This window comes from Hoplias malabaricus, chromosome 11, assembly GCF_029633855.1.
Source record: "Hoplias malabaricus isolate fHopMal1 chromosome 11, fHopMal1.hap1, whole genome shotgun sequence".
NCBI classification, from domain to species: domain Eukaryota; kingdom Metazoa; phylum Chordata; class Actinopteri; order Characiformes; family Erythrinidae; genus Hoplias; species Hoplias malabaricus.
Genome location: NC_089810.1, coordinates 35,527,675 through 35,671,853, shown reverse-complemented (window position 1 = coordinate 35,671,853; position 144,179 = coordinate 35,527,675). Strand labels below are relative to the sequence as shown.

The 144,179-nt window shown below is 39.7% G+C and overlaps 3 protein-coding genes across 11 annotated transcripts in view; 1 reads left to right on the top strand and 2 right to left on the bottom strand.

The window, feature by feature from the left end:
* The window catches only part of LOC136709894 (SH3 and multiple ankyrin repeat domains protein 2-like), a 167,056-nt gene extending 122,726 nt beyond the window's left edge, over positions 1–44,330 (top strand). Inside the window, exons 17-25 of the mRNA XM_066685461.1 lie at positions 17,807–17,942; positions 18,227–18,307; positions 18,403–18,411; positions 22,240–22,263; positions 26,585–26,644; positions 27,280–27,404; positions 27,571–27,682; positions 28,185–30,522; positions 43,277–44,330. Coding sequence (XP_066541558.1) covers positions 17,807–17,942; positions 18,227–18,307; positions 18,403–18,411; positions 22,240–22,263; positions 26,585–26,644; positions 27,280–27,404; positions 27,571–27,682; positions 28,185–30,522; positions 43,277–43,913 — 3,522 coding nt within the window. The 3' untranslated portion in view covers positions 43,914–44,330. The remainder of the gene's footprint in view (positions 1–17,806; positions 17,943–18,226; positions 18,308–18,402; positions 18,412–22,239; positions 22,264–26,584; positions 26,645–27,279; positions 27,405–27,570; positions 27,683–28,184; positions 30,523–43,276) is intronic.
* Positions 44,331–51,036: 6,706 nt separating this feature from the next.
* Positions 51,037–79,348, bottom strand: LOC136709395 (src substrate cortactin-like). Of its 3 annotated transcripts, none has more exons than XM_066684586.1 (16): positions 78,836–79,348; positions 77,198–77,281; positions 75,767–75,840; positions 75,022–75,151; positions 72,533–72,643; positions 70,868–70,922; positions 66,761–66,871; positions 65,739–65,849; positions 65,164–65,274; positions 61,493–61,548; positions 61,172–61,241; positions 60,668–60,816; positions 59,150–59,215; positions 57,988–58,165; positions 55,563–55,631; positions 51,037–54,408 (listed from the first exon to the last, which is right to left on the bottom strand). In XM_066684586.1, exons 2-16 carry the CDS (start codon positions 77,279–77,281, stop codon positions 54,272–54,274), a joined length of 1,512 nt encoding a protein of 503 aa, XP_066540683.1. In that variant the 5' UTR covers positions 78,836–79,348; the 3' UTR covers positions 51,037–54,271. The 3 variants fall into 3 exon arrangements, with proteins under 3 accessions (XP_066540683.1, XP_066540682.1, XP_066540685.1); XM_066684585.1 differs by having other exon boundaries at positions 57,988–58,168; positions 78,836–79,346; XM_066684588.1 differs by having other exon boundaries at positions 58,003–58,168; positions 78,836–79,342.
* A 1,144-nt stretch (positions 79,349–80,492) lies between these two features.
* Positions 80,493–143,661, bottom strand: ppfia1 (PTPRF interacting protein alpha 1). 7 transcript variants are annotated; one of them, XM_066684271.1, is made up of 31 exons: positions 142,792–143,661; positions 139,404–139,664; positions 124,047–124,148; positions 121,234–121,398; positions 120,976–121,050; positions 119,659–119,760; positions 117,171–117,395; positions 116,823–116,969; positions 114,799–114,933; positions 105,670–105,753; positions 104,912–105,043; positions 104,095–104,157; positions 103,475–103,557; positions 102,886–103,036; positions 101,478–101,701; positions 101,060–101,273; positions 98,715–98,744; positions 98,038–98,156; positions 96,997–97,169; positions 96,619–96,709; positions 92,064–92,145; positions 91,594–91,794; positions 90,864–90,926; positions 88,807–88,833; positions 88,048–88,223; positions 86,815–86,912; positions 85,972–86,147; positions 85,773–85,841; positions 84,960–85,122; positions 84,184–84,254; positions 80,493–81,877 (listed from the first exon to the last, which is right to left on the bottom strand). In XM_066684271.1, the coding sequence occupies exons 2-30, from the start codon at positions 139,662–139,664 to the stop codon at positions 84,196–84,198; spliced, it is 3,690 nt and encodes a 1,229-aa protein (XP_066540368.1). In that variant the 5' UTR covers positions 142,792–143,661; the 3' UTR covers positions 80,493–81,877; positions 84,184–84,195. The 7 variants fall into 7 exon arrangements, with proteins under 7 accessions (XP_066540368.1, XP_066540369.1, XP_066540370.1 ...); XM_066684272.1 differs by having other exon boundaries at positions 80,493–81,855; XM_066684273.1 differs by having other exon boundaries at positions 96,619–96,706.
* Between the last annotated feature and the right edge of the window lie 518 nt (positions 143,662–144,179).

Below are 144,179 nucleotides of genomic sequence, written 5' to 3'. Positions count from 1 at the left end.
TCGGGGCGGTGTTGGGTCTGGTGTGGGTAGGTTTCGGGGCGGTGTTGGGTCTGGTGTGGGTAGGTTTAGGGGCGGTGTTGGGTCTGGTGTGGGTAGGTTTCGGGGCGTTGTTGGGTCTGGTGTGGGTAGGTTTAGGGGCGGTGTTGGGTCTGGTGTGGGTAGGTTTCGGGGCGGTGTTGGGTCTGGTGTGGGTAGGTTTCGGGGCGTTGTTGGGTCTGGTGTGGGTAGGTTTAGGGGCGGTGTTGGGTCTGGTGTGGGTAGGTTTCGGGGCGGTGTTGGGTCTGGTGTGGGTAGGTTTAGGGGCGGTGTTGGGTCTGGTGTGGGTAGGTTTCGGGGCGGTGTTGGGTCTGGTGTGGGTAGGTTTCGGGGCGTTGTTGGGTCTGGTGTGGGTAGGTTTAGGGGCGGTGTTGGGTCTGGTGTGGGTAGGTTTCGGGGCGGTGTTGGGTCTGGTGTGGGTAGGTTTCGGGGCGTTGTTGGGTCTGGTGTGGGTAGGTTTCGGGGCGTTGTTGGGTCTGGTGTGGGTAGGTTTAGGGGCGGTGTTGGGTCTAGTGTGGGTAGGTTTCGGGGCGTTGTTGGGTCTGGTGTGGGTAGGTTTAGGGGCGGTGTTGGGTCTGGTGTGGGTAGGTTTCGGGGCGGTGTTGGGTCTGGTGTGGGTAGGTTTCGGGGCGTTGTTGGGTCTGGTGTGGGTAGGTTTAGGGGCGGTGTTGGGTCTGGTGTGGGTAGGTTTCGGGGCGGTGTTGGGTCTGGTGTGGGTAGGTTTCGGGGCGTTGTTGGGTCTGGTGTGGGTAGGTTTCGGGGCGTTGTTGGGTCTGGTGTGGGTAGGTTTAGGGGCGGTGTTGGGTCTGGTGTGGGTAGGTTTCGGGGCATTGTTGGGTCTGGTGTGGGTAGGTTTCGGGGCGGTGTTGGGTCTGGTGTGGGTAGGTTTCGGGGCGGTGTTGGGTCTGGTGTGGGTAGGTTTCGGGGCGGTGTTGGGTCTGGTGTGGGTAGGTTTCGGGGCAGTGTTGGGTCTGGTGTGGGTAGGTTTCGGGGCGGTGTTGGGTCTGGTGTGGGTAGGTTTCGGGGCGTTGTTGGGTCTGGTGTGGGTAGGTTTAGGGGCGGTGTTGGGTCTGGTGTGGGTAGGTTTCGGGGCGTTGTTGGGTCTGTTACACCTTTTATGGAGAACAGGGCTAAAAAATAAAATATACACATTGTAAAACAGACACCTCTGAAAAAAAGTCAGAGGCAGAGGGAAGTGTTTATCTACTCTTTTATCCCCAGTACTTTTTTATCCTCAGTGTTATTTTGATGTAAGGTTCAGTACAGTACATGTTCTTCTTAGGGTTGACACAAGCTGGGAAGTTCTTACTCTCTAATGTGCATTAGCAGCATGCTACTTGACTCCAGAGAAGTGCAGAAAACGATAGTTTGGCCAAACTATGCCAAGTGTGGTCGATCAGCCAAGACATAACATATATAACAGATATAAACTGGCATGGTGAATTCACCTCGACCTGCGCTTTGATGAGCTTGTAAAATTCTCATAACACAGAGCTCAGAACAGGAACAGTTCAGGTACAGAAGCCTGAAAAATCAACATCATGCCAAATCCCGTGGACAAAATACAGGTCAAGATGTTACTACTTTATTTAGCTATGATTATGTCTTAGTTCATGTTTATAGATGTGTGCAGAGTAAACACATACCCTCTATTTTATTCTATTGGATGGTTTTCTTATGCTGTTTAGTGATTAATATTTAACATTCTAGTGTATAAGTGTGTTATGTGTTCTGAGGACATTAATAGACTAATATCTCTTATTCCATTGTATACAAGTGTTTTATTAGATTTTGTTTTCCCATAAAATGACCACATGATCATGCAAACAAAAAGAAAAGCTTTGATGTCGGACAAGGAAAGGGTTAAGAAAATTAAAAAGACATTGTGGTTGTGTTAATTACAAATTGTTAGTGATAATTAGTGATATAATTTCATCAGTAAGTGCAGCATTAAAGCGTGTCTCGGCTTGTTCTTCTGGATGAACGTCTAGCACTGTCTGTTATAGTGATTTATATAGACACATCTGCAGGCTCACACAGAGCTAATACTGGATTTATCCACTGGCGCTCTTCAGTGTTTGTGATGTATTTATTATTAACCTCAGGAAGCATTCACAGTGACCATTATATTCATAAACGGCTCTTATTTCCAGCTTCCAACTAGTTTTTATAACACCTGTATACGCATATTGTCGCTGTTCAATCCAAAACATTCATTCATTCATTCATTGTCTGTAACCACTTATCCAGAGCCTACCTGGAATCACTGGGTGCAAGGCAGGCACTCACCACTCACACTTTCACTCACACCCTCACTCTTACGGACACTTTTGAGTCACCAATCCACCTACCGACGCCTGTTTTTGGAGCGTGGGAGGAAACTGGAGCACCCGGAGGAAACCCACACAGACACAGGGAGAACACACCACACTCCTCACAGACAGTCACCCGGAGGAAACCCACGCGGACACAGGGAGAACACACCACACTCCTCACAGACAGTCACCCGGAGGAAACCCACACAGACACAGGGAGAACACACCACACTCCTCACAGACAGTCACCCGGAGGAAACCCACGCGGACACAGGGAGAACACACCACACTCCTCACAGACAGTCACCCGGAGGAAACCCACGCGGACACAGGGAGAACACACCACACTCCTCACAGACAGTCACCCAGAGCGAGACTCGAACACACAACCTGCAGGTCCCTGTAGCTCTGTGACTGTGACACTAACCTGCTGCTATTGTGTTCTAATGATGTAGTAAATAAAAATTGGACAAAAATGGAGATACATGTTTTTGATTGGACAGCGATGATATAAGGAATCATATTAGACAAAATGGAATGGGAATTTTTAAAGCCCAAAAACCCTCAGAATTATTAGATTGTTCATCAACTTGGCAATCTAGATACGGACATCGTTTCCTCTGAAATGAAGAGTATTAAACAGGGGTTTAATGTCTCCGCTCCTCTGGCAAGACTTTAGTATTATTTATGTCACTAAAGGCCATCAACTTCTCACAGCTTTGTTTAAAGTGTTGATGCAGATGACTTGCCTCACTTCAGTTCATCCAATAAGTACTGCATGGAGCTTCAACACTGCCTCTCTGGTCTAGGCTTGGCACTGTTTGTCTATAGGTTCATGTGGTTCAGGTGATTGCAGTGTACTGTTACAGACGTTGCTGTATATTTGTCATGTGGCCCACATGAACTATAGTGAAGGAGTTTTTAATAGAGTGGACAGTGTTGTTCTCAGCGACCCAGAAAACCACTGACCTTGCTGCCCTGGGTCTTTAACAGATCAGGTAACTTTAACAGGATTGTGTTCCTTCTTCTCAGAGTTAATATATCAGAGATATCTCTTTACTCCGAGAGAGGAGCGGAAGGCCTGTGAGCGTACTGTTTCCACCTGGGCCTCTGTTATCCTGATACGGCGATGTTACTGTATATGTGTTAATTGTTTATTAATCTGTTTTATTCAGATTCATTATCAGTTCAGGGCGGCATGGTGGCGTAGCAGGTAGTGTCTCACAGCTCCAGGGACCTGGAGGTTGTGGGTTTGTCTGTCTGTGAGGAGTTGGTGTGTTCTCCCTGTGTCTGTGTGGGTTTCCTCCCGGTGACTGTCTGTGAGGAGTGTGGTGTGTTCTCCCAGTGTCTGCGTGGGTTTCCTCCGGGTGACTGTCTGTGAGGAGTGTGGTGTGTTCTCCCTGTGTCTGTGTGGGTTTCCTCCGGGTGACTGTCTGTGAGGAGTGTGGTGTGTTCTCCCTGTGTCTGTGTGGGTTTCCTCCGGGTGACTGTCTGTGAGGAGTGTGGTGTGTTCTCCCTGTGTCTGCATGGGTTTCCTCCGGGTGACTGTCTGTGAGGAGTGTGGTGTGTTCTCCCTGTGTCTGCATGGGTTTCCTCCGGGTGACTGTCTGTGAGGAGTGTGGTGTGTTCTCCCTGTGTCTGCGTGGGTGGTTTCCTCCGGGTGACTGTCTGTGAGGAGTGTGGTGTGTTCTCCCTGTGTCTGCGTGGGTTTCCTCCGGGTGACTGTCTGTGAGGAGTGTGGTCTGTTCTCTCTGTGTCTGCGTGGGTTTCCTCCAGGTGACTGTCTGTGAAGAGTGTGGTGTGTTCTCCCTGTGTCTGCGTGGGTTTCCTCCAGGTGACTGTCTGTGAGGAGTGTGGTGTGTTCTCCCTGTGTCTGTGTGGGTTTCTTCCAGGTGACTGTCTGTGAGGAGTGTGGTGTGTTCTCTCTGTTTCTGCGTGGGTTTCCTCCAGGTGACTGTCTGTGAAGAGTGTGGTGTGTTCTCTCTGTGTCTGCATGGGTTTCCTCCAGGTGCTCTGGTTTCCTCCCACGGTCTAGAAACACACGTTGGTAGGTGGAATGGCGACTCAAATGTGTCCGGAAGTGTGAGTGTGCAATTGTGTGTCGCCCTGCGAAGGACTGGCGGTTCCTCCAGGGTGTGTTGCCGCCTAGCTCCCGGTGATTCCGAGTAGGCCCCAGACTCACCATGAACCTAAATTGAATAAGCGGTTACAGACAATGAATTATCAGTTCAGGAAACATCATCATCATCAAAAAGAAATATATCTTGTCCTTTATATATTTCCAGCAGAACTGAAAGCTTCAGTGAAGAGTGAACTCTTTTCCACCTGTTTAAAGAGTCCTGCTACCATTTCAGGCACATGGCTTTGATGTAGTAACAACACACACACACACACACACTCTATAAATAACTGCAGTGTTGATGTGCTGTAGTGTTGTGAATAATTGAGTGAAGCTGAGGCTCTGAGAGCTGTTCTTATTTCTCGACATTGACAGGCCTTCAGCGCTGTCAACTCAATTTAGTTTGGTTTAACTCCGTTTAATTCATTAATGAACTGCTTCATCCCAATCAGGGTCATGTTATGTCCAAGACCTACCAGAGTCATTGGGTGCCAGGCCAATCCACCCACCAAAGTGTGTATTAAGGGATTTGAGAGGAAAGTGGAACACACAGCCAGAGAAGCACATGGACCAGGAAAACAGAGCTAGACAAGTTGAGACCTTTACAGATTTCCAACATGCAGCTTCCAAGGCATGAAGCAGACTCACCCAACGAGACTCGCTAGAGGAGGGACCAGGGCCAGTACAAAACAAGGAGTACAAATGATGATACTGCACATGAGAATGGAGAAAGAACTGGACATGGGACTGGTTGCAGGACAAGGAAAGAGACTGGACAGGTATGGAGATGTGACAAGGACAGGCATATAGGGTCTGAGACGTAAAGAGAGACGGGAGAATAGAGTGTGACAGACAGGACCAGGGGCTACAGCAGGAACTTAGGGACACAGGACCAGGGACAAGAGTGGATGGGCCCTCATGGACAAAGGCAGAAGTCTTCTGAACCACAGGACTGGGGCAGAAGCCAAAGGGACTGGAGAGACAAAGGGAGAAACAGCCTGAAGAATCGTAGGACCCGGGCAAAGACAGGTCCATAGCAACCAAAGGTGGGGCAAGGACCAAAACAAAACCAAATAACAAGAATATAGAAGTGTGCCAAATGGCAAAAACAGAGGGGTACAGACCAGTACAAGTTCTGTTCAGTTAAACTCAGTTCACTTCATTTTCATTTCGTATTGTTCACGTCAGTCCAGACCGATTCTCAGGTGTATTGTAGCTAACATAACATCAGTGATTACTGTTCTCCTCCAAGCGCATTGAGCTTCGTGTGCCTTAAAGGAACTTGTGTTAGCCTTGTATACCGAACGATCACTGGATTAGGAACACCTGCCTTGTATCTACATACAGGAGCACTTTGTAGTTCCAAATTACAGACTGTAGTCCATCTGTCTCTGTGTATACTTGGTGAGCCCCATTTACCCTGTTCTTCAATGGTGAGGACCACTACAGAGCAGGTATGATTTGGGCAGTGGATCATTCTCAGCGCTGAAGTCACGCAGACATAGGGCTGGCATGTTTGTGTGTGTTGTGCTGGTATGAGTGGATCGAACACAGGGCAGGAGTTTTTATACCCCTCAGCATCACTGCTGGACTTAGAATAGTCCACCAACAAAAAATATCCAGCCAACAGTGTCCTGAAAGTGGTGTCGTGTGTGGACTGATGAAGGACAAGAGGTCGACCAACACAAACTGTGCGCAACAGATGAGCCATTGTCTCTGACTTTACATCTACAAGGTGGACCGAATAGGTAGGTATGAACTAGAGAAACTCTGGAGTATCGGGTCCGGGGATGTCCCGTAGTGGTCATTCACACATGCAGTTCACAGACTTTCCGCATCAGGTGTGCTCTCACAGCAGGAAATGAAAGGTGCTTTAGGTGTGGGGCAGTGCCTGTGCAGTGCATGCAGTGGAATATTCGGAATATTTTGTACTCCATTCTCGCATGCGCTGACTTGGATTTTACCAGGAGTCTTTACTAGGGTGCCAGGAGTTGCATATGGTCATGTTCACACATACAGCTCCTCTGGGTAAACTCCAGAACATTTCTGGATTACTGTGCATGTGTGAAAGGGGCATAATAGAGTGGACACTGTTTAAAAACTCCAGCAGCACGACTGTGTCTGATCCACTCGTACCAGCACAATACACCACATCAGTGTCACTGCAGCACTCAGAATGATCTACCAACCAAATCATACCTGCTCTGTGGTGGTCCTGTGGGGGTCCTGAATATTGAAGAACAGGGTTTAAAGGGGATACGAAATTATGCAGAGAAACAGATGGACTACAGTCTGTAATTGTAGGACTACAGAGTGCTCCTAATCCAATAATCATTCTATGTGTGTGTGTGTGCGCGTGTCATGGACACATGAATAATATCAGTAATAATATATGAGCAAGTTGTCATGGTCTTAGTAAATGCTGCCCATTCATGAACCCCCTTCATTATAAAAATTAAGACAGTCTCATTCCTTGCACATGCTCAGTGTCTCTTTTACACATTGCTTTAAAGCCCAGACTCCTCAGTGTGATGACTGTTGCTATGGGAACAGTTGCTGTGTATCGTCCTCAGAGTTGAGATGAGACATGTCTTTGTGCTGCAGGTCTCCATTCATTCTGTGTCCATAAATTAAACCACGTCTTTGCCTAAGTTTCTTCAGGTTTAGCATTAGAGCTTCAAAGCTAATATAGCAAATCCATATTTAATACCTTTTGGCACTAGATGAGAGAGGCAGGCACGTAATCAAACATTTTAAGTCTGGGTGGCATGATAAATACTACTGGACAAGGATGTTTCTGTGATGTTGTGTTAGCATTAGCTCTATTAGCTGATAACATTCTGATAACATTAGCTATTAACATTAGCTGGTAATACTCACTCCTCTAATAAGCCTGAGGGATCTTGGTTGTCTCATTGATTTTAGTTGAAAAATGTACCAAACCATACCCAGAAAATGCTTGAGTGATTTCAAAATCACTCACTTTTTCATTTTGTGCTGTGTGTAGGTCTCTGGTGGATCCGCACCATACAAGAGCAAATACAGCTAGCAGCAGAGGTCAAAAATCTTTTTTTTTTCTCCAATATATAATGAAATCTAAAGGACTAAAATGATCAGATGAGCACAGAGGGGGCATCTACGACTTTTGAAAACGCAGTTCTCTCTGGTTTGTTTATGTTCAGGTGCTCTCCGTATTTTATGGTGGAATGTTTTGTTTGAGGAAATATATATAAAGGTTTTTATTCATCATTTGAATTACCACAGAAACTCATTTGGAATTCGAGCTGTTTGGTTTTGTATCATTTTCAGTAAAGCAGTTAGCCATCACCATGATTTTGGCGATATTTCCATCTTAAGTAATCCAAACCAGCAAAAATAAGTCGATATCACCCACCTATGACCGAGCAGGAATAGGGTGGCACAGTGGCGCAGCAGGTAGTGTTGTAATCACACAGCTCCAGGGACCTGGAGGTTGTGGGTTCGATTCCCACTCCGGGTGACTCCAGGAGTGTGGTGTGTTCTCCCTGTGTCTGCGTCGGTTTCCTCCCTTTGGTAGGTTGATTGGCAACTTAAAAGTGAGTGTGTGTGTTGCACTGTGAAGGACTGGCGCCCCCTCCAGGGTGTATTCCTGCCTTGTGCCCAATGATTCCAGGTAGGCTCTGGACCCTCCGCGACCCTGAATTGCATAAGCGCTTACAGATAATGGATGGAGCAGGAATAGAGCAGTACTCTCATCTCGGTTTGTGCTTTTCAACATTTGGAGTTCTCTCCATTGTCTAAAAACCTCCAGATGCCATTTCTCTGCCATAAGCAGAGGGAGAGAAAGCCTAGCATAACAGACTGAGGCTCAGTGCCAAGAGTCTTCCACAAGGTTTAAAAGTGATGTTCATGTTTTTAATCCAATACACTTTTTATAACATTCAGAGAATGTTTCCTCACCATTTGCTAACTCTCTGGTCTGTTTGGGCAGTGGAAAAAGGTCTCATCCTCTCCGTGAGCCACTTGCTGAGCCATGAAAAATGGCCTCTGGAGGCGTTTTGTTAGCAGAGAAACCTCTGAATGTTTAAAAGCATGAAGCTTGAGGGTTAAGAATGTTGCTCTGCTCGTGCTCCATAGGTGTGTAAAATTGACTTATTTTTGCTGTTTGAGATTCGTTACTTAATGTGGAACTGGCTTCGACAGCTAACTTTTAATAGAAAAAAACAAACAAAAAAAACACACACAAACCTAAAATGTTGCAGAACTAAACAGCTTGAGTTATAAATGGGTTTCTGTGGTAAATCAAACAGTGAATAAAAACCTCCAGACAGGTTCGACTTCAGCCACAAGGGAGGTACAGTCTGTTTCTTACTCAACCTCAACTTTCCACTTTATGCCGAGCTTCTGAATGAAAACAAACAGGAGGAGCTGTTTGTGTTGCTGTGAGAACATTGCCTTTAAGCTCCCCAGCGTTGCAATGTGGACAAATATCTTTGGGAGGAGCTGCAGTGATGTTTGTTCAGTAATTGACCTTTAAAACATTGAGGCTGAATGACATCAAATCCTCACAGAAATGGTGAAGAGCACAGATGGCTTTGCATTGTATGTGAGTTCATGTTTATAGACATCAGAAAATGCATTGTGAATATATAAATTTGGTGGTGAATTTGTTGTTGAACTATCGCTTTAATGTCTGAAGCTCTGTGCTGCGGCGGTCTCTGTGCTCAGAATATTTTCAGCTGAGTTTCTAAATATAGAATAGCTCTGTTATTGTGGATGTAGATATTCAGACCCTGTTCATTTCAGTGTATTGGGAGGTCCTTTAGTGCAAATAATGATCACTTATTAAGTGAAGTCGTGTGCATAGTTAAGACTTTTCTCCTCTGTGAAGGTTCTGCGTGGTGTAAGTAGTTCTTATCCAGCACAAAATATTGAGATAGTCTAGAATCATTTGTATAATCTCATGATATTTTTCTGTAGGATGATTTCATGTGAATGAATATTAAAATTTGGTTGTGAGATGGTGTGTGTGTGTGTGTGTGTGTGTGTTTCTTTTTCAGTGATGATGTCTGTGGAGTCTCTTTCAGTTGCGTCTGCAAAGGCATGAATCATCACTGCCCGTCTTTAACACTGCGTCACAGCACACACACACACACACACACAGTCTGATGATGATCTGTTAAAGGTGTTTACAAAAAAGCTGTTTTTCTGTCTACACACACACACTGACTAGTGATAGTCAGCAGGTTATTAATACACACACACTTCACATACAGACGTTTATACGCTGACATATGTACACGTTGGCACCTTATGCAGGTGTAACCATGGAAATGTAACATGAATATGGAAATGAGTGTGGTCCATCCATAGAGATAAGTGTCGTAATTTGATACATGAGTTCAGTGTACCCATGATCGAGGTTGTGTGTGTGTGTGTGTGAGCCCTTATGACTAATTGTAAAATTAATTTGAGAAAACACAGTGAAGGAAAATCGCTGAGTTTACTATTACAGAAGCACACACCACACACACACACAGTGGAGTGGAGAATGTACAGAACATAGGATTTATCACAATAAAGGCATGAAAAATATAAGAGCTCTGACCAACAGGCATCATTTTCCATTTTCTGAATTCATTTTCTTTCTGTGTAGGATTTTATATTTTTTTTGTGTGTGTGTGTGTGTGTGTGTGTGTGTGTGTGTGTGTGTGAGAGAGACACCCTGTGAACAACTTGCTCCCCCTTCAGGGTGTGTTCCTGCCTTGCAACCAGTGATTGCGGGTAGGCTCCGGACTCACCTGTACTGAATAAGCGGTTTCAGACAATGAATGAATGAATGTATGTGGTTGTACTTGGACAGACATACAGAGCTGCAGTGTAATGATGTAAATAGTTGTAGCAGAACTATAGTAATTAGAACATGGCTGTAAACCATACCTACAGAACTGTGCAGTGTGTGACAGCAATAGATGTAATGTAACCATGGAAATACTCTGCCTTAACCACAGAAACGGGTGTAGTTTAACTATGGAAGAGATGTAATAGAACTATGGAAACAGGGGTATCCCACTGATGTTCATCTCTGAGCTGTAGTTCTGCTGATAGATTTAATAAAGACAGTGTGTAAAATATTACAGTGCATTTCTCAAAGCATTAAATCCTACAGGGCAGATACAGTTCCAGTAGCATGGCACAAAAACACAGAATCTTTCCTTTTACACACTGGAAACTGGAGATTTTACACACACACACAGAGAGAGAGAGAGAGAGAGAGAGAGAGAGGGAGGGAGAGAGTGATGAATGAGTTAGATAATGCCAAAAATCTCGCCCCTAAACCCACACATTAATCTCTCTGTCAAATCCACAAGCTGCGTTTACAATGTTTTATTGGACCATCTGAGGTCTGTGTGTGTGTGTGTGTGTGTGTGTGTGTGTGTGTGTGTGTGTGTGTGTGTGTGTGTGTGTGTGTGTGTGTTTGATGATTTAAAGAAATCATTGGTTTCATACAATTTTACACACACACACTTGCCTTTTCAATAACTTCCTTTTTATTCAGGGGACCTGCTTTCACTGTCTCAAATAAATCTGAAGCCACACCTCCAAAGTTCAGTCCTATAACATATTAACTTGGATCACTGCATGATTCTCTCCAGCTCTTCTTGCTTTCAGACCCAGACGAGTTTAATTATCTCCTCTCTATCAACGACTAAAGCTTTAAGTGTGGTTATGGTGAAACACCTGGATATGTTTATATCTAGTTTGGTGCAATGCTGAGTATCGGGATTGCACTGGTGCTTGAACATTTCTAAACCCTTCAGAGTTTACTATACTTCTGCATTCAATCCCTCAAGTTGACTCTCCTCAATTTGTCTGACTGTGGATTGGTGGAGGCCAAACTATTTAGAAAAGTCTTGATCAAATTTATGCAGAAATATATTAAACTCTGCAGGTTCACAAACTTTCAAGCACCATATCTGCTTTAGGGATAGGTGGGATACACATTTTTCATACTGTCATAAAGTATCAGAATATTTTCATGATATACTGTATGGGCTGGGGGGTGCAGTGTCAGGTTGCGTGAGCCCCATATCTGTGAATATGGGTTGAATGAGGGGTTTTTGGCGCTGTGCAGCTCAGCCCAGCAGTGCACACAGACACTCGTGTTGACGATTTAAAAAAAGTATCTGATAGAGATAAAGCGTCATACCTGTGAGCACAAGGTTAAGTGAAATGTCTTCTGAATATTTTGTCTGTTTAAAGGTTCGTTCCTTTCTCTTTTAACCCAAACCCGGTTCTAAACTCACAACGGTGGTGGTCTACAGAGCATTTTTAAATAAAGTGTAAAGTATTACCATTGTACTGCCCAACTTTAATCTGCATAGAGACTAACCACATAAAAAACAACAGGTGTAAACACAACCAAGAGACATTTGAACAGATTCATTTCCTCAGGTGGTCTTTGACCTTTTTTAGTCAGATGGTATGAACGTGTCCGTACATCTCACTAATGTACATTAGACAGCCCTAATACCACCCAATACAGTATGTCACAAAGCACCACGAGGAAGGTAATCATGGAGCTTTGCATATTATGTTCCACACAGTGATCGCACTACTACGTGACCACCGGAGATGCTTTGTTGTCTACCAAGTATAAATGCATGCAGTTAAAGTAAGGATGCAGTTCTCATGGAACAAACCAGATTAACTGGAGTCTGCATGGTTGTTATAGGTCCAACTTTCTGTATTATTTTAATCATTCTGTGTATTCTAATGGGGTGGCACGGTGGTGCAGCAGGTTAGTGTCGCAGTCACACAGCTCCAGGGACCTGGAGGTTGTGGGTTCGATTCCCGCTCCGGGTGACTGTCTGTGAGGAGTGTGGTGTGTTCTCTCTGTGTCTGCGTGGGTTTCCTCAGGGTGACTGTCTATGAGGAGTGTGGTGTGTTCTCTCTGTGTCTGCGTGGGTTTTCTCAGGGTGACTGTCTGTGAGGAGTGTGGTGTGTTCTCCCTGTGTCTGCGTGGGTTTCCTCCGGGTGACTGTCTGTGAGGAGTGTGGTGTGTTCTCCCTGTGTCTGCGTGGGTTTCCTCCGGGTGACTGCCTGTGAGGAGTGTGGTGTGTTCTCCCTGTGTCTGCGTGGGTTTCCTCCGGATGACTGTCTGTGAGGAGTGTGGTGTGTTCTCCCTGTGTCTGCGTGGGTTTCCTCCGGGTGACTGTCTGTGAAGAATGTGGTGTGTTCTCCCTGTGTCTGCGTGGGTTTCCTCCAGGTGCTCCGGTTTCCTCCCACGGTCCAAAAACACACGTTGGTAGGTGGATTGGCGACTCAAAAGTGTCCATAGGTGTGAGTGTGTGAGTGAATGTGAGTGTGTGTGTTGCCCTCTGAAGGACTGGCGCCCCCTCCAAGGTGTATTCCCGCCTTGCGCCCAATGATTCCAGATAGGCTCTGGACACTCAGTAACCCTGAATTGGATAAGCGCTTACAGATAATGGATGGATGGATGTGTATTCTAATGTTTGACTTTACACTTTCTCAGGCACTGGGTTTTTCCTGTGTATAATATTCTCAGAAACGAGTATGTGGTACTCAATGGCTGTTTTTGTTGGAAATGCTGGTTTAAGGCCTTTACTGTATGGTGTTTATATGTGATGTCTATATCCTTCTACATAGTTTTACTCTTTTTTTCCCTCTCTCTGCTGTAGTGTGAATTGGATGTTGTGGTATTGGCAGAGCGTTCTGTTAAACTGCGATCGATGTCTCTCTTACATTCGCCAATCCATTCTGGCAGCAGTGTGTAAAATTAACCACATCACACACACTTCCAGGAGTGGGCCCAATAACAGCCTCAGACATTAAAGCAATAATTTGACAAATAAAAATCAACCTTTTCTGTTTCTTACCACAAATGTAATCAGCCAAGACATGCCTGAAGCTTGCTCCTCTTGTTTTTACGCTGGTGTTACGAGGCTAATGTAGGTAAGAAATTACAGAAGCTTACCTTCACACACACTCTTTTTATACTGTGTGAATGTATTCTGCAGTCTTATGATTATAATAAAAATAATAATGATTTGAAATAAGCTCATGCAATTTCTGACTCTGTCACATACTGTTACCTAGAAAGAACATGAACATAGCTACAGAAATAATAATTATTATTATTTTACATTTATTTGCATCTTATTTACAGTTTTCATATTCAAACATTTAGTTCCACCTTAAATGGGGCAGTATATGAGGATAATATTGGCCTTCTTCACCAGCTTCTTACTTGTATTCTCCGTTCCAACTTGAATAGACACACTTATCCCTCATTTTAAATTATTTTGGTTGAACTATTTTAAGGTTGGGGCGACATGGTGGTGCAGCAGGTAGTGTCGCAGTCACACAACTCCAGACTCCCTGTGTCTGTGTGGGTTTCCTCCAGGTGACTGACTGTGAGAAGTTGGTGTGTTCTCTCTGTGTCTGCGTGGGTTTCCTCCGGGTGACTGACTGAGAAGTTGGTGTGTTCTCCCTGTGTCTGCATGGGTTTACTCCGGGTGACTGTCTGTGAGGAGTGTGGTGTGTTCTCCCTGTGTCTGCATGGGTTTCCTCCGGGTGACTGTCTGTGAGGAGTGTGGTGTGTTCTCCCTGTGTCTGCGTGGGTTTCCTCCAGGTGACTGTCTGTGAGGAGTGTGGTGTGTTCTCCCTGTGTCTGCGTGGGTTTCCTCCGGGTGCTCCGGTTTCCTCCCACAGTCCTAACAAACACGTTGGTAGGTGGATTGGCGACTCAAAATGTGACCGTAGGTGTGAGTGATTGTGTGACTGAGTGAATGTGTGAATGAATGTGTGAGTGTGTGTGTTGCCCTGTGAAGGACTGGCGCCCCCTCCAGGGTGTATTCCCTCCTTGCACCCAATGATTCCAGGTAGTCTCTGGACCCACCGTGACCCTGAACTGGATAAGGGTTACAGATAATGAATGAATGAATGGATGGATGAATTTTAAGGTGGGAGAAAACCGGGTAAAAATATTTATGATACAATTTAAGGACTATTTTTTGCTGAAAACTTTGTGACCAAAAATGTTGACCAAAGACCAAAGATTTCTGCCTCTTTTCAGAGGTTTCTAAAGGACTGGTAGATAATAAATGGATTGACAAAGATAGCGTTGAATAAAGAGCTCCTATGATGCACATCTTTATCTTTTAGAGTGGTGAGCTCTGACTGGAGCTGCTGGCCATTCTCTCATCCCGATAGTGCGCAGTGTGCAGGGATCAGATTAGATCAGATTAGATTAGATTAGCTCAGAAATGGCCTTTTTTTTTCTTTGCCTGTGACATTTTAGGAGCAGCGGTGAACACAGGGCTCTAGTGAACTGACGGTCAGCCAGAGGGAAAATCTGTTCTCACACTTCCACACATGAATAAAACATCTCTCACACACACATACACAGACATCGTGCATCCTTCTGAACTGTGTAAAAAAATATAATAATAATCTGCATAATTGCTCACACACTGAGGTGATGATCATAATAAAGACTGCACTTCTGTCCTGGCTTCAGTGTAAGAAGCTGTTTACACTGGGGAAAGGATGTCTGAGCAAGTGAAGTCATCTTAAATCTAGTCAGTCGTATCATCTTTCTCATTTTGAGATAGTTGTAAGAAAATAATGAGGCTGTCTCTAGACTATAGCACGTGGTTTTGAGGATTAAATGTTTCGGAGACAGCGACTTGTTCCATTGTGAGTTCATTTCACTTCCTTTAATAAGGAATAAGATACACTCATAAGGCCCAGTAATCTTGTGTTGTTTCAGACAGCCCTTATAAACTGAACTCGGCTACATTCAGGTGACCTTCAGTTGCACACAGGTAATGAAACGGGACACACTGAAGCAGCTGCACATGAGTCTAAGGTCACCATGTTCGAGGCCAAGTGTGGAATGGGTGCGGTAAAACTGTAAAAACTTTCCGTTGGATGGTGTAGCCGTGGAAAAGTGCTCTGTAGGGATTTTTTGGGACGTGTTTGAGTGATGTTCCAGAACCTTGCGTCCCACATTAGCACCAGAACTCACTGATGTTCAAAGTCAACGCTAAATGTAACTAAATGTAATTGTGTCTCTGATACTCTGATTCTCTCGGGTGTACTGTCCTTCAGCTGTGCATAAAAGTGGGTCAGCGGGCGGAGCTGTACACACTGTGAGGAGTGTGTGTGTAAAAGAGACAGAGAGGGAGAGAGAGAGAGCCAAGCAGTGGAATCACAGTGCTGTGTAACCACGGCAACAGCCCAGGAGGCTGATGTCACCAAGGCTTCACATGCCAGAGTGGAGAAGAGAATCTAAACACACACACACAGATTAGGCAGAATCAGCTGTATGTAGTTGAGCTGTGTGTGTGTGTGTGTGTGTGTACAATTTTGGTTGTTTTGTGTGTTTATTTATTCAGTGTGGGTCATTTGTTGTGTGTCTGTCTCTGTCCACCCATCCATCCATACGTCTATCCCTCTGTTTCAACCTCTCTACTGCTCTGTCTCTCTCTCTCTGAGTGGATGAGAAAGTTTTTTTAGAGAACGTCACTGTAACTGTAGCAAACAGAAACCAGCTCTAAACGGTATTTAAACACATTTATAATAACATTCATATCAGAAATGTGTGTTTGTGTGTGTGTGTGTGCGTGCGTTCTGCAGTATCATGACTCATATCCTCTGCTGCCATCAGCTGTGTGAGGAAAATCCTCAGAGAGATATAGAGACAGGAGAGAGAGAGAGAGATTATTATGCATAGAGATTATTGTTGTGGTGTATTACGTCACTGCTCTTTGCTGAGTTCGTTGTGAGTATTTGTATTACACTGAAGCACTGCATGGTGTATCAGTCGAGCAATTGGTGTGGCACTTCACATATTCCTAGTAAACTTCATGGCGTATTGTGTAAACACAAACCCATGTTCCAGAAAAGTTAGGACACTGTGATAAAAACAGAATACAATGATTTATAAATCATTTAAACCCCTATTTTAAATAATAATGATAAAATAGTACCAAACAACACGGTAAATGTTTAAACTGAGAATGTTTTCTTAAAAAAAATCCCTTTTGATTGGATGCTAACAACATGATCAAAAAACAAACATGGACATTATGTATCACCTCTTCTTTTAACAACATTCTGTAAACATTTGGGAACTGAGGAGACCAGTTGCTGTAGTTTGGAGAGTGAAGCTTGTTTCTCATTCTTGCTTCATACAGGATTTCAGCTCAGGGTTTGCATTATAGCTTTAGTTTTTTTCATTTCATAATGCACCAGTGGTTTTTGTTGGGTGACATTCATGCTGTTGTAATCCATGCAGAATGTGGATGGCCCTGGTTTGTTGAATAAAGCAAGGCCTTCCCAGAAAAACGTAAGGTCTCGATGGCCAAATGTTGCTCCATAACCTGAGTATATCGTTCAGCATTAACAGTGCCTACAAACCCGTCACCCATGCCATGTGCACGAATGCCCCCTTCATAACATCACAGATGCTGTCTTTTGAACTGTGTGCTTATAATAAGCCAGATGGTCTTTCTGCTCTTTAGACTTGGGGATGCAGCATTCATTATTTTAATTCATCAGACCATCACTTTGCCTCTTTTTTGGAATCTAGTGATATTCCTAGTGTTATTTTTTTTAATTGTTTCAGTCTTTGCCTATATAGCCTTTAACAGAGTGTTGGACTTCTCCGTGTCTTTAATTTGGAAAGACTCTGCCTCTCTGAGATGCTCTTTTAAAACCCAGTCATGTCACTGACCAGTTAACAGTGGCCAGTTAACCAATTTTTGTATTTTTTATTTACATTTTTTGGGCAACATTAAACAGCTTTGCCAGTTTTTCTTGCTCTGTCACCAGTTCTTTTGGAACACAATGTTGGCATCAAATTCATAAAGGGGATATACTTTCCAGATCCAATATTTGAAATGTGGGATTTAAACGATTTGCCTATTTTTGCATTCTGTTTGTATGTACCTTTTCCTTAGCGTCCTAACTTTTGTGGAAATGTGGTTTGTATTTTCTCGGTCATAGCTTGATACATTCTAATGTAGGGCAGTCTAATGTGATTTCTTATTTAGAGTGTTGCATTTGGCCATGTTCTCAGACAGCTGGTTTAGTAAAGCATGCTTGAGCGGTTAATTATTCATAACTGAACTGTGGTTTTACTCACACTTATGTTGAGTTACACTTTGTATGTGTGTGGTGGGTGTGTGTGTGTGTGTGTTAATATCATATTGTGTTTGTTGTATTTTTTCCTAAATTTCTGTTCTGTTCTAAATGTTTATGGGTCAGGCTTGTTGTAGGTTTACAATGTGCACTGCATGATTAGTGTGTTTCTGTGTGACTTTTCCAGGTGAATCAGGAGAATGTGGTGAAAGTGGGCCACAGGCAGGTGGTGAATATGATCCGAAAGGGAGGAAACCGACTTGTCATTAAAGTAGTGACTGTCACCAGGAACCTGGACCATGATGACACCACCAGGAAAAAAGGTACAGGACACAGATGTAAGATTCCTGAGCTCTTTTTATCTTAGCAGCAGGAGACTTCAGCAAAATCTCCACTGTCTCTCCATTTAATCTCAGTGTTATCCAGGAGAAAGTAGAGAGATAAGAGGAAGATTTTAAAGAGATTGTTTAGACTGTACAGTTGCCTCTCAAACATATGCTGTATAATACTGTACATCGCCTATAAGATAGCTTTAGTTAGCTCATAAATGTTTAGTGTTTTTTAACCTTGTGTTAATTATGTCCTCTCTCTCTGTCTCTCTCTGTAGCTCCGCCTCCACCAAAGAGAGCCCCAACCACTGCCCTGTCAATGCGCTCCAAATCTATGACATCAGAGCTGGAGGACTTAGGTAAACACATAATGGGTCACACGTTTCTCACTCTGTCCTCCAGAGTCTTCCTGCTATTGACTGTTTGTTTATTTGTTTATTGTGTTGGTTCACAGTGGATAAAGGTAAGAAGCTGTGTTCTGGTCCACAATTCAGACTGGAACATCTGGAACTAATCAAAACGTTTGATCAGCAGAAGTGTGAATATCTGAATTCAAAAAGATTTCGTTCAGATATAAAACTTTAACAAGTGAATCAGTTAGCATTTGACTCCTCAATCAAATGAAGGATTCAGTTCACATCCCAGTCCTAAATGGAGCCCTAGGCCCTGTGGTTCTCCTCAGTTTCATCAACTCAAGGGTGTTTGTTTCAGTCTCATGCATTTGGTAGGGACTTGCGCGCTCTGCAGGCTCTAGAGGCGCCTGGTTGTTCTTGGTTGTGTTTTTAAATGAACTGATCTGTATTCTACAGTGGCTCAGTTCAGAATCCGTCTCCGTGACAAGTTCTGTTAATAAACAAAAGCATTCATATTCACATTTTAATACCTTTCTCTCTACCATGTTGCTCAGATATCTGTAAACAAAACAGTATATTCTTATATGACTGGTCCTCAGCTGTATCTTAAAGAATTTAGGGTAATAGGCCTCTGCTGAGGCTGCATCTTTGTAGGCCACAGTTTGAGTGTGGTAGTGAGTACTCGTTTGATCGGCAAAATGAGACATGGGATGCCATACAGCCCTGTGGTCTTCTCTATTACGTGTCATTGTGGAACACTGGATTGTGAGTTTACCGTTTGGGACAGGGCTTACGACAGAGTTAGTGATTCAATAACAATGAATACATTTAGATTTGACTCTTTAAGAAGAGTCATGTAAAATTCAGAAAGGTATGTTTTCTAATGGGGACAAAAGGGTCAGTAAAATGCAAAGCTTAATAGCAAATACTAAACTATACTAAAAAAAACACGTATTTGGGTGAGCAGTGTACAGTGTAAGCAGTGGCTATTATCCCTTATAATGAATTCAAATTGTAATAATGAATGCAATTAGTCCAGTGTCACTGCAACTGAATCATGATTTTCAGATGAATATATCACTGTGTATTTACAATCCTGCTGATCACACATTCATTTTTACTAACTGAATTTTTGTCAGTGATAATCTGCTTCACATCTCTGAGATTACACCTATTATGGGCCAAAAACCTCTATTAGTCACACCACGATCATTAAAACCTAACTCAGTCCAGCTAAATAATCCAGCTCAGGGAGCCACACTCTGCTTCTAGACTTCATAATTCAAGAAAGGGTTAACTTATAAACAGCAACCAAGCCAGTGGACAGCAGCCCCTCATCCATCCACCACAGCATGGTCATTACAATTAAAGGTATCACTGAAGTAATCCAGCATGAAACTCTGTTTGATTCAGTTCAGTGATACATCTCAGTGATTTCATGTTTTATTTTGTCAATATCGTAGATTATCAGCCCCAAAATCAGCCCTAATTTTCACTATTCAAAGAAAACGTTATAGTAACTTTATATGACAAGGGAAAAAATCTTCTAGACTTTCAGTGAAAATCAATGTAAAACGATTTTTTCATTAATTCATTCATTAATTGTCTGTAAGTGCTTATCCAGTTCAGGGTCACGGTGGGTCCGGTGCCTACCCGGAATCACTGGGCGCAAGGCGGGAACACACCCTGGAGGGGGCACCAGTCCTCCTCAGGGTGGCGCACACTCACATCTATTGACACTTTTGAGTCGCCAGTCCACGTACCAATGTATGCTTTTGGGCCATGGGAGGAAACCGTAGCACCCGGAGGAAACCCACGCAGACACAGGGAGAACACACCAAACATCTCACAGACAGTCACCCAGAGCAAGGCATGAACCCACAACCCCAGGACCCTGGAGCTGTGTGACAGCGGCACTACCTGTTGCGCCACAGTGTCACCTGTAAAAAGATTTTATTCCAGATATTTTTTGGAACATTTCTATTGGTCAATTTATCATGAAATTTACACACAATATGAAGGACATCCGCTGTGTTCAAACTGCTGCTGTGTTAGCAATAAACTATAAGTCAACAAAAATGGAGATACATGTAATTCTTTGGACAGCAACGATACTCAGATTTAAATATCACATTTACAATATCTAAAGTTTATTTCTATGAAAAAAAGAATCTAATTCATAAAGATTCTGTAAGCATTTACATTTCAAATCATGGCCCCTTTAAATGTAATTATAACTTTTCTGCACCTAAAGATTAAGTGTAGACTCCAAACCCACCAGGTTAATGAATAATGACTGTATTTATAACTGTAGTCAAGCAAATCCAAAAAATTGAGGGTTATGTGATTAGCAGTGTACCTACACTGTAAAACTGATTAAAGTTTACTTAAATAAGAAATCAATAGTTTCTTTCTTAAAGTAACATTTTTACAAGTGAACCATGTGGGGAAATAACTGGGACATGATTGTATACAACCACATTTGAGACAAGCTAAAGCATATGCTAGCTTTTAGCGTCTGTGACTTTGCTTTTTTTCTCACACTTTCACACAGCAAAACCAGAAGTAAAGACAGCCAGGTTTTTGCTCAAGTGTATAAATGTAAACAATAAATAGCTTACTTCTATTTACACACCCAAATATGCTAGTTTCTGAACTTGTTCAACAAGCTGTAGGTCAGAGATTATTAAAATAAATGTACACCACACGTTCTAAGGGTTAAAATCCCCATTTTGTCACGACTGTGGAAGCAGTGCATGAGCATGAATTACACAAATAACACTCTGGAGCATGAGATAAATCACTGCCCATTCTCACAGTCCGTTTGTTACCTTTCTGTTATATGTTAATCTGCATGTGAATGGTAATTACTGTAATGTCTTACAGTATATTTCATTTGTTGGTACTTGTCTTTTTGGGTTCCCCCACGTGTTTGTTGAGCCAGCTGGCTCCTTTAAATGTGTTGAGCTGATATGATACTATTAGCAGCTAGTGTTCTTCTCTAAGCGTGTTGAGGCGTGTAAGAGAATTAGCAGCTTGTGTTCTCCAAACCTGCCTAACTGAGCTAATAAAATTAGCAGCTAGCGTTCTCCTCCAAGCGTGTTAAGCTGATATAATACAATTTGACAAATTAATAACTGGATTATTATTGTATAATCAGAATTACTGTAGTTTTACCATAGCAGTGTTACCATATTGTTTGTATGGACTGTGTTTGTATTATTGTCATGGTGAGGTTTGACATGTAAAGCTACTGGTGTTTGTGTTTGATAGTTTATGAATTGACTGTTCTGCATGAACTAATATCAGATGTGTTTTTATATTGTGCTGCCTTGAGATTTAAAACATATGATCCTCCAATTTATTGTCCAGTTGTGTTTTCAGTCTGTTGCACGTCATACCTATGTAGTGAATTTAGGATCTAAGCTGGATTTCCCAATGAGAAAAATGAATGGGATTTTTATAAAAATTGCTGGTATGGTTACAAAAAAAAAAATGTTTTGCTTTTCAAACTATTTTCACAGAATGTCACTGGACCCTTTGAATTACACTGTCATTATTTTTTCTCTTGCTACATGTTGTTTAACAGTGGTGACATTTCATAGTAGATTTACCTTCATGTTACATCTTTTCAATGCAGTTTTAGTGTAATTTTTACGAAGACGACATAATTCAAAAGATCATGAGGCATTCGCAGGATAAACTGAATGTTGGAAATCTTTTTAAAAACCCATTCATTTTAGTCATAGATAAATCCAGCTTGGACACAGAAGTCCATATGTGGGCATAACTCTGAATAGCGAATGACAGCACAGTTTCAGTGGCCTGTTATATAGTCTGAACGAGTGGGATAAATGTAGGAAATAGAGCTGGAATTTAAGTGTTTAAGTATTCTTCTTGATCTTGACATCTGCAGTTGATTTTTACTCTCTCTCCAGCCACCTTGAGGAAAAAGAAAGGTGGTAAGTTTTAGTTTTTATTTATTTATTTATTTATGTATGTAACTTTTTTTATATTAAATATTAAAAATCAGCAAAGAACTTACCATCACACTGTGCTCAGGAAAAAAATATATAATATTTAAAATTATATATATATATACAGTCAAGCCCGAAATTATTTATACCCCTGGCAAATTTTGACTTAAATTTACTTTTATTCAACCAGCAATTTTATTTTTGACCGGAAACGACACAGGCATCTCCCAGGTGATAATACGATGATGTACAAGAGGCATCATTGTGGAAAATAAATATTTCTCAGCTTTTATTCACATTTGAACAAAAATGGCATGTCCAAGATTATTCATACCCTTCTCAATAATTAATAGAAAAGCCTTTATTGGCTATTACAGCAATCAAACGTTTCCTGTAATTGCTGACAAGCTTTTTGCATGTCTCCACTGGTATTTTTGCCCATTGATCTTTAGCAATGAGCTCCAACTCTTTGAGGTTGGAGGGTCTCCCTGCCATCACCCTGATCTTTAGCTCCTTCCACAGATTCTCAATTGGATTCAAGTCAGGACTTGTTGGGAATCTTGATCTATTGCTCTTTTTTCATGGTGCCATTTACTGCGATCAAGTTCCCTGGTCCATTGGCTGAAAAACACCCCCAAAACATTAGGTTCCCACCACCATGTTTGACAGTGGGGATGGTGTTCTTAGGGTTGAAGGCTTCTCCTTTTTTACGCCAAATGAAGGACACATCATTGTGGCCAAACAATTCAATTTTTGTTTCATCGGACCATAAAACAGAAGACCAGAAGTCTTCTTCTTTGTCCAGATGAGCATTTGCAAAGGTCAAGCAGGCTTTTTTGTGCCTTTTCTGGAGAAGTGGCGTCCTCCTTGGTCTGCGTCCGTGGAACTCAGCAGTGTGCAGTGTCCGTTGGACTGTCTGCCCTGAGATGTTGCCACCAGCAGAGCCCAGATTCACCAGGATGGCCTTGGTGGTGATCCCTGGATTTTTCTTCACCTCTCTCACTATCCTCCTGGTCAGCACAGGTGTCACTTTTGGCTTCCGAACACATCTTCTGAGATTTTCCACAGTGCGGAACTTCTTGTATTTTTTAATAATACTTTGCACTGTAGCCACTGGAACTTGAAAACATTTTGATATGGCCTTATAGCCCTTTCCTGACTTGTGAGCGGCCGCAACGCACAGCCACAGGTCCTTAGTGAGCTCCTTTTCTTAGCCATGACTGTCCACAAACCAACTGCAGAGAGCTGCTGTTTTTCACCTGTTGAGTTTATTAAAACAGCTGTTCCCAATGAATCAGGGTAATTAGGATGCTTTAAAACAGCTTGGACTATTTGGAATGGTATAGAACTTTGGATTTTCCCATAGACTGTGACAGTTTGCAAAGGGTATGAATAATTTTGGACATGCCATTTTTGTTCAAATGTGAATAAATGCTGAGAAATATTTTTTTCCACAATGATGCCTCTTGTACATCATTGTATTATCACCTGGGAGATGCCTGTGTCGTTTCCGGTCAAAAATAAAATTGCTGGTTGAATAAAAGTAAATTTAAGTCAAAATTTGCCAGGGGTATAAATAATTTCAGGCTTGACTGTATATATTTAAAAGATCATTATTTCTTAAAGACTTAAAGACTCGGCTATGGAACAGTGGAACTCTGTTTCTCCGGAGTGATGGAGCTCTATCCAATACCTTTTGAAAGTTTGAAATGCTGGGTTTGATCCAAACACCTTGTGTAAATTCCTTCCAGCAGAATAGAAGCTGTTACTTCAGCCTTACTTTGTAACAAACTCCTGATGAATTTTTTCTTATTAAGAGTGTCTTAATCTGCCAATGGAATAATATCTTGTAAAATTCACAATCTTACAGTCTTGCAAGTGGCAAGGTACAGGAGTTATCTCTCTGGATTGTACGTTTGGATTTCACAGTGTGCGAGGCATTCTCTCGCTTAAGGGCAAGGCCACCTTGTTCCTCCATTTTGTAATTTTGCCTCATCAGAAGTTCCCACCTTTGAAGTTTTTGAATTTCAGGAGTCTGGTGGGCTGGGTCTCTGGTAGTGAAGGAGACAGTGTTTTGTTTAGCTTTAGTTTTGCTAACGTAGCTGCTGTGTTTTTGAGAGCTTGCCTTTACAGATCGTACATTTAAGCGGCCGTATTCTTTTAAAAGCACTGAACACTCATATTTGTAAGGCTACTTACACTCAAGTATAAAACTGTGCAAATATTCTCTACAGTTATACTTATATGGAATTTTCTGTGCATAACTTCTCATTAAATCTCATTTTGGAACAATGAAGCATAAAATACAATTTGCAGAGGCATTTTCTTTCAGCAGCATGTTAAATTCAGTAAATAAACAGGTTGTTTGTAAAAATACAGTGAAATTTGCTCTCTCTAATGGATGTGTCACTTCCTTTAATTAGATACTCAAGAAATACATGTACATTTGTGCACACAACTGTATAAAAATTATTTTTTAAAAGCAAGACAAGATTTAGTTTAAGTTTATTTTCTTATTCTTTATTTTCAGTTTCTTGCACATTAAAGATGCACAGAACTAAGCAACCAATAAGAACAGAGCTAATTTACATACACTTTTCATTAACAAAGGGGATGACTAGATGTAGGTAAATGGTCATGTAAAAATATAAATGTGCACAGTTTGATAAGTTTGGATTCAGGGGAAGGTTAAACAAGTGGGAATTAGAATGTGGGCTCTTTAAAGACTTAATAAGATAAAGTGCATTAAATCAGGAAAACAGAAAGGTTTATTAAAGCAACTGTCCCCAGGGCCAGAGAGAATAACGAGACGTGCATGAAAATACAATATTTAATAAGTTAAATTTTATTTACAGTTTCGTAGTACGGACCATGTTGGTGACATGGAGGTGAACTCAGATATTTTTGGGCAGTTCAGGGTGACTTCAGAGTGTGTATAACGCCACCTCCCCCCTATTGTTGGATAGTTAAATACAAGAAAATGGGTGAAGACAAGATGGAGTTGGGAGTATCAATACAGAGTATCAATAGAGCTGATGGGAGGAGTTGGGGGCGTGGTCCTACTCCCACAATTATGTTTTTCATATCTTAAATAATAAAGTAGAGTACACTAGTAGACAGGGCTGCCTTTGACTAAGTGTGTTTATAACGGTGTAGAGTCTCCATTCCTGCAATTCATTTATTAATCTAATGTATTAATTAGTTTATTAATCTATTTATGTGTTTATTAGTTTATATAGGTGTTTATTATTGTAGTGGATTTCCTTATTTAGCTCTTTATTATTTAGTTGGTTTGAGCTCATTTGCTAGTTTTATACATGTTTAAGTAGTGTTGGTTAATTGGTTCATTTATGGTTTTTAGGTGTTTTATTTGCATGTTTTGTCTATTTTGGAGATGCCTTAATATTGCTTATTGTTGAAAAGCTAGTGCTTTCACTTGATAATACGTTAAGAGATTGTAAGAGAATGTTGTGTTGTGTTGAGTATAAGAACGTAAGTCATAGTGTACCTGTATGTGTGTGTGTGTATACGCGTGGGGCTTGTGCGTGTGCGTGAGTATACAGATCTCTACCCCATACTATGTGTGTTCACTATAATTTAATCCATCGCTCATTCTCCAAAGATTTAAAATCAGTGCTGGATTTTTCCTACACCCTAGCTGCAACTGTAGGATATTACAATACAGTTTACTGGGCCACAGTTTAGCAACAGAACATGGGAAGCATTGTTATCACATATAACAATACAGCAATGCTAATGCATCATGTCTAGTGTGATACAGCTAAAATAAAAGTACAACATAAAGTAAAGAAACTCAGTACACTCTCAGATGAGTTTTAATATCGACTGTAACTCTACCATAAGCAGAACTCACTTCAAAAATTTATTGAATTTGCCATTCTGTCTTGAAATATGTAGGTGTTAGGATATGGTAGGTACCAAAATGTAACTGCTGCCCCGTTTAAGGTTGAATGGAGACACCAGAATGTAACTGCTGACCGAAAAGCATGTTTAACGACATGCTCAGAAGTGTCAGCGAGTCAACCTTAGTTCCCATGGTTGGCCTTAACTTGAAATCCGTTATTTTAAAGTTGTGTAGATAAGTTTGAATAAGAAATGTCTGTGTAAATTAGTTTAAGCAGACATGGCTGTTTGAAAGCATACAATGTGTAAATGAACGTCTACATTGTTGGCGTGTTTTTAGTTTGTCTATACTGGGCTTTTAGTGTGATCTTAGCATGTTTTTAGCGTGTTTTTAGCATAAGAGTCCTGCTCTGAATCTTCTTCTTTTCCCGTCTCTGTGTAGATTCTCAGTCTTCTAATATTGAGGGTCTGAAGAAGAGGATTGTATTTCAAGTCACACTAAGTAATCACCTTAAATGCATGGAGGCTTTTTATTTGTATAAAAACATAATTTAACCCACAAATAAACAAGATTTGGCTAGCATGCGGCTTGCTAGCGTGGCAGTGGCTAACATGATAACACTCTCGGGAGCTTGCACGGCTTTTGGGGGCTGACCAGTCTCCTTTAACCTCTTTTGTTTTAACTGGTTTTCTTTTAAAACAATCTCATCAAAAGCTCATTTGATGAGAAGGTAAAACTCTGGATTTATTGGCTTTTGACAACATGGGGGTTTTAAGTTTTTGGTCCCACTTTACAGTGTCACTAATAAATGTGTATTTATACTTTAACAGTGTAATTACTTGCGTTATGTTCATTATTATAGATGGATAACAGTAAAACAAGTTATGTATGCAACTTCTACTTTACTCATGTAATAAATTATAATTTTGTTAATAACATGAATAAACAATGAAGTTCTCACACACATATAGTTTTATTACTGTAATCCATCAGTAACAGGGAGTGTATTTAGATATAATTACACTTATTAAAGACACTCAAGTGAGGCTGCTGTTTTTATTAAACTTCTTTTCATAGAGGTGAAGTTTTTCTTCCTTTTTTTGTTTTATGTGAAATGATTTTTTTGTCTGTTTCAGATAAAGTGGATGAAGTGTCTCCGGTCCAGAAGACTGGACGAGAGAACACCTCTGTGGACATGAGAGTGGCCACAATTAAGCCCCGCCCATCCAGCCGCTGCTTAGCCACGCCCACAGATTTCAATGTAACCAAACAGTCAACTTCACCTAGGGCAAACTAGATTCATCTTTTAATCTGTTTTTTTTTTTTTTTTTTTTAGTGTTTTTTAACGTGTTTAGTTCACAGTAATGATGTAGTCTCACTTGCTGATGACAAAAAAAATGTTTGTGTATCCTTGTATATCCATTTAGTCAATGTATGAGCGGCAGGGTGTCGCAGTGGTTCCCCCCACTGTTCCCGGAGGTCCTCAAGGGCCGTATCTGGGGGTTCTTAAAGGCACTATGAAGAGACAGAAGTCCATAGGTAAGCATCACTTGATATCAAGACATCTGACAACCAAAAATGGTTCTGTGTATTTCCTGAAAATAAGAATTATATTTACTGTTTTGTTCACATTCAGAGCAAGCTTGTTTATTTATTTCACTCCACTGAACCAGATTCTCTGTTTCCTGCCTGCATTTATTTTCATACCCTGATATTATTAAACCAAATACTCGGGTGTCATCAGCCTATTTTACAATGAAATTTGATTAACAGGACCCTTGACCCATATCGCAACCACCTGGAATACCTTAGAAACCACATGGCGACATCTTAGCAACCGTCTGGGATAACAAAATTATCTTTGTCCTAGCAACCTAACACCTAACAAGTCCTAGCAACCACTTTGGAAACCATGTTGACCAAGTAGCAACTACCAGGGATACCAGAGCAATAGCGATTATGTATCTGCAATAAAAAAAGGTTTTAGTGTTGCTATTATCTGAGGTACATCTGTAGACTGTGTTCTCTTTGTGCTGTGCAGGAATCACAGAAGAGGAGAAGCAGTTCCTAACTCCTCCATTGCTGAAATTCACCCGGAGCCTCTCAATGCCAGACACTTCAGAAGATATCCCGCCTCCTCCAGGGGTCTCTCCTCCATCTCCTCCTTTCAGCCCCAGTGCCCCGACTGGCAGAGGTCAGGCTCCATCTGGTCGAGGGTATGGCAACTCTGGAACCATCCGCCGAGACCGGGTCACTTTTCAGCGTCAGACCTCAGAGCATTATGAGCCTCAGAACTCCCAGCAGAATGCCCGTAATCGGAATAGGACTTCCATCCCAGAGAATCCATACTCAGAGGTTGGCAACAAGGCCCTTTACGTCCCTGCCAAGCCAGTAAGGAGAAAGGGGATGTTGGTCAAGCAGCCCAATGTGGAGGACAGTCCGGAGAAAACTTGCTCTATCCCAATCCCTACTATCATCGTCAAAGAGCCATCCACCAGCAGCAGTGGCAAAAGCAGCCAGGGAAGCAGCATGGAGATTGAGACCAACACTCCGGAGCATTCCAGTAGCCAGCTGAGACCAGAGGACAGCCTCAACATCAGTAACCCGTTTGCAGCAGCAATTGCGGGAGCGGTCCGGGACCGAGAGAAACGGCTGGAGGCTCGCAGGAACTCGCCAGCCTTTCTCTCCACGGATTTAGGAGATGAGGATTCACCGACTCCTGCTCCTCGCTTACGGCAGTCGAAGTCCATAGACGAAGGAATGTTTGGGAATGATGAGGGACTGCGGACTTTCATGGCACCACCAGCTTCATTGTTGAATACAGCAGAAGAAAGTGAGAGAAGTGAGAGTGGAGGCAGCAGTGGGGGAGGCAATGTGACAGATTTCAACACCCCTGAACCTACAATTGTACGAGAGCCTCTCAGCACACGCACCAGGACCTGCCAAGATCTCGAGAACCCAGTTAGTCTTCCAGCATTGGTTACGACCTACAGCTCCAATGGTGGAAATGGTGGAAGTTATCTACATCCAGTCACTGGCAAGTCTCTGGATCCCAGTTCCCCTCTAGCCCTGGCTCTGGCTGCTCGGGACAGAGCAATGAAAGATCAAGTGCAGCCTCCTCCACCTCCACCAAAAGTAGAGCCCCACAAACCAGACCTCAACCAGCCTCTCTTTATCGATACCAAGCTCCGATCTGCAGGTCGTGGTGGTCTGCGGAGACAAATGACAGAGTCCAAATATGAGACAGATGCTGTGAAAGACAATAAACAGGCCGAAGAAAAGAAGAACATGCTGATTGACATCGTGGACACGTCGCAGCAGAAGTCTGCAGGTCTGCTGATGGTGCACACGGTGGATGGCATCAAGCCTAAGGAAGATTGTGCAAATGATGGAGAGAAACAGGACGGCACACCACAACACGAGGTCGTGCCCCCAGAGTTGAGAGATTCAGGCACCAAACCGGTATCAAACTCAGTGCCCAGCTCTCAGCCTCCTGCTCCAAACCGGACAAAAAGCATCACGGCAGGTGGCTCGGTGGACGAACCCATCAAATTACCCTTTCGTATCCCGCCTCCACCTTTAGCCTCTGTGGATATAGATGAGGAGTTTGTGTTTGCAGAGCCTTTACCTCCTCCTTTGGAGTTTGCCAACAGCATCGACATCCCTGAGGACCAGATCGCGGAGATCATGAAACAGAGGAAGAACAGTGTTCCAGGAGGACAGTATCCCTTGCCTCCATACCACCCTCATGCACCACCTCAAATTGGTGCCGAAGCTAAGCGTCCCTTTGGAATTTCAAACTGCTTGCCTCCTCCTAGTTACCCCCCTCCACCTCCTGACAGCTATGAACCAGTGACAGACTCTGGGATTGAAGAGGTAGACAGCAGGAGTAGCGGAGACCCACACTTGGAGACTACCAGCACCATCTCCACCGTGTCCAGCATCTCCACGCTGTCGTCTGAAGGTGGCGAAACTCTAGACACTTGCACAGTCTATGCAGATGGTCAGGTGTTTCTGGTGGACCGGCCCCCTGTGCCACCCAAGCCAAAAATGAAGCCCATCATCAACAAAAGCAATGCACTTTACAGGGATCCCTTGATCGAGGAAAGTCCCGAAACTTTCAGTCAACCCCCACCCGCCCCGCCTCCACCTCCGGGTGGTACTGCCCCATCAGAGTTGCCCAAAACACCCACTCAGAGAAGCTCCAAACTTTGGGGAGATCCTCCCGAGCTCCGGAGCCCACCTTCATCAAATCCAGATCCAAAGGCCACTGTTATAAGTGAACTGAGCTCCATCCTTCAGCACATGAACCGGGACAAAGCGCCTAAACAAGGAGATTCCCTCGATTCCCCAACAGCACCCAGGGGCTTCGCAACCAGGTGAGCAGCAGTTATTTTCGCTTCTTATCCCGTGTTTCAGTATATCAATCATATACATTATATATATGGTACACCCACATTTTTGAAAATACATGAAATTATGCAAAAATAAAACATTTGATTTCTTTTAATTTATTATTTTGTTTAAATTATGGTTGAAACATAAAGACTTGTATCTCACAAACAGTGACTTCACTGGGGGATGGAAAATCTTTTCTTAACTCTGAGTTAAATATACGACAGTCAAAAGTTTGGACACATCTTCTCATTAGTCATTGGTGGAATAGGGCTGTTCACTGTGTAGAACTCTGTACCAGCCCCTACCTCTGCACAACCCAAGCTATGGTCTCAAACTCATTAAGTAGGCGAGTTCTTGACGAGGCCACAGCTGTTCAGTGAAAACCGTTCCAGGTGATGACCTCATGAAACTGACTGAGAGAACGTCGAGTGCAAAGCTATCATCAAAGCAAACGGTGACTAATTTGAAGAATCTAAAGTACAAATCATATTCTGGTTTAACACTTTTGTTTACTGCATAATTCCATATTTGGTCCTTCATAGATTTAATATCTTTTTTGTGTTTATTTACAACTTAGAATATAATAAAAAGCAAAGGTAGAACATTGAATGAGATGCGAGATGTGTCCAAACTTTTGACTCGCACTGTACATTCACAATATGTGGGAAATGGTCCAAAACAAAGGAAACCCTCCCTGAGTGGGTGTGTCCAAACATTTGACTGGTACTGTATGTGATTTTGAATTGTTTCTAGTTTATTTTTAATTATTTGTGTCTTTTAATCATGAAACATCAGCTGGTTTGGTTCCAGCAGCAACACAATGGACAAAACACAAGCTTCTAGACAGATTCTACTGTTTTTATCTGTGCAACTGGCTGTTGTCAATTTAAATTAATATATGTATGGATTCCTTTACCTTTTATTTTCTAGCTTTCTAAACTAAGAAAATGAAGCCAAAGATTTGCCCAGATTTTGACTGACATCAGCTCAGAGACTTGAGCTCAGAGACACAAGAGAGTTGCTAACAACTGTGTTATTTATTGATTTACATATACACACATTTACATACGTAAGCAGACTGGTAAACCGGTGGCGTCTCACATTAGTGTTGTGAATGTGAACGGCTGATTGTACAATGGAGCTTTTAAAACATTATTACACTTGGGGCTGATGATGTTTAAAGTTGAAGGGAGGCAGGTGCGCGCAGTGTCAGTATTTCCTTGAGGTGTTTAATTAGCGTAATCCTTGATGAGAACACTGGACTCATTGCTCACATTTAAAGTAATCCACTCCACTGCTTCCAGGGATGAGTGAAAGTGTGCTGGAGATACACGGAATACTCTGCAGAGGCATTAGGATGAACAGTAATGAGAGAGAGAGAGAGAGAGGGGCGAACGGTAATGAGAGAGAGGGAACGAGAGAGTTGTTCTTTTCACTTTTCACAGTGTGAGAGTGTTCTTGTGAACAGAGAAATGAGAAACTGAGGGATATTAGTGGAGTTTTCTCACATTCTCAAGAGTTGCAATGTGTCTCTCAAAAAGCCATGAGATATGAGGCAGGAAAGTGGATTAGGACCTTCCTATGAATCCTGCATTCACACACTTTATATATGATTTATTAAGTGTTATGGGGCACAGAAGCACAATTAAACACTGGACTCCACCTGGTTCTCTGCATACATTGTTTGCCCACATTCACTCTGTCCTTCAGTGGTCAGGACCCTCACAGGACCACCACAGAGCAGGTGTGAAATGGGTCACTGATGTGGTGGTGACGTCCACTCACTGTCCATGAACTGTTAGACGCTCCTACCTCATTGGTCCACCTTGTTGAGGTAAAGTAAGAGACAGCAGCTCAGCTGTCGCCGCACAGTTTGTGTTGGTCGTCCCCTGGTCCTTCATCAGTGGACACAGTGGACGCTGTCGGCTGGATATAATTGCGTGGTGGACTGTTATCACACTCACTGAGGGCTTTCAAAACTCTGGCAGCACTGCTGTGTCTGATCCACTTGTACCAGCACAACACAATCACACCACCACCACCACGTTAATGTCACTGTGGCTCTGAGAATAATCCACCCGCCAAATCACACCTGCTCTGTGGGGGTCGTGTTGGGGTCCTGACCATTGAAGAATAGGGAGAAGATGGTTTGCCTCATGTTCTCATTAGTGATGGTGGGTTTTAGCACTTTGGCCACTTTGGTTCAGCTCTAGAGTAGTTCAGACTTGCTTGGAACTATGTAGTTTTACATTTAGTTTGATTACAAGGTAATGTATTACTGTAGTACAATTTCTCTGCTGTTCAGAATCTGCTGTCTCTGCTGTGTGTGTGTGTGTGTGTACCCAAAGCTTGACCTCACACCTGAGACCGTATCAGCTGTTTCTTCTGGTCATGTCTCTTATGTAAGTTGAGGGCAGAAAGAGTGAATTCTTCAGAGAGTTCATGTATTTCACATAAAAATATTCAGCCTTAAGCTATGAACTCTACCAAAGAGATTATCACTCCCTTCTCTCTCTCTCTCTCTCTCTCTCTCTCTCTCTCTCTCTCTCTCTCTCTCTCTATCTCTCTCACTCTCTGTCTCTCTCTCTCTCTATCTCTCTCACTCACTCACTCACTCACTCACTCTCTCACTCACTCACTCTCTCACTCACTCACTCTCTCTTTCACTCTCTCACTCACTCACTCTCTCACTCTCTCTCACTCATTCACTCTCTCTCTCTCTCTCTTACTCTATCTCTCACACTCTCTCTCTCTCTCACACTCACTCTCTCTCTCACTCTCTCTCTCTCTCTCACTCTCTCTCTCTCTCTTACTCTCACTCACTCTCTCTCTCTTACTCTCTTACTCACTCACTCACTCTCTCTCTCACTCACTCTTTCTCTCTCTCTCTCACTGCCACTCACTCTTTCTCTCACTCTCTCTCTAACTCTCTCTCTCACTCTCTCTCTCTTACTCTAATTCTCTCTCTCTCTCTTACTCTAACTCTCTCTCTCTCACTCTCTCTCACTCACTCTCTCTCTCTTACTCTCTCTCTCTCACTCTCTCTCACTCTTTCTCTCTCTCTCTCTCTCTCTCTCACTCTCATTTTCAGGAGACAAATCAGCTAAAAGCTAAGACAGTAATGTTAATGATAAATTGAATATTTAATTTTTATGATGCTTTGTCCTCCCCCAAATAATCCTTACACTTACAAATCCACAAAAACAAGTCACACACAGGTCCCTAAACGGAGTTGACAACTCACTGCTTTTGTGTGACAGAGTGAAAATGTACAGCGTGTTCCAGAGCAACATCCACTGGATTGTGTGAGGTTCTAGCTGCTCCACTGTTAGAAAAATGGTCTCTGTGGTGGTACCCTCAAGCCTACGTATCCGTACCTTTAATTAGGTCAGAAACCAAATCATTGCTGGTCAGGGACTGAGGGGTTGGAGGACGTACCTTGGAAGGTAGAGCGGGGCGATATGGCCAAGATAGTTATCAAGATAAATACAGTGCCTTGCGAAAGTATTCAGACCCTTGAACTTTTCAAACTTTTGCCACATTTCAGGCTTCAGACATAAAGATATAAAATTGTAATTTTTTGTGAAGAACCAACAACAAGTGGGACACAATCGTGAAGTGGAATGAAATTCATTGGATGTGTCAAACTTAAACAAATAAAAAACTGAAAAGTGGGGCGTGCAGCAAACTCACTCCAGAAGTTCAGTGAGGATCTCTGAATGATCCAGTGGTGTCCCAAATCACTGATGATGGCAAGAAGAAAGCCATTTCTCAAAGATATCAATAAAAGGTCTCGTTTAAAGTTTGCCACAAGCCACTGGGAGACCCACCAAAACCATCTTTATGTTTGAAGCCTGAAATGTGGCAAAAGTTTGAAAAGTTCAAGGGGCCGAATACTTTCGCAAGGCACTGTATTTCTGTATTGATCAATTTCACTACATTAAACTGTATAAAATGTTATATATAAGAAACACAGACTGTATACACCTAAACAAAATTATTCATTCATTCATTATCTGTAACCCTTATCCAGTTCAGGGTCGCGGTGGGTCCTGAGTCTACCTGGAATCATTGGGCGCAAGGCAGGAATACACCCTGGAGCGGGTGCCAGTCCTTCACAGGGCAACACAGACACACACATTCACACCTACGGACACTTTTGAGTCGCCAATCCACCTACCAACGTGTGTTTTTGAACTGTGGGAGGAAACCGGAGCACTCGGAGGAAACCCACGCAGACACAGGGAGAACACACCAACTCCTCACAGACAGTCACCCAGAGGAAACCCACGTAGACACAGGGAGAACACACCGACTCCTCACAGACAGTCACCCGGAGGAAACCCACACAGACACAGGGAGAACACACCAACTCCTCACAGACAGTCACCCGGAGGAAACCCACGTAGACACAGGGAGAACACACCAACTCCTCACAGACAGTCACCCGGAGGAAACCCACACAGACACAGGGAGAACACACCAACTCCTCACAGACAGTCACCCAGAGGAAACCCACGTAGACACAGGGAGAACACACCGACTCCTCACAGACAGTCACCCGGAGGAAACCCACACAGACACAGGGAGGACACACCACACTCCTCACAGACAGTCACCCGGAGGAAACCCACACAGACACAGGGAGAACACACCACACTCCTCACAGACAGTCACCCGGAGCGGGAATCAACCCACAACCTCCAGGCCCCTGGAGCTGTGTGACTGCAAAACTACCTGCTGCACCACCGTGCACCACCTATACAAAATTAACATTTTTATTATCAAAACATAATATAGACATATAGTATGTACATTCCTCATATCCACAAGGAAAGATTTCACAGGATGTATGTAAATCATTTAGATTATGCTTTCCCTGATCACGAAAAACACACTTAACCAATTTAAAACAATTCTTACCATAAAAATGTAATTTATTATCTACTTTTGTGTCATTAAAACAGCCCTAGTGCATTAGCATTAGCATTAGCATAAAAAGTAGAAAGAGTAAAATAATATAAAATAAGATTTTAAAATAATAACAAATAATAAACATTCCCAAGTGCTGAACTGTAAATATATTATACTTGATCCATTAGAAGGTGGTGAAACAATGGGAAAAATAAACATTTAGGGTAAACCACATGGGAGTGTTTATCGATGAGGGGTATTTATTTAAAAGAAGCTGTTTGATCTGTGGAGTAGGATCCAAGTTAAACATTTAAACATTGTGAGCAGGAAACCCAACTATGTGTGAGGAAAAGAAAACACCCTGTGAGTAAACGGGGCTCTCTCCTGAACAAGGAAAACAGTCTTGAGTGTGAAGCTTCCTGTTTTGTTTAAGTACTCATCCATTAACGTATTGTGTTCTCTCTCGTGTGTTTTGATTGTTGTGTTGTTGTTGTTGTTGTTGTTGTCTTTGCCTGTTGTTTGTGTGCTTCCTAAATTCCGTTTTTTTTTTTTTCTCTTTTTTTTGGACTCTCTGGGCCACTGTAGTTAAAGAGCAAAGAAATAATTACTTTTTCCCGTGGTTTGTCTTTCTACTGTGTTTCCACAGCCGGCTGCTTTTGTGATGATGCAATTAAGATTAAATGAATCACTTTTCTGATAAATTAGCAGCACAATTAGAGAAGAGAATGACAGTAGCTGACAAAACTGAAGCTTAATCTCGGTGTGAATCAGGAGATGGGATCGCAGCTATTCTGCAGTTTGATTGTATTCAGTCTCCAGGGAGGAATTAATGAAATAAGCAGCAAATGCAGATAAATGATTAAACCTTAGAAGAAGCAGTTATTGCTGGTGATAAACTCATGCCGTCATCTGTTTTGAAGAGTTTCTGATTTGTAGGTCATTGAAACAGGTGGAAATATTGTGTGGAAAGTGCAGATTTGTGTTTGTAAGTAGAAGACATAACATCCTGATCCCAGTTAGCCTTTTATACGTACAGTTAATATGCCATGGGGCCAAGATGCCCTGTGAAGGACTGGCGCCCCCTCCAGGGTGTATTCCCGCCTTGCGCCCAGTGATTCCAGGTAGGCTCTGGACCCACCGTGACCCTGAAATGGATAAGCGCTTACAGATAATGAATGAATGAATGCCATGGGGCCAAGATGTAAGATGCTTTGAGACTGAGCCGATAAAAAAACACCTTGCAGCACCTCATGAGCCAATGGTTGTCATGATTGGAGTTAAAGGAGACTGGAGATAGAGCTTAATTACAGCATATGTCCAAACATATAGGGCTAGAGGGGTGTAAATCCCCCAGAACCATAGAGGGCTGTGAAGCAGTGTAACGGTTTCCCCTGCATCTAATACCTCTTAGCGGCCACAGAGTGTAGGCGTGTTGAGAAAAGAGTAGGGTGTAAGGAGTATAGAGTATGGATATATGTGAAGTAGTGAAGGCTAGGGGAGGAGGAATCAGGTCGTAAGGTGTACTCTTGTATGAATTAGAGAGGAGTGAGTAGGGTATAGGGAGTAGAGAATATGGATTAGGGAGCAGGGGGTAGGGCGTAAAGAACAGGGAGGCAGTAGAAACGTCTCCTCCTCCAGTTTTCATCAGAGCATCGTTTCACCCAGTGAACCAATTAAGGATACGGTTGCTTAGCAACAGAGTCAGGAGAGGCCTAAGGCATGGTAGAGTGTCACTTAGGTTAGGGACAACTTCAGCTGTCCAGATAATAAAGGGGCGCTAACTAACACAAATGAAAAAAGCACGAGGAGTTACAGTATGCCCAGAACATCACGTGTGCGCCAGAAGAGTATATACCTTTGTCACTAACTTGTTGAGAGCCTCAAACCGATTCTGTCAGAGCTCGTCCCAGAAGAATCTAGACATTACTGTCGCAGATCAAACTCCCGAAGAAGAAGAAATGCTAGATGGGCATGTGTCTATAAACTTTTCACCCCGGTATCAGACGTCATAATCACTGTATTTATCAGATCATATCATTTCTGTGTGTGTGTGTGTATATGCTTCATCCACGTCATGCTGTTTGTCTCCATCATGTGCCTCGTGTTTCTGTGGACAGGACCCTACACTGAAGACCTGTGTAAGTTTGCCGTGATTAAGCAGTAAAGACCCAACCATGTCTTTATGCTTTCACCTTGTTTTTTGTGTGTTTTTGTGTGTGTTTTTTGTGTGTTTTTGTGATTACACACATTCATCTTAACACAGGTCCAACTTAGAGAGAGAAATCAGAGACCACACTTTATATATTTCATTTCCATGAATCAAGTTATTCATTGTTAAGGAGATACTTCTTAGGAGAATGCTAAAGATACATGCTACAAGCTAACCCTGCTGCACACTGAACTGACGATCAGACTGTAAACCTCGGGCTTTGTCCAGTGTGGAGTTGAGAGGTTGTAGGAGTTTGTGAAGCTGCTGTTAGTTTATGATAAGTGTTGAAGTATTGACCTATGTTAAATACATTTTCTTTTTTTAATCATACGTTCCTATCCAAGAGAAATGAATTTGGCTTAGACTAAGGCTGGGCAATGAATCGAGAATTAATCAAAATCGACATTCGGAACCTTTAATCGACATAATCTGGTCTATGTTCATTCATTCATTATCTGTAAGCGCTTATCCAGTTCAGGGTCGCGGTGGGTCCAGAGCCTACCTGGAATCATTGGGCGCAAGGCGGGAATACACCCTGGAGGGGGCGCCAGTCCTTCACAGGGCTGGTCTATGTTGATATCAATTATTTTAAACATTTTTTTGTATTATTCTGTTATGTCCCCACTGTGTGCTCATGTACTGTCCCTTTTAAAACCAAGCTACCAAGCTGTAGTCACATGAATCTGCCACTTGGAAGCAACCTAAAGGCTGAGGCCGAACGAGTGACTCGAGCTCGTACCAAAGAATTACTATAATTACTATGAACAAATATCAAAGTCAAATGTAAACACTAAGAAAAACACAGTTTCAGCGACCAAAAAATATCAGAAGACAAAAGAGGAAAAAGCCCCCGGCAACATTAGAAAAAATATCCCATGTTTAATACTGGAGCAGATTTACAGTGCAATCCTTGTCACTGAACTATGAGAGTCAAAAATACAAAAAACAAAATAATAGTTCATTAATCGTAATCGTGGGTGGCACGGTGGTGCAGCAGGTTAGTGTCGCAGTCACACAGCTCCAGGGACCTGGAGGTTGTGGGTTCGAGTCCCATTCCGGGTGACTGTCTGTGAGAAGTGTGGTGTGTTCTCCCTGTGTCTGCGTGGGTTTCCTCCGGGTGACTGTCTGTGAGGAGTGTGGTGTGTTCTCCCTGTGTCTGCGTGGGTTTCCTCCGGGTGACTGTCTGTGAGGAGTGTGGTGTGTTCTCCCTGTGTCTGCGTGGGTTTCCTCCGGGTGACTGTCTGTGAGGAGTGTGGTGTGTTCTCCCTGTGTCTGTGTGGGTTTCCTCCGGGTGACTGTCTGTGAGGAGTGTGGTGTGTTCTCCCTGTGTCTGTGTGGGTTTCCTCCGGGTGACTGTCTGTGAGGAGTGTGGTGTGTTCTCCCTGTGTCTGCGTGGGTTTCCTCCGGGTGACTGTCTGTGAGGAGTGTGGTGTGTTCTCCCTGTGTCTGCGTGGGTTTCCTCCGGGTGACTGTCTGTGAGGAGTGTGGTGTGTTCTCCCTGTGTCTGTGTGGGTTTCCTCCGGGTGACTGTCTGTGAGAAGTGTGGTGTGTTCTCCCTGTATCTGCGTGGGTTTCCTCCGGGTGACTGTCTGTGAGAAGTGTGGTGTGTTCTCCCTGTATCTGCGTGGGTTTCCTCCGGGTGACTGTCTGTGAGGAGTGTGGTGTGTTCTCTGTGTGTCTGCATGGGTTTCCTCTGTGTGACTGAGTTTGGTGTGTTCTCCCTGTGTCTGTGTGGGTTTCCTTCGGGTGACTGTCTGTGTGGAGTGTGGTGTGTTCTCTCTGTGTCTGCGTGGGTTTCCTCTGGGTGAGTGTCTGTGAGCAGTGTGGTGTGTTCTCTGTGTGTCTGCGTGGGTTTCCTCTGTGTGACTGAGTTTGGTGTGTTCTCCCTGTGTCTGTGTGGGTTTCCTTCGGGTGACTGTCTGTGTGGTGTGTTCTCCCTGTGTCTGCGTGGGTTTCCTCCGGGTGACTGTCTGTGAGGAGTGTGGTGTGTTCTCCCTGTGTCTGCGTGGGTTTCCTCCGGGTGACTGTCTGTGAGGAGTGTGGTGTGTTCTCCCTGTGTCTGCGTGGGTTTCCTCCGGGTGACTGTCTGTGTGGTGTGTTCTCCCTGTGTCTGCGTAGGTATCCTCTGGGTGACTGTCTGTGAGGAGTGTGGTGTGTTCTCCCTGTGTCTGCGTGGGTTTCCTCCGGGTGACTGTCTGTGTGGTGTGTTCTCCCTGTGTCTGCGTAGGTATCCTCTGGGTGACTGTCTGTGAGGAGTGTGGTGTGTTCTCTCTGTGTCTGCGTAGGTATCCTCTGGGTGACTGTCTGTGAGGAGTGTGGTGTGTTCTCCCTGTGTCTGTGTGGGTTTCCTCTGGGTGCTCCGGTTTCCTCCCATGGTCCAAAAATGCAGGTTGGTAGGTGGATTGGTGACTCAAAAAGTGTCCGTAGGTGTGAGTGTGTGTGAAGGACCCACCTTGCGCCCAATGATTCCAGGTAGGCTCTGGATCTACCGCGACCCTGAACCGGATAAGTGTTACAGATAATGAATGTGGTAAAATTTACAATTAATCGTGATATTGATTTGCGCTCATATCGCCCAGCACTAGCTTAGACCCAGATTTCTAAATAAAGGCAACATAGACAATGGGAAAATCAATGTTTCCAAAAACAGAAGAAAGTGGGGCTCTTAATAACCATGTGAGACCTGGTAGAACACCAGCACAGACTCTTTTTTTCTTTTGTGCAGTGTCTTTGTGTGTTTGCTCAGTTTAATGAGTTTTGTTGCCAGATTGTGATGTGAAGCTTCATTTGACCGTTAAATTCACATATGCTCCTCCTGCCGTTGTCTCGAGCAGAAACACTGACATTCAGCTGATTGTAGTGAGGAAGAATAATGAATCCGAGTCATTTCTGCCTCACAGCCGTTCAGCATAATTACTGTGCTTTCAGTGTGTGTGTGTGTGTGTGTGGTTCTGTTTTATATATGAAGTATATCATAGCTGTGAGTGTCCATTAATAGGAGTTTTTCCTGTGTAATGTGACAGAAGGTTTGTTTGGTGAAAGCTTCAGAGATTTAGCTAAACCTCATTATCTAGATGTGTAATTAGTTACTAATATATTTTAATATTTCTTAATCTCCTGCTAAATGTGTATCCACTAACAAACTAATGTGTACGTCATGTACAGTATATACCACCCATAAAGGTAAAACCACCAGCCCAACATTGTGTAGGTCCCTCTTGTTCTGCCAAAAGAGCTCTGTCCTCTCAAGGCATTTACTCCACGACAGCTCTGAGGGTGTCCTGAGGCGTCTGGCACCAAGACGTTTGCAGCAGAACCTTTAAATGAGACACATTTTGGAAAGAAAAAACTTTAAAAAATAAATAATAATACTTTTGAGTGCATGAGCATTAATTTTGTGATTACAGTAAAATTCTCACAGCAGTGTTCCAATGTCTAATGTGAAGTCTTCTCAGTGTTGTAGACGCTACTGCAGCCGCAAAGAGGAACAATCTCCTGGTTAATACCCTTCATATCAGAAGACAAGAGGGATGAGCAGGTGTCCACAAACTTTGGGCTCTGTATACATCAGGACACAGTTAGACACACGGCTCTGCCCTCTAGTGTTCGTAGAGGGACAATGCACCATCTGTTGTAACTGGGCTTTAATAGATGTGATCTCTGATAGTGGATTTGTTTTTGCTCTTGACCTGAAACTGAAAAGATATAGAGCCACATGTCCAGGTCAGACTCCAGTAACCCAGTCTTATACACACACACACACACACACACACACACACACACACACTTGTTGTTATACATATATATTTTTATTTACTTTTAAATATGTAACACTGTTATGCACACTGATAGTGATGTGTGTGTGTGTGTGTGTGTTTGTTTTAGCTGGGTCATGTTCTGAGGGGGTGGAGCCTGTTTCTGCCTCAGGTTCCCATCTGTCACACTACACATGATGCCTCATGCTCTAGTTCTCCTCATAGCTAGTTAAACTTGGAACACACACACAATTTCTCACGTGTGTGTGTGTGTGTGTGTAAACGCTGTTCTGCTAGTGTTGGGGTTTGTGTTGAGGGAGACTGCTGAAAGCATCTATCTATGGAGTGTAACTAAGCGTCTGAGTTTCTCTATGAGAAAAATGAATGGTGTCAGAAGATCAGATTTTTCACCACACTTCAACAATGTTATGTTCTCTACGTTGTGCAGCAATTTACACCCTACACACACACTGTTCCATTCTGTTTAATACAGTATCCTTACCAAAGAAACGTTCTTTCCATTTTCTTTACTTGTTTGCAGACTGTTAGAACAGAGGAAATAGGAGGCATGAAAATCCTGTCTTTTTTTGTCCAATCTCTAAAGGCAGTAATCTTTCCAGTAAGTCTGAAGTAATAAGGAACAAATCCGCCAGAGATTAAGGAACAAGTCAGTCAGAGGATCAGTAAAACCCTCCCTTATCTCTCTCTCTCTCTCTCTCAGTCTTTATATATATATATATATGGGTCCTATTACATCTGACATAAAGCAAAATTATGTAAATTATTTTGTTTACTTATGTTTTCTTTATCTTTGCAGTTGCTGGGGTCAGTGTAATGAAATAACCTAGAGATTAATGCTTTGCTATTTTCTTGTACCAAATTTCTCCACACCTTCCTCCAATAATTCTATTACGCGATGTAAACATAGATTAGCTACTGATGAGTTTGGAAGGTAGATTCAATTTTTGTTTGTTTGTTTATTTATTTATTTATTTATGCTGAAATATGTTTTAAATATAGCACCCAGTCTCTTATTCCTCCCTCTTCTTGCTTTACCTCTCTCTCTCTCTCTCTCTCTCTCTCTCTCACACACACACACACACACACACACACACTCAACTGCTGCTCCTACCAGCCATTATCAACACATTTATCAAGAAGCACCATTCCTATTTGACTTTCTGATACCTAGAAGCACTGAGAGCTGGTCATTTGAGTGACAACTGAGCAGCTACTCAGAGCGCAGCCTTGTTTTCACCTACTTAAAGTGCCCCTTGGCGGTCAAAGGACAGTGGAGACTTTACAGTAGGAAGCTGCTAGTTCATATTCAGATCTGTTGCTGGTCACAGCTGAAATAGAGAGAGGCAGCATTTTCACGTCTCCTTTTATCGATGTTCTTATTTCAATTTATATTCTTACTATATTTAGATTTTTGTTTGCTTTATTTCTTGTAAAGCACTTTTAAGTATTTTAACAATGTGCTGTATACAAAAAAGAATTGATTGACACCACTAACATAAATATAATTCTATTATGTTTGTCTTACACTGATTCTTTTGTTTTACATTAAATATTCATTAATAAAAACACCAGTCTTACGAAAAACCAAGAATGCCACTAATCATAGTAAATTGTTGAATTAATTGTTTTTTAAAACATCTGCAGCCCTTAATAAAATTTGTTTTATGACCTCAAATATCAATTTAAGACAAATATGGCAAAATGGAAGTGGTCAAATACTACTTTACTCTGTAAGGTGTCCACAAAACTCTATGCTGACTTTTTCAAACCGTTTAACTGTGGCAAAAACATCAGAAACTTACATATTTAGCTATTCATCTCTCTCTCTTTCTTTAGAGAATCTGCCTCGGGTGCTCAGAGGACGACCACAGTGACCTTTGCCCTTCCGTCTTCTCCGTCCTCCAGCCTTCCTGCTCATGTCTCCAGCCCAATATCATCTCCACCTTCAAAAGGCCATGCCTCCTCGCTGCCAGGCCACGTCTCTTCTTTACCAAGCCACGCCCCATTGCTACAAGAACACACCACCTCATTACCAGGCCCCTCCTCACTGCCAGGCCATGCCTCCTCATTGCAAGGCCATTCCTCCTCATTACCGGGCTCTTCCTCCCTACCAGGCCATGCCCTCTCTCAGGCAGGCCCCACCCCCTCCCCAACAATGACAGACGTTTTTGGGCTGCCGACTCCGCCCCTGGGTTCGGGCAGCAGTCGGTCCCCTTCTCCGCTGACGCTGATGCAGGCCGCCAGCAACAAGCCGTTCGCCAACAAACCTGTAGTTACTTGGACGAAGCACGATGTAGCGGACTGGCTGGAGAGCCTGAACCTTGGGGAGCACAGGGATGCCTTCCTGGACAATGAGATCGAGGGCTCACATCTGCCCAGCCTCCAGAAGGATGACCTCATCGACCTGGGGGTCACCCGTGTGGGCCACAGGATGAACATAGAGCGGGCGCTCAAGCTGCTGATGGACAGATAAAAAGAGAGAGAGAGAGGTGTTTACTTGATTAATAGGTCTACAGCCTCTTTTTGAGCTTTTTCACATTTTCCAGTATGAGGTGCCACCATTCAGTGGGTTTTACTAGGATCCAGTGTGCCCCTTAATGATGGCCAGTTGTTTAGTCTGAAAAAAAAAAACAGAAGCCAACAAGTAGCGTCACAAGCATATATTTTCTGAAGCTTTGTTCTGACACGAGGAATGGGAAGGCGGGCCTTCAGGAACAGTAGTCAAAAACTTTTACCATTTTACACATCAACATTTATCATGACATGTCCAAATGATACATGGCTAGCTAACTGTCCAGCTATGCTAGGTTTTATAAACAAAACTAGCTTGTTGCTAAGAAACAGAGTAGTGCAGCTAGAAGTAAGAAAATCCCCTGAGAAATCGTTTTTCCAACAGAAATAGGGTCCAGTGTATTTTCCTTTTCTCTCTCTCTCTCCTTTCTCTCTCTCTCTTTCTCTCTCTCTCTCTCCCTCTCTCTCTTTCTCTCTCTCTCCCTCTCTCTCTCTCCTCTTTCTCTCTTTCTCTCTCTCTCCTCTTTCTCTCTCTCCTTTCTCTCTCTCTCTTTCTCTCTCTCTCTCTCTCTCTCTCTCTCTCTCCTCTTTCTCTCTCTCTCTCTCTCTCTCTCTCTCATGGTTTGCCATAGAAGGAAACATTGTACATTGTGAGGGCTTTGTTTTCTTTTCACTGCTTAAAGTGACAGTAACCTGGACCTTAAAATATGCATTGTCCATGAAATAATTCAAATCTAATCAGGGAACGCCATTCTGGTTTTAGTTCAGTACATTTTGGTGATCTCTATTATATTAATGGTTTTCTTATTTCTGTCTGTTCTATCCTAACATAAAACGTTCTAATGTTTTATTTACCAGCAGAATTGTCATAGATATGATATCCCAATTATATTACGATATTGCAAAAGGCCTTAAATATGCGAATTAGCTCGTAAAAAAATTACAGTATGTTATTATGCACTAATGAGCTTTCTAAATAGTTATGAGATATTCCCTAATTAATAAAAAGAATATAAAGAAGTGTGACAATGAATAATATAATAAATATGGTTGGAAAAGTGTAATAAGCTTGGACAGAAAGTCCATCGTATATCAATAATACTAAAACACTTTTTATGAAATTCAAATTGTCATCATGGGCTAGCTCTCCAGTCTGTTTGAGCGCTGGAAATGTGTTTATGAAGCTGGTGTCAGAGGAAAAAGTAAAAAAAATTAAAAAAAAACAAAGCGGCTTGTTGAGACATGCTAGGCATCCTCTCTTTGCTCACAGCAGAAAAACAGTAAGAAACCCTCCAAACGTGGATAATCATGAAAAGAGATGAGGATATTGCTTTATTTCTGCTTCATAGGTGTGTGATATTGACCTATTTTTGCTGCTTCCGATTATTTCGGTAGGAATCCATTCTAAATTCGAAAGAGCACTAACTGCACGCTACAAAACTAAATAACTGAAGTTACAAATGAGTTTCTGTGGTAATACAAACAGTGAATAATAACTTTCAGGCAAGTTCATCTTTAACCACAAACAAGCTACAGTATATTTTTTTCCCCTCAAACATACATTCACCTTAAAAGAGGCTGAGCTTCTGAACGTAAACCAACCTTTTTGTAGGAAAAAGTTTGAGTAAACTTCCTCAATTTAATAAAAAGTTGATTTGATTGAAATCAAGAATGTTGCCTTTAATACCTGAATCCATGAATATCTAGTTTCCATTTTTCAGTTCACTTACAATAGAGAAGAACACTGGGAAGATATTAAAATAAGAAAAGTTTAACAGTACATTTAAATTTTACAAATTTTACTTAAACACCAAGAATTTGTAATCGCAGTTTTACAATTTTAAAACAGGATGATCCAGCCATCACATAACAGCTGCATAACTCACACAAGCAGTCGGTTTATATTTCTAAATGTAAATGTAACACTGCAGGCTAAGGTTGTGCATTGTGCATCAGTTATGTACCACACAACACCATCATACGTTTATACATTTTAAAAATTTGATGTCAGAATTTTAAAAAACCTATTTAAAAAATGACAATGACTCTATTGAATATTATCAATTGATTATAATTTATTTGAACATTTTAAAAAACAATGTTGCCCAGTGAGGGACTAAATGTATTTTATTCTTTAGAATATATACATATATTTAACTTTATATTTTGTATATTGTCAACAGAACAAAGCTTTATTATTAAACAGATTTAAATATAAAACTATTTAAAGCTGGAGCCAAAGGCCTGCTTTAATTCTTTTTTAACAAGCCTTGCACTGTAAATAAGAGAGTATTTATTGTAAATTGGAGGTATTTAAAGGGAATGTCTATTATTGTTGTGAAAGACAATTCCTTCTGTTTACATTCAGAAGCTCCGTATCTTTAGAGGTGGAAAAGTATGTTTGAGGGAGTAATGACTGTTGTTTGTACATGGCTGACGTTTAACTTCATTACTTCATTAAATTTTAATTCACTGTTTGAATTACCACAGAAACTCATTTATTTAACTTTGTAGCACTTTCAGTAATGTAGTTAGCAATCTCCTAAGTGATGTTAAACAGCATAACAAGTCAGTGTTACCCATATATGTTACAGGAATAGAGAAATATCCTCATTTTGATTTGAGTTTTCAACCTTTGGTGTTCTCTTTGTTGTCTAAAAATACTCTAGATGCCTCTGCCATGAGCAGAGAGAGAGAGAGATTAGCATAGCCTAGCCTAGCATACTGCACCGAGACAGTTTGTTTTTTTTACTCATTTACAGATACTGGGGTTTTGTAAACACCTCAGACGAGCACAAAGACTGGAGAGCAGCAAATGGTGAGGAATCATTTGAATCTCACATAATTTTGATTATAATCGTGAATGTCGCCTTTAAGTAGCTAAATGGAGTGAATCATAAAAATTGGCTTAACTTTTTAATTTGTAAAAATCAAAACCTATTAAACTCTACATAAAAAACTACCATTGATTTGGGACTATTTGTATAAAATATTTTCTCATAAAAAGTACACAGTGTAAAAACAATGGCATGTTTATGTTCTTTTTTTAAAGAAAGCACTTTGGCGTTAAAGCGAACATTTGCGCATTATGTAAAATTCCTAAACTGTGCTGGACTAAAGCTGAAAAGGAATGATCCGTGATTCAATGTCTATATTTATTTGTATATACCGACACTTTCACACCTAGACCACTCTTCTCCAGTTGAGCTGGAGTCCCTTTTTTGGTTTGTTTGTTTTTAATAGTGTTTATCCTGATAAAAAATCGAATTTATATATATATATATAAATATCTTCACTTTAAAAATGTTCTATTTATGTGATGCACCCGTTGCCTAGAACCAACATGTGTAGGAAAAACTATCATATTATTTATCTATTTATTTGTTTTATTTATTCTTATCTGGGTCATTTATGGGCTTCTCACTCCTGTGTGTGTAAATGAGACCCTAGCCAAAAGTATTGGCGTGCTTCTGATGAGTATATACACAGTGAAGTAAAAAATAAGGTCTTGGCAAGAGAAATTATCTTAAATGTATGAATTTTATTCCATATTTATTTTATAGTCTTGATATCACTGTAAAAATACGACAATTTTATTTTTATTCTGTGAAATGATCATATTCTATGGCCCGATAACGTGAACTGTGTGAGTAAATAAATTAGCTAATTTTGCTATTTTGTTCAAGGAATAACACTGTAAAAGGAGAAATGATACGCCAGTGTAGTAAGACATCTATCCTGAAGTTAAAATCACTTCTAATCACTTAAAACAAGTAACATGCCTTATATGTATAATGTAAAATATGTAATGTAATATACTTGATATGATCTCAAAAACTGAAATATTAAATGTTTAATGGATATGTAGATAGATAGATATATTTAAGACAATTTTACAGGCCAAGAAATTATTTTTTGCAATAGAAACACACATCCTCACTTTGTGGACAGGGCACTACTGTAGCAGCCCCTCCTTGGTTTGTTAGCATTAGCATTAGCATTAACGTTCAAATACTACTCATTTCTAACATAATATTGTCTTCCTTGTCTCTGCGGCTGAGCAGAGGGTTGATTCATTCCTTTATCTGCTCTAAAAAGAACTTTATTTTTAACAAATGTAAAAACAAAATGTTACTATATCCTCCATTACAGGCTAATCCTGCTGATCAGTTTTCATTTCATAGCACAGTAGCAGAAAATTTAGCCTTAAAAATGTACTAAAACTGCCTCCAATTTTTAAGTAAAAAGAACCACATACTTTTTAATAAAGAACTTTATTAAAGAACAATTTATTTACAGTATAGAGGTAAATGGTAGAGTAAAAATATAATTTCCCTGTACTTAAAGACAATAAACAGATTTGTCACTTTACAGTAATGGAACACTAATTAATGGAAATATGATATTGATAACTGAGATCCATTATTGCTAGTATTCATACGAGTATTGGCACTGGATTTAATGTTTTATACTGTTTTAACTTATTTTTAATTAACGTCCCCACATTGGAGAGACCATGTTTAAAATAATACTGAATCTGTAAAAGATCCAGTCCACTAGGTGTCAGTGTAATGGCTGTTTCATAACATGCTGAAGAAGAAATATTGGAGAAAATGATTCATTGCGCCATTAAAGTCCAAATATTTTAACATCATCAGGTTTCTTTTTGTTTAAGAGGAAGTTATTGTGGTGCTTTTTTATTTAATTATCTAAGCAATGTCACTTCTTTACTATTAAATTAAATTCTTAATTATAATAATACTCATCATTTATGTATTAGCAGAGATTTCATAACTCCTCTGTTTATGAGGGATTTTTGACTTTAATGCTTTTTCATAACACACCGTATAAAAGCAAGAAATTAGTGGAAATGTCAATATTTGCTTAATGTAAGTTATACACATCTCACCCTTTACTGTAAATGGAATCTAACACTGAGACATGGAGGCTGTCTAAAATTTTGGTTTGATTCTTTATTGGTACAAAATTAGAACAGGATTTCAGACAGTCCGATATTTTACGAACTGTGTAAATTGGATATTTTGCTAAATCTGTTTCTTTAAATTAACTGTTAATGCCTATGTAACTTAATACATTCACCATCTCCAATATTATTCAAATATATAATGCTAAATTTATTAATACAAATTAGAAACAAAATAAACATGCTCAAGGAGGAGCTTCAATGAGAATATGCCATAAAAACGTGCAATTTTACTCAGATATGTTATTTGAACTTTCTAGACTCTGAATATCTAACTGAACTCAAATATAACATTTCATTGGGAATTAACTCAAACGCATCCTTCTGTGCGTCCAGCTTTAAGAGTCTGAACGCTGGTAGATTATATTTGCATATTTGTGATGTCATTTTCACTGAAGAAACCATTTCCATTTGGTTCATGTTTATTATTATTGGATAATGTTTGGTTTTAACAGTGTTTTCCTTTAAGAAAAACGAAACAAACAAACAAACAAAACCCAGAGCCGAAGTCTGAGTTGAACTGGAATCATAAACGTGAATGAACTTTACCAGAATTTTCCTGACTGTGACGTCATCGGGCGTAAAATGGAAATATCCATTTTAATTCAAACACGTAGTTCAGCATTTCCAGCTTTAAATATATATGTACTATATTTGAGTTGGACTGGACATGTAGCTAAAGTCTATGTGAGTCAGTTTTTTTCTAGACGTCTATTAGCTGTTTAGCTAAAGCAAGTGACTTTAGCCAAATTTCTAGTTTGACTCAGTATTTAGCAAAATGTCTAATATATTTCAGTTCAATTTGACATTTACCTAAATATCTTACAATATAACTTCTTAGAGATTATTAATATTAATTATTATTATTATTATGAATACCTGGGACATGGAATGAAAAACCTGTTGACCTTCTGCTGCTGTTGTGTCGAACCTTTTTTTTTTTTTTTTTTTTTACAAGAGTAGAGAGTGAGTGCAAAAAAAAAAAAGAGGTAAATATAGTACAGTATTTTTAATGACGTATAGAATTATATAGAATTTTATAAAAGTTATTTGACTGAAATAAAAGGTTCACTAGTGTGGTTTGCCAAATATATGTTTTGAGGAAACACCAAAAAAAGTGTAATGAAATAACAGCATTTATTATTGAGTCATGCTTATAGCAATATTAGTACACAGTTCTCCTCTAGGTTGTGGTTTTCAAGCCCTTATTAACCCTGTGATTTCAAAACAATCTCATCTTTCACCAGAAGCAGCTGCATGTGGATTTTTTAAAGGTGCGATCAGTCATTTTACCAAGAAGCAGCAAACAATATTTATTGAAAAAAAAAAAAAATGATGGAAAAAAATAGCTCACTGAGCCTTCAGGAAACCTATTGTTATTTTACCGCTGGAAAGTTATATGAAGCAGAATTTTCTGTAAAATGTGTTTATATTCGACCAAAATTGTCACTGTAGATGTATACATATTTTTTCAGGCCACATCTCAGAACATTGGTCTGAACACTCTTTTACGGTATATTATTATATTATATATTAAAGATATGGTTTTAAAAATGAACAATATGTGAAGAGTTTATGGGGAAACATCACTTAGGTTTTCTGTGTGGAACTGTAGATTGTAGAATTAAAAACTAAAGAATTTACACCATGAAACCCTTCATCCCACTGCTTTATGCTGTTCATCATTTTTCTTTCATATTCATCATAGATAGCCTTTTCTCAATTTTGTGTGGAAACATTTTTTTAAACCCTGTGTTCATGTTCTCTACGTTGCTGTAATTTTGTGCTGCTCCAACCGTCCTCATATTTAGAATTTAATGAATTAAAAGTTTTTAAAAAAAGAGAGAAAGTTCCTGTAACTGCACTCTTTTCCCCAAAAAGTAAACCCTCAATAACTTTGTATGGCAAACAAAACTGTATTCAAATAAATATATAAATATGGACCAAGCCCTTGCCCCATTTTCGTTTACTTTCTGTAATTTCCTGAAAATAATCGTTTTATTTCAGAAAAAAACAGTTTTGAAGTGAATAATACTTCATTTCTGTTCTTTTCTAACTGTTTTCTGAAGAAAAGACAAAGCATCTGAGTTCATTTCAACTCTGTGTTTTATTAATTGAAATTCTTCTCATTTCTTACAAAAAAGAAACAAAACCAAAAAAATTGCATGTAATGAGATTTCAAGCAAAGAATAGATTTTTTTTAAAGGTCACTTTTATAAAAATCCCCTAAACCCAGAAGAACGTGGTGATTAAGCCACACAGTTGCTCAGGAACTGCCACTTCTCCACAATTCCCAGATAAAAGTATTTATATTAAGCTAATATTAAATCAATAGTGCCCTCAGAACAACATCACAACACTCAGACATTTAGAAACAAGCCCAAAGAAACTCTCACTTTGCACTGTGTTGTTCGTAACGAAAATTACAGCGGTTCTGGACAGAGGTGGGAAGTGCTGACTGACTGATCACCACATGCCAAACGACTGGAGCCGTTCATTTCAGTGATGGTGTGTGTTGTATTTGTGGTGATTTATGGCAGGGTAGTAACTGACTTTGGAGCCGCGGTATTTTATTTTAGAGCAGAATAATCTCAAAAGTGAACAGTGCTCCTGTGCTGAAAGATGTTGGACAATCTGAGAAGTTGCACTGATCATAGGACTTCAGTAGGAGCAATCCTTCATGTTGCGAAAAAGTCATGGTACTGACACCTAGAGGCCTGCATGTGTTAGAGATTCAGTACTAAACAGACTTTTAACATAGCTGCCCCGTTCTATGGAGCATAAACTTGTTCAATCAGGGACTCCAAAGCAATTTCATTCTTCATTCCTTTACTATTTGGTGATAAAAACGACTTAACTGCTCCTATAAATACAACCTTCTACTTTGGAAAGAAACTTCAGATTTGACAGCATTCATTACTTTACTCAAGTATCAATGCTTAAAGGACTTCGAATAAATTATTAAGGTACTCTCCCCACCTTTGGACCAGAAAATGATAAATGACGAGACCACTCTGACAGATCAGGACGAAGAATCAAAACCCGACAACACTGCATGCCGACGATACACAGATGTAAAGATGATTTTTCTGATGGCACTTGCAATGTTTCTGCTTCTTAAACATCATAAATATTACCTGTCTGAACATTAAAAATATGAATATTTATAGACATCCTTGAGAATTGGGAACATCGTGAAGGGCGTGTGATGTTTGTTCAATGTTGGTAAGTAAAGAGTTAATGTGGTCAGGAATATTACGTTAAACAGAAGTACACTACAATTTCAGGCCCATTTTTAAGTGAACCATATCTGACCAATTAAAAGTGCAGTCACCGTCTACAGTGACTTTAGTTTAAATATTGTGTCCGCTGCTAAACTGGCATCGAGTGACCTGACTCTGTCAGATTTTCTACTACTTTTATTTATTTATTCATTTAACTGACTCACTCAGGAGCTACAACACAATTTGATTCTTCGGCTCTTGAGAGTTACACTTAAGTATTTCTCTTTCATTAATATCACCTGCTGCCTTTTAGAGTAAAGAGATTTATTCCTTCTTAAAATAAGAACTTTCCTTTCATTTTGAAATGCCATTTTAAAGCAGTTTTGTTGTTTGTTTGTTTTTGGACAAACTGTGTTTTCGTATTTAGATTAAGCCAAAAATTCGGATTTTGGGGCATATCAAATTGTATCATTATATTCAGGTCGTGCTCTCGCTGGACATTTAGCTACAATCACCAAGTTAGTGTTTTTAAACGAACAAAAACAAAAAGGCATTAATGATAGCGAAAACAGGACCGAGTCTCTTCTTCAGAATAATACAATGATTATCAGAAACTCCACACACTGGTCTTTGGTGATTTTCAAAAATGTCCTTCGGTGAGACTCAGCTAATCACCATCTCTCTCAGACTTCTAAAGGAATAGATCAATTCTGAAATGTTTTTATTATTATTATTATTATTATGCTAAAGTTGCTAACAGTTAATTAAAATCATTGCAGCAACTAGTACAATGCAAACAATGCAGATGATAGCTGATCCTGCTAACAGGAAATAAAACATAATAGCTATCGCTAGCATTTAACACAGTGCGAACTATACAAAGGACGGCTAATCATGCTAATGTCACAAATTAGTGTACTGTAGATGGCATAAATGCCTATTAATATTGCTAACAGTTAATGATTCTGAACCTCTGCAGACTTGTTTTATGTAAATGAGAAAGTTACTGCTAGCCTTGGTAACAGTTACAGTTTAGCATGACACAGATTCCATGGTAGATAGCAGAAATAAATGACAGCTATGAATTAGTATGAAACTTATGTAAATGCTACCTGCTGCTAAGAACGAATATAGTATACAGCCGTAGGGTATTGATGCAAATTCTGTTGTTGCTAACATCCCATACATTTTTTAACCTTTGCTAATTAACCTACCAGTTAACATGACAATTCTAATTGCTACAAATTCTAAGCAAATTTACTGCCAATACAAATAATTGCTAATGTTGCTAACTATGCATGAAAGCACAGTGACTGTTTAGCTCATTATGAAGACGATATAACTGCTGAAAGAAAATTAGCACGATCCTACAGCATGAAGCTAATCAGTTGTTAGCTTCCATTTACTTTTAGGTTTGTTAGCATACATGGTTAAAAAAATGAGAAATTAAAAACACGATTGAAAATCTGACGCCTTAAGCTCTATTGTGAATTGAAGTGAACTGTAGTGAATTAGCATAATGCAAACGACTATCAAGTAGTGTTTTCTAGCTACCATTTATTGTTAGCATAAATCTGATCTATTCCTTTAAAAATCTTTAATACAGAGGACATAGTTAATACCTTCATAATATAGAAAAATAAACCCAAGCCCAGACATCAGAAAATCACTTCTTCTGCCATTAGAGAGAGGTGTCGCTAAATTAACGCAAAGGAGGAGAGGAAGAAGAGACCAAACAATAATTTGAGATTAAATGAATGATGTTGCTGCCAATCTGGTGTTGTTTTTTATATAGACATGATTAGTGACAAAGAAATGGTCTCTTTCTGGTGATCCCTCCACCGCATAAAGGAAATGGATGGAGAAGAAAGAAGCAAACGATGGATAGAATGAAAAAAATGAGAGAAAATAATGAAGACAGAGAGAAAGAGAGAGACCTGAGAACACCCAACACTTCAGAAACACTGTGCAGGATGGCAAGACAGAAGCAGAGAAAAAAAAGGAAGGGATGAAGATGAGTGGAAGATGTGCAAGAAAAAGCTCTCTCCTCCAGGGAGGTGGGCGTGGCCAGCTGAATGAGGGCAGACCAATCGAGGAAAGGAAGCGTGGCCTTCATTGCCGGACTTCAACGTAATTGGCAGGAAAAAGTCCATACGCCCCTCGGCACACCCCTCTCCACCAGCCCTCGTCAATCATCTCAATGTTGGTGATGATGTCATCAGGATCAAAGGAAATCTCGTCATCACCGGCTGTAAACACAATTCGTTAGCATTTAACGTGAAATTTTATAATAAATGTGCTATTTTCACTGTAATAAAGAATCTTTGTTTAAGACAAGACAAACAATTCAGGTTATAACCATAATTTTATGCAACTAATTTATAAGATGTAGCATAATGTGTGGAACAGTTGACATTTTTTTTTTTTTTTACTTTTTCAAATAATTAACGTGAATTATCATTTTTACACATTATTTATATTTATATTATTCATTCATTCATTATCTGTAACCCAGTTCAGGGTCGCGGTGGGTCCAGAGCCTACATGGAATCATTGGGCGCAAGGCAGGAATACACCCTGGAGGGGGCGCCAGTCCTTCACAGGGCAACACACACACACACCCACCTACAGACACTTTTGAGTCGCCAATCCACCTACCAACGTGTAGACACAGAGAGAACACACCACACTCAACACAGACAGTCACCCGGAGGAAACCCACACAGACACAGGGAGAACACACCACACTCCTCACAGACAGTCACCCGGAGGAAACCCACGCAGACACAGGGAGAACAGACCACAGTCCTCAGACATTCACCCGGAGAAACCCACGCCTCACAGACAGTCACCCGGAGGAAACCCACGCAGACACAGGGAGAACACACCACACTCCTCACAGACAGTCACCCGGAGGAAACCCACACAGACACAGGGAGAACACACCAACTCCTCACAGACAGTCACCCGGAGCAGGAACCGAACCCACAACCTCCAGGCCCCTGGAGCTGTGAGACTGCGACACTACCTGCTGCACCACCCCTATATTTATAATATTTATTATTTATTTTATACATTTATTACATGGTAGTAAGTGTGACTATAAGGAATGAAAATAAGGATTAAATATGCTGATTTAGATCAAGTATAATAATGATAGAGTCTGCGTTTGCTGAAACATGGATTCATAGCGGCAGTGTTTCAGAAGAATACGCTGTAGGCTGTGGTTACACAGTTGGAGGTGGCTCGTTGAAATTCACTGAAAGAAATCAGCTCATAAAAATATTTACTGTCTACAATAGACTTTTAAAATACACAGTCCATTTTACACATGAAACTTCTGGACATGATTTCCAATAGAGATATTTGTACATTGTCTTGTGGTTAGTCTTGTTTCACTCACCAGCCTGGTAATCATACAGAGCCACCGCGGTTACCCCCAGATCCTCTCCATATTCAAAGGGCTGAGTGTCTACAAAACCATGAACACACCTTCATTAGAACTGTCAGACACACAACTAACTTTTCTACATAAAACACTCATCTAAGCGTGATTAAAATACACACACTTTCATTTTATCGTCACAAAATCGCAAATAGCACAGGAATATAATTAAAACACTGGGAAATTAGACGTGCTTAAGTTTATCGTGTACTGGTCGATGCATATTTGAGGAAGTAAACTGGAACAACAGTTGTTTTTATAGCAGAAAAAGAGAAGATCTGATCCCGCTGGAACGGAAGGAAAGGGCTGGAGCCGTTTACACTGAGAGAGGTAATCTGATTTAAATCGTCTTTGAAGCTATAAATGCTTTGTGGTTAAACAGTTTACTTCATAACTCTCCTCTCCTGGTCCAGGAAAGAGTCTATGTCTAGAGGCCTCTAAAGCAATCTGTCAAGCGCTGAACACAAACTATGCTTTACCACATAACTACAGGCTATGTACGACTACAACGACTACAGGCCTGTGGCTCTAACATCACATGTGATGAAGACAATGGAGAGACTGGTCTTATGTATACTGAGACCCCAGGTACGCCATGCACTGGACCCACTACAGTTTGCATACCAGGAGAAAGTGGGCGTGGAGGATGCCATCACTTATCTCCTACACAGGACACATTCACACCTGGACAAGGGGAACAGTGCTGTGAGAATCATGTTCTTTGACTTCTCAAGCGCTTTCAACACCATCCAACCTCTCAGACTGGGAGACAAGCTCCAACAGATGGGTGTGGACGCTCACCTGGTAACCTGGATTACAGATTATCTGTTAGAGCGGCCACAGTACGTGAGATTGAAGAACTGTCTCTCCGACACCATGATCTGCAGCACAGGAGCTCCACAAGGTACTGTGCTCTCACCAGTCCTGTTCACCCTGTACACATCTGACTTCTGCTACAACACTGAGTCGTGCCACATGCAGAAGTTCTCTGATGATACTGCAATTGTGGGGTGTATCAGGAACGAGCAGGAGGAGGAGTACAGGAGCCTGGTGGAGGTCTTTGTGCAATGGTGCAAACTGAACCACCTCCAACTGAACACTTCAAAGACCAAGGAGATGGTGGTGGACTTCCGCAGGTCAAAGCCTGTCCTGCTACCAGTCACCATTGATGGGGTCGACGTGGAGGTGGTGGACACCTATAAGTATCTGGGCTTACACCTAGACAATAAACTGGACTGGTCAGCCAACACTGAAGCACTCTACAAGAAAGGGCAGAGCAGGCTGTACTTCCTGAGGAGGTTGGGGTCCTTCAATGTCTGCAGTAAGCTCCTCAGGATGTTTTACCAGACTGTTGTTGCCAGTGTCCTCTTTTATGCTGTGGTATGCTGGGGAGGAAGCATAAAGAAGAGGGATGCTGGGCGACTAGACAGGCTGGTTAAGAAAGCTGGCTCTGTGGTGGGGGCTGAACTGGAGTGCATCACTTCCATATCAAACAAGAGGACCCTGAACAAACTGATTAGCATCTTGGACAATGAGTGCCATCCACTCCACAGTATCATAACCAAGCAGAAGAGCTTGATCAGCTGGAGACTTCGCTCACTGCCAGGCTCAACTGACAGACTGAGGAAGTCATTTGTCCCCAGGGCTATTGAGCTGTTCAATGCTTCACTAAAGGGGAGAGGAGAGTTGGACTTCTGTGCATAGTCTGTCTGTCCATCCAACACCACCACCACCTCCACCTCCTCCATATTGCACATGTGTACCTAACTGGACAATAGACAGGTCAACCACTGGACAAGTCAACCAACTCATCTACCTCATGTGTACCTTAATCTGACAGCTACAATAGTAGGTGTATACTTAATACAGGTACATTGCACTAAATTGCCTTGCACTATTTTATTTAATATATTTATTTCTAATTCTGAAACTGCACTGTCATTGCACTGTACTTATATTGCACATTCCATACCCATTGCATTATCCACACCTTTTCAACTTTTAAATCATATGCTGCACAAAAGAGATCATCCCCAGCTGCTCACAGTATCACAGATTCTTGCCAGGCTATGTTTGATTACTCTGACGATTGATTGATTATTCTTAAGCACACTGTCAGCTTCTTGGGTATTTTTTTTTTTTTTTTTTTTTTTAACTCTATTAGTCCATTGCTGTTTAGTGATTCGTGTACGTGATGTCTAAGTCTGTAAGCTACTGAGACCTTTAATTTCCCCTGGGGATCAATAAAGTATCTATCTATCTATCTATCTATCTAACTCTATGGATTCTATTTTACTGTAAGGGCTTTAGGGGCTCATTTCAGGTCCTTACAACTATTGACCACCTATGTATCACAGAAACAAATGAAGAATCTTTTCTTTACTGCTTGTGTTGGTACCTGCAGCCTGGTACTGATCGTCCTGCTCTTGTTCATGCTCTTGGATCTGGTTCTGGTAAATATTCTCCTCCGCCGGTTCTGTGTAGGCTGGTCCTGCTGCTGGGGCTGGGGCTGGGGCTGGGGCTGAGACCGGTTCGACCTCATACAAATTCTCCTCTTCAGGCTGCTTTTTATTTGAATAAACACGCAAACACAAAAAGAGAATGAGAAGAACGTTACTCGCTTGTATTTTAAAGAATGTATAAATAAAACAGGTTTGCAGCAGTTGGGTCAATGGCATAAGCCATAGTTGTTATCTATAATGTTTATACAACACGATTCTCCAGACTGACTGGAGTTCACTATAGGAGACACTTGCATAAACAGTCTATCACAATAAATAGGTTAGATGGTAAACTAAGTGAAGTTTGTGTTCAAAAATAAAACACTAGGTGGCATCATCATCCCATGAAATAATATCCCACACAGTAAGAGAGCGGTTCTCTCTGGATGTAACGCACTCACTGTAAGCCCCTCATGATCTTAGTCCTTTGTATTAGAGCAGGAAAAAACAAATGCCATGACTGTAATGTCTTTCTTCCCTCCTCAAATGAATCTAAACCCAAAACCGTTTTAAGCTGTCTAATGGATACTAAGTCACCTGTGGAATCTAACGGTTAAAAACCCTATTAAAAATAAAGGCTATAAAAAATGTCCTTTGCACAATGTTGCTCCCTAAGCATCTTTCTATGGTTTAGAGCACAATTAAAGGAAACAAGGGGTTTAAAGAACATTTTTAACATTGCGTAAAAGTTCCTGAAAGAAACCGCAAACATTTATGGCACTTAGCAGCCTCTATTGTCCAAAGTGATTTGCAATTTAAATCCAGTTCAGATGTGGCCTACTGTAGCGCTGAGCCTTGCTCAAAGCTGTTACTGATAGAGTGTTCCAGCCTGAGCTGTGTGTAGAGAACCATAGCTACTCCAGCCAACCAGCCTACAGCAATGCCACAAACTTTGTAGGAGAGAACCCAAGGGTTCTTCAAATTCTAAAAAAGGTCCTTCCCACCCGAAAATCCCATTTTAAACCACATTTTTTATTGTAAAGACAATCATCTTCATTATTATTAATAGTAGTAGTAGTGGTGTTTAATGAACTGCAGAGTTACCTGGTAGTGTGGAGCTGTGGTGGTGGGGCTAGGCTGAGGGGAGGGAGTTCTAGCTTTTACGTTTTCCTAAAATCAGCCAGGAAAGCATGCAGTCACACAGAATGATGATGAAAAACACATTCACGAATGGAAATACTACTTGAGGTGGACAAAATAAATGTATACATTGAACGGTCACTGGATTAGAAACACCACCCTTGTATATACATTCACTGTCCATTTCATCAGCTCCACTGACTACACAGGGGCACTTATACAAGTGTAGTTCTACAATTACACACCTTCTTAACCCATTTCTCCCTCTTCTTGTTCTCAGTTCAGCAGTGACACAGGGTTTTAACAACTCTAGGAGTCCTGCTGTGTCTGATCCAGCCCAACACCGTCACGTCAGTGTCACTGCAGCACTGAGAGTGATCAGTCTCCCAAATCATACCAGCTCTGTGGTTGTCCTAACCATTGAAGAACAGGGTGAAATTAGGATAAGAAAAGTATGAAGAGAAACAGGAGAACTACAAAGTGCTCCTGTATGGTCAATGGAGCTGATGAGTGTAGATACAAGGTAGGTGTTCCTAATCCAATGATCGTTCAGGGAATAACAAAATATCTGCTTGTTAGGTGACACTACGCATGACGACATTCTGCCATTTCCGGGCCCAATTGTGCCTTCAGGTCCTGTGTCATACATTCCTAAGACATGTTTACTGCTGAATAAAACAGAATGTCTTAAATTACGTGACCTTAGTTCAGGAGGTTAGAAAGAGGAATCAATTAAACGTAAAAAGAAGCAAACATCTCTTTGTCTGCACTGTTTGCACATTCTGATCCGTGTGAGCTCCTGTGCAGACCGACTGAGCCTCTGTGTAGAGAGAGCTCCCATGGCTCCATCTCTGGCAGAGGTGCAGGGAGAGCGAGAGCGCGAGAGAGAGAGAGAGGTCTCTCCAGCCAATCTCTCTCTTCACAAAAAAAACAGGGGAAGTTAAATCAGGATGGGGATGTGAGATTGGGAACCACACTAAGCTCCTGAATACTGGAAAGTAAGCTCATTTAAAAGTTGCTATATCAAGCTGAAAAATCACTAAGTGGGCAAAACTGAGTAGTGGTTTGGACCTGGACATGACGTGTCACAAGGTCGATATGTCACGACTCAACAAGCAGATACTGTACTGCATCCAGATAAAAATAACTCATCCTGCTATAGTTTTCTTTCTCAGATGAAATGTGCATAGTACCGCTACTTAAAGGAGCAATGTTAGATATCAAATTACTTTTTCATTTAATCAGAGCATCCCCCCATAACGGGTACCCACTCCACAGAACATAAACTGTTTTATTCAGGGACCGCAGGGCAATTTTATTCATCTCCTTACGTGAATTGCACTTTATCAGAAACATGTAAACACCAAATTACAATGTTTTAAAAAAACTCCTATTCTTTGTTGGTAAATATTATAAATTGCTCCTTTATGTATCATGAACTATGATTTTTTTCTTTTCCATTAAGACCTGCTATGCCTGTACCTCTACTTTCTGACGAGCTTCCTCTTGTTCCTGTTTCTCTTTAGCCTGGCGTCTGGCTCGCTCTTCCTCTGCTCTCTTCCTGTCTTCTTCCTCGTTCTGCTTCGCCAGGTTCTCAAAACGAGCTTTAATACTGCCTGTCCCACTGCCCGCTGAACACACACACACACGTTATATAAACACAAAACAAGCTTTAATACTGCATGCCCCCAGTAACCATTCAAAACACAAAGTGTGGGCTAGAGGGGTATAAAGATCTCCAATACTGGACTGTGGAACAGTGGAAGGTATCAGATGGAGCATAATCAGGGCTGCACTGCTCCACAGCTCAATGCTGGGGGTTATATACCCCTCTAGAACATATTTAGAATTTGGCACGGTGACCTTATCCTCATTGGCAGCCTCCCATTTCACTTCATGCTTTTATATAGAGATTATTCATACTGCGTCCACATTGGGTTAACCCTGTTGTAGACAGTGTGTTTAGCACCATGTAAACTTTCTTGCCTGCTTCCACTGGTCTGGTTTTCTGGTAGGCAGTGGTGGGCTTCTCCACATCCTCAAATGTTCCTGCACTCTGAATAAAAGAGGATAAATAAAGAAATGCACACAAAAAAAGCTAATTTTACTCACAATAATATGTTGAGAACGTCAAGATTTTACAATATTAAACTCAGAAAATTAACTCAAATTCTGTATCTAATAGGGGATGTTTTACTTAGAAAACATGTCCCCGGACCTGGCTTCTTTAGTACAGTGAATACTGCCGTGTGTGTGTAAATCTACATTTAGTCCAAATTGGTTCTTTAAGCATTGAATACACCTCACCTTATCCATTCTGTCCTTCTGAACGCCATACTTTCCTCCAAACCCTTTGGAGTAATCTAGAACAAGACACAAAGCAGGATTATTAGCTTTTTAAAAAACAAATTCATGATTAAACTGAGCTTTCATCTGAGAAAATAGAAGCTGGGTGAGATGCTGAGAGCAGCTCATGCAAAACCTGTATTTATAAAAAAAAAAAGAGCAGCCAAACAAACATACAACAAAAAAGCCAAACATGTTTGGACAGAACTAGTTAAACTGCATTTAACTGTTTATTTTCAAAGTGAAAGTAAAACATCCTCTAAAGAGAAAACACTACTGAACATATTAACAATTTAATTCAAAAATATAATTGATTTACATTATGTTAAACATAGCAAATATTATCACTGTCCTGCACTAAAGACCAGAGAGAGAGAGAGAAAATATAAAATATGCCATTTTCCTCCAAACTTTAGAACATAGATGTAAACTACTTTTAACCAAACCTTATTCCTTCACGTTAAACTCAGCACCTCAACAGGGGCAGTGTATGAAAACGTATAGAAGTGTGTTCTCTGGAGAGGATGTATCACACATTTACACTTGGAAAACAACATCGTTTGACCAGAGGGGCACCCATCTGTGTGAGTGTGTGTGAAAACGGGTGAGGAAAGCTGGCTGTGCAGGGGTCATGCAAAACAGCTGCCAATAAACAGGAATAAATAATAATATATAATTGTAAATAAAAGTCCTCAAAGCTTCCTGGCGTTTGCAAAGTCTTTGAGAAACGGTTCGTTCAAAAACGTAACAAATGTGGGGGATAAAAAAAAATAAATACAAATTTGAGTAATTGTCTTTAAAAGGGGGTTTAGAGACGGTGCCTTTTTGAGACTCGTGTTTGGCGAGGTTCTCTTTGTGGTCAAAGCCCAAAGCACACTTGTCTTGCTTCTCAACCTCCACCCCGTACTTCCCTCCAAACCCTCGTTTATAATCTGAAAAAACAACCCAGCAGACAGAGACAGACACACACAGACTCTTGAAGCTTCGTTATCATTCTGTAGTCGGAGTCATGCACACATAAGGACTTTTAACCCTAAGCTGCTCTAACAGTTTTAGTGATATTTTACTGTAGGTGTTTGTTCTTAAAGCCTTTCTTGCTCCTTTTCAACATCTGTATGTTTTCTGATATATTTGCTCTGAAGTGGCACAGAGAGTACGATGCTGTCCTGTTGGTTTTACTGAAATGGTATTTAATATACTACTGCTTTGCCCACATCGCCATGGTGATGCCATAATCAATCTGATATGCCATGAACCTGCTGCTGCCATGTCTTTTAGATTTAAGCCTACAGGGGCTGTACCATCCTATGTGAAGCCTTTGAGATAAGTGACAAACCTACATCAACATCAATAAAGGCACTTTATTTGTGGGAATAATATATATATATATGGGTACCATTTAAGAATAAGTCTACACTTCATTAATAGCCCTTGATAATCAGTTATAACATGGATAGAAAGGGCAACAGTGACCTGTTACAAAGGTCTTAGAGCTTATTCTTTCCCTTGATGTATTCAGAAGGTTCTCTGACACTGTCGGTATTAGACAAAAGAATAGGTCACTGTCACACTTCCTATCTCTGTGCTACAAATGAATATTATTGACTTTTAAGGTGTTTAAAACCTAATTAAATGAACCCTAAGTGAGATCTGGGTTTTGCTCCTGGGGCTCCCCCTGGTGTAATTCATTCATACAGCACTGATATTAGTGGAGAGGGAGGGAGGACTGGTTTCTAACCTCTTTCAGAGTTTACATAATACAGTTTCTGCAGAGTTGAACGCAGAGTAGCATCAACAGCGACTTTTTATTCTCTATTACAGGTCAGAGTAATAAAGGTAAAACATATCGCATAGTGTTCCTTTAATAACTATGTAACAAACAGGCATTTAAAGCATTTCTAAGCCTACAGAAGTTGTTGGTATAATTAAAGCAAACACTGCTGTGACATCACACACCAGCCAGCTTTGCTGAGTGTGAGGTTTTGGACGTTTTGTCAATTTAAGCTCCAGTTTAAGGAGCTGCTGTTGGTTTATAAGAGTGTTGAAGTTAACAGTGGACTGTGCGGCATAATTTCTGTGCGCAGGAGTGTTAGCTTGGAGCAAGTAGCATTATTCATATATAATTTTATAAAGGTCATCATACTTCATCATAGAGAATTACAGCTTAGGCTCAAAACACCTTACATGGACTTGACAGTGACTACAGAACAACAGCACTTCAAATGTCTGTGAACATACAAATACACACATAAAATCAGAGTTTCCACTAACAACTGTTTATGCAGATAATGTACAAATCTTTATGATCTTGGACCATTATTAAACTGACTAAAGTACAAAGAGTGCCAGTGTTTTTCAATGCAATGCTGTCTGAGGGCTTAAAGACCACATTCATTTAGCAGTGGTTCACTGACATGAGACGTCTCTGGAGTCACTGAAGCTTTTCAATATATTACATTTGATACATGGTTAAAGACCTAAACACTTTGCAATACTCGGTTGAACTTATGTTCATCTGCACCAAATAACAAACCGCAATCAAGTCCTTCAGTGAAGACATTGAAGATACTTTTCTTTGTGAGTTTTCCAGTTAAATAAATGTTTAAGAGAATTATTCAATGACATATTTTCGTTTGTATATTTGCTTCGGCACTAAATGGTCCCCTGCTCCCTACGCAGGTCATTCGAGTTCTATAATCAAATTGTGCACTGGAATTATATCAGACTTATGGAGATTCCAAAAACAAAATGGAAACAGAGTACACGTGCTGAAACACAGCCTGCTTGACTAAATCATTTCTTTAAATTGTACTCTTTTAATAGCGTCATTTATTGACTAAAAAAAACTCTGATACACAAACACAGACATACAGAAAACACCTAGGAAACATCAACATCAACAAAGAAAGAAACAATTATCTGACAAAGCTCTGACAGACACATCCAGGGACTGCAACAAAAGGCAAAATAAAAGTTGTGACTAGTCAGGGCTTCAGAGTAAATCTTATCTGGCAGCATATGGACTTTTTTCTAAATTTTGAAATTTACATATTAATATTTCATTGGCTTAATAAGTCACATGGCCAATTTGATATAATAAAATACACCTACATAAATATTAACTTGTTTTTTATTTTTATACATTTAAAGTCCTGGCACCAGAGGACAATCTTATTAAATATAAACAAACCACACACAAATGAAGTTTTTTAGCAAAAAATATAATCTAGAGCCATAAGAAAGAAAAAAAAATATAACAAATAAAGAAACAAAATAAGTGAAGTTTATAACACAATACACAGAACAGTGCCAGCAGGTTTCACACACACACCCACACACACACACATCAGTGAAATGGAGAAACAATCAGACAGGCTTTTCCACATCCTCAAAAATCAGAACAACTTCCTCCTTCCCCAAAGTGAAAGTGGTAGAGGTGTGTGTGTGTGTGTGTAAAAGATGACAGAGAGAGTGAGACACAGGGCCAGAAAAGCATTCCCCTGTTTAGGATTTAATCATTTTATGGACAACATATTTCAAAGGGCCAGGTCACGTTCACTGTGTTTCACAACGTTGTATGGAGGTCTCTGTGAATGTGCGCGTGTCTAGACGTGCGTGTGTGTGTGCTTCACCTTTCTGAGACTCGTGAAGCTGGAGTTTCTCCTGATGATCCCAGCCCACAGCTGATTTGTCCTGGCGGTCTGTCTGCACACCAAACTTTCCTCCAAAACCCTTCACATAGTCTAAAACAAGCACACAGACCTGAGTTCACGCACGCGAAGACAAACAGGTGTATGGTCTACATCTGGTCAAATTGCATTCTTTGCATTTCTGCACATTTCTATTTACTTCCTTTACTTAAAAATAAATAATAACAATAAAACATGAAATATAAAGTCTGTCATAACTTTTGTACGTGTCACAAACTTTATTTTTTTTTCTCAGTTTGTGACTTCAACCTACAATATTGAGTAGTGTACAGTAATAAATATTTTATCTTCCAACATCATTCCACATCATCAGTCTGCAGACCGGTGGAGGTCACCGCTGGATGTGGACAGGAAATAAAATGTTCACCACCGCTGTAAACAAATCCAAGTTTCTTTACAATCAACCACTTCACACTAAAGACCCTCTATAATTGTTTTTATATCAAACACTGGATTATGGAAAGTGATGTGTCTGCTTTAAGAAAAAGAGTCTTCACCTTTCTGAGACTCGTGTTTCTCAGTCTTTCCCTGATACTCAAACCCAACGGCACTTTTATCCACTTTATCTGTCTCCACACCAAACTTTCCACCAAATCCTTTGGCGTAGTCTGGAGGAACAGAGAGGGGGAACATTATAAGATCAAGAGGGAGACAAATACACTTTCACCACATTGGAAGTTAATCAATGTCATCTTTTTCCTTTTATTAAAAACTAAAAACACACTGTGGAGCCATTTTCATGCTTTTAAGCTACATTCCAAGCCCAAAAATGGCCTTAGAACTAGTGTTTTAATATTTTTTTTTCTGCTCTTCATTATGAGGGAGTAGACCCCAGCCTACTGCATATTCATTAGATGCAAATTACACCTTAAACGGTGTAGCTTTTTGCATAGTTACATTCTGGCTGTTCATTGCTGTACAAATTTAACATGTAGATGAATATCCGAAAAAAAAAAAAACAACACTGGTGAAAACAGATTCAGCCTCATCAGGATCCAATTGCTGCACCATTTAAGGTGGAATGAGAAATTTGAATAAGGTGATGACCAAGCCACAACTACTGCCTACAATTAACTAAAAACTAAAATTAGAAAAAGAAACACACTTTACTTAAGTTATTTTACCCTCTAAAAGTAGCAAAAATAAACACTTACATTTATTTTCATTTGATTAAAACTTATTTGGTTAAAAAAAATAAGATTGTTTTGCAATCCATGAATGAATCAGTTGGAGCTCAGTAAAGCACTTCCCATACATTTAGATGTTTATGTTTCTCAACTGTTATACTTTCAGTCACAGGTCAGTTGTATGTTTTCTCATTTTAAAATTAAAACATAAAAGGTAATCAGAATTATTACTTCATTAAAAGACCAAATTATTATGTGCAAATAACACACGAGCTAACATGGGGCGCAACAAAAACAGCAAAGTGTGTCCAGCAGTGTAGCAGCTAGCGCTGAGCAGGTGTGTGCAGGTGTGTGTAAGCAGAGGGAGCAGAGCATGGGAAGCAAAAACACACCTTTCTGAGACTCGTGTTTTTCGGTTTTTCCCTGGTAATCAAATCCTACAGCACTCTCGTCCACACGGTCAGCCTGAACCCCATAACGACCGCCAAAACCAGTCGCATAATCTACAGCAAACAAATCAATGTACAGCAAAAAAAGGTACAGCAAAGGCACAGCAAACACACATATCCATACACAACACAATCATAGTACACAAATACACACATCCATACACAACACAAACATAGTACACAAATACACAAAAATATACAGCAGTCAAACAAATATGAAGCAAACATTCATACCAGAGTAGACAATCATACAGCAATAAACAGCAAACAAACATTCATTCAGTCGACAAACAAAGCAAACAAGCACACACACAGTAGCACAGTGAGCAGGAACGGAGGGAGGGATTACAGTAAATGTACGAAAATAAGATTTTTGGAAGGGAAAGAAGGATGGGGGGATGAACAAAGATGTAAGGAGGGATGTTATTCGGATTGAGGGACAGAGGGAGAAAAAGAAGGAGTGCAGAAAGGGAAGAAGGGATTGATAAGAGGAATGAAGGGAGGGATGGGGTGTAGGAGAAAAGGGGGAAGTAATGCAGAGACATGGGGAAACAATGACGAAAAAGTGAGGGACTTGAAGGAGGGAGGAATTTGAAAGGATGAGGGAGAGATTTAGGGAAGTGACATGGGATGGGAGGAAAGGGAGAGGTGAAGAGACAAGGCAGAAGGATTAGAGGCGAGAATAGTGAGGTTTATAAGGATTTGAGTGTAGGAAGGAAGGACTGAAGGAAGTGACGCAGCTATAAGGAGGAAGCAGGAAAAGGGGGGGAGGAAAGAAGTGTAGAGTGCACTGAATGAGAGAGGGGAGGAATAGGAAGAGGGACAGTGAGGGGGATGGAGGGAGGATTTTTGGAGAAAAAGGGCAACAGAAATCACTTGGAGCTTTAAGCATGTGTAAGCTCAGAATACAGAGCAGATGACCACATTTCTGCAGAGCTTAAACCAAATCTCCATAGCACTGGTCTTCAAATCCCAACCTTGGCTCCAGGGTCCAGCCCAGGATTTTATAACGACAATAGAGCTGCAACTGCTAATGTACCTGACTAGCCAGGTATAGAGTATGGCGTCACATCAATGACAAAATGGAGGGCGCCAAAACACCAGGTGAAAAATATAAACCTGCACGTTTTAACATTGTGTGTGTAAATATCCCTCTCGTATAATCTCACTCTCATTCTCGAATGGTTTTACCCTATTTATCTCCCTCTGGGGGTGGGGGTCAGGGTCATTTCTCTCAATGAATGCTATTGGCTGATGTCTCCTAGTTCTGTAACTGTCAGCCTCTTACACTCTATATGGCCTGCCTTCATAGTTCACAGAGCTGCTATTTTCCCCTGGAGAACACCAGAGCCATAGATGAACTGAGTCCGGTTAGGGTCACAAACCACTGTTTACATCAATACATCAGTAAAATGTCATATACATGTGGAAATTGTGGTGGAGAAAATAAGTACAAGTATTCAGAATTGAAATCTAACAGAGCATTCACACTCAGAAAGTGGTTTATTAACCTTAAGGTGGTCAACACACAATAGCACAGAGTACTATGTGAATGTGGACAAAGATGTTTTCACAGAGAGTTTATATATAGGTAGTTTATACGTCATAAGCCTAAAATAATCACTCTAAGTTTCTGCCAGCTTAGTTTCCTTAGAGACATCCCAGTTTGACTCAGAAGATGAGGAACAGAATGTTTGTTCTGATAAAGCACTGACCTCGAACTAACCTGACATACACTTAGTTTGTGAGTTCTGTTGACGATTAGAAGTGAATATACAGACAAAACAAGCAACAAGGTCTTTCAACAGAGACATATAAAAATGTCCATTACAGAAATGTTGTAGGAAGAAGTCAGAAAACTGACCTCGACTCTGAGGTTTGACTGAACCTTGTGCTAATAGTCGATCTTATTTCTAGACGCCAGAAGAACTGATTCATATTCAGTCCTGTTCACTAGCTACGTTTACTTTTTCTTCTGCTCGCTTTCACTGTACAGAGATGCTTCGGGACGCCTTGGAACCATACACTGAGAATTATTTTAGACATTAAATCGTCTCCTATTTTCCCCACTTCAAAACAAACCACAAATTACCCATTTACACATGCAAAATATTACTTGAATGTTTATATTTTGCACCTGGTGTTATGCCATAATAGTATCATACCAGCCAGCCATTGTCAAATCCCAGCCTAGAGGCTGAATCAAAAGGTTCAGATTTGAAGACCTCTGCTCTAGATTAATGCATGTCCCATGTGAATAAGGCCTTTGGACAGTTATCTTCAGTCAGAAAACAAGACTAGGTTCGAATGTCCTTGAAAAGGGAGAGACCGAATGGGGTCCTCTACCCAAGACGTATTCAAACAGCCAAGTCGTGTCTGGGATCTGAATTTTCCTTCTTTACTGAAGCTAAATGACTAATGTGGCTTACAAGCTGTTAGCACTGAGCTAAACAAACTTCTACATAATCACACACTTGTTTTTATAAGCATGGAAAATTCAAGACTTGTGTTTACCACAAAATAAATGTCTCTAAATATCCCACAGCCCTGCTGAGGTGTAAATGGACAACAAATGAAGCTAACATAATCTTCATGGACTAGAAAGTAAGACAGTCAGGTCGGTATAAAGCTGTGGAGCATTGTTCTTCAGAGTGACGTCTGTAATCCAGAACTACAAATTCAACACCGGGAGCAGACCTCACTTTTTAAAAATAAAATCCTTAAAGCAGTGTTCTAACATCTAGTGTAAAACCTCCTAGTTAACGTGTATTACACACTGTTTTAGAAGAACCTTCTGTGAATATGCAGAACTGTGCTTTAAAATATAAAACTAAAAGTAATCCCAAACAGTTCTGGTTGTTTGAATACGAGAGAGACTAAGTAATTGTGATCAATGGCCAAAGTATCCCTTTAAACCTGCAGTTTAGAGGGAGCCCCCGTGGTGGTAATCGTGATCATCCAGAATCTGCATCTGAAACATCTGCTGTAAAAAGCTGCTGCTTTAAAAAAATTGTGATTTTTAATTTTTAGTCCATATGCAAATCAAATCACATTACAGACAGAACACATGCACATGGACCGTAATCAGGCATCACCTGGTCATAAAATTCATTAAAACAGTCAAACCACCTTTAAATAACACACACTGAACTTAAACCTAGATCACACAAAGGCTCATTATTATTCAGTTTTGTCATTGATAATCACAAATGTAATATTTCTAAAATCTACCATTTTAATAGCATCAGTCACTCTGCCCCAATTTACATTGTTTATGGCCAGGTGAACATGAATCACTTAGCAAAGAAAAAGCTGAAAGCCCTTCAAGCACAAAACCTAAATGAGCTTTGTCTTTGCACATTGTCCTCTTTTCAGCATTAACTCTCAATTACACCCTGTTCTCCTGCATTGTATTTTTTGCTGTTGGACTTGATTTACTGAGGTACATTTTATGAAACTTTGGTTTGTGTGCACGTGTGCGTGTCGTTCAAACTGTAAATAGGCCAAAACACAGTTGTAATTAGAAAACAGTGACAGTACTTTCACTTTTATTGTAAAATAAACTACTGAAAGGTTACAGGGCAACAATATAATGCGTGTAACGATACAATTATTACAATGCACATTACACAAAGCCTTTCATTTACATTCTGAGTGTATCGGCTGATGTCATTTCCCCGCTTTTATGGTAACCAATGACACAAAACTAAATATATTTTAATACATTTTTAAAACTGAATACAAAAAACTAAAGCCACGTGGATTGAAAGTTTAGAATCAGCTCTTTCCACGCCACTTGCTTCAATGAGCCTTGAGTCTGAAATAATTCCTATAAAATTACAGCATGACTAACACCTTATACATGCTTTTTAAAGGTTAAATCCCGAAGGCAGGTGCATTAAAGTGTAAATATTCTACAGGTTTTTTAAAGAGAGAGCTTTCTCTATGTATTTGACTCTCAACAGGAAGCGGTTACAGAAAAATGGATGGATGTAGGATTTCTGTAAGTATACAATGTGTTCATTAACTGAGAGAAAAGAGAAGTTTTACCTTTCTGAGAGGCATGTTTCTCCGTTTTTCCTGCGTACTCAAACCCTACAGCCGACTGGACACAAACACATTAATAAAGAAAAAGGTCAAATATTGCCCAGTACTGAGGAGTTTCCATCAGATATTACACTTCATTTAGAGTCTAAATATTCATTAAAGGCTAAGCACCACTTAATAGACCTAAATGAATATTTCACATTATTTTAGTTACTGACATATATAAGTATGAATTAAAATGAAAATAGCAGCTTAATTTGCTTTAAACGAACAATTTTATTAAATTGACGGAAAAACCCGAGCTCGCTACGGAAATTCTTGAACGCAACCGTGACGTCACTGGTGGACAACAGCTGAACAACGCCGCGGTAAAACACCGTTATGACTGACTGTTATGACAGTATCTAGCTAAATAACCAACATTATTCATGACAATAGCCTAGCAATAAGCTAAACTCAAATGTAGAGGTACCGTTATTCTTGTAAATGTGATCGAAGTCGAACTCGAATTCATCCGACACTATAAACCTCCGTAATGCAGCTACGTAGCCGAGTATAATCTGAGCCACCGAGTTTAGCGAGTCAAGCTAACGTTAACTAACACCAACTAAAACAGGCGAAGTGAGTGTCCTTACCCTGTTTACCTCCATGTTACAGAGGCTCTTGAACACCTTTCGTTGGTGTCCTTACATGCCCATATTGTTGGAAAAGCGGCAGTGAAATGAGCTACAGATAACGGAGTGAGCGGATGGTCCTTTCCAAAGTGCCCGTTTAGAGTTGACAAATTTAGTCCATTTTCTGGATATTTTGGGATCTTTGGGTCATTTGTTCACAGATGTCCCACTGTACATTGAATGATTGCAGCCAAAAACAACACACCTTTTCATCATTTTGCCTTAAATTAAGTGCAGCTTCTAGAGTTGTTGTCCACCATCTACGTCACACGCAAGACGCCTATTAGAGTTTCTGAACACCGTTGGGGGGGGGACCAACGGCCTTTTAAACCTTATTCCTTGAATTAGTAAGAAATAACATGTTTTCTTACGATCAATAAACACAAGTTAGGAAATTCCACTGTATTTGTTTGTTTGACACTTTTATATAGCTGGTGCTTAGCCTTTAAGTACTAGTTACTCTTTTTAAAAAATGCAGACGTCTATACTGCTTATATACACACACACATATCAGGAGACCATATTTCAGTTTCAATTCAAAAGGATATTTTTCCCACATTTTAAAAGTTGTTATTGCATTGTCTGCTTCTCATGATCTGTTAGTACTTTAAATATTTGTCTTATCTCCCCAAAAATATCCACTAAAAAAGTGAATAAATGTGCTCTTTGCAGTGGATACTAGAGTTATATACAGTGCTGCATTTTTGTTAACCTAGGCCATTAAAGGCTGTTAATATGATGACTGTTTTTTTTTTCTTCATTTATATACTCACATCTATAGCGCAGTTTTAGATTTTATTTTATATATGCTCTCAAATTAAAAGATCCTTGCTGCTCTATGATTACTAAAATGACAGATTACACCTTTAAAAATATATTCAGCTCTATGACCAAGTTCACACACATTAACTAACTTTAAACAATTTTTCTAAAATGAAATAATGCTAAATAAACAATGAACCTAAACAAATAAAAGTAAAGTAAAACCGAGTACCTGATCCACTCGATCCGTCTGGACTCCAAACTTTCCTCCAAACCCTTTAGAGGTGTCTGTCTGGGAGCAGTGTTTACTGAGTTTACTCTGATACTCGTGACCAACAGCAGACTGGAGAAGGAAACAAGAGAGAGAAAATGTACCTTTATTCATATATTTTAATTATTTGGGGATTGATGACACTAATTGTTGCAGTTTTACAAGTGGAGTTTTTGCTGTATACCACAGCCTGGGGTTGCTGTTGTTTGATTTTTCCTGTTCATGATGTATTCCGATACATTTTATACAGGACAGATATCTGGATGCAGACAGGCCAGTCAAACACACACACAATGTCTACAAATCCATACAGTCATCTCGCATGCAGAATGAGGCCTGGCATTGTCCTGCTGAAACAGACTTGAGTTTCTTGATGGCAGCAGGCGTCTCTCCAAAATACCAATATAAGCCTCCACATCAATGGGCCCTTAACATATCCGCGGTGTTAATGTACTCTCATGACTTCTCAGATGGTGGTTTTGCACTTTTTGTTAGAGACAGTCTGGATGACATTTTTCACATTTGGCATGTAGAATCCCACATGTTTAAAAAAAAATAATAATAAAAACAAAGACAAATGGACTCCTCTGACCACTGAACTCATTTCCATTGTCTTTCAGTGCATTTCTTATGCCTTCGGACTCAGAGAACTTTATTTTTTCTGTTTAAAATTAATATGTTTCCTCTTTGTTTAATAAAGTTTTATGTTGCATTTCTTGAGGCAGCAAAAATGTGTAAAGTAGCAATTATTTACCAAAGTTCTCATGAGCCCATGTGGTTACATCCATCACAGTAGCAAATACCACCAAGGGCTTGATTGTGAAGCAGCTTCAGCAGAGATTACCATCCTTAGCCTTTACACTGAGATTTCTCAACTACCTGAAGCTTCTTTCTATATGATATGATCTATAGATTGTGAAAGACCTGTATTCTGTGCAACTGTGTACTGAAAAAATAATGCCTGTAATATACATTACAGAGCACTCCCCAAATCACTTCCCACAATTTTAAAGTTAATTTAAAAATAACGTTATGTTTCTTCTTAGTTTTGGGCAGGTTTTTTTTATATTGAGAAGTATATAACATCTGAAATTTAGGAATATATCTTGATATAAATGTTGAACATACAGTGCAGCCCTATTTTTAGCTTTAAAATCATTTATTTATATAACAGTGAGGTCAAATACTGATGATCTATGATTAGTTTTGGATCACAACCTCCACTCCAACTTGACCCATTTAATTTTTTTGTTTGTTTGTTTTCCCCCAGTGTGTTTTAAATGTTTTTTCCCCTGTGGAGAACATGGCAATTATTTTCACATAAAACATTAAAAAAATAGAACTCTGAGCAGGGGTTCGCAAACAATTTGCTCAAAACTGTGTGTCTGTGTGTATGCGTATGCGTGTGCGTGTGTGTGTGAGACTGTGTCAGTCTGGTGTTTTGGTCAGGATCACTGGAGTGCTGCTCTGTCAGCACATTAACACTCTGCCAGACTGGAAAATGTATGAGAGTGAGTGAGTGAGTGTGTGTGTGTTTCTCTCTCTCTCTCCCTGTAATCCCCATGCCAAGCCTGTCTCATTCTCTCTCATCCAGATTCCTGCTGGTGAAAACAGCTCCAGAGTGAAAGAACACCAGCAGCTGATTCTAATCCAAGGTCAGTTCTTCTGAAGGTCTAAGAGTATCAGTACATTTTTAGACATGCGGGATATCATTGAGAAAACTATCATTTCTCAATCCTCCCTTAACAAATCATAATCAACACCCAAATAAATTTAAACACTGTCAAAACCTGCTCAGTTCCTCTATGATTTGCCCTTTAAATCATCTTCCCCTTAATACTGGAAGTGTCAGACAATATGTCATGTTTTGAGAGTGTATCTCAGTTGATGAAGCGGTGTATGGACGGTTTAGTGAACGTCTTGTTGTCAATAACTTCACTTCAATAAAGCACATTCAGAAGAGATTCTGCACAAATTCCCTGGAGTCCTATAGACATTTGAGAAGTAAAAAGAGGAAGAGGTTCAATAAAAAGGAAATAGATGAGTGAAAGTCAGTGAGAGACTGAAATTAGAAACATCTCTTTAAACACTGAGCTAAAAAAAAAACATCCACAGTGATATTCACAGTTACTCTGCATTCACACCCACAGTCAAATATGCTGAGTCAGTAATGGGGAAAACAAGCAGAGTCTAAGAGTCAAGTTCCCAGAGATGGAAGAGAGCCCACTGCCTTGGGGCTGTACATACTCTGCAACAACTATAGCACAAAGCTTAGAAACACAGACAGGTGACGAGCAGCAAGAGGTGAAAAATAGCTTCCTCTGCACAGATCTAAAATTCTCAACTACTGATAATTCAGTTAGGCTGAAAATAACAGTAAAATACTGGATTGTGGACAGCAGCTGAGAAACGATGGATGCGCATTTAAAGACCACTGCATTGTCCCCCACCTTGTCCATGCGATCATTTTGGACGCCGAATTTGCCTCCGTATCCATGAGAGGCTTTAGGCATGCGCTCCAGTTCCTTCTGCTTCAGCTCACTGTGCTCACACGACACCTTCTCCCTCAGCTTGTGGATACTAGAGAGAGAGAGAGAGAAAGAAAAAGAAAGAGAGAGAAAGAAAAAGAAAGAGAGAGAGAAAGAAAGAGAGAGAGAAAGAGAAAGAAAAAAAAAGAAAGAGAGAAAGAGAGAGAAAGAAAAAGAAAGAGAGAGAGAAAGAAAGAGAGAGAAAGAGAAAGAGAGAAAGAGAGAAAGAAAAAGAAAGAGAGAGAGAAAGAAAGAGAGAGAAAGAGAAAGAGAAAGAGAGAGAAAGAAAGAGAGAAAGAGAGAGAAAGAAAAAGAAAGAGAGAAAGAAAAAGAAAGAGAGAAAGAAAGAGAGAGAGAGAAAGAGAGAGAGACACACAAAGGCACATTATCACACAAAGCTCTGATTCCTCACACTGATATGGGTCATCACAATATCAGCGTGTGCCACATGTAAAAATAGCCACACATTAATGGAATTTACATAAACCATGAACCAAACCAGATACCCAAATCATCACACAGGATTAAAATTACAATTAGCATAAGGATAATGAAATTCGACTCGCTTATGTGGTTTACTACAGTACTCATACACACAGCATCCGTAACTCTACAAAAAGAAGTGCTGCATTTCTCTGTTATTCTGATCCAGGTGATTTTATCTCACTTGATGTGTTCCTGATGACCAGAACCTTCCACAGTCTTTGCTCCCCATCGCTGCTCCTTCTCAGTCACATCATTCTACAGAGAGAGGGGAGGATACGAATAAGAGAAGAGCAGCAATGAACATTGAATAATGACAATTAAAAGATATAAAAATTAGGGATGCACAGATCAAACATTCGTGTTAGATATACGTCCCGATAAGGGATGGGTGATCCACATTACCCACACCGTCTCAAAATACTAACATGGTATACAGTATTACCGTGGGGGGAGTGCGCTCTCGGGCTGTGTGTGAGCTTCATATCATGAAGTGAAGGGTTTTTCGCAGCATCAGGTTTTAACTTTTTTTTGTGTGTGTCAATGTCAGTATCGGAATTGAAAATTCCGATTTGTGCATCTCTAATAAATATATATATATATATATATATATATATAACATAATATGTTCATTATGTATCTAAAAATCAATTCATAGATAGCTGCATAGAGACAGAGTGAGAGAGCGAGCGAGAAAGAGCGAGAGAGAGCGAGCGAGCGAGAGAGAGAGAGCGAGAAAGAGCGAGAGAGAGAGAGCGAGAAAGAGCGAGAAAGAGCGAGAGCGAGAGAGCGAGAGAGAGAGCGAGAGAGAGAAAGAGCGAGAAAGAAAGAAAGAAAGAGAGAGAGAGAAAGAAAGAGAGAGAGAAAGAAAGAGAAAGAGAGAGAAAGAAAGAAAGAGAGCGAGAGCGAGAGCGAGAGCGAGAGAGAGAGAGAGAAAGAAAGAGAGCGAGAGAGAGAGCGAGAGCGAGAGAGAAAGAAAGAGAGAGAGAGAAAGAGAGAGAGAAAGAAAGAGAGAGAGAGAGAAAGAAAGAGAGAGAGAGAGAAAGAAAGAGAGAGAGAGAGAAAGAAAGAGAGAGAGAGAAAGAAAGAAAGAGAGAGAAAGAAAGAAAGAGAGAGAGAAAGAAAGAGAGAGAGAAAGAAAGAGAGAGAGAAAGAAAGAAAGAGAGAGAGAAAGAAAGAAAGAGAGAGAAAGAGAAAGAAAGAAAGAGAAAGAGAGAGAGAGAGAGAGAAAGAAAGAGAGAGACAGCAATGAAGAGACATGCTTTAAAATAGAACAGTACATAGATATGAACATAGAAAGAGAACAACAGAACAAAATGGAAAAGATAAAAATAAATCATACAAACACTGGAAGTATCAGCTTTATAAAAATCTGGAATACACTTTTACATTTCTAATAGTGCAGCAGATAGCACCACTGCCCTCCATTTAACTGACAAGGGTTTAACTCTCAGCGTGGGCAACAACACAGATTTAAAGGTTACTAGGCAGAGATAAGCCCACAACTGTAACAGGATTCATTTCAAGACGCTTTGGGTAAAAGCATCCGCAAAAATCCATGAATATATGTAAATATCCATTTTACAATAAGAAAAGAACTAAGTACAGAATTTACCTCAAAGTCAGGGTCAGTCTCCCAATCATCAGGTTCATCATTAACAGACACTGACACCGAGCGTCCAGCTGCTGCTTTCCACATCTGTAACAACCAGAACCAGAGTCAGGACCAAAGATTCAAAGAATCAGAGTCAGAACAGCCATGCCCAACTTCACACTGATGTGGCACTGACGGGAAAGATGGAGGAGTGTGTGACTGACTCAGCAGAACGCTCCGACATCTGCATCTCATCAGCAGAGATCTCCTAGTTACACCAACATGTCTCAGCCCATAGTTCATTTCCTAAAACGTTGAGACACCCCTTATACGAATTAAACTAGTCTATTTTAAGGTGAAGTTCAATTACACACACTGTGTATTATCTCTATTGATAATCATTCAATTAAACTGCAAGAGTGAGCTGAGGGGTATAAGCCCCTACACTGCGGTGTGGAGCAGTGAAAAACTGTTCTCTGGACTCTGGGAGTCTGTTCAACGTCTCTGTGATGAGTCGGGGCTGTGTTTGTGATCCGGAACTAATCATACCTCATCAGCATCTGACCTCGGTAATGATTATGTGGACGAATGCCATCAGAACCTCATATCGGTGTTGATATTCAGCTGATCCACGTTTATTCCTGTATATAGAGTATATAGGAACATATCTGCCACATTTTTCGCCTTTGGGTGGGACCCATTCTATGAAGAATAAACTGGTTTAGTCAGAAACTACAGTGCACTTTGATTCTTATCTCATGTAAACGTATTAGAAGAAAATCAGTGCTGATAAATAATCACACATATTAATAGTGTAAGCTACTATTTGTTAAAGTCACAAATTGCACCTTTAATGTGCAGCCAAAGGAAAAAAAAAAAACTAGGGAGAAAGTTCAGTACCACACCCAGCGTGAGGCCTGGAGCTGCAAAGACAAACAAATTAAATCTCCATCTTCTACACAACACTACCAGCCTCTTTCTGATTTAATGGGAATTTAGAAATCACATTCCCAAGTGAAATATGGACCTTTAGCTACATTCAGCCTCAAAACAAGAATATGGGAGCGCAGGCCTGAAAAGCGTTTTTAAAACCGTTTATCTTCTCATTTCGGCCCAGTCTCTTTCTCAACGCCTTACACACATTTAACACTCTTATAATTTCATATAAAACTCGCTCTCGTGTGTAGATTTTACCTCAGTTTGTGGTCTTTTTATATATCACTACCCCCTTCGCTGCCTGCCCTTTTTACGCTATTGTCCATGAACGACAACACACCAGTCGAAGATGCACTGTTTTTATAATTCGTGTTAAAACTCGTCTTGTTTCTGCCCCACAGTTTATCCCACGGTGGAGGTTAAAGTTAGGAATGTGTTAAAAGCTCGGCCTTTCTCTGCGCCACATCAGCCAAAAGGAAACCACGCAAAATACACATATTAACCAACAGCTTGGAATGTAATCAATACCTAGTGAATGAAATGAAGATGAACAGCCGTTTTAGAGCATTACTGGTCAGCAGTATTCATGGGGTAACTTTGAATTAATAGTTAATTTGTGCTATTGCTGTGTCCTGCTTTAATTTGTTAGCACAAATCCACCAACGTCCCCACAGCCGCAGCAGTTTCACAACATCTTTGGAAAATCTGCGAGTTCCTACTCACCGTTTCCTTCGGTTTCGGGCTAAAACCTTAGTTGTTCTTCGCTTGTTTTTTTTTTTTTTCTTGTGTAGGAAAATGTTCTTGTTATAATGGTGGGATGATTATTATTCCTCCTCCCGTTTCCACTCTTCCTGCTCTCCCTCTTCCTGTGTGTGGAGCCGCAGTGCCTCTAGAGGTCAAGGGTGGAACTGCAGAGCGTTTTCAAAATTATTTAGACCTCGCTTTAGTTTGTCGCGGCGCTCCACTGTGCACAAAGACTGATAGATTGTGCAGTAAAAAACAGTGAAACATTTTAGGGTTAGAGTTGTGTAAAACCTGTCAATATTGGGCCATGGAACTGTGATTAATGAACAGTCACCATCGCTACTCGACCTCACGAACATTTGTGGTTGAATATCATCAAGTCCTCATAGTAATATATCAATATCATATACACTACGGTGACCGGACGTCCTCTTTTACCCGGACATGTCCTCTTTTTTAGACTTAAAAAAAATGTCCGGGCGGAATTTCACAAACGTCCGGGATGTTGTTTTTCTAGAGCTTACATAGAACTTCGAGAAGTTTCGTTCACAAACTAGTCCCGCCCTCCCCTACTCCGATTGGTTCGCTTGAGTGAGAAGGGGGCGTGGTGAAGTAGCCTAAAATCTTCTGATTGGACGGTCTGACTGTAGAGCTACCGTTATTGGTCGATAACCTTCTCTGTAAACATTTAATTGGTCAGTCTGCACGTCAGTAGTCCTTGTTTACGTCAGGCACAGCTAATGTACCCAGTCATCTCGAGCAGCTATGACGAAACGTAAATGTAATTAAATTTAGAATTACGAATTAAAAAAGAAATCCCCATGTTTTGTAAAGGACCTAAAAGCACACATAGGTTCAGCTAAGCATACAACGGCAGCGAGCGGCATGACCTTCACCATCTCAGATCTGGTCACGCTATACACACGGCCTTCACCGAAGAGCAAAAACTATCACTTACATTTTGCAAGTGGAATATTGCCCATTCTGACTTCATACAAGACTTGAGCTGCTCAAAAACACAGTATGTCATATTTATAGCAGGATACATTTCTCAAAAAAAAAAAAAACGTTTACCTCCACATAAATATAGACATCTCACATAGGGAGGCATCCATGCTGTGGTCACTAATGCACCCCATCATACCATGAGACACTGGCTTTTTCACCTATATCTGATCAACTGAATGATCCCTTTAATGACTAGTACACGTTTTCACTGTCGTTGGGACAATCTGAGATCAGCGTGGGCCTTAAAACCTGATGTGTGTCGTCCCCATTGTGTAATAGCATCTTAATGTGCATGTAATGTGCATCTTGGCTCTGTTTAAGTGGCCATTATTTCATTTTTAGTCCTAAGACCATGTGGCTGTATTCATCACTGTAGCATGGCATTTTCTTATGCAGTGCCATCTGAGGGCTTGAAGGTCACACTCATTCAGCTGTGGTCCCCATCGTGTCGACCATGAGACACATCAGACACTTTGGTATTTCAGAACAAGAATAACCTGTGGATAGATGCTCATCCTTATATTACAAAATATATAAATAATAATATATAAATAATAAAACATAAAAACCCTTAGGACACCAAATGAACAAACACACATGTATTTTATGCAAAGACTTAGTCTTTTTATTGGCAGTGGAAAATATGTTTCAGTATTTTTTTTTTTATTGAAAGGAAGCAATAAATAATACTGTGATAAAAAATAGCTCATAAGTATTCGGACTGTACAGAACTTCTGTTACAATGTCAGGAGGAGTTTCTATTACGAGGAGAGACAGAACACATCAGAAAGAGGGAAATGTGAGAGGTTTGAACTTTTTCCGCTTACTACAAATGACAAAATATAAAGAAAAAAATAATGTGAAAACAAGTGAAAAAAAGAGCAATGTGTTAATTTTATTGTTTTGATAGATTCTGTCACTTTTCCTCCATTAGAGTCACAATAGAGTCCAGCCTTTGTGATAAGTTGTGTTTAGAAGACAGGAGAAAAGAAATGTAATAGTAAGAGAGGCTGAAATCACACAGAAATGTGTAAAATAAATAAAAACGCAAGGATAGAGAGGAGATATAAGGCTTGGTTAGTTGCCTGGGTTTTAATTTTGGGGTTAAAAACAATAAAATGTTAAAAATTGCGCCACTATCGGACGCTACACGTTGAGCTTTTAGGCCACAGTGGGGTTGGTCCAGAGAAGAAACATGCACACGCACGCACACGCGCGCACCAACACACACACACACTTAAAACACAAACATTCTCTTCTACATATCTTCTTGAAAAAATGGAATGAAAATATTCAGCATCCAGAAAAAAATCTAGAATTTTCTTCTTATTTTGCTGTAAAAGATGCATCCGAAAAGTAGCCCTCATCATCGCTACGCATTTTTAAATTTATGGCTTATCCAAGAGTTCTCATTTTGGTATCAGAAGGAGAGAAAAGAAAATAAGAATAAAGAGAAAGAAAATGGGATCCGTCTGTTCTGAAATCTGCACCAGTTTCATAACGTTCTAAATTATACAGACTGCAGCCATCGTCAAAAAAACAAAACAAATCTAAAGTAAAATAATGAAAGAAGACATAAGGGTTTATGACAAAATTAAGTTAGAAATCACTCACTTCAAATGTCACTTAAGCTCAGGTTGCAAAGAAAGAAACAAAGTGGATATGAACAATTACAAGATGAGAATTATTATAAAAACATTTGATAATGTCTGCAGATATAAATTTACAAACCTCAGACTCAATAATAATAATAATACATTCTGTTACACCTGATAGAGTTATGATAAAGATGAGGGAAAAAGAAGAAAGGATGGAAAGACAAGTGATACTTTAACATAAACTAAATAAATGAAATGTCCCATTGGTTTACATAAATAAGAATAATCAATAAATCTAAAATATGTCCAAATATTTCTAGTGTTCTCCGCCAGGTGCCTGCTGTCTGCTCTGCTCTTGGCCTGAAGAGGGCGCTTCACTCTCACAGGCTTTACCTATAGAGATAATGAGCATAAACTGAGAAAAGAAGAGGAAAGAGAGGAACGAGAGGACAAGACAAATAAAAAAAATGGGTGAAAAAAGACAAACAGAAGGAGAAAAAGGAATGAAAGAAAGGTGGAAGATGAAAGCGAGAAAATAATTGAAGCAGGAAATTGATAGAAAAAAAGACAGAAACAGAAAAGACAGCACAGTGAAAAACCAAAGAGAAAAGGAGGAAGATGAAAGAGAAAGAGGGGAAATAAATGAGAGAAAAGAGAGAGAGAGAGAGAGAGAAAAGCGACACGTTTACATTAGCGCAGTGAAAGCTGAAGCACATCACCAGCATTAAATAATCAGCTGTTTGTTTCTTATTTTATCATTTTAAGACAAACACAAATCTTACTAAGTATTAGTACAAGAACAATTTCAATAAACATTCTACCTCAAGTTCCTCAAACACTCTACAAACACTCCATTTTTTATTTTCACTTGTTGCATATTGCAGTTGAAAATGAAAAGCTGAGTATATATTTTATGTTCATTTTGACACCTACCAGGCAGTTCATAAAGAAAATCAAATCCAAAGTGGTGTTTTCTTTTCCTTATAAGCGTTTTAATTTTAGATTTGATCATGACATAGCAGTAAAGTTTCAAATGACAATAACCTTTTTTTAATTTTGTCAGTGCTTGAGTGAAAAATGGCAAAAAGGCATTTTCATTTTTTTTGTTTGTTTTGTTTTCATTTGCCTCCCATACTAGTATGGCACACCCTCACAAGTATCAAAAACAGAACCAAAGCATGTTTTATGCTTGACACGCATGATACTGGCACACAGCCATAAATAGTGGTCCCTATTTGTGATGTAAACTGCCCTTAAGAGTCCATACACAGCACTGCTTTCCTAACTATATATGAAGCTGTTGAAACATCCTGCATTTAAGAGGATTAAAGCCTAAGCACCAGCGATATGAAAATGTCAAACAAATAAATAAAGTGGAATTTGAGTTCCTAACTTGTGTTTATTGATAGTCAGAAAACATGTTATTTCTTACTAATTCAAGGAATAAGGTTAAAAAGACCGTTGCCCCCCCAACGGTGTTCAGAAACTCTAATAGGCGTCTTGCCTGTGACGTAGATGGTGGACAACAACTCTAGAAGTTGCTCTTAATTTAATGCAAAATGACGAAAAGGTGTGTTGTTTTTGGCTGCAATCATTCAATGTACAGTGGGACATCTGTGAACAAATGGCCCAAAGATCCCAAAATATCCTGAAAATGGACTAAATTTGTCAACTTTAAACGGGCACTTTGGAAAGGACCATCCGCTCACTCCGTTATCTGTAGCTCATTTCACTGGCGCTTTTCCAACAATATGGGCATGTAAGGACACCAACGAAAGGTGTTCAAGAGCCTCTGTAACATGGAGGTAAACAGGGTAAGGACACTCACTTCGCCTGTTTTAGTTGGTGTTAGTTAACGTTAGCTTGACTTGCTAAACTCGGTGGCTCAGATTATACTCGGCTACGTAGCTGCATTACGGAGGTTTATAGTGTCGGATGAATTCGAGTTCGACTTCGATCACATTTACAAGAATAACGGTGCCTCTACATTTGAGTTTAGCTTATTGCTAGGCTATTGTCATGAATAATGTTGGTTATTTAGCTAGATACTGTCATAACAGTCAGTCATAACGGTGTTTTACCGCGGCGTTGTTCAGCTGTTGTCCACCAGTGACGTCACGGTCGCGTTCAAGAATTTCCGTAGCGAGCTCGGGCTTTTCCGTCAATTTAATAAAATTGTCAGTTTTAAAGCAAATTGAGCTGCTATTTTCATTTTAATTCATACTTATATATATCAGTAACTAAAATAATGTGAAATATTCATGGAGGTCCATTAAGTGGTGCTTAGCCTTTAAGATCCATCTCAGATCACTTTTAAATGTGGTTTGAGTGACTGAATTGTAATCTGATAAAAATGTGTCCTGTATATGTTTATACTTAGTGTTCATCTGGTCAGGTCTGAATCTGAACCTGATTTGATCAGAGAAAAAATATGCAAGGTGTTAACAGGCTAAGAAAAAAACAGAAGTCAGCTAAAAAAATAAATTATTTCTGCTTTCATCTTGATTTAAGAAAACCCAACTACAAATGTGAACACACCCTTAAATGCAATGAAGAAAGGAATGAGATCATTATGTTAATGACATTTAAGGTGAAATAAATATAGAAAATCCTCAAATTAGCCCACTTTCATTCTGGAGTGGGGCGGCCTAGTTTGAGAGGAGGAGCTGACAGTAGATGTTAGCATTAGCGTTAGCATTAGCCTAGCCGTGAGAGACTCACCATGGCTGAGTGTTAGCAGGAGTAGGTCCTGACTGTAGCTGAGTCCAGCCTCTGAACTCCACCCACTCCACCTACATCACCCAGCACATGCACAATGCCATTATCATAGCAGATACATACTGGTTAGAGGCGCACACACACAATCATGTGCAGAAATATATGCACCCCATAGTATATGGATGTCGTTTGATAGTATATGGTGCTCACTAAAAATGTATCTGTTGAGTAAACGAAAGTATGTAGTGTGCACCAGAGATTTAGCTATAATATATAGGGGTGTCCAAATATTTTGTGCATGACTCATGTACAGTACACATTCAAACACAAACAGAACATCAGCAACAGCTGGCAGCATACAGTCATCACTCAAAACTTACAATATTAATATTGCAAACACATGCAAAGGTTTTGGTAAGCAAAAAAAAAACAGCTATCTGCACAATACCAATGCTATAAGAGCTTAAAACTTCGTTCTCAACATATTTACAGCACAGTTATTACAAGGAATTACAAACAACAGGCAAAATGCAGATTATAACTAAAATAACAAACTGAACAACTAAAATAAAAAGCCAAAGTGTCACTAATTTTGGCCAAAATGTGCCCTGATCTGTTATGTTTCAGCCTAGATCTATTGCAGTGATTTACTAAATTCAAGTTATGTCTCTGGTAATCAATAGTATAATTCTGTTACTGATGCTTATAGTAATATAATTAAAGACCAGAATATGTTCATGATAAAGTCTTAGTGTGTGTGTGTGTGTGTGTGTACATACCGTCCAGCTGGTGTTTTTTGGTCTGCAGAGCTGGAGAAGAACTGTTAGAGACTCTGAAGTTGGCAGGAAGCGTGTCGGCCGTGCCCACTGCAAGACCTCGAACATCTTTGGGACGAAATTTCTTTCTCCAGGACGGAGCTCGCCGAAAATTCTTATCATCGTCCTGACGACAAAAGAAAGTGAGAAGATTAAACATAAGTTAGAAGAGATGGATTGCGGGGGTTGGGGGGAGCAATGGCAGAAAGAGTGGCACAAAAAATAACAAATAACAAACAATACAGAGAAAAAAAGATTGATGAAAGAGGACAGAAATCACTGGCTGTGAGATGAATAAGGAGAGAGAGAGCAAGAGAGAGAGAGAGAGAGAGAGAAAGAGCGAGGAGAGAGAGGGAGAGAAAGAGAGAGAGGAGAGAGAGAGCGAGAGAAAGAGCGAGGAGAGAGAGCGAGAGAAAGAGCGAGGAGAGAGAGCGAGAGAAAGAGAGGAGAGAGAGAGCAAGAGAGGAAGAGAGAGAGAAAGAGAGAGAGAGAAAGAGAGAGAGAGAGAGAGAGAGAGAGGAAGAGAGAGAGAGAGAGAGAGAGAGAGAGAGAGAGAAAGAGCGAGGAGAGAGAGCGAGAGAGAAAGAGCGAGGAGAGAGAGGAGAGAGAAAGAGCGAGGAGAGAGGAGAGAGAGAGAGAAAGAAAGAGCGAGGAGAGAGAGAGAGAAAGAAAGAGCGAGGAGAGAGAGAGAGAGAAAGAAAGAGCGAGGAGAGAGAGAGAGAGAGAGAGAGAGAGAGAGCGATAGAGAGAGACAGAGGAAAATAAAGAAATAAAGACCTCTTCTAGTTTTCTATCTGTTCCGATGGACAGCAGGTTGTTGTATTCTCTCTCCAGGATTGCTCTCGCCTTCACACGGCAGAAATAAGAACAAAAACACACACACAATCAGACAGGAGAAGTACCAGTGTTGACTGAAGTACATTACGATCAAAATGAAAACATCAGAATGGAAGATTCATATTCAAATTGTGTGTACCTGTGTGTTCTGTGTGGGAATCTGCAGCAGCAGAGCGAGCGTGTTATGGTCAAAGGTTTCGTCAAGAGCAAGTAGAGCTCCATGAATTCCGCTTTCCACAAGATTATTAGCATACTCCTTCAGTCCGATCAGCTGCACCCACTTCATCAGTCTCTCATTACTCCACACCAGCACATCTGAGTAACACAACACACAAAAAATACATGAACACACATTCGAACTAAGTATGTTTATATTCACATTTACATTTGTTATCCAGAGTGATTTAAAAATGCAATCATGCCACAGATGTAGGTGCTAATGCATTGTTATGAGTTCTGAACAAAGACTCTTGTTTCACTTATTGGTATAGTGTGGCTTTCCTGCCCGAGTTAGGAACTGAACCCCATTCTGCTGCCGGTTAAAAAGTATATTTGCTTTCAAGCTCACTACCTGAGTCACGAGAGACGTCAAATCAAGAGTGAAGTCATTCCCAGGGGTGACATACGACTTACGAGGTGAACAGAGTGAGCAGCATCAGTAGAGTTTTTAATATGCCTGAGGCAGGTCAGTAATTAGAAACTGTCAGCTGAAACCAATTTCTAAGCCTTATACACTGTCCGAGTATTCAAAGCTTGTGCTAACACTCAAACAGGCAGTTGTCTAAACAGCTGAAAAAAGCATTAAACGCCCACAAGGTAGAGGACCATTGCAAAAAGCTTGCTAAATGATATTAGCGGCTGTAGCTACAGAAGCAGAGGCTTCCTGTCAGAAGTATAAACAACCAGGAGCGCTGTGATGTAGGGTCTCTTCCCTCAAAATATTCAGCAACTACATGATCGCTGTGTGTAGTGGAGGACTGACCTTTGACCTCCAGCTGGGACTCTTCTCGTCTCCTCTCCAGCTCCTTCCTGTCGTAGTTCAGCCGCCTCAGACACATCACACCACACTGGAAACTGTTTCTATTGGAGACAATCGTATAAAAGCAACATAGTAATATATAAAAAGGACAGCACAGTGGAACAAGAGGTAGTATCACACAGCTCTGGTGTCTGTTTGGTGTGCTCTCCCTGTGTATGCATGGGACTCCTCAGGGTGCTCCGGTTTACAAATATAATCTAAAAAACACACGCTGATGTGTGAATTTGGTTATTGAAGTGTCCACATGTGCGAATGTGTCAGTGACTGGGTAAGTGTGTGAGACCATGTGATGTTGCTCTGGGTGTTTTTCTGGCCTTGTATCCAGTGATTTTGGGTTGGCTCCCAAATGACGAAGCAGTTACAGAAAATGGGAATGAATAAGTCATTCCCACTTATGAAGAATTTATTATTACTTTATTTTATGAATGGCCAATCCACACAAAAAACATATTTTTGGACCGTGGGAAGAAACTGGAGCGCCCAGAAGAAACCCATACAGACACAGGAAGAACACTTCCAACTTCTCACAGACACCGACTCGAAGCAGAGATTGAACCCACAGCCCTAGGGCCCAGCGATACTACCTGTTGCACAACAATGCCACCCCCGAGATGAGTTTTTTTGGGACTGGACGACTACTGACGTGCAAGACTGACCAATTAAATGTTTACAGAGAAGGTTATCGACCAATAACCAGAAGATTTTAGGCTACTTCACCACGCCCCCTCCTCACTCAAGCGAACCAATCGGAGGGGAGGGCAGGACTAGTTTGTGAACGAAGCGCTTCTCACACTCGAAGTTCTATGGAAGCTCTAGAAAAACAAAATCCCGCCCGGACACTTTTTTAAGTCTAAAAAAGAGGACATGTCCAGGTAAAAGAGGACATGTCCGGGTAAAAGAGGACATGTCCGGGTAAAAGAGGACATGTCCGGGTAAAAGAGGATGTCTGGTCACCCTAGTCTAAAAGTTAAAGGAGACAAAGCAATCATCTATTTTCTCCAATGACTTTTTTTCTTCATGCTATAAAACTGCTTATATGGAGAGTAACTTGTTTCTTTCAAACAATCCAAACACATTTAATCCTTCATATCATGTGTATTGCACTTAATAGAAAAATCATAATAAATAAATTAACTTTTTACTTTTTGGCGGTAGTAATGATTTTAGGATTGTTACCTGTGGAAGCTGTCCACCATCTTGAGCTGGCCGCGGAGGTCTTTCTTTGTGAGATGGTCAAGCATCCGAGCGTCAACCAGAGACTCCATGAAGTAGCTCCGATACTGAGGCAAACCTAAACTCGGAAGCCAGTCATTACCGATCCACTCGTGATTCATATCTCCATACGCCAGGGTCTAAAATACACATATAACACACACAAGATGTTACTGATCCATTCATGATCCATATCTCCATACGCCAGGAATTAATCAATATTATTTCTATAATCTCTATTGTTAAAAGGATTAACTGACAAATTAATATGGAAGATAAATGTAGTGCATTAAAAAGTCCCATATTATTTTAAGATTCTGTGCTCCTCTGACTGAGACGGAAAGCTATTATATCCACAGTAACAACAGACCACAACCCCATGTGCATCAGCCTCTAAACAACTTGTATTACCTGTAGTCTGCTATATAACCTCTCACCACTGACATTAAGGAGTAAACATGAGTTAAAAACTGTAGATAGAATAATATTTTGATGATTAATTATCTTTTAATAACATGCTATGAACATTGAAAGCAGTACAGTTCATGTAAATGCCCACCATGGTTCTTTCATTCAGAAAAATCTCATTATTTCTTTAAGGTATGGAAAATTCTGATATTTTTAACACGGCCCTACATTTTTCTTGCTTCCCTTCAATGTTTCAAACAGTTCATGCTTAGGGCAGAGAGAGTGAGAGAGAAAGAGTGAGAGTGAGACTCAAACCTGGGCCCAGCTGCCCTCGTCATCCTCCTGGTGTTAGAATGGTTAGCGTTAGCGTGAGGGAGAGTGAGAGTGTGAGGTTAGTGAGGCAGCAGCAGTGTTTATGCAAACTTAAAAGGTTCAATTAGTCATTTAACCCACGTGACACCTTATTATACTGACACCTACTGGCCTGAATGGGTCAGATATTCAGTACTTGAAGTGGGAGTCTACCTATTTGAAGCATACACTGGTCCACTGAGGTGCTTCATGTGATCTAGACTGAAAAAGAAAACTCCTTAAAATCATTTTCACTTACTTGAATACTGTTGGCTACTTTTGGGTGGTAAAAAAATGACTTATTGCTCCTTTAGTTTTTTATTTAAACAGTGTTTAGTTGAGATTTCATTCCGTCACCATATTTACACCCATCGACACACACACACACACACACACCCAGACATCTACACACAGTACTCAAAGGACAAGAAACTATAAATAAAACAAAAGCTACATATTGTATATATGCCACTGTTGTAGGGACAGAACCATACATTTACTTTTTTTTGGTGCATAATTTTCAGAAATCATCAAAAAAAAACAAAAAAACTATCTTTTGTTTGACGACAGGAATGGTTCCTTTGATGTCATTTTTTGTGGAGTTACAAAGTTTTGTTCCTACAACAATAAACATACTATAATATACACACAGAACTGTGCTAGAGTCTAAAGAGGTCCAAGAAAGTTGTAATACTTCACTTTAGGTCATTAATCTTAAGACTACATAAGCCTTTAATAACAACCGACAAACAGAGGTTTATTCCTAGAAGGCATTTTTTAAAGTTTTAGAGCATCTAATCAAGACTTGTGCACAGTTGTGTATATATTCACACATATATAAGCAAACACACAGCAAATCTAAGGAGATTTGACATACTTAAGGAGCTATGAATTCAGAGGTATGATCACAGTCAGTATGTACACTGCTGCGGGTAGATTTTATATTTTTTGTACTCAATTTACACAATTTTAAAACACACTCATGATCATCAGTTACACAGACTGGACAGCATTCATGTAAATAGTAATATATACGTATAATGATTATTTAGGATATATTTATCTACACCTATCTGTATTATAGAATACAGGGTTACGTCAGTCCTGAGTTACGATGTTTCGTGGTTACGACACATCTCCCATTTACTGTATAAAGCCTTGTTTCGACTCAAGTGGTTTTGCGTCGTAAACGTCGTAACGTGAACTTCGTGTGTGGTGTGCACGGCGGAAGAATACACGGTTACGCGGCTCTGAGGACAGGTGTTAGGACAGGATAAGTGCTTACAGTATGTTATTTACGTACAGTATGTACGCATGTTCGACTTACACCGAAAATCGGTTTACGACGCGACGTAGAAACGGATCAACGTTGTAAATTGAGGACCCCCTGTATATACCACTCTCCTTGTTACTACTGATATAATATTTGAGCATTATGTTTGTTTCCAGAAGACGACGATTTTCATTTCTCATAGTAAGTGACTGTTGCACTCTGTGCCTATGACAATAAAAACTCCTGAATCTAATTACACTGTATCGACATAATATAACAGCTATGATTAATCTCTAAAGGCAAATAAACAGCAGTAACTCGTTTGAGGTTTGGGGACATTGTTTACAGAAGTCTACACATTCTGACCAGGACTACAGTGCAGGGTAAAGTGTATACATTAGTGTTCTACTGATGGCTCATGATGGTGATAAATCAGTGAAAGGAGCAATCAGTCATTTCCTCCTGTGATCCTTCTTCATGTGAAACATATAAAGATTAAACTGTATCAGAGTTTCTATACTAAACCTTTTTTAAGCACATAACCTTTTCTTTCTAGCATTAAATGGTTCAATCAGGGACTAGAAATCAATCTAAAAACAAACATTGTCTTTACTACTGTTTGCTGCTTTGTGGTAGTGAAAATGACTGATTGCTGCTTTAATATCTGCCAAATGGGAAGAACACAAAACCCAAAACAAAAACTAAACCACACAGAAGCTGGAAGGTGATCGGCTGAAGTCTGACTGACCGTAGGTGGAGTAGCTGCCAGACTCTCCATCTCCTCATGAGTTACCCACACATTCCCCGTAGACTACAGGGGAATCAGCAGAACGGAGCAGAAACCAGAGCAAATCCACACGGAGAAAAGGTAAATTAGTGTGGAGAGGAGGGCAGGAACAGTGAAGAAAGAGGTTAATAAAGCAGAAAATTAACCAGGAGTGTGTCTGTTAGTCAACAGGCCGTAATTTAGTTTAAAAAAAGTGTGCTTTAGTGACAGTGAGGAAAAAGACTGATAAGAGACCAACTGGAACCCTTTATTAAACTGATTCAGAAAATCTAAATAAATAACCTAAATAAGGTAAAACAAAAAGTAAAAAAACACATCTACGTGTATGTTTTTATTACATGGATTAAAAAACCTGTACAGCTCTTTGGTCAGATATGTTCTGTTGATTTTCAAAGTGGAAATAAGCCAAGTTCAAATGTGCTATTGTTGCTATAATCCTTGGGAGCAGTGTGTGTTTGGATGAGTCTTAACTAATGGATGTAATTGGTAATGGATTTTTAAGAAAACACAAGGCTATCTTGCTGTTTACTTGTATGTTAAATTCAATAGCTGTGTATTAAAATGTGCCATAGTGTGTTCTCTGTCACTTATCATCACTGAGGAGATCTACAAAACATGTCATGGCACACAATTTTAATACTGTTTTCATTGTAAAAATATACAGAAAATTGTGTGTGTGTGTGTGTGTTACCGTTCTGGAAGTAGGTGGGGCTGAGGGGCTGGTGAGGGACATGATCTCCTGGATGGCGAGTCTGAGTTTAAGGCGGTGCAGAGGGTTGCTGATGCCGATCTCTCTCTGGATCTCTGTGTCTGAAAGAGCAGACATTATAGCTCCGCTCTTCACGTTCGCTCGACATGCCGCCACGTACCACGCAGGCATTCCCACCCAGAGCTGTAGAATATAGAGAAACGTGAGATTAGTGAGACAAAATATCATAGAATTTTTAATAACAACATGCAGTGCTATAAAAAAAGACACATTATAAATTACATATTTATTAAGTCCAAATAGAAAATGTGATCTATAATCAACAATAATTGTTTAGAAATATTTAGAAATAACTGTGTATTTCGATGCGCAGGAGTTTACACTTTGTAGAGGCTTTGCCATGTAGAACTGTGCAATTTAAATATAACTATAACAAGTGTTTGTACACGTACCTCAAGCCAGACCACCACCGTAGGACCATCCCACTGAGCAAATGGTAGCCCCTGCCTCCGGGCCTCCTCCAGCAACTCATGCCTTTAAACACAGACACACAGAGGTAAACCAGTCAAATAATGCTATAAAACACACTCCACACACACCCATCACACTCCAAACCCACCACAATGACAAGCCCCACACAAACAGTAAAGCCCCCACACAAAAGAGATTTTCTGCTCCAAACACATCCGCAATCAGTTAGTTCCTATACTGACTATTGTCAACTGTCGTATTTTAAACACTAAAATGTTTTACCGCATCTTGCCAACAGGGGGCACTTGTTTCTACAAAGATTTAAAGGAGGAAACCAATTGCATTAATTAGCCAGTTGCCTCTGGATATTATTTTAATTACATTTTATCCAATCAGTTTAGGCCCCCAATAGCTAAGATTCTCTCAGCCACACTGCTACCAATATTAAAAGGTGAGCACATGCTTCCTGTGAGATGCGTGAAGCACACGACTGCTTCTGTCCTAACTGCTGTAACACTGTCACTGGACAGTTCAACATGCTTTGAGCAGAAATCTAACTAGCCTGTGATGCAGGCTAAATGAGACTGTAGCTTTTGATCGTAGGGAGGGCCATCCTGCCAACTCTCAGAGAGTAGAGCTGGGCTCTAGAGGACGCCTGGAACTATGGATGGTTGAGGTGTCAGCAGGGATTGATAAGGAGATCTTGTGATGTGGCGGCCTCTTAGACCACTGTACCACTTTAGTAAAACCCCCCGCATCTTACTTTCAAATTACTAGCACTTCATTCGATACATACATTAAGCAATAAATAAAATATTTTACAATGGATAAAATGTTAGCCATTTTAGCTGTAAAGACATCAAAATGGAGTGTACAATTATAGGATTAGTGCATTCCCCATACATTAAAGCCCCTCACAAACACACACACAATCCCCCAAACAGTAAAGGGCCCCGTACAGACGAACGGAAGTTCAAACGGGCACTGACTCATGCTGAGGAGTAAAACAGATGTATTTATTTTCTATTTTTCAGGCACTAGAACAACTTTGGGGATATTTTCCAGAAGAAAAAAAAAAATAAGAAAAAGCATGCACCACAAGCACAAGTCCTTTACTCTCAACTACATGCACTCACACACACATCCAGACAAACTGCGGACAATTCAGACTCAAACCCTCATCAATAAGCATTCACCAGAACTGAAAAACAATATTTAAATACTGTATAATCACACAAACATATACTCCTATTTAATAATATGTATACAACAATTACAACTGCACACTTGATTTTACTTTCCTAATATAATCAATCTTAAATAAGTGTTAAATATTATAAAATACCAATGTATGTTCAATAATAATGTGTATACTGGGATTCGCAATCATTTCCATTAAATAATTAAATAATAAAATGATTAAAATGGCCACCCTGGAGGTTTGATGACTTTAGAAAAATGTAAATATATAATAATTGAGTTCTATAAGTGTGGTTGTCATTCTGGACACAACTGTATGTAGAAGTATAGATAATCACACCTGGCCCGCCTGGTACATTAGCTGTAGTGTCATACCAGACAGTCTTTTTAAAATCCTGACCTGAACCTTGGTTCTAAAGCCAAACAAGGCCAAATTTCACATTATATTTCCAAAACGCACAATATGCATCTGAATATTTTTAAGAAAATGTAAGAGCATTAAATATAGAATTATTACTGAAGTTATTAAGGCATGATCTGGTGGTCACTGGGCACTAAACATCTGTTTATGGAATCATATTATAAATATTAAGCCTATTTTTTCAAGTATATATATATATTGAAATATGGAATAAATAAATACGGAATAAAAAAAGCTATACTTGGGACTTACATTCCAAACAAAGAGCTGGTTTGTTTACAGGATTCTCCACATTAATTTGCTGATCTAGAATTACTTTTGCTGACTCGCTGTTTTTTCGCTGACTCCCAGCTTTTTCGTTTAATCTGCTGAAGTTTTCTGTCATTATTCTGTCTCTTGTACACAGGTAACACAGGGTTTTGTCCCCATTGCCCGCTGAGGTTTGGATTGGCAGTTGAAATGCCCTTCATGTTCAGCCAATAGAAGAAATCTGCTCTCGCCAGAGTCCTGAGCACCAAGGGCAATGTGCTGAGGCAGCAGCCTAAACTCTATTTTAAATCTGGAACTGTTATTTTGATTTTAGAACATTTAATCTTTACAAACTGATGCATAATGTCTGCTAATGTGGATAGTTTAAAGTTTTTAACTAATAAAAATGTTAATTCCACTTTAAATGTAATGTGTGATGTTTAGTTTTTAAGATGTAAACAATTACTTTCAATACTTCTCACACAACTCTCAATCCATGTTTATAATACTTATGACTGAGAACAGGTTCTGAATGGCAGGAGTCTTGCTAAATTTAACCAAATGGATCATCAAGTTTAATCTGTGAAAGCTACCACTTAAATGTGCTGCTATTTAAGACTGACACCAACGGGGCAAACACATTCCTCCCTATGGAAACTTGACTTTGTGTTGGAAAGTCAGTGACGCTTTGTATCCTAAACAGTACGGCTGTTTCAGTAAATGATTCACTAGGGGGTTCTGTAAATGATTCATTTACTCATTCCCTAAGTGATTCACTAAGGAGTCTCCTAAATATAAGATTATTTAAATATAAGATTCACTAAGGGATATCCTCAATTATTCCCTAAATGATTCATTTATTTAGGGGTCCACTAAATGATTCCCTAAATAATTCACTTGGTAATTCCCTAAATGGTACATTTACTTGTTGCATAAATGATTCATGTATTCATACTCTGAATGATTCCCTTACTCGTTTTCTAAATTATTCGCTTGGTGTCTCCTTTAAATGATTCACTTGGTGTCTCCCTGAAGTGATTCAGTTGGTGATTTCCTATATGATTCATTTAGTGCTCTACAATTTTTAGACCAATCACATGCATTAACTTGTAAAAAGCTGACAGTACTACTTACAACATTTAGCAGTTCTCAGTTTTCCACAGCATTAATCCAAATCTCAAAATTAAAAACCGAATACCCACCTAAAGAAGAATATCCAAATAGACTAATATTCATGCCAACAAAATGTACAGGATTTAATTCATATACATTAAGTAGTGTCCACAGTGTATAATGTGTATGTAATAAGTATAAGGCTTCCATGAATATTTGTATAGCTTGTGTGTGTGTGTGTGTGTGTATAAGATATTTATATTATTAACCTTATAATTCATTAATAACTATATAATCAGATCTGTTATGCCAGATAAAACCCCCCTGTGCATGCTAGCATTCTGCTTGTGTTGAGGAGAGGGTGAGCCATCATACCCATCCATTTATAGATGATTTGGCATTACCTGTGATATCCATCCATGACAGGAACTTAGGCTTATTTAATCTAAGACTGATGTAGACCGTGTTTAGGAGCATATCCAGGTGAGTTAGTGTTAGTAAACGAGCAGGCAGTCATAAGTGCAGGAAATCATCCGTGCCCAAAAAAACAAAAAAGAGGAGGAAACCCAAAAACCTGAGCTTGAAGGTGAGAAGAGATGAAGTTTGAGTATAAATGAACCACTTACCCAGTTTTTGGGCTAACATATGACATAAAAAATGGATGAGATCAAAGAGGGAAGGGAGGGAGAACAAACAAACAAAAATCAGCCAAACTAAAGAGTGATCTGAAGCCAAATGAAATCTAGTGAGTCACACAATCTGAATAACTCTCTACAAACACATTTTTGGGTGCGTAAAACTCACCTTAAAAATATGGATTCAACCACAAATAAATAAAATGTTGATGTGAGAAACCAACGTGATGAAGGAGCAGTGATGAAGGCATGAGGTAAACAAATGACCAAGCCTAGTCCCAAAAACTAAACTAATACAACTAAAGCCACACATGCGTAACACTGAAGAGATGCTTGGTTTTCGCTCCTACGTTTCATTCAGGAATGGAAGCAATTGATAATTATATGGAAAACAGTGAAGAATGTGGATTATTATTAAGAAGTAGAAGAATGACATTGAAATTCCCAATTCTACACCATTCAATTTCTCAAGCCACTAAAGACTGATTCAAGATTTAAAACGGGTCCTGGCTTGGTCTCTTTTTACCAAAACATCAAGCACTGTTATTGTGTTCTGAAATGAATGAATGAGAAGATTTTAAACAGAGTGCATAAGCGCCACTCAGTGGTAGAGAAGGATAAGCAGAAAATCAGCTGTCTCTGTTTACTTCCAAGTGTGTACATTGATATAACTGTAAATGAAGAAAAACATAGCCTGTTCTACTGTAAGAACTTACTCAGCATCTTTTTTTATACCACATGAAGCCCTCTAAATGGCTTCCAAGCATAAATATAGCATTATAAACTCTTTATGATGTCCCTGTAAGCCCACTGCTGGAGTTTTTTCTCCCTTCACTCTTTGTGCATGTGGTTTTTAAGGTTGTGTTCATATCTAGTCAAAAATGTCTGCGGAAAAGAGGAAGAAATCAGTGAACCCACTTTTTCTGCAGTTTCCTGTTCTTTTCTCCAGGTCCTCCAATCTTACTGGGCACCATTGCATCCTGGGAGCTGTCTCCCTCAGGAGTGCCTGCTTTGAGAACATCAAGAATCTTTCAGAACTTTCAACTAAATGGTAATTTAGTTTGGTAAATTAGTAAAAAGATTGCACATTTTTAACAATCAAAAATTTCACTGGTGAATGAAGAATATTTGTGCTTTAGTTAATTTAGTGATTTAAAGTATATTTTTATACAAAGCAGCTGAAGATAAATTATTTTGGTGTGGATCAGAGACTAAGACAAAGCTTTATCTTCAGTAAATCTACATTTGCTTAATTAAATTTAAAGTGGATTAAAGCTGTTAGAGGGGGCTTTGTACCTTGGCCGGGAGAGTCTTTACCAGAAGTATTAGGACGGCCCTTCTCTTTCTTCCCAAAGAGGCGTCCGATGGAAGATTTGATGCTTTTCTTTTTGGCCGCTTTGTTGAGGGAGTCCTGACTACTGTTGCTGCTGCTTGGATTACTGCCCTGACCGTCCTGCAGTCCAGCAGTGCTGTGAAACAATGTTTTATTTATATTTCATTTAAAGTACCTTAAAAGAGCTCAAAAATCACTTTACAAAAGCATTCAAATTTAAATGAAGAAAACATAATTGAGACCAAAGGAAACACAGAAGGAGCATTACAGTGATTGGAATAATACACACACCCTTGTTCTCAGTTGTTTAAACTGAAAGGAAAAATAAACGCTAGTGTCGGTGGTTTTCTAATGGAGCTTTTACACGGCACTGTACCTACTCGGCTCTGCTTTTAGTTTTCCACTAGGCGAATCTAATACCTGGTACTGTTTTTAGTCCCTGCTCACGTGCAATTCCAAATAAGCCAAATATGGACTAAACGTGATGTGTAAACCTTGCAGAGCGCTGAATGGCCAAAAAGACTTGTCAATCACAATGAATTGCAGACATCCAGCACAAACTCGCTATCTGCAAAATCTCCAATTTACAGCAGTGATCACATTTGTTTTTATCTCAATCACAAATTGCAGCTCATAAAATTACACCATGGTCTTTTGAAGAGGTTCAAATGCTCCTTGGATAGGTGGCCAACGAAAGACAGCGAGAGCCAAATGTAACAAATGCAACAAGAAACGAAACAACTCCACTGAGCTGTGAGAACTGGGGCACAAAGCTGGGTTCAGTCAAAAAAACACAATACATCCGCCATAGTTGTTGTGGTTTTCAAAGCCCAAATTACCTGCTAGAAGCTAGGTTTTGCGATGTAACCAGCTCTAATTTGCAGAGGAGCTGTGCTAATGGAAAAGCGACAAGAGACCAGCGTTGAAAAGTGTATAGAGCCGTGCCGAGCCGAGTAGGTACCATACAATGGAGAAGCACCATACGTGTTTTCTAAACTTTTTACCTCCGAATGTCTCTGATATCTTCGTGACTGGCAGCGTGTCCTTTACTAAGCCTCATTGAGCGGGGGGTCAACGGTGGAGACGTCTCGCATCTGATTGTGGCTTTATCGTCCTGCACCGGCTAAACACACACAGAAGCATAAACAAACACATTAAAAGGATTTTTAATGGGCTGTTATCCTACATTTCCACATTGATATATGCTTCGTTTTAGATTTTTTCCCTTTAAAATTAAACCAACTGTCCCTTTAAGGCTGATAAGACCTGTTCTGACGGGCAGTACACACTACTAAAACAATTCTTATTGTTAAACACTAAAAAGAGAGTGAGTAGGTGGGGTTTAGCCTCAATAGTGGATAATAAAAAGGTACTAAAAAGCACATTTTTAAATCTTCAGTACGTGTTGGATCATGTTTTTGAATCGGCTTTAATTTATTAACTATGTCTGTTCATAGATGGCCGTCCCTGAAAAGTGACAAAGAACACACGGAACACACTTCCGTACTGAAAACGTTCTTAGAGGAAAAGCGTCTTCATGTTTTTGTTCTGTACAGTTTCATTGTGTTTTATCTGTTAAATGTTTAACATATAATACACAGAGCAGAGAAATAAAAAGCAGCATTAAGTTGACAGAGAAGTGAAAGCTGAGAGCGAAGCTTATTTTTTTTTTGGTGATTACCTTCCTACGATGTTTCCGTAAATCACTAGGCTGTGGGCGCATGGCAAAGAAAACGAAAAGAAAACAGATGGAGTTAGTGCCACAGCAAACAAGAGAAAAAAAAAAAGGAGAGAATGAGGGAGAACACAGTGCACTTGAAGGGCAAGAGGAAAATCAGTGTAAATACACACACACACACACACACACACAAGGAAGGAGAGAAAACTAATCAGGGATCTTTAATTATTTTTTATGTATTTGTTAATGTGATAAAACCCTGTCTGCAGTTAAAATAAGCATGAGATCCTTAATCTTCTAAAGTATGTACAGCTCTGTTCTCCCTTTTCTGAATAATTCTGCTCAAAAATAAAAATAAAAACCAATAACAATCTGCACAACACCACACCACACACACATCATCACACTACACACACATTTTCATTAACGTCTATTATTAGTGACTTCAGGATCAATTGTTTTTATTATTTTTTTCTAAAAAAAATTTGCAGCCGGCATAATGTGTGTTCAAAAACCTTAAAACTTTACATTTGTATTCTTCTCACATACAGACTCTTGTTATCACACACAAATAACAAGAAAGATAGAGACAAGGTCAGTGAGTCATGCTGAACAGAGAAGGAAGAGCTGGGGGGAAAAAAGGCCAGAACACTTCAAACAGGCAAAATAAAATCCTAGAGATGTTCTCCTCTCACTCTGAGGCTTTAGTCTGACTAAATAGACACTAAAATAATATGTGCTTAAAATAATTTCATTAAAATAATAATAATAATAAAACAAATAATTAAAACAATAAAATACAGCGCGAAGCTGTACGTTTGTTTGCTTTTCCTCCAGGTTTCGGCTGCCATTCCAAAAGTAAACACTTATTTGGAGTGGCACATTTTTCAGAACTAATTGCTTATTTTCTCTTTAACATCCTTAAAAGAACACAAACAAGAGCAAGTCTGTGTGTGTCGGTACACTATGGTTCCTGCTGCTGTGGTCTTCCGGGGACATTTACTGTCTACGTGCTTATGTTTCTGCTACTATGTGTGGACTGTGTCCCGACGACTGAGTCATGATTAGCCAGCCTGAAGTGGAATGGAGAAAACTGAGCTCAGTTTGTTTTATGCAGTGTTGCAGTTCAATAGTTCACACTCAGAAACCCAGCACGGTGGTGCAGCAGGTAGGTGTCGCAGTCACACAGCTCCAGGCACCTGGAGGTTGTGGGTTCGATTCCCGCTCCGGGTGACTGTCTGTGAGGAGTGTGGTGTGTTCTCCCTGTGTCTGTTTCTTCCGGGTGACTGTCTGTGAGGAGTGTGGTGTGTTCTCCCTGTGTCTGTGTGGGTTTCCTCCGGGTGACCCTCTGTGAGGAGTGTGGTGTGTTCTCCCTGTGTCTGCGTGGGTTTCTCTTCAATGTGCACTGAGATGACACAACAGAATGAGCAGTTAGTGTTCTCTTCCAAGCTTGTGTAGCTCAAATGATGTTAGCAGAAGCCGTGTGTTAGCCTTTAGCCTCTCAGCTTGGTAGCACTGTGTGATAGCAGGGGCTCCTAGTGTAGCCAAAAAAAGGACTGATAACATCTAAATTACGTCAAATATGAACTGAAATCTCAGAGTGAGAGGGATTAGGGAGGTGCTGAGGGAGGTACCTGCACAAAAAACGGAGCACAGTTAAACAGAGGGGTGGAGTATGGCTGATAAGATACAGTCTGAGAGAGGGAGTGCTGCACAACATATGGATCATAGCAGTACTGCTGCCGCACACACACATGGGGATTATTACAAAAAACACTACACAATATGCACCTGTACACATCCACTTACACAAAGACGTTACTTCATATAATCACAAAAACATAGCTGTAAATGTAAGGATATTACTACTCAATACCTGCTAAACACACACAACATACATATGTACACATACACACACTGCTACACAATCAACTACACACACCTATATATACACACACACCTAAACATGCAAATGTACAGAAATACTCCTTAGTTAGTAATATTAGTATTAAAGCACATAAACTTAATATTCAATGTGTGTACAAGAAATACTGTGCAATAAACAATAGTAATATTTCATTAGGGATCAATCACATTTAAGTATCCATTGGAGACTTGAATTCTGAACAGTTTAAGGACATTAGATGGTTCTGTGTCCTAAATAAAAAAAGTGTTATAGTCTAGTTGTTTACACATAACTGCACACAGCAGTGACACACAAAAATGTCTGTGTCTAAAAAGGGAGAGTGAGATGGAGGGACAAATAGCTTCTATCTATCTATATATTAATATCACGCAGACCTACAGTGTCCAAATAAAAGGTGGAGGGATGTAGTGTGTGCTCTCACCAGGGTCATGACCCCCATACGGTCCCCCTCTCTAGGAGGCGCTCGGCGGGGGGTGGACTGACCCGAACCTGGGGGAGACGAGCCTGAATGGGACGATCCGTGGAACGATGAAGGGATCGAGCGAAAACGAGTGCCCAGACTCTCCCCGCTCCCCACTCTTGACTCTATCTCCTCTGCCCTGAGAGCTGTGCTCTCCTTCTCCTCCTGAATCATTCTGGAGATAGACGCAGAGACAGAGAGATTGGGGGGACATAGAGGGAAACAATAGGGGGAGTAGAGGGAGAATACAAAGAATGTGGGGTGAGAGAGATAGGGGGGGGGTAATTGAAAACAATTAACTGAGTGTAAGAAGGAAAACAAATTGGTGGAATCCATGAGGAAAGCACTGTTCAAAGCACTGGGAGTGTGTGATCTGTACCTGATCTCATTGTTAATTGCATCCAGCTGCTCCTGGAGCATGAGAGCGAGGGTCTGGGCGTCAGCTTGTCCAGCAGGAGACATCAGGTCCACAGAACTGAATATCGTCTCTCTGTCGTCCTCCATATCGGACATGTCCACGTCGCTCTCAAATGCATATGCCACCTTCGCCAAAACATTCGCCTGCTGCACCCGCTCCCACTCCTGTTCATTCAGAGTCTGGACCTAGACATCGAGAGGGGACAAAAAACAGATTTAAAATGTAAAAATATACACATTTCTCAAAGTTCATCCAAAATTTATTCTAAAAAAATAAGGGTTTTAATCAGGAGTTTGTTCCTTTCTGCTGCAGTAACATCTCATGGGGCCACATGACACTAGACAGAGGGTTTGATGGTATTTAGCCACATATCCCTGAGGTCATGTACTGATTCTGGATGAACACAGTTAAACCACTCCACAGACAGATGCTGGGGGGGCTTCATACATCTGTAACCTACACTTGGTGTCCTTAGGCTCCTGTGCAGCTGTGTACACACATGCAGGAGCACCCCCCACTCAAATGACTGGGCTGCTTTTTCCTAAAAAAGCTTATAAAATATGGGTTTGTGACTTTGGGGTGTTTTTAATCTAGTTAGAGGGTAATAAGCACTTAGACGTGTGAAATAAAGTTACAAAAAATCAATAAAATATGAAGAATGAAGGCGTAGCATCACAGAAATATCAAAATTATTTGTATCCTTGAAATGTATAGTTCTCCAAATATAAAAATGCAAACTGAGTCTAACAATTCAAAGCTCAAGTTCTATAGTAACTATATTAGAAAAACATTAAATAAACCAGAATCATCAGTATCACTCCACTTACATGCCTCTGAAGTCCACAGTGGAGGCAGAAAGACAAAATGAAGAGAAGCAGAGTGCATTTGAGATATCTGACACAGTGCTTTACATTATCCCTATAAGTAGCATTAAATCTTTATTTTCTCTTATATATATTTTTATTAGAGTTTCAATATATAATCCACAAACCCTAACCACTTAATTCTTGGTTAATCAAATGGACTTTAATAGTTCAGGATTGCGTTATTACATTTTATAAATACTTTGCATATATTCACAGCTGCTCATAGTTTAAAATGAGTTAAACCATTTTGCCTGTTGTCACTGTTTCTGTCTGTGTCCCAACACTACTACGTAGGGCATGAAATAAGAATTAAATTAGCTGGAAAGTGCAGCTTGTTGAATAGAGAGTATGTTGTCTGTACATCAGTGTCAATCAAAAATAGTTAGGAATTATTGTCTAACAAGAGAGGGAAAGAAAACAAAATCTAATTATTCAGGCCAGCTCCGTATGTTCCACGCTAGTACAATAAGACATAGTCAGATAATGTAGAGAAGTGTGTTTACCTTGGAGGGCTCATCTCTGAGAGCTGCTGCTCGACCTTTCTGAGGTCGTCTGAGCACCAGAGCGCTGCTACTGTAATGATCAGGGTGGTCCATCATGGAAGAGGCAGATACAGGGTACCTGAAGTCTGGAGTACTGCCCAAGTGAGACCTTCTACCAATCACAACAGCCGATCACAGGACAGGAAATTAACACTGTGTTTTTAATTAGTGTTATACTGTTCACCCCTGTTGTCTTTGTCACTGGGTGTGTCACAAAAAGCGTCTTTCACCCTATGTAATGCACCAATTAGGGCATGAAATGATACTCTTAAAGCCATAGTAGTGCACTACAGCAGAGTGTCATATGTGGCAACACAGAGGACTGAACTGGCAATGCCCTGATGACAGGAACAATGCCTAGACGGCTGCCCCACTCAGGGACCCCTTAAAAAAAGTTTAATTTTGACACAGCAACAAGACTAGATGTTATCACAAACACAAGAAGCAGTCACCACACTACACTATTTTGTATTGAACATCTGCCAGTTTTCAAACAGTGGCTATTAAGGTTCATCACTAGGTACTGAGACACACTCATATAGAGTCTTACCCCTGATGGAGTATGGAGTTACTCCTGCTGCGATCTTGCTCACTCTCTGAGCGCATCGTCTCAATCTGGATCAGGAGCTGCTCCTGAACACAAAAACCAAACCAAGACACAACTCAATACAAAAGGTTTAGTATGGAATAAAAGCTCTGCTATGAGTGTACATGAGTAATTAAATTCAGGCTCTGAGTGATTCAATATATTTCTTTATTAATTTTCTATACGAAGGACACCTGCTGTGTGTGTGTGCCCAGCATCTATGATATTTTACATTCGTTTTTACACTCAAAACCGACGATAATTGCATCATAGTGATGGAGAACTTTAATCTTAGAGCCTATTCTCTGCAGAAATGGAGAAAAACGTCAGCAGACATAGCTGTGTAGTTACAGACACTGGTGCATATGCGCAGCCACAAGAAAGGGCACCAGATTATTGGTTGCAATAGTGGCCAATATCGAACCGATAACAATAACTAAAAACAAAATCCACAAATCTGCAAATAACATATCAGCTAAAGATATATCCTTCATCATTAGAAATAAGGTTAATTAAGAACCATCAACATTAATTAAAGGGAAAAAAGTAACCAAAATAAAGTGCAAAAATACACAATCACTGACTTTTTCATGGTGAGAGTCTTCGATCAGTTTCTTGGTGTGCTCCAGCTCACGGATCAGCGCATTCTAAATATCACACATGAAATGAAAACATGAGCAATGCAAAGGAGTTATACAAATATATTCTCCTAGCTAGGCACTCAGCTTAGGTGTTCATTAAAACAAGCACTGCACAATTAAAATATAAGATATACACTTGAGAGATACATTAGTGAATTGCATTTTAAGTGTTTTTAAGTTTTAACAGGTTTAAAAATCAAGTACATCTATAAAGCTGAATTTAAATGATCTTTAAACAAGTCATTAAATGGTTAAAATGCATTAAATTTGAAAGTTCTCATGGCATAAACCAATAAATATTGTGGTGTTGTGTTAAGAATGCCACAATTCCACAGACCAAATAAGAAAAGGCTCATTATACAACAAACCACATCGTCGTCAGAAATAAAAGACAGGAAAAATAAGCTCATGTGATTGGAATCCACCGCACTGCTTTAACACAAATCTTTTAAAATCAGAAACATCAGAGTTCTTGGGCTTAAGAAGAACTTTACCCTGACCAAATGACGTATTTTGTTGATTTTCAAAGTGAAAATAACAGACAAATCCTCGGGTGGGCGGGGGACACCTGTGGAGGACCATGTGGAGGACCTGCTCTAATTTGTTTATTGCATCAGGCCAGGATACTATAAAATACTCATTAAAATAGAACTCTGTAACATGCATATGTTGAAAATAATATACAATGTTGATCAGCACAAGAATGAAGTGTTGACTCTAAAGTGAAGTGTGATGCTAGTGCCTGAACCTCCAGCAGTACCTTGTCCTCCAGGGCTGCCATCCTTTCTTTCAGATGGAGCTGGAGCCTCTCATTGGACTCTGAGAGAAGTTTGTCCACTGTCTCAGACAGACGCTTATTGTGCTCCTCGTTCATCTTCTCTCTCTGACGAGCCTTTAAATATAGTATATAAATCATATATAGATATTTATCCGTTAGTACAGACAACCGAACAGCTTAATTATCAGTAATTCATCTTATTGTAATTAGATCCTTTAAATAATGCGTGTAAATAGTGAATCATTAGTAAAGTCCTGTTTTGAGTAAAGGTTGAGCGGTAGACAGCAGCACAGTTGGACAATTGTAACAAACTGAAGAGTTAAGAAACTTTGATTAACACAAACCTAGTGGATGTTTTTCACCGTGTTCTGTCAAAGTTGTCCTCAAAAGAGCACTAATTAAATTTAATCCCTGGACTAGAATTGATTGAGTTTACGTCTCCATGCTCTGAGACGTCTTTCATTGCTAATTAAAACTCGCATCATTTATTAAAAGAATATTTAAAAGAAACGTATATGTAAAACTGTGTAGCTTTATCTCCCAAACTCCGAAACTAAAATGCAGCAGTGGTTTCCCAGACATGAATCCAGTCTAAACATGGACTAAAACTTAATGTAAATGGAGAGTTGCCACTTTCGTATTATGTTTAGTCTAAGCTTAGGGTTAATTTGGGTCAAAGAACAAAATTCTTGGAACTGAAAGAGTTGAAATGGCAAAGAAAGGTTTGACATGTGTCTCACCCTATTGAGCTCCTGGTTTTTCTCCTCCAGCTGAGCCTCCATCTGTCTCAGACGCTCCTCCACATTCCCATGCCTCTCCTCCGCCTGGAGACACAAAAACATAGCAATTATACTTTAAAAACTGAAACAAAGATGAGTAAACATGCTTCAAATAACGGTTATTTTAACAATAATGGTTATTGTAACTTAAACAAATCTAATTGACACAGTTTTTTCCTCCAAGGATGACTGATTGTTCTATTTTTAATGGTACATGGCTGAACCTGTGCCAAAAAACCACAAGATTTCACTGTCCTGAAAAGCCTCTTAGTTTCAGTGCAGCATTTGATTTGACTCATATTGTTTAAATAGTAAAATAAATTTTTTATTTTACAGATTTAAAGAAGCATTGAGCGATTCTGACCACCAAAATTGCAGCAAAAAATAATATTTCATTATAGTCACATGCTTTGAATTCATGTTTATGCTTCATAAATACTTTAGAAAAATGTCTATTACAGAATCTCTGACATATGTTTTTAATAGCTACAGTTCCTTTAAAAAAGAAAATTTGATCCAGTATTTTTTATGCTGCAACTTAATCCACAAAGTTGTGCTAGTTACTTCTGTGGTCATACCACAGAACATGAACTTCCTGTTCCAAAAAAACATGGCTATGAAATATCCTGATCAAATTCATTGGCAGAGCAATGAGGCAAAACTGTGTACATCAGATTTTTTTAGTGCAGCACAGACACTTAAATAAACACCAAATTTAAGACTGACATGATCCAACAATAAAATAAAAACAAAACACAACCAAGACAAAATGTTGAATTGGAAAATATGTAGAAATAAATGTCATGCGACAAGAAGCAGAGCACAGGCCACAGCTCAGAAACAAAACCAAAAACATCAACAAAACCAAATTTCAGGAGAAAACAGGAACAAATACATACGAAATCAACATTTTCCGAGGCTCATTATCTTGTATTCAAAATGTAAATGTTTAATATAAGTATGTGGTGTGTTCCTCAAAGCAGTGCTCATACAAAATTGCACTTTAAATGCAGTAAACTAAATGGTGCCATATTTTGCTTTTTTGGAAGAAGCCTAGCCATTCACTCTCAACAGCTTATTAGCAGTTAAATTTCAGTTAAAGTGAATAATGGATTCACATTAATTATTGCTTAATTATGATTATTTTTTTTAATCACCTTACTTAGTCTGGCTGCATTTGTACTGTTTCTTTCTCGAATTTCAAATGAGTTGCTGCTTTAAGAACAGTGGACTAAAACTAGACATTAAAATAGAATTAATTGGCAATTTTTTACAAAAATAGTGTTGTCTTATCATATAAAAATGATGGAAAGTTGGTTCCAGAAGAGCTGATTTTCTGACTCTGACGCGTCTGGAAGTCAGGGTCGACTCCACTCAAACATCATTGAAAGTCGCAATGTTAACAGTGAGTAAAAAATGTTCAGGAAAGTTTCATGTTTTCTCTGTTTATGGCTGTGGTTTAAATAAATTGGAGGCAAGGAGTCAATTCTGTCGACTGGAGATGAGATTATGCGGTTGACTCCAGAAAAGCTAGACTTGTGTATCATTAAATGAAAGATCATAATCATAGTAACAGCACTTGAAGAAAAAAAAATTAGATCTAGTTTGTGCGTTAAGAAGTGAATTTTAGTTCGAATGTGTCATTTCCACAATTAACTCCAGTTCCAGTAAAGAACAGTAAACAATTTATGAAAATGCTGCCATTCAAACCCTCTGTGCTTGATGCCATGTTGAAGACATGAAACTATAAATATTTGACTTATAAATATATTATATTTGATTGTACTAATTTTCATTGCATTCCCAGGTCTACAGTTCACAGTAATGACATTCCACCTCTGACGTGTCCCAAATGTCCTCCATCATGCGATTATCTTACATTATGTTTTTTTTCTGGCCATGTCATGAGTCCTACATTCTAGCTGTCTATTTGTCTTTATACACACACAGAGGATTGTTGGCAAAATGTTAACTGTTCTGCTCCAAAACCCCACCACCGCTCAGTGTTCTCAAGATGAAAACCAGACACTGCAGCTTCTCCTAAGCTGACTCAGCAGATCCACAAAACCAAGATAGGTCTATGATCTTTCTCAGCTTTGACAACTGCAGTTATTAAAAAAATAAATAAGTTTAAAACAGAATTTAGAGACATACATTTTGAGATAAAAAAAATATAACAAATCTTTCAGAATAAGGAATGTTTTCTACTTGTAAAGGTTTCAAAAATATTGCTGGCCTATGATCTCAAAAAAGTATTAAAAATTAATTTCAATTGTTGTTTTTGGGCACTAATTGGACTTTTTGTCCAATAAATAAAAATATTTGGGAGCAAAAATCCACCGGATTAAAAATGGTGAACAGCAAATCTAAAAATATACCAAATAGAGAGAACAGACAGGAAGTAAAAAACTGACAGACAGAATCCACCAACAGAAAAACTGAAAAGTTTAAAGTCCACCAAAAGAAAAGAGGTATTGATAAAAAAAATAAAATAAAAAAAAATTATGCTAGGAGAATGAAACAGTTAATAATATTAATCTTATGTTCAAAAGAACACTATTTAGTATTCCTAACTTAAAATTACAACTTCTAATTATTGTAATGTATAACACAGGGCTGTAATAGGAAGAATAGAGTCTCTGTTGCAGCTACTCCGGGTCCTCTGCTAGTTTACTGCACTAAGCAACTTCTGAATCATGGGGCGGAAGACTCGTGAGAAATGGGTAACGCTTAACGGCACATAGCTCACAGGTGGATGGTTGCCTAGCTACAAGAAAAATCTAGCTTGGTATTACCGGTACGGACATTATACGACAGAGAGAGCAAGGAGGAGAAAAAGAGAAAGAGAATGAGCGGCCATACAAGAATTAATACTGGACACAAATTGGAGCAGTAATTATTTGTTGGTAATTTTTCATGTGTTGCCGTGCTAGTTAGTGATAGTTTTGTTGACAAAAGTGTTATAACCAATTACTGAGCAGTGAGCCAGGGTTTGCAGCTGCTAACTTTAGCCGGACTAGCTCACTTTTACGCGTTAGACATCAATTTTGGTAATAAGTGCTTTTCGCTGGTTGCTATGTGGGTTAAATGACTAAAGTTTAACTTTGTGTTGGTGGAAACCAAACTTTGTTGAAGACAGTGTTATAATCTGGTTTTGAGAGTTACCGATGAACGAAGGCGAGTGCTAGCGCCTGCTAACTTTAGCCGGATTAGCACAGTTTTTAGCATTGAACATTGATTCTGGTAATAAGTGTTTTACTGTAGGTTGTTGTGGTTATAACGGCTAGTGAACCATCAAAGTTACACTTTATGGTTGTAATAACATGGTCCAGTGTGCATTATGGTAGGAGGTGCTTAGGAAACAAAAAAAGCCAATTCTTATTGTATTCCTTTAAGGCACAACAGTGTATATTATAGGTACACTTTTTAGTTTTTAGTTGCAGTACACTAAACAGACATCTATTACTCTTCTGTTTTAAGTTTAACACATTTTCTCTGAAATTATGGCAATATCAACCAATAAATTAAAATTTATTTAAACTTCATTAAAATGTGTTGCTTATTTTATTTTACTCTTTTAGTGAAATTGCTTTTAATTGAAAAAGCTCAGAGCACACCAAGGGTGACACTTGTTTGCAAAGCAGCTGAGCATATCAAAAACTGACTGAAGAGTGGAAACATAGATCAGTGATAAGTTGTACATAAATAAATAAAATCATAAATAAACAATCAAACTCTTAAAACATAGGTTTTAGGGAACAGTAAGACAAAAAAAGATAGTTTAACAAAAACAAATAAAAGTCTTAAGCAAACAGACCAAGATAAATACCAAAAACAAAACAACAATATAACAAGGACTGTAAAAGGTGAAACAGGAAAAATGACGGAAACGGGAGAATAGTGTTGTTAAATCGTCTAAGCCATAAACACAACTTGAATTTTTCCTGTTTAATGCACAATTAGGTGATGAACTTCCTGTTATGAGTAAGATACATTTTTCAGAGAGGGATGGAGGGCATGGGTCTAAAGAAACTGTGGGGGAAGGAAGATGATAAGAACAAAATATTGTTTTTCTCATTCCTCGAGCATAATGTACCTTCCTCTGTGTTTTATTCTCCTTAGAGTCCTGAGCACAGGGGCAAGACACAGGAGCAGACAACACACAGAGACAGAGAGATAAAGAGGGAGGGAGAGAGAGAGAGAGAGAGAGCGGGAATCAGGAGGTAAAGTGAATAAAGAGTTGCAGGAGTAAGATACACAGTAGCAGAGAGGAGGGGGAGGGAGGGAAGGAGAGAGATAGCAAATGACAAAGTGAGAGAACAAGAGTGTTATAAGAAAGTGAGATTTGAAGAACAGAAGGGAGAGATGCACAGTGGATTTGAGGAAAAGCAGAACACAGCACATTAAAGATCATCATTTACAGCACAGCACAACACTGTACATCTGAAATTTACAATCTATTTATCAAAACATATCAAGTCTTAACTAAATATAATTATGAGTTACTGCATTGGTTTGTGGCTAAAACAAGAAGAGATTTACAGCAGGACTTCACAGAGGAGTGTGAAAAATTTTGAGAGGCAATGTGGAGGCAGAGAGGGGGAGGGAGAGAGAGAGAGAGAGAGAGAGAGAGAGAGAGAGAGAGAGAGAGAGAGAGAGAGAGAGGGCAAAGGACATTTGCAAATGAGCAAATCAGCAACATTCCCCTTTAAAACAGTCATCCTCCTCCATAAAACACCAATATTATCCTTTCAAAACAATGTTATCCTCTACTAAACACCAACATTACCCTTTAAAACTAGGTTCATCCTCCACCAAATATAAATATTCCCCTATAAAAACACCACCATCCTCCACCAAACACCAACATTCCTGTTTAAAACACCACCATCATCTACCAAACTGCACAATTCCCCTTTAAATCCACTTCTCCTCAACAAACACCAACACCACCACCATCATCCATGAAACACGAACATTCCCTTTTAAAAACACCCTTGTCCTTCACCAAACACCAACATTACCCTTTAAAAACACCCTTTGTCCTCCACCAAACACGAACATTCCCTTTTAAAAACACCCTTGTCCTTCACCAAACACCAACATTACCCTTTAAAAACACCCTTGTCCTCCACTAAACACCAACATTACCCTTTAAAAACACCCTCGTCCTCCACCAAACACCAACCTTACCCTATAAAAACACCCTCGCCCTCCACCAAACACCAACCTTACCCTTTAAAAACACCCTCGTCCTCCAACAAACACCAACCTTACCCTTTAAAAACACCCTCGTCCTCCACCAAACACCAACCTTACCCTTTAAAAACACCCTTGTCCTTCACCAAACACCATTACCACCCTTTAAAAACACCCTCGCCCTCCAACAAACACCAACCTTACCCTTTAAAAACACCCTCGTCCTCCACCAAACACCAACCTTACCCTTTAAAAACACCCTCGACCTCCAACATTACCCTTTAAAAACCCCCTTGTCCTTCACCAAACTCCAACATTACCCTTTAAAAACACCCTTGTCCTTCACCAAACACCAATATTACCCTTTAAAAACACCCTCGCCCTCCAACAAACACCAACCTTACCCTTTAAAAACACCCTCGTCCTCCACCAAACACCAACCTTACCCTATAAAAACACCCTCGCCCTCCACCAAACACCAACCTTACCCTTTAAAAACACCCTCGACCTCCACCAACATTACCCTTTAAAAACCCCCTTGTCCTTCACCAAACTCCAACCTTACCCTTTAAAAACACCCTCGTCCTCCACCAAACACCAACATTACCCTTTAAAAACACTTTTATCCTCCACCAAACATTAACCTTTTAAAACTTGTTCAAAACTTTCTGATGTTTGCACTCCAGACCTTGTAACTAAGTGTAAAGGGTTAAAAAGAGGCAGGAGCTTTGAAGCTACGTATTGCTCAATGTTTACAGTATGAGAAAGAGCTGGGCACACAGAGAAATGACTGATCACTAAAATCACTGCACAAACATAAATGAGAATCTCAGACTTGTGCAACAACGGTATCAGAGAAGAACTGGCAAAACAAGAAGGATTAAATAATAATAAGGGGCATTAAAAGAGCTATAACTGTGGACATAGTTACAAATAAATAGTTCTTAACATCGGGAGACAATAAGAGGCCTGTGAAGATGATTGATTTGGCCCTGAACCATTGAGAGCACAAACCTATTTATGATATGTATAACCACTTACATTCTTATCACACTTTTAAATAAGAATTAATTTAATGTGACATACAAAATTTAATGTGACATATCACGGAGGGAAACAAGCTATCAAAGTGGGATATGATTTTTACCATCGGGAATTGATTGGGTTGTGATAAACATTCCAAACATTTTTGCGAGCATTCCAAACATGTTTACATAGACCAAGTTGATGAACTAATGAGCTCAATGTAAAACTTAAAAGTTCCATTTTATAGTATTTGCACCAAAATGTTGCTTATTTTTATAAACTACATCTGATTCATAGAATCATAGACGTATGTGCAGCTCCAGAAAAAGAGAGTTGGCTGACTAAGCAGAGAGAACCTGAAAAAGCTCTGTCCGGTCCTCAGAGGCTTTAATTACAGAAAACTGGACACTAGGAGAAACCTGAATGAATCTCAGTTAAAGAATCATCACAGTACAGCTGGGTCAAGGACTCTTTTTCATCCACAGGCATCTTTTTATGGACACAGTTTAAAAAAATAGATTGTTATTCCAACTTAATTCGGTGGCTTTTTGTCATATTTTACAAATCAGCGATGAAATCATACATCTGTAGGGTATTAACATTAATAATGTACAAGCAAGTTTCATGTGTGATTTCTATCTGGGCAGGACTTAAACTCAGATGAATGAAAAAACACAGTAGGTAACTCGACCTGTAATTTTCTCAGGGGAAGAACACACTGAAACAGCCAATCCAGAAAGAAAAACACATAATACAATAGAACCCTGTAAAAAATAAAGAAATAACCCCAGAAACCAATGTAAATTTTATCCTGCCTAAATAGGTCTAAATAAGAACAACTGATTCCCTTGTGTCCAGTTTAGCTCTGAGAAATTTCTGTGGGAAAATTTGCAGCCACGTCACACCTGCTACGCCTGTAAGATTATGTAGATTTAAGAGGCCTATTTAAATGTTTTATGTTTTTGGATTAAATGTTGAAACAGCTGTTTGGTGCTGCATCGTACTACAGAAGCTTTTTAACTAACTGAACATTTAAAAGGTTGTCAAAAATTATTGACAAAAAATAATAATACTTTTGTATTCCTAGAGTCTGAAGATTGCTGTGTTGTGATGAGGGAACTTCTACTTTCTAATGCAGGTTCCTGAAATTCCTGTTTAATTAGACATCAATATCTGCCCAGACACGAAACAGAGTAATGACCAACACCCTGAACATGAGAAAGAATGAAGTAATTATCACACAAAATTAAACATTATCTTCAGGACTCGAAGGCAATGAAGGCTAAATATAATGTGTATATATATATAATGTTTACTTTAATGGAAAAAAATAAATAAATAAAAAGAAAATAATGGCACAGAAACTAAATGTAAAACCATATGGGTTTTATGCAACATTTTTGTGGAAATCACTGTCAAAACCAGCCAATCAAATGCTTATTAGGAAGCCTTTTAATCTCAAATTTTTGGGATTAAGAGGCAGGAATGAACGTATGTTTATATAAATATAGGATCTATACGATATAGGTGAGTGTAATACATGTCCGAAAAATAATAATAATAATAATTAGAATATTTTAGGAAAATATCAAATTTAAAAGAGCAATCAGACATTCATTTTCAAAATTTATCAAACAATATTTGGAAAGTATTAGAAATATTTTGGAGAACCAGGTCTGGAGATTTTCAAAATTGTCCTTTCACACATAACACACAGGAGGTTTTCATGTCATATTCATGACACATATTAATTTGCTTATATATGCTCAACATGAAGGGTCCTTCATATGGGGGCAGCTATGTTTAAAATAGGTTTAAATAGTGTTCTGGATGTGTTAGAAACTATGTCTCAGTGTAATGGCTGTTGAATAACATCGACATGAATCATTTGTAAAAATGACAGACAGCTCCCTTAAAGGCTAAGCAGCAGCTCTATGAAAGTGTCAAACAAATAAATACAGTGGAATTTGAGTTCCTAACTTGTGTTTATTGATCGTGAGAAAACATGTTATTTCTTACTAATTTAAGGAATAAGGTTTAAAAGACCGTTGGTCCCCCCCCTCCCCCCCCCCCCACTGGCGCTTTTCCAACAATATGGGCATGTAAGGACACCAACGAAAGGTGTTCAAGAGCCTCTGTAACATGGAGGTAAACAGGGTAAGGACACTCACTTCGCCTGTTTTAGTTGGTGTTAGTTAACGTTAGCTTGACTTGCTAAACTCGGTGGCTCAGATTATACTCGGCTACGTAGCTGCATTACGGAGGTTTATAGTGTCGGATGAATTCGAGTTCGACTTCGATCACATTTACAAGAATAACGTTACCTCTACATTTGAGTTTAGCTTATTGCTAGGCTATTGTCATGAATAATGTTGGTTATTTAGCTAGATACTGTCATAACAGTCAGTCATAACGGTGTTTTACCGCGGCGTTGTTCAGCTGTTGTCCACCAGTGACGTCACGGTCGCGTTCAAGAATTTCCGTAGCGAGCTCGGGTTTCTTCCGTCAGTTTAATAAAATTGTCAGTTTTAAAGCAAATTAAGCAGCTATTTTCATTTTAATTCATACTTATATCTGTCAGTAACTGAAATAATGTGAAATATTCATGGAGGTCCATTAAGTGGTGCTTGGCCTTTAAATGACCAACAACTTTATAACTACTGTGTTTCTCGTTCTAGTTTTGTGTGGCATTACACTTATGTTTAATTTGTATTTCTCTATTTCTAGGTACTGGTGCAGACTCTTTCTAGTGATACCTTCAAGAGTATAAATATAAAGGTAAACAATCAAAAGAATTTAGATATTGTCCTGAAAGCGTCCAGCGCTACAGTTTCAGGTTGAGATGAAATAAACCTCTGTACAGACCTTAATGAGAGCAGCGACTCTCTGAGCGAGCTCTGCCTCCACCTCCGGCAGAGTCTCAGCTTTACGGATCGTCTGCTGCAGCTTCTGTTCTGCCAGCTCTAGCCTCTCCTGCAGCTGCCTGTTTTTGTCCTCCATCTGTACATCACACAAACAAAATCATCAACAACAACACTGGGATCACTTCATCCAAATGAACACACAGTACACTGGACAGTCTCAACATAAACAGTGAGAGTCTGTTGAATAGTTCAATCATCCTGATAAAAAACACTGAGAGAACACTGAACTGTTCAAAATGGTTACCACCACCAGGAATATCTCTATAAAGACTTAGAAAGTATTAATGTTATACGGTTAATGAAACTTCCTATTAATCTCACACACACACACACAGCCCAGCCTGAGAACACCCCCCAAAACACTCACATATCCATACACAGACACACTAACACACAAATATATCACTCACAAAAGGCCCCAATGGAAAAAAAGAATTTTAACAAATACGTGTGTTTGTGTGAATAAAAGTGAGAGTGAAATCAAATTTCTTAGGGATTCATCAGAGAAGTAACCAGAGCTTTATTTTAGGAGAGGCCTAGAAAGAGGTTGTTATTCCTTTACATTTGGTGATTTCACATAAGACTGATTTGTGCTCCGTACGTTTTGTGCTGTAAATATACTTACTGAGTGAGTGAGTGAGTGAGTAAATAACAAGCCTGTTCAATAAGGTCCAAAATGTTTGAATCCGCAAACAAGGGGAAAATAAGAATTGGTCAATTTATTGATTTAGAATCAATATTTTTTTAAATGTATATAATTTATTTATTGTACAATTTGAATTGATTGATTTACTGCATATTTTAAGGTTTAATCAGGTTACAGTTAAAAGCAGTGAAAAACAAGGTTTCGGTGTGTACATGTGTGTCTAAACATGAATGTATAGAATAAGGAGAATGGAAGCAGAATGCCGTTGTGTGTAGGAACATCTCTCTAAAGCAGTGTGTGAGGGGATCTCTGTAAAGCTCTGTCTGCATGTGTGTGTGTCTCTCCATTAAAAGTCCCGCTGTGCTGAGTGGAGTGTGAACTGAATAGTGAATAGCAGTCAGGACCTTCCGGCCACACACAGAAAATGTTTGTTAGAAAGAAACAATATGAGTGAGAGAGAGAGAAAGAAAGAAAGAGAGAGAAAAAGAGAGAAAGAAAGAAAGAGAGAAAAAGAAAGAGAGAGAGAGGGAAATAAAGAACGAAAGAGAGAAAGAGAGAAAGAAAGAAAGGGAGAGAGTGTGTGAGAGAGAGAGAGAGGATTTGAAAAGGAAATTTCAGATGAATTCTAGAATGAAGGAAAAGACTGAGAAATGCCTTAATTTGTGTTATTAATATTATGTAAAGCATACATTTTCTGTGACAAAAAGAGAGAGAAAGAGAGAGAAAGAAAGAGAGAGAGAAAGAGAGAGAGGGAAAGAAAGAAATAGAAAGAAAGAACGAAAGAGAGCGAGGGAGAGAGAAAGAGAGGAAGAAAAAGAAAGAAAGAGAGAGTGTGTGTGAGAGAGAGAGGATTTGAAAAGGAAATTTCAGATGAATTCTAGAATGAAGGAAAAGACTGAGACGTGCCTTAATTTGTTTCATTAATATTATGTAAAGCATGTGGATGTGTCCCAGTCTGATTTTTCTCCTGCCGGGGGAGGGGTTTAGCACGAAAGAACCCTATCCAATGTTTTTTGGACAAGTTGGAGGTTGATTTGTGATCCATAACTATTCCTCCAACATCATTACATGACCTCACTAATGTTTTTGTGACTGAATATCTGCAAATCCTCCTAGCAATACCCAAACATCTAGAGTGAAGCTTTTCAAGAACAGAAGAGAGTGTTACTACAGCAGAGAAACAACCTCCCGAATGATAGCCTTCATTTCAGAAAGAATAAGTGAAGGATTGTGTTACATTAAGATGGAATTGCTTTCCCTGAGTGAGTAGCGTGTGTCTACAACCCGATTTGAGTCCCCTGGAAGGTGGGGCTTCTGACCTGGCGAAAAAGGGAATCTTTGTTGGCGAGTTCGTTCTCCAGTTTGTCGTTGAGGTCGTGGACAGATGTGGCCTCTCTCTGAGCTGCGAGGTAGCGTTTCTCCAGAGTGGTGATTCTCTCCTCCATGTCCTCTTTCTGAGCAATAGACTACAAGACACAAAGCATAAAAGCACAAGGATTAACCATGGACATTAAATTTATATAAGACACACTGTATATGAGTAAAATCTGAATCCCTAGGTGGCTTATTTCTATACAGAGTCAGTGTGCACTGTTTTCTGTTCTAGCTCTCTATATGTTCTAGTGTTTTTGTTGTTTACTTCTATTATTTATGTTCTTGTGTCCCACCTCTCTGAGGTCCCTCTGAAGGCGAGTGTTCATGTCCTCTGATTTGATGAGGTCTTTTCTGGCAGTGTCCAGATCCTCCTCCAGTTCGCTCACTCTGTTACTGAGGGAGACGACTCGCTCCTTCATCTGCAGCAGATCTTTACTCTGACGATCCATCGCTTCCTGGAGCTCAGACACTTTTACCCCATCTTCGTCCTCAGGGCCTAGAGAGCCATCTGAACACCTCTGCACAAATACACACAAAAAAAGTTCCTAATTAGAACAAAAGACACCGTTGATGGCATTGGCCTCATCACTGAGATGTGTGTTATACCGGTCAAGTGTGTCTCAGTGTTATATATAAACTTATTTTATGTCTATTAGCTGTATTCTATGCGCAGCACTGTTGCTAACTCAATGTGCTTTGAATGTACTCTGTAAATGTGTGTATATATAAACCCACGGCATCCCCCCAGTAAAAGCACTTTAATTAAACCATAGCGCTGTTGTGGGTCTTACATTTAAATTAAAGCCAGAACTTCTTTGAGGACAACTTTGAGGTCACTTAAGCTCAGGCCATTCACAAACTAAAAAACCTAATTAAAATGTTCAAATGTGGAGCAGGCTCTACAGCTACGACACAGATTTAACTCCCTAAATTCAGCCTAATCAAATAATCTCAGAAAGAAACATCTTGTGACTCATTTGATCCAGAAAGAGAGTTGAAATCTCCCTTTCCGTGTGATGAGAACTTCCCAAGCAGAGCGAATGGACGCAGGAAGCCGACTGGTGAAATTAACAAATGAAAATAAAAATGTATTTATTTATTTAATACTTGATGGTATTTTATTGTGGAATTGAGACTCGTTTTCAAGGGTTTTAATAAGTTCTCTCTATAGGTATGAAGTAAAACACATGAAATGTATTGTGTTTTTATTTTTCTCTGAAATCACGCTTAACTTTTATATCTTTTATATCTAGCAAATAGCTTTTCAATTCCCTGATAAAAATACATTTAATCTTTACTTTTAAAAAATGGTATTTGGGAAGAAGTAAAATCACTTGGGGCTGAGTCCGGGCTGTAGGAGAGATGAATATCATCTTGGAATCCACAATCACAGTAGGATCCTCAAAGTCATGCTTGTGTTCCTCATAATGGTGTTGTTTTTATAGCGAGTGCAACAAAACTAATAACTGAAAAGAGCTGTTGTTTCTTTACATACGCTCATTAAATATCACTTCAGAGAAGCATTCTAAAATGATCTGTAGGATTAAACTATAGCGATAAAAAGAACTTACTGAACTCACCCTTGTAAACTTCCCTTTTTATAACACATCCCAAAGACACAGAGAAAGGGTGAATATTAAACCAGTTGGGTGAGGAGTTTGGTCAATACTTACCAGGACAGCAGTAAAGGTTCAAAATATGAACCTCTTAAAATCTTTTATTTTTTGTAGTGAATAATAATGTTAAACTGCATACATTAAAGGCTAAGCACCAGCTCTATGAAAGTGTCCAACAAATAAATACAGTGGAGTTTGAGTTCCTAACTTGTGTTTATTGATAGTCAGAAAACATGTTATTTCTTACTAATTGAAGGAATAAGGTTTAAAAGACCTGTGACGTAGATGGTGGACAACAACTCTAGAAGCTGCACTTAATTTAATGCAAAATGATGAAAAGGTGTGTTGTTTTTGGCTGCAATCATTCAATGTACAGTGGGACATCTGTGAACAAATGGCCCAAAGATCCCAAAATATCCAGAAAATGGACTAAATTTGTCCACTTTAAACGGGCACTTTGGAAAGGACCATCCTCTCACTCCGTTATCTGTAGCTCATTTCACTGGCGCTTTTCCAACAATATGGGCATGTAAGGACACCAACGAAAGGTGTTCAAGAGCCTCTGTAACATGGAGGTAAACAGGGTAAGGACACTCACTTCGCCTGTTTTAGTTGGTGTTAGTTAACGTTAGCTTGACTCGCTAAACTCGGTGGCTCAGATTATACTCGGCTACGTAGCTGCATTACGGAGGTTTATAGTGTCGGATGAATTCGAGTTCGACTTCGATCACATTTACAAGAATAACGGTACCTCTAAATTTGAGTTTAGCTTATTGCTAGGCTATTGTCATGAATAATGTTGGTTATTTAGCTAGATACTGTCATAACAGTCAGTCATAACGGTGTTTTACCGCGGCGTTGTTCAGTTGTTGTCCACCAGTGACGTCACGGTTGTGTTCAAGAATTTCCGTAGCGAGCTCGGGTTTTTCCGGGTTTTAAAGCAAATTAAGCTGCTATTTTTATTTTAATTCATACTTATATCTGTCAGTAACTAAAATAATGTGAAATATTCATGGAGGTCCATTAAGTGGTGCTTAGCCTTTAAGTTTAAATTACAGTAGGAGGAAAATTACTCTAAATAAATATTCGAAAGTTGTGCATTTGTACAGATTCAAGTTTTATAGTATTTTTTTTTTACTTGGTGAAGAGGTGTATGTTTTACTACCTTGCCGTTGGTGTTTGGAGTGCTCTCAGAGTTGTGGTTGATTTCTGTCTGACCATCAATCAGCACTATTTTCTGATTATTCTGATCTCGGAGCATAGCTATCTGAAATTACAAACAGAATAGATTAGCAGAAGGCTGACAGGTTATAAAACACTTCTGACATTTCTAACTATTAGCCCTAGTCAGACCATGCAGCGTCACTCTGAATTAGAGCCATGCCCACATCAGGAATTACAGGTTTAAGCTGGATATCTTTGTGACAGAAATTAAAGAGAAATTTGACTGATGTTGAATAAAATATTTCCAAACCAGAGCCATTTTACCATATATACTTATTTCTTTCAAATGTCTGAAGGTCATTTAAAAAATGCATCAGTATTGCTACATGCTAATAAGCTAACACTAAAACTGGAAACCTCTCCAAAGTACCACACACACACAATAACAGATTTTGCTCACTGCAGAGTTGAGGTTTTGTCAGTTTTAGGCTCCAGTTTGAAGAGCTGCTGTTGCTTTATAATACTGTTGAAGTTTAATAGTAGAATCACATTCAGTGTGACATCATTTCAGTGTACAGGAAGCTGTGGTAGCTGTAGTTCGCAGAATGTAGCTTTATGCAAATGTAACTCCTTAATGTTCATGTCACTCAGAGGAGTAACACTGAACGCATCACTTTCATAGAGAAATACTGCTTAGCCCAGAACTCCTGATATGGGCAGTAGTAAAATAAAAGCACTGAGGTTTATTCAACGTGTAGAAGACCAACTGCTGTAAATTTTATATCTGTGTGTTGAACACTTCTAGGATGAGACTCAAAAGCCTTAAATCTGTTAAGAAGTGAACTCACATTCTCTCTCTCTGGCTCTGTGTGTGTGTGTGTGTGTGTGTGTGTGTGTGTGTGTGTGTGCGTGTGTGTGTGTGTGTGTGTGAAAAATAAAGAAAAAGGGGCTTTGTGTTGTGGTTCACTGGCTTTACATCTGCATTTCTAAACACTCACACACACACACAGAGAGAGAGAGAGAGAGAGAGAGAGATAGACAGAGAGAGAGAGAGAGAGAGAGAGAGAGAAAGAGAGAGAGAGATGAAATCTGGGTCATTCTCAGATCCAGTTCTCAGTCTATTGTCAATCTTAATCCCATTGCACTGTGTATTTCTGTAATCCTAATAAAGATTACTGCTCCTTAAAGTGTTCTCTAATCTTAAAACAAAACAAACAAAAAAGAGCAAATATTATCAAATTCATATAAAAAAAAACAAATTACATACTACGAATATTAATATTAATAATAATAATAATGAACTTCATCCTGTGTTTACCTCTTTGTGTGAAGCTGTGAGTTGTTCCTCCAGAGCGCTGCATCTCTCCAGAGCCACACGCAATCTCTCCCTCACCTGAGATACATGATAGAATTATAATCAGAACCAAAATACTAAATTTACTATTAATACTTTTAACTAAAGTATAAACAGACTGAGACACATACACACAGCTGCACAATGAATGTTTAATTCAAACTCACTGGTTGTTTGTATGTGGGGCTGTGTAATTGGATGTGAGTGTGTTTGAATGTGTACCTTCTCGTCCAGAGCTTTGTGGTGCTCAAATAGAGATTTGAGGGCCTTGAGGACCTCGACCTCGCTGGACACACCAGCAGGACTCTGAGCTTGTCTTTTCACCACCGTCATCCTCAGAGAGCGCTCGTGACGAGAAACCAGACACTCCAGATGTTCCAGCAATAACTGGAGAGCGAGAGAGAGAGATACTTTTCACAAGCCATTCGTGTGTAATATTTTTAGTCAAACGTTGATTTTCTGTGTGAAAAAAAAGGACGCATATCTTTACAAAAGGACCTCTAAATCATTTTCCAACCACAGTTATTTTCTAACTAAAAAAAGAACTGACTTTAGGCTCAGGCCAATTTGAGTTCTGTAGTGGGATTCCAGAGGGCCGTCATCCCAGTAAAGCCTAGACTCATCTCTACACTCCTCCTCCACTCCTCCCTTTAATCCCTCGCTTCACCCCTCCACTCTCTGGATTCGAGCCAACTGTGTCATGCGCTCAGGGCAGAGAGATTAACCCGACACACACTTCCCTAAAGTCATACATTTCCTCAGAGCCTACAAACACTTCCCTAGAGACACACACTCGCCCTTAACCATACGTCCTTGACAACACACCCTAAATGGCAAGTCCTTTAGAACACGCCCTTAACAACACGAGTCTGGGAAATGCGTCCTAAAAACAGATCCTTGGAAGCGCGTCCTTAAAAATCAGCCCTTTGGAACACTTCCATGGAAATCCATACAGAACGACAGATCATTAACAACGTGACTTTAAAATATTTCCTTAGATCCTCGTCTTTCAACACAAGTGAAAAACACATCGTTGACAACGCATATCTTATTAAGCATCCCTTAACAACTCATTTATTCTCCAGTACTTACATTATGTTCTTTTAGTTTACATATTCCTATAATTCTGGAGAAGAGAATGCAATCTACCTTTAGGGAAGACAACTAGACTTTAACTTTACATTTTTATACTGTGTACCACGCCTTATTTCCGAGACTGTAGCTATTATATTTACCCTAAAATTACTTCTACTTGTTACTTCTACTCTGGACTCAGCACTGCAGAAACTGCACTATGTAACCCCCCCTTGATTGGACAGTGCAACAGTAGGGGGAGCCCACGAGCAACAATACCAATACCACGTTGGCTGTTTCTCAATACAAAGTATGTCCAGTTCATACCGCCATACTTGGTAGTACAAACATGGCGAGTTCGACTCGCGAGTACAAACTCCCGAGGACACTGTGGTCGTTATGTAATTGGAACGTTGGCGCACGTGATGAGTCACCATCTCCGTGGCGCAAATAAATTAATAGAGCTGAGGTTGGTGTGAAATGCATTCTGGGTTATCTGACTCTCTGAAGTCTACAGAAGTCACGTCCCAGTGCCTCCTCGATACTATGAGCGGAGCAAGAACACATCCTGGTATTTGAACTGTATTTAGCTAGATGTGGACTTTTAAATGAAACAGTACTTGGGCTGAGACTGATGACCTTTCCCAAGAACACGATAACAGAAGTACAGACAAGAACACTTTTGGAGAAACTGCTCTAGTGTTCCTTTAGTTTGTACAAAACACATTATATGTACAGATACACTAAAATCTCTACTGCAGTGCTGCTCAGAAACGCCTCAAATCAATTTTTCCACCCAGTCCTTTTCCGCTAGTTTCTAGCTGCTGGAGAAATGTGAAAAGAGGTGAATGTTCACATTTTTCTGGCTCTTTTTATCACTACTGAATCAGCAGGTTTAATCCTTTGGCTGCACTAAAAGATATTCACACAACAAGAGCCTTTGGCCATTTCTCAATATGTTCTTGTGTGTTCCTACATTCTCATGTTCTTGCTTGACGTCAACATCCACTGCCGAAGTTGTGCTCCAATAATCAAGAACAACCTGAAAAGTCCATCACTCACTGTGTGGCATCACGAAGTTGCTCTTGCAAGGTGAATTCTCAAGAACATTCTTCTAGAGAACAGTCCATTCTTAATATTGAGAAAAAGCCATTGACTACACATTCACAACAGTTAGTTCTGACCTACAATTCTGATTGGACAAGAGATATTCCATTAGGAGCCACACAAAATGCGCTTATATCAACGGCACGCTCCTGATTCTGTTTTCTACATTTTTCTGAAGGTGATCCACACAGATTTAAGTTAAAAAATGTACAACTTGAACAGAAAACCCCATAAAAACAGCCCATTATAATTAATCTGACCCGCTCGCAAAAACGTGTCACACTGAAATTGCCCGTGGTTTCCACAAAGTTTGTTTTGCGGAATCCAATCCACCATCTGAGGACAGCTTTTACAGATAAATTAACATCACACAAAGCAGTTGGTCTGGGGTAACGTACATCTGAGGCCTCATGCCTATGACCCACACACAGTCGTGCCGATATTTAGTATAACCGCACTCTCCCGTGTGTTATTGCCTTTTAATAAAAACAGTTTCCAAGCGTGGTATTTGTTGACAAAGTTATGGACATAGAGTCCATGTCAAAGTTCACTCAGAAAACTCAAAATATGCTACGATGAAACCATATGAAAAATAATGTCTGTAGCTTATGTTTACTTCTTAGTTCGTCTTCATACTGCTCATCTGCATTTATTTAATTGAAGATGCCAATATTGACATGAACTCATGAAACATATTTTAAATGAAGTGTATTGGACAGTCATACAGAAACACAGCTCTGGGAAAAATAAGACTTATTTATAGCATGCAATTTTTTGTCCAGTGGTTTTGTCCATATATATTCCCCAGAGATTCCCATCTAAAAACACTACATTTAAATTTAGCCGGTATTTACCCGTGTGTTGTTTCTCTCTGCTTTGAGTTCGGCGATCTCCTCCTCCCTCTCCAGGAGCTGCTCCCGGCACAGATTCACCTCCTTCGTCAGAGCAGCAAACTCCTGAAAACACACACGGAAGACGTCAAAAAAACTGCCTAATGGTAAAGCAATAGTAAGAGTTGGTTGACTTCTTTGCTTTTCGTCTCGATTTAAAATGTGAATTGTGTGTGTGTGTGTGTGCGCGAGTGTGTGTGTTAACCTAGTTACTGAGATTCCGATATTTAGCCCCATTACCCTAAATGACTCTTTCTATCTATAAAATGTATGGGTGGCCTTTTACGTTACAAATGCAGGATATTAATTTGGAATGTGTCAATCATCATTACCAATATTTACCAATTTTTTTTTACATACTAAGATCGCCTGCAATGTGTAGTGTTTACCACAATCAACACAGGCTGCAGTTTTCTGTCTGCCTCTGAACTCAGTGAGGAGATACGGATACGAACGAAGGAGAAAATGTGGTAATTACAGAGTGGTCTAAATTCCTCTGAATTCCTCACAGTAACCAGAGATACATCAAGCGCCAAAGAGTTCAGCGCTTCTTACAAACTACTAATTACCTCCTCTTTTTGCAAAACTCTGTCTCGCTGCTTACAAAGCACTCGGTTCACATTCATCCAAACAGTAACGGCTAAACGCATCACCGTGAGTCAAAACACTCCACAACAGTGTTAAAAAAAGAGCACAAAAACACAATAATGTGTTAGTGTCCTCATTGCATCACCGCTCTGTCATCTGTACCATGCCCATAAAAGCAGTTCCATGTCCACGCTGGATCTGTCTGTTTGAAAAAAAGAAAAGCCATTTCCAAAAATAGCTGCTATTATCGCATGTGACAAACAAAACTGATACATTCTGGCACCGTCAACACGAATCAGTTTTTATTGAAAATGTTGTTGTCACTGTTCTCATGTGAACGACAGTAAATGGAGGTTTTCTGAAACGCTGGCTTCACACAGCGTGTCCCGTCTCTGGATGAAACGTAGCTATAGCTCATCACTCTAAATAGTGAAGTACATGAGTCATTAAACTACAATGTACATGCAGCCAGCACTACATTTCAGATTCACACAGTATAAATGATGTTGTATTAAAAACATATAACAACCTATAAGATCTAGATTCAGTAATTTCATGGGTAGTGTACTACACAGGGAGTATGGAATGATTTGGGATTAAACCACTGCGTTTCTCTCATGCGTCAGGGTGTTTTTGAGGTCTCTCTTTAAGAGGTACGATGGCCCCCTACTGGACTGGTATGAGAATGCAGTCGTTTTCATATTCGTCTAGATGGGGATACAGTGAACCTCTACTAATGAACTTTCCAAGACACGAACCGGGCATTTGAATATTTTTTGCCTCCACCAACGAACCATGACTCTAGAAACGAACCCAAGCCTCCGCCGAGCCGGCGGCTGGAAATGGCCACTGACCCCAATCAGCGAGTCTCCCAGCGCCCAGACATCGAAATTCGTGCTAAGTTAAGCCGTATCTACGCTTCGTCTCCCCACATTAAGCCACCTACTCTCCGTTATTCCAACCACCCCCACCTCCCAACAAAGAGCCAGTGCCTGTGTTACTCCTCCAGCCAGTCGTCACGTCTTCAAGGTAGCGATGTGTAACCACTTAACTTTATTATTTCTTTTTTATTACTGTTACCACTGTTTTTCTTTTTTCTTTTTAGTAACGCTACATGTAATGTTTTACCTATTTGAGAGTGTTGTAAACATATATCAGTGCAAAAAGAGTGACTTTCGGGGCGGGGGCTGGAACGCATTAATTGCTTTTCCATTATTTTAAATGGGGAAAATTGACTCGAGAAAAGAACTTTTCCACTTACGAACCGGGTCACGGAACAGATCAAGTTCGTAGGTAGAGGTTCCACTGTATTTTCACAAATGAGTAATTGTTTAATATATTTTTGTTACACTTTACTGTATCGATTCATTGTGAAGGCTTTAAGACACCTACAAAACCGTTCATAGCAAGTGACAAACATCTATGATCACGTATTCCAACAAGTGACAGTTATAACACTTCAAAACTAAAACAGACTAAAGCAGCTAAGTGAAACAAGACAGTAACCTAGATTTTAAGTCCCTTGTTATGAATGAACACCTACAGTAAAGTAGTTGTCTTATTGCACGGCGCATTAATCATGTTTAAGTCTTTAATGACCACTTAATTTACAAGATCCAGTAACCGGTGAAAAGATTTCTCAGAGAAATCCAGTTGAGATATGGAATTCCTGAAACTGCCATGATGCCAAAGAGGGAATGATATATATGTGAAACTGCTGACTGCTGTAATTTCTCAAAGTGACACACACTGCAATATTCTAACTTTTGTCTTGAATATTCTGCCAGGATTTCCAGTGCTACTGCATATTTCTGGATGGAACATGGAGGATTAATCACAGAAGCTACAGATACAGTTATATATATAAAGAGAGTTATAAAGAACCAGATTAGAAGAGTAAATGAGATTTAACCCAGGCATGCCTGCTACACACATTAAATAATCCTACAGCAAAGAAAGAGATTAATATTTAGAGCTCTAGGGTCATTATAGCTGTTTTCGCTATGTACATCATTGTTTAAAGCACATAAAAATACATTAATAAATCTGAGTTTTCTTGCTAATTATGCTAATCTGTTTCCTTGGGGCCTCCAGTGTAAATGTTCAAAATATTTCTTATTAATATCTTGATAAAGTCTGATAAAAATCTGCTGTACTTCACCAGTATTGCTCTCCTCTCAATGTAGAATGGACGGTCTTAAACCAAATCACAAGGCTAACAGGGCTCCGCCCTCACTTTGGTTTTAAGCAATCTCACACCTGAGCCCAGTCGTACAGAGCTGAGTAAATCTGGCGCTTGTTCCAATTTTCTATTCGTGCACCAATTCATAACGTATCTGTAAATGGGGCTGGTAGTTTCGTCACAGAGATTGAAACCTCAGAAAACCCTAAAGAGCTGTGAAATCACAACCACAATTCAAAGCAAAAAGCTAAAGAACACAGCTTCTTTTTCCTCAAGCAATAACTGTAGGAGCCATCACTGGTCTCGAGGTTGTGTGTGTTGCCATGGTAACCAAGTTTCATTCGCCAGAGCCGTCAGTCATGCACATTAATTTGAATATTAATACCACACCCACTCCAAAGTCAGAGAGGTCTGATTGGAGCATTCTGGTGATTTATTTATTTTTAAATGAGTCGTATAACACCCACGCTTAACATCATAATACAATAATTCAATATATTAAAATATGTTCCCAGGGGCTTTAAATATAGTCACACAACTACATAATAACAAATACATAATAGGAACTTACATTAAATTGTGTTTCTTTCAAAGACAAAAAAAGACAAATTTGTAAAGGACCCAGTCTTTCAGTGAACGCCATACATTTCCTTTAAATTAAAATAATTAAATATTTTATCTTTTCACAAACTGAAATATGGCATAGATTAAAAGTCTAGAATATGTATATTGCACACAATTTCTTATTCTGTTACAATGATTACTGACATGAATGTTTTAGATGTTTCATTTTCCTGACAGCATTAATACCTTCAATCATCATCGTGACTTCATATATCCAGTGAAAGTTATGCCAAATAAATAAATTAATTAATTAAATCACTGTTAAATCGGAAAGGAATTTGGAATCCAGAAACACCACAACATATCTGCACACGTAGAAATTAATAAGACATGACTGCGCTTTCAGTTTGTATTGGACTCAAGAGGAAAGACGCCCTCAAGGCAAATGTGCACTCTGACTTTTTCATAATAAAGCAGCCACACAATTTCAAATACCTAAAGAATGTAGTGTGCTATATTTGCAACAGCAAGTGCAAAAATCCACCAATCCACAAACAGAAAACCATAGCTACAAAGAATTACCAGGAAATAGATATTTTGTGTTTTATTCCCTTATCTGCAACATTGTATATTTGGGAAATACATTGTAATGGTCTTTAAACACATGTTTTCTGTTATTCTTATTTTCAGAAAATCAAAACCGAGTGATCAGTGGGGGTTTCAGTCTCTGTCAGAAGTAGATATTGACAGGAAAGAAGCTTTAATTGTCCTGAAAAACACAGCTGTTCATGTGGAAAGGTCAATAATAATCATCAGCCCTAGCTCGTCATGGTGATGTAAATGAGTAAAGAGCGGGTTCTGCGTGATAAAGATCAGTGGAACCGACTGGAGAACCTGCAGATATGATGGAAAAACACACACAAACAATTTTATCTTTCCCCATGACTCACATTTCCTGGGTGGGCTTCATTTATTTACATCAGGCTTTAGTCTACGTAATCCTGTTGTGTGGTTGCGCATGTGCACTGCCACCTGTAGCTACACAGTTATGTCTGCAGTGTGGAGGTTCTTCTCATTTTCTGCAGAGATAAGGTCTGGGATTAAAGTTCTCCATCAATACCTTTGCAAAAACAAAGGTAAAATACCAGCGATGCTCTGAAACACACTCGCTCTCAAGCCGTTTTCTAGACAATACTTCTGTTCTCGTGTTTTTGGGAAACGTCATCAGTCTCAGCCCAAGTACTATTCCATTTAAAAGTCCACATCTAGCCAAGTACAGGATGTGTTGCTCCGCCCATAATATCGAGGACGCACTGGGACGTGACTTCTGTAGACTTGAGGGAGTCAGATATCCCAGAATGAATTTCACAACAAACTCAGCGCTATTCGTTTATTTGCGCCACGGAAACGGTGTCTCATCACGTGCACCAGCGTTCCAATTATATAACGACCACATTATCCTCGGGAGTTTGTACTCGCGAGTCGAATTTGTGCTACCAAGTACGGCAGTTCGAACTGGACGTACTTTGAATTGAGAAACAGCCTCGCTCAAAACAAACCCAGTGTTGCACCAATTAGCGCACCTCTAGAACAACCATTAGTAAACCTTTGATCAATTATAAATGAACTACACTTAATAAAGACACAACTAAAAACTACAAAATACCTGCAAATACTCAAGAAAATGTCTGATGAAAAGAAAAATCTTCCACTTTAATCCGAGAAGAATTTGCTTTCAATACAAAAAGATTAAATTATCGGTTTTTAATATCAGTATCGGCTACACCAAGGTTATCGTATCTGCCCAAAACATTCTATCATCAATGTCATCATCCCCAATGATAACATGACTTCAGTGATCCAATAAAAGGTCATTAGTGTCATGTCTTCATGTCACCCTCTTCACATTTCCCACTAGGCTTTTTATTTTATTATTTTGGTTCAATGTCATCATATTCAACATTCTCAATGCACTTACACACGAGCCCTATCTGATCATTAAATATTCAGGACACCACACAGAGCACTAATGAAGCCCTCTGACGTCCAGCAGATGTTCAGTAAGTGACGAAGGATGAAGTTACTGTTGAGCAGCTCGTTTGTCAACATTGACCCCTTCATCACTGGGTCAAACTAGGGCTGCGAATAGAAATACAAATACTCTGACGGTAAATAAATAAAATTACTCAGCAATAAATAATCAATCCTCAGGCATAAATGTGGTTGGAAATTCAGCGTATTCTGCAGTGACATAACTCTCAGATGGAGCTGAACTGGTTGACTCTGTCTGGTTGACTGAGGGAATGCCAGACTTTGCTAAGCTAGATAGACTAGCGAAGGGGCCAAGAGAAGGGTATGGAGCTGGAGGCTTGACCTTTAAGCTGCTGTTGAAACATCTGGCTCTGAAGCAACCTGGCAAACCTGCTGCTGCCGTGGTTAAAACAGACCAGCCTTTGTCTCTGACTATTCTCTCTCTCTCTCTCTCTCTCTGCCCCCCCACCACTTACTTCTCTATCCCTCGCTATACTCTTTTCTACTTTCTCTCTCAATCCACCCTTCTCTCTATTACTTGCTTTCACCGTCTCTGCTCAACTTCCTCCACTTTTATCCTTCTTTCATGATGCCTTTTTCACCCTCTCTTACGTTCTCTCCTCTGTCCCATTCCTATTCTCTCCTTCCTCTTTGTCTCATTCTATTTCCTTTCTTCCTCTCTTTTCTCTCCCTCTCTGTACAGATATATTGTTCGCTACATTCCAGGACATAAAAGGAGAAAGAGAAAGTGTTTAAAGGCTCGGTGTAATTTTTTCCTCCTTGTAAAACAACACTTTGTGGTGTGCTTTCTACCATAAAAAATGAGCATAAAAAGGAATCATGAAAAAAAAAAGAAAATATAAAGAGGCTAAAAATATTTGGTCACCACAAAACCAGTTTAGAGCACACAGCCCATTTTGAGATAAATAAAGACTGACAGAGCCAAAACACAGGCCCAAAATGGTCCAAAATCTTCCCCCCGATAGTTTTTTTCTGGTTCAGGCTGATGACAGTTTTAAGTTCCACCTCTAGAAACACACACCATTATAAACAATGTGCTATGTTACTAATATGTTTTATGAAGAAAAAAAAAACAAACACTTGTGGTCAAAGGAACTATATATTCATGGGTCACTTTACCACAACAGTGCGCTTTCAGCTAGAAAACAAAATTCAACTACAGTGTTTATTTTTATACAATAAATTCTCTATTTTATTTAGTCTTTGCCAGTTCTTCACATTAGCCACGTCACGCACAAAGCTCAAATGCATCTTTTAAAACCACTGCTAAAACAATGCCACTGGAGCTAAGCACACTTGGAGGGGAAGGCTATCTTCCCCGAATTGCTAGCACAGCACTTGTGACATGGATGAAGGTGGAGGGTCATCCTACACACCCAGAGAGAGAGAGGAGGACAGGTTTGGTCCCTTGAACTCTTAGGAAGCTAAGGCATCTATGTGGAGCTGATGGGTCAGTCCTAAAGCCTTGGTACAGAAAGTTACAGTGGGTTTTAATGTAGCAAAATCTTCACAGCAATTCTGACGCATTCGGTTTTTTGTCATTTTTATCTTATATGATATCCATATATGATACTGTAACTCAGTCTATACAATATCTATAATTAACCAGTGCTGCATCACGCTGACCCACATTCCTCAGCCGTATTAGACAGGACTTAGCCTTCGCTTGGCATTTAGCTTCGTTAGCATGTGCACCGGACGTCACTGAGGGCTTTCCACTGGAGCACAGAGGTTTCATCAGAGGAGCCATTTTACAACAGAAAATAAGAACTACGTTTCTGTACTTCAGATAGAACTAAAGCAAGCGTGTGTGTGTTTCCCAGCCAAGAAACAACACGAAAATGAAGTGGAAAGTAATATATTTGTTGTACTTAAGTGATTTAAAGATGTTAAAGAGTAAGAAAGTTACATTTCAGATTTTTAATACTAATGTTCTTTTGCTCATTTTATTTTTCCACTCAATCCTCAATGAAGCCAGCTTTACCAGAGTAGAATGAGAAGAAATCTAAAGTTTCTATAGTAGAGATAGAGCTAAAACCATTTTAGGTTTGTTTCCAAATAAGAAAAAACTGGGTGGGAAAACACTGAAATAAACACACACACCCACACACACACACACACACACACAGAGAGAGCTAAAAGCAGAATGAAAAAGAAGAATGAAAGAACGAGATAAAAATAAAACACATTTCATTCAATGGAATACACAACAATATACAACCTCAAGTAATAAAGAAACAACACACACGGCACAAAGCAACTGAGACAAATCATCTCTGATCCACACTAAAGCCAGGGTTTTGTACTCAACTTATTAGCTCAAAATCTCAGTCTCAAGCTAGTGATTTCTAATCTACAGTCGACACTTGGGGAGAAAAAGCCCATAATGTGTGATGGGCAAAGACCCCGCTCAGGGATTAGAAAGGTGGGAGGAAATCAGAGGCTTTTACAAAAGAGAGTAATCTTAGTGTTTACATATCAACAGCATTTTAACCTGAACAGGTTTCCCCCAGCAACCAGTGAAAACTGAAATGCTCACATTTTTTATACGTTAGAACACATCATGTGTTCATATCAGGTGACGGGGGGAAAAAAAAAAGTAGACACGGAAAAATACATTACAATACAACGAGAGAGAGAGAGAGAGAGAGTCTTTAAAGCAGCAGCTGGTGTAAATAATGTTCTCTGGCTCTGGACCTTCATACTTTCACTGAAATGGAAAAATAAAAGCCGAGTGAATTCAGGAGTCAGAGTTTCCAAAGTAAAAAGGAGGTTGGGTTTTACTGTATAAATTTAAATTAGAAAGAAATATATTCAAGACAAAAATCGAGGCTTAATATCGTTTTCTATTGCTGTTATTTTTTTTTAACAATGCTTATATACTTTGGTCCTATTATAGAGAGATAATTAAAAATCAGAACACATTCCAACACAGTAATCAACTTACACATGGAAATATAACAGTTATAATCATTAATTTTGTATATATTTCCATTTATTACCCATCTCAGAACACCATACACTGTATGAAGGATAAACTGGTTCATTCAGGGACTACAAAGCAATTTCATTCTTCATGTCATTTTGAACCTTCCAGAAAAGATGTAGAAATCTGAAACATAGTTTTTAATTATTATTCGTTAAGTTTTGGTGATGAATCCGACTTTGTGCTCCTTAATTCTATAAAAAGAAAAACTTAAAAACAAGAAGAACTTTTTAATTAATTAACAATCAACAGTGTGGATCTTTTCCTGTCATTCCTGAGCTGATCACGAGGACGATAAGCCTGTGCTCTAGTCATCTCACGTGTTCATTTACACAGAATAACCACACAGGGGGAATAAGGTTCACTCAAAGTGGGTTTGTTTTCCCATTTAAGAAGTAGATAGACAGATAGACAGATTGATAGACATCTGTCTCTCTCTCTCTCTGTGTGTGTCTCTCTCTCTCCCTCTCCCTCTCTGTCTCTCTCTCCCTCTCTCTCCCTCTCTCTCCCTCTCTCTCCCTCTCCCTCTCTCCCTCTCTCTCCCTCTCCCTCTCTCCCTCTCTCCCTCTCTCCCTCTCTCCCTCTCTGTCTCTCTCTCTCTCTCTCTCTCTCTCTCTCTCTCTCTCTCTCTCTCCCTCTCCCTCTCCCTCTCCCTCTCTGTCTCTCCCTCTCCCTCTCCCTCTCTGTCTCTCTCTCTCTCTCTCTCTCCCTCTGTCTCTCCCTCTCTGTCTCTCCCTCTCTGTCTCTCCCTCTCTGTCTCTCCCTCTCTGTCTCTCCCTCTCTGTCTCTCCCTCTCTGTCTCTCCCTCTCTCTCTCTCTCTCTCTCTCTCTCTCCCTCTCTGAGGATTGATGAATTGACATAGATGAATTGCCATAAGCATGGAAGGATGGACTGAACAAAGGGTGAAATGCTGCAAGGAAGGAAGGAAGGACGTACAGCTGAACTGTCATAAAGAAGAAAGGGTGTAACAACAGAAACAGGAGAGGACGACTGGACGCAAGTATGAACAGAAGTATGGAAAGATGTATGGATGCACAGACAGAGATTAAGTGATCAAAGAAAGCAAAGACTAAGAGAGAGAGGACAGAAGTGAGAGAGTGTGAAGTCCAGAGTAAACGACAGGAGCAACACTTTCTTTACTGATCTCAACCGTCTGAAGTAAAGAGGGAACCTCGGTCCCTTTTCAGTCAAACCCCTCACTTCAGCTCAGTGCCTCAGAGATCGTTAACACTGATATTTAAGGTGAGACTAAACAAAGCCTCGAAACACCAAAACACACGCAACACACCCTCCTCCTACTCCCAAAACCACCAACGCACCCAACTGTGACCCCAAGAGGTGTCCAGCCCTTCGCTCAGGAATGTGTGTGCGCACACACACATTCCTTAGGACAGATACACACACACCGGAAAGAGAGCAGTACTTTCAAACCCCCTCCCCTCCCTCTGTGTGTGTCTGTGTTTGTGTTTTCCTATGTTTCCAGGACAAAAATAAAGCAGGTAAACAAGGCCAACCCAGAATCTCAACAACTAGTTTTATGTGTTGTTTAAATTACTTTTAAAAGTAAGGTTTATTATTATTATTATTATTTATTGGGTTGTTTAAAGTGTCCTTCCATTGTATATTTTCTTTCAAAACTATTTCTTCTATTTTCACCGATTTCTCACTGAAATCTTGTGTTGTAATCATTTGCTCAGCTACACTGTTAATGAGAGCCTTCTTCAATGTATTTGGGAATAATAAAAAAAGGCAGCTACTGTTCACATTGTGAAAGATCTTCATAAAGAAGTGACAAAGAAAAATGCTCCAAAACAACTTTAAATTAACATCCATTTGGGCCAGGGGTGGTTTTTGCATTTTCCTGTAGAGCTGCTATTTTGAAGATAAGAAGGTAATATATGTGTCTTGACACAGTATGAAAACAAATCTGTGTGTGTGTGTGTTGCCCTGAAGCTGTGCATTTTGAAAGCACAGAAAGGAGGAAAGCAAAAGAAGAGAGAGAGAGAAAAGGCCTGGGAATTATCTATTTAAAAAGCTCCAGCCACGACAGGAAGGAAACCGAGTTTATCTACGCTCTTTACACACACACACACATGCCCATTGAGACACAGATACAAGCAGAGACACATGCATACACCCACTGAGACACAGACAGACACGCGCGTCGTATTTTATAGCTTTTCTTACTTTCACTAAGAAAATGAACATGTCAATAGAGCAGAGAAGTCAAATCTGGACAAATATGAAAACTACTATATTTCAGTGAAAATTAAAGGCTGACTTCAATTCATCCTCTTAGATCAAACAGTGGGATGGACAAACACACACACACACACACACCCCAGTGATATACCATCTGCTTACCATTCCTTCGCCCAAGAATACACTTATAATCAACACAGAAGCATATTTGGTCTGTAATCTGATTTGTTTTATTGTGGTGAATTTAGGCTCATACAGCACTGCAGTTCTTGCTGATGATGGACACCACAATTAAAACTGTAACCTTTCCCATTTAAAATATAAATTCTTGAGAAGTACAAGTGCAAAATAAAGGCGATAACTATTTCAGTCCTTCACTGAGCTACGGAGATCTTCTATTTTCACCAGTGCCCACCCTTATGCCCATCCCTAATAATTCCCTGCAGAGCAGGAGAAAAGCTTGTGCATAAATTAACATCCTTCTTCCGGCACAAATCTCCAGCCTCCTCAGACTCTCCAGCTTCACGCTCTATATTCCAACTCTCGGAGGAACCATTTATCAATCCCAGCACAAGCCCAATCAATGACCTTCTCTTCCGCTGGAGAAGAGAGAAACACCTGAATAGAGTCTTTTCAAAAAGAACTGGAAAGGGAACATGCTCCGACTTGGAGTAATTAAGCGTCATTTACTAAAAAGACAAGTTATCACACAATGGCTACTGCACATGATAAATATTTCTGGAAGCGGGGGAGGGGTTGTAGATCAATAGAATGCAGCTTCTTATGAGCCTCACCATACCCAAGTCCAACCTGGACTAAAGGAGCATTACGGCACAGTCACTGAGGTCTGGGGCAGTGGAACTGTGTTTTAATCATTCAACTAATCATTCAATTTCACAGAGGTTTTATAGCATGTACTGCAAAGCCTTCCTGGAATATCTGTAGCTGTTACTGCACCAAAGAGGAATATTTCAGAAAAAATTCAATGAAAGGGTGTCCACAAACATTTGAACAGCTTTCCTGCTTGACGAGTTTTTTAAGACTGATATATTAAAGAGACACAACATCATATGAGCATGCTTTTAGTGCCTCGAAAACCGTCATAACCATGATTTCTACATTTGTTACAAGTTGTTTTGAGCTACAGTCTTAAATAAGCAATTAAAATAAGCATAATAATTAACGTCATTTTTGTTTATTTCCATCTAATTCCTTATTAAGACATCACTATTTCATCCAGCTGACCACTGATCATTTTTACATTTTGGTCATTCGAATCAAACACATTACGTTTTTCAACAGAATGCAAATACAACATTACTTTCAGATAAAAATAGAGATATTACCTAAAAAAGAGCAAATACAGAATACTGTGCAATATTGGTTATTCTTAAGTCGTTCCTACGTCGCGTCGTAAACCGATTTTCGGTGTAAGTCGGAACATGCGTACACACTGTACGTAAATAACATACTGTAAGCACTTATCCGATCCTAACACCTATCCTCCTCGGTCTCGAGCCGCGTAACCGTGTATTCTTCCGCCGCACACACCAAACACGAAGTTCACGTTACGACGTTTACGACACAAAACCACTCAAGTCGAAAAAAGTCTTTATGCAGTAAATGGGAGATGTGTCGTAACCACAAAACATCGTATCTCGGGACTGACATAACCCGAGGACCTCCTGTACTCATTTAAAAAAAAAACTACCATTAGGTTTGTCCACTAGCATTTAAGTTTGGTTTAATGTTTTATAAACTGCATTTTCCATAATATTATATTTCTAATTTAGGCGACACAAAAATTAAAACCATTATGGATTTTAATGTCTGCACTTTAATAAATTCATTCTTTCATTCATTGCCTCTAACCACTGATCCAAATCAGTGTCGCGGTGGGTCCAGAGCCTACTCAGAATCACTGGGCTCAAGGCAGGAACACACCCTGGAGGGGGCGCCACTCCTTCACAGGGCGACACACACTCACACATTCACCTACAGACACTTTTGAGTCACCAATCCACCTATCAACATGTGTTTTTGGACCGTGGGAGGAAACAGGAGCACTTTAATAAATTATTTAACTTAATTAAAAAATAAATAAATAAATAAAAAATAGACAATATTACTCGACCGATTAAGTCGTAATTTGGCACTTCACCTTAAAAAAAATCTTCCCATAAAAAAAAAGTTACCCATGTTACGATATTTTAATTAACAAAAAATTTACATCAGCAATTGAGACAAAATCTCAGGTTTTTACCATTTTCTGCCATTTGTATTATGCTTTATAAGCTAAATTTTATAATAACTGGACCACTGACATACTCTGCAAATATTTAGAGAAAAAAGCTTCTTCCATTAACTCACCACTGAACACAAAGGTTTTTTCTTCCTGTGTAAAATAACCATTTTGAAGATTAAAAAAAAAAAAAAAAAAAGAAACCAAAGGAAGAACTGGCTGCTCACTCTGAAGAGTTCACCCAACTGTGAGCTCCAATTAGATACAGATCATAGATAATTAAAGATGGTCTATTATGTTTATCTTTGATTATCTAACTCTTAGGCCTCAGGATGAAACACTAACCAGTCCAGGACCCGGAAAAGACAAAGATGAAACTAAAAGTTCTGGTTGAAAATGTATTTTAAAAACTTTATTTTGAGAGGTTATTTTTATTTCTCTTTCCTGGTCCGCCTCTCATCCACCTGAAAACTTCCACTCAGCAGACGCTCCATATTGTGATCAGTCGCGATCAGTTTGACCATCTGCTGAGGGCCAGAAGTTACAGCCTCTTCATTTTGATCCCGAGGCTTACAAACAACCTTAGATTACACCCCCACCCACTGGGCCCTAAAAATCAGACCCACAAACCAGCCCTAAATACAGCCCCAATACAGACCAAATAGTTTATAAAATCAACACTGAAAAGCAGACTTGCTCTCAGAGCGAGGACACTTCAGGGTGTAGGAGTGTTAGTTCACAGCATGGAGCAGTTTTCATGTTTAACTCCTTAACGTCCTTGTAATTAAGACATTTGTTTAACACAATCTTTCGTGATAGCAGTGACTTCTGAATCACACTCATTTCTGTCACAGGAAAATCTAGCTTAGACTCGAAAGGCCTTACATGGGCATGAGACGGAATTACACACAACTTCATTATTTGATTCAAACCTTTCTTCGCAAGATTCGCAAATGTTAAGCTCCAATAACAGATCTCATAGGAAATAAAAAGCTAAAAGCCCACTTGTTTTTAAGTATATACAAATGTAATTGTAGTTTAAATACATTCCACATAATAAGAGTTACCAATGTCATTTCCAATTTTATATTTAAGTAACAATATACAACAGGGATTGCTATAATGAGATATTGGTACTGGTCGTCATAGGTGCTGTGGTCGTGATAGGCACGAGACCAAAGACAGAGGCCCTTAGATCACCACGGCCCCAGAAAAACATCATAGCTAGGTTATGTGTAGATAGTGGAGTACTACCTGAAGTGTTTCGGTCAAAGTACCATTATCATGCAATGTCAGCACTCCTAGATCATCTCTCAGCCAATCACACTTCAGGGTTGGGAATAACTGTGGTATAATAAAATATTAATACTTTTACACATTTCAGTCATTACGTAATGCAGTCTGAGTCACTAATGCCTAGACCTGCATCGCCATGGCAAGGTAACAACTCACAGCCCAACTCAAATTCTAAATAAGTTCAATTAAAAAAAAAAATTAGTGCCACTTCAGATCAAACTGATCATAAAAGGCATACAGAACTTTAAGAATGAAAAGTGACAATATGCAGAGTGACTTTAAGAATTGGATTCCTAGGTGGACACTATGTGGAGGACAGAATTATGCAGAGCCTGAGAACAGCAAGTGACTAGAGCCAATTATTATGTAGAACGAATTTAAAGAAACAGCAGCATTTATGAGCATGAAGGGTGGTGTTGGGATGCCACTGAAATGAGTCTTTTTACATGTTGTTATTCACACGCACACACACACACACACTTAAGGTAAATTTCTTTAATATTGAAAATAAATGCACCTACAATCCACCTACAAACGTGTGTTTTTGGACTGTGGGAGGAAACCGGAGGAAACCCACGCAGACACAGAGAGAACCCACCACACTCCTCACAGACAGTCACCCGGAGTGGGAATCGAACCCACAACCTCCAGGTGCCTGGAGCTGTGTAACTGCGACACTACCTGCTGCACCACCGTGCACATGTTGGATGTTTTCAGCTGTTTAACACTTTTTGTCTAAATCAGTGGTAATTGCTCCCAGTAATTAATGCTGATGTTTGTAAGCACCAGTTGAATTTCTATATTAAAACACAACCTACTTGAAAAGTGGTACTGGCTACAAAGTACTCAATGCAGTCACTCATCTCTCCCCAGGGAAAGAGTCTATGGCAGTGACTGGGTTAAATGTGTCTAGACATATGTATGACTTACAGTGACAAGCTCAGAACCTGCATTAACAGCCTTTAAAAAAAGTCTTGTTAATAAACAATCATGTCATTAAAAATTATGAATGGCATTTCTTTAAAATGTAACTAGCATTCATTCATTTTTTCATTCATCCTTCCAGGCCATGAGGCCCACTTTCTTACCCAGGCATACAAACGTAACCCCGAGAAACTAATCAAAAACATAAACTCTGACCAAAAGCTATCCGTTTTGAAAATAAGAGACAGAAGATATCTGCAGAAAAAGAAGTTAGCAGTGGTTACCTGAGGCAGGGCGGTGTTGAGTTGTCTCTGAAGTGAATCTCGTTCATGGCTGACCTCATGCAGTTTGCTCTGAGTGAGTCCAAGGTTCTCCTGAGTTTCTCTGAGAGTGTCCAGCAATCTGTCCCTCTCCTCCAGCATGGAGACCATCAGGGACTCAAAATGTCCCTCTGAATCAGACTGTAATGGAGAGCCGGACCCCCGGCCACCCCCATTACTGCCCACCTCTGCCTCACTGATGGTGGGCATCACCTCGCACATCATCTAAAAGATCGGGGAAAATATAGAGTTAAAAACCTGGAAATCGGTCATTTGACATTATTCAATAGTCATTATGGCTGTGTCTCATTACGCACTGAGCTGCCCTGCTCCCTAAAGAGGCAGTACGGTAGGTTAAAGAGTGTTAGAATTAACCTTACAAAAATGATTGAGTCAGTTTAACAAGACAGAGACTACATCAGTCCTCGTTACTCAACTCCTGATAAAGTGTTATCAGCACTGCAGTGACACTGACATGGCAGCAGAGTGGATCAGTCACAGCAGAGCAGCTGGAGTTTTTAAACAGTGTCCACTCACCGATCACTGTATAAGACAATTACATCGTCTCTCTATTGCCCCTTTCACACATGCACGGTTATCCAGAAATGTTCTGGAGTTTACCCAGAGGAGCTGTATGTGTGAACATGACCATCCGCTACTTTCTTCCTGGACCTTACACGGACTATACACTTCTCGTGCCCTAGTAAAGACTCAGAGTCAGCGCATGTGAGAACAGTGCGGGAAATGATACAGTTTCTCTTGCAAGAGCTGCACAGACACTGCTCCACTCCAAAAACCACGTGTTTAATGTCCCGCTGAGAGAGCGCATCTGATTCAGAAAATCTCTCGCTGTGAGCTGCATGTGTGAACAATCACTCCAGGACATCTCCGGACCTAATAATCCAGAGTTCCTCTAGAAATTCTCCATGTTCATGTGTAAAAGAGGCTCAACTCACTCTCTCTCTGTCTCACACACACACACACACAGTCCGTGTGCGCTTGTTAAAACACTGGCATTTCACAAAAACAACAAAAACCCATTCCACGTCAAAGAAAATCTGAGAGCAATAATCTCTTCCCTTTACGTCAACATGCCTCTCTCTCTGACACTTACATAATCCTTCCACTGAACTGAAAGGCCAAAAGTATTTGCACTATGGATCTGAGAGCAATGTGCTACTTGGAAAAGTAAATGGCACAGAGCTGACGTTCCAAAGAACGTCCACATTCCATCACTCAGCAGCCACCCAAAGGAATTACAGAACAGTCAGAGAAACTGCAGAGGGCACGATGTTTACACGACGGGGGAGAAACTTTTAAAGATAAAACTCTGTTGTGCAGCCAATTAGACAAGACATGTGTGGAGTCTGACCTTTGTTTTAGATTTGCAATAAACCTACTCTACACACGGAGGCCCAAATTCAGTAAATATATCATTGTCCTAAACCTAGGCCAAAATGGTCCAGAAAGTGAAGAACAGAATGTTAAACAATTCAACTGTAGTGAAGTATAGATTGACACTTGATATCAAAAAAAGCCCAAGAAGAGCTGGCCATGCCCACACTGTGTATAACCTTCTCTGTGGTGAATAAACAGGATCATTCAGGGACTACAAATGAATCTGATTCTTTTTCTCATGTGCTGCACTTTATCATAAAGTTATGACACTTACATTAACACGGCTTTCTCATTTTTAGTGGTAAAACACCTACAAAGTCTCAGTGAAACCAAACCCAAGTGAGCCAAGGTCCTACACACAAAAGCCCGAGATCATGTGAGTTGGATTTGCACAGATTTAAAGATGCAGAGCTGACAAATCAGTGTTTTCACTCAGTTTAGAGAGAGATTCAACACTTATCACAAAACCTCAAGCCAAAACCACTTCCCTTATGAAACCACTGTGCTCAGCTGCAAGACAATTGCTACTGAAGCTCCTTACGAAGCACTTTTACATTAGATTACCATTCGAATGTGATGGGTATGTATACTCCTAAAGAGAAATGGTATTTTTAGATATTTGTCTGCGTAATTAAATAGTAAAGATGTAACCAGTTGTTATGAGACAAAGTTATGAAAATGATGACCCTTTGGACAATATTTATAATGGTTTATTATATAATCCAGTACTTTTTTTTTAAATACTTTCATGGGGAGAGACAAGCATCCATTTAAAAACATCCGCTTAAAAAGGTGCAGTACGTGGATAAAAAAAGCGACTGAATATTGAATGTATACTGATGTATACTGATGTATTCTCAGGAGAACGCAGTCGTTTATAAAGCTGAGAGATCCCCCCTCCATCAAATCCTGTAGATCTAACATAGATACAGTATTAATGCCTGAGGGGGAGGGAATTTAACCTAATTTTGCTTCTGCAAATGGACTGTGATGTTGCTACGCAGCCATAAGGAGGTCAAACAGAGGGAGATTTATAACAGTGATGCAGGGGACTGGGGGGTTGGGGGTGTTCCATCTCCAGATGAAGAAGGGAAGGATAGACAGATGGTACCTGCGGGATACCTGGATGTCATGTGACTTCTGAGCACGATATCAGCCAATCAGGGCAAAGCCACATTCACCTTTTTACTATAATACTACTGAGAGACTGCTTAAAATGGCATTTTACCGTAGATTAAGTGATAAAATTGTATTTTTAGGAAGAAAGAAAGACATTTCCTAGTATTTTATGGCCATTTTTATATTTAGAAATACCATTAATATTGTGTTATGTAATAAAAGTGATATAAAACTGTAGAGCTGTGGCGAATGGTACCAGATGTCCTTCTCTAAAAGCTTCTCACCAAAAAAAATATTAAATGAAATGACACAGAACACACAGCTGATATCTCACTTCACGTAAACAACTGAGGTCAGTGCTGGTTTGTACAGATGAACTAAAATGAGGGATTGTGTTGTAGCAGCGGAGACACCTGGTTCCATTCACAAACACAATACAGAAATGAGTCCATAGGTTTTACCACAATCTACAATTTAACCCCAAATCACTCTCCATCACCTTGTTTACATCAAACAGGGGAGGGGAATGAGTTGCAATTACAGGTTATTCCTAGAACCATTTAGGAAGCTTTGTTTTTAAGATATTTAACTTGATTTAACTTGTAATTAAGCAAGGGTCACCAAGCTTCTCTAGAATTAAGCATTCACAGCAGAGTCTGTTTACATCTCCAGGCTGGAATTATGTGGACACCAAGAAGAAACATAAGTGGAAGGCAAATTGACTTACTACTAAACAATTTTTGGGAGAGAGAGAACAAAAAGAACTCCCCACACCAAACAATTCACCACCAACAGCACGTTTTACATCCATTTGTGAAGGAAGATCTGTGTTTACCTTTGCAGATTTGATGTGGTTGCTGTCTTTAGGTTTAAATCCAATCTAATATCCAGCCCAGAAGCAAAGTGGTTGTATTTTAAAAGCTAAAGCCTTTTAGTTGAAGATTCTCCTTCCAGCTCTCCACAGCACTGAACCCATCCAAACTGGATTCAGAGCAAAAAAACAGGCAGAATCAGCTCATAAAGTTGGTAAGTTGGACAGAAAGTCCAATGCCAAAAAAATAAATAAAAATTAATCAAATCAGCGACACATCGTCCTCTTTAAAAGCCACTGTTTTGATTTGCTTCCAGGCAATGCATAGGGATCCATAAAACACTGGTATAATCCAAGAACTGATATTACCTCCAATCAAAAAACATTTTCTAGGCAAAACGGAAGAGAAACTGTATAATCCAAAATGTTGATTTATAATGAAGTAATCTGAGATGGTTTAAGACGATGTCAATGTTTGAGCTTTTTAAAGTGCTAACGTCCAGCTTAAAGTTATCCAAACCGACGTTTAAGGACGTTTAATATCCAAAGAAAGCATTAAGAACACGTATAAATCCTCTATTTTGTGCTGTTTATCTGTTCAGAGCCGAGCCTCCTCCTGCTGCTGCTCAGATTTCCACTCCGAGGAAAAAAGCGGAGCCGAGTCGAAGGGGAGAGAGAGGGAGCAAAGTGAGGGGAAAGCGTCAAAAAAACACCACAAGTGCGCTGATTGAAGCACCGAAAAGACACTTTTTCCCTCCGGTGTGGTGTTGCCGTGAGCATAAGGCCGAAAAAACCCGCAAAAGCACCATAAATACGAGCTTTTTTCGGCCTTTTTCAAACTCACTCCGCTCCTCCAGTTTCCTGCTCTCCCGAAAAAACTCCGTGCGCGATGACGCGGCGGCCGTGCGCGCACTATGACGTCAACGCGTCGATTCCAAGAGGCTTTGCGTGACACATTGGAAAAGAAAATGGCCTCCAACAGAAACACAAATAGGCCAAAGAGAGCAGGGTTTTACGCATTCAGACCCCAGGTGCCTAGCGCATTTAGAGCTTTTCACAAACAAACCTGTCAGCTCATTCCCATGATTTTCACATGTTTTAAATTAGGAATGTGAAAACACAAAGAAACAAGTATGTGTTTACAAACATCATGTCTTAACAGATGTCTTATCAGGTCATTTGGGGAGGTCTATAGCATTCAAGAGGCATCGGTTAATACCATGAGTAATACTATGAGAAAACTAGTTTTTTTTTTTTTCATGCTGTTATGATGGTAGACTAGCATTTCCAGTACATGGTACCTACCTTGCTCATCCCCATGAAATATAGTTGGGGATGTCGCAAAATCTCTAACAGGAACCAAAGGCTTAGAAAAAAAACACAAAAACACACACCCAGAGCAGCAGGCAGCC

Excerpts from the sequence above, each read along its gene's own strand:
- LOC136709395 (XM_066684585.1), bottom strand. The coding sequence starts at position 77,281 with ATGTGGAAAGCAGCAGCTGGACGCTCGGTGTCAGTGTCTGTTAATGAT. Across the intron at positions 75,841-77,197 it reads AGACTGACCCTGACTTTGAG|AATGATGTGACTGAGAAGGA; the intron begins GTAAATTCTGTA and ends CTCTCTCTGTAG. Across the intron at positions 60,817-61,171 it reads AACCAGACCAGTGGAAGCAG|CGGGCAGTGGGACAGGCAGT; the intron begins GCAAGAAAGTTT and ends GTGTGTGTTCAG.
- ppfia1 (XM_066684271.1), bottom strand. The coding sequence starts at position 139,664 with ATGATGTGCGAGGTGATGCCCACCATCAGTGAGGCAGAGGTGGGCAGT. Across the intron at positions 119,761-120,975 it reads TCACAGCTTCACACAAAGAG|ATAGCTATGCTCCGAGATCA; the intron begins GTAAACACAGGA and ends TTGTAATTTCAG. Across the intron at positions 85,123-85,772 it reads CAGATAGAAAACTAGAAGAG|GACGATGATAAGAATTTTCG; the intron begins GTCTTTATTTCT and ends TTTTGTCGTCAG.